Raw genomic sequence first — 105,741 nt, forward strand, 5'->3', positions numbered from 1 at the left:
GACTTCAAATGCCATTATTTTTATTTATGGCTCTTTGCGAAATTCTATACAGTCCATTCTCAAACAACGCAAGATGATCTGCATGTTCCCATGCTCTGATTTATAATTCTTCAAATGCTGACAGCGTAAACATTTAGTTGCCCTGAGTTCTTTCATTTTTCAGCCTCAGTGCTACAACCATCAACAATGATACCAGTTAAGGTTGTGCTGTGGATACTACATAGTAAGCTAAGGCAACAGCTCTCTTTGCTATTTGTTTGAAGACAGCTTAGTATAGTGGGGTCCTTAGATATTATCACGATAGAAATAATAATAATTGTTACACTAGGAACTGGACCGAGACATAGCAAATGTATTGCACATACCACAAGTCAACAAACATTACAATCGGAGCTGGCACTTAATTTTTCTAAAATCTGCCTTGAACAAGTTTGAAACTGGCCATCAATCAACCTATCTATCTACCCCATCACGGACCACTCCACACCCAATACTTTAGCACATTAAGAAACCAAAAATTATGCAACTCTTTGTTTTTATCGCTTGTCCCCTCATCATGCCATTTGCAAACTTTCCTCATGAAGGACAGATCTGACCTTTTTTTCTCCTCAGCTTTTATGGCTGTCATCTATCATTAATCCAAACAAAATATGTTGGCCAACAAAATCAGGGTCAGCGTACAAGAAAAATAACTATTATAATCCAATTATAAACAATAATCTTTTGTCTCATATTTGTTCTTTACAAGCATTTTGAGACTGGGATCTTGTCCTTTCAGTGTTTGTAAAGCACTGTGTATGTTTAAATGGATGTCTACAAAATAAGAAGGTAAATCATTCCATCTGTAGGAAAAACAGCATCGAGAATTCTGACTGAGTAGGATTTGGCCCAGTAATGTTAATTTTTTCCTCTTCTCATTGTGCAATTAATATTAAAATAAAGAACCAAAAGTAAAACCCCTGTCATAATAAAACATTATACTGCACATGGAATTCTCTTGCTGTAGAAAGGATGAGAGAGGAGAGAAGGAACTACATGTAACAGATGTTAGTCAACTGCCTCAATGTAGGATTGGAAGAAATTCAGTCCTTCAGAGATGAGTTTAAGAATTGATCATGGGCAGTGGGTAACATAGGGAAGGGAAGGCTTTGCCTTCCCAAAACTGCCCATGCTCTGGCCTGCCAGTACATTTGAGGTCAGAGAATAATGCGTAGCCCTCCAGTTGACCAGGAAGAATCAGGCCACAGCATGGCTGCCTAGCCCTCTGGAAAGATGGTTGACGTCATGGCTGCCTGGCTGACAGGTGAAGGGTAGGGCCACACCACCCGCTGGGAAGGAGGAAGGTAAGGGAACTGGCAGTGTTCAGAGGCTGGTGCAGTTACCTGGTGTGGGGCCAGCTGCAATTCCAAAGGGGGAAGGAAAGTTGCAGAGGGGGATGGCTTTGGGCAGAACAAGTGGGACTGGGGCTTGCCTTCCCCAGCTGAGTATCATCCACTGCCCATGGAAATGATATTGAATTACATCCAATAAAAAGATTGCTTGGTTTTTTTAAATCTTAACATTCAAAAACTAGGAAATGCCAGAATTAAGGCTATCTTAAAGATTAAGGATACTGTGTCTAGGGATTATGATAGTCTTGAATTACAAAATCACCCTGATATATTTTCCACAGAACCCCTGCCTCAATGAATCAGTAGTCATTCAATAATTATTTTTACCATCTACATTCAGTGTGTGGCCCCAGACCTTATGTAAAACCTGCTACCTTGAACTGAATATATAGTTTATTAATTTCCTCAAAGATGTATCTTTCCATCTGAGTGCTTCAAATACATTATCAAATGTATCTTCATATTACCCTGTGAGAGGAGATGACATTTTTGTCCCATTTTATAGCTTCTGAACTGAGGCACAAAGAGATTAAGGCAAAAAGTGTTCACTAATTTTGGGTGTTCAATTTGAGAAGCTTCTGGTCCGATTTTTTTCAGAGTACTTAGCATTTTGCAGAGTAATCAAAGCATAGTTCCAATTGACTTCAATTGTAGTTGTGAGCACTCAGCACTTGCGCAAATCTGGCCCTAGGTCCCTCACATTGAGCAGACACAAAACGAGGAACACCCAATTAGTGGCCAGCTGTGAAAATGTTGTTTAATCAACTTGATGAGCATCACATAGGAATCCTGTGGCAGAGGCAGAGATAGATTCCAAGGCTACGTCTACACTGGCGCGTTCTCACACAAAAACTCTTTTGCGGAAGAGTTCTTCTGCAAAAACTCTTCCAGAAGAGGGTGTCTACACTGGCATGTGCTTTTGCGTAAGAGCATCCATGCCAGTGTAGACGCTCTCTTGTGCAAGAAAGCTCTGATGGCCATTTTAATCATAGAGCTTTCTTGCTCAAGAAATTCATGTTGCCTGTCTACACTGGCCTCTTCTGGAAGAACTCTTGCGTAAAAGGGCTTATCCTGAGCGGGAGTGTCAGAGTTCTCATGCAAGAAGCCCTGATTTTATACATTAGAAATGTCAGTTTACTTGCGCAAGAACACGCGGCCAGTGTAGACAGGCAGCAAGTTTTTGTGCAAGAGTGACCGCTTTTGCACGAGATCGCGCCAGTATAGATACAGCCCAAGGATATAGTCTACTTTGCAGTAAAACACCTGTGGCAGAGCCATGATTGGCTGGAGTCAATTGTCTCATGCTCATGACAAAGGCATGCAACCCAAGTGTCAAGAGTCCAAGTCAGCTGATCGGGGTCCTGAGACTCATTACTGCAGGTTTTTTATTATACTGCCAAAAGACCTCAATTCTTCAAAGTGTTTTTCTATTTATTTAATCAGGAGACCATCCTTGCCTTTTTTTGTGATCTCTCATTCACAATGCACCTTTCAAGGGTGGGCTGGAGACAGATTAAGTACTTAGACAGACAGATCACATGCAACCTGTCTCCTATTCCAAGACTTCCTGTTCCCAACAAGGAGACCCGGAGCTGCCTAAGATTCACCTCCTCTCACTGCCATTGTCTGCTGCTCTGCTTTTCCAACATGTCCCAGCAGTATGTAAAGTCCTACCACTACGGTCATACAAAGCAGCATCCCTATTAAAATAGAAACAAAAAAACCAAAACTCCCACATCTTTTAGCTTCTGTACCGAATAAGGTAGGGGTGCTACAGACAACACTCATTAACTACAAAACAGTGATTCATTCTCAAACCACCATACCTTCTCTTGCATTGAATGAGAATGAGAAGGACTAGGGTCTGGTGTTTAAAATAGAATTTGATCATGTAATTAAAGACTGTTTTCATAATGTATATAAAGAGAAATGAAGTTTCCATGAACAAATCTTCATTCTGGCTTTTCTTAACTCATCAGTGCTTGATTTTGCAACTTTAATGTTCTTTCAATATAGTTTTTGGGCTGTAATTTACTACTTAAAAAGGAAAATATAAAAAATTCCAGCATGTGAACCATACTGACCCCAACATTTGGTTCACGACAGAGCTTCAGATCCACACAACCACTTGAGCTAAAGGAAATAACTCATAGCAGTAAGCAGACTGTTATCCTCCATGTGAACGTGTCTTTAGTGAGGGGGGATGAGCCATGCTCTTTGCAAGTAGGTTTCAAAGGTAGAGTTAAATTCCAGGTTTTGTAGGTATGCATCTGCCCTTGTGCTGACAGTTTGTTTCTATCCTCTCCCACCAATACTTGGAATCTGCCTTTCTCCCTTCCTGCTCCTCCACCGCCTCTGTCTTTTGCAACTTCTTCTCCCTCTAATCTTAACCACCAGCATTCTTCTGCATTTGGAACAGGAAGCATATTCCTCCTCTATGTGTGCTGCACAGAGGAGCATTGAAAGCAAGAGAGACAGTTTGTCTACTCTCAGTTCCTGTGCTTGGTGCCAGAGCAGCTTCAGCACCAGTGCTCTTAGAAGGAGCAGTCTCAGATCCTGCTGCTCATGCAGGGAGCATACTCAGTTGATGTATGAGAATGCCCAGATTGGTAGGTTGTAGGAGCTGTGAAAGATGGTGCATACACAATGCCTATGGCTCTTTGAACCTTTTAGCTGACAAACCCTAACAAGTCTCTCTCTGCTGAGTTGTGTAAACAGTGATTTAGGCTCAGTCATAACTTGCCCATATTTAGGCAATTTTTTACAGGGACAGCAAAAGACACATCATTAACACCAGGGAAACCCCCTGCCAAATTTCACCTCACCAATGCTAAAAGCCATGAAGACACTAAAGCTTCTCAGTCAAACTGTTATAGGAATTTTTAAAAACATATTTTTTCTCTAAACTCATTTTTTGAAATACCTGAACCATTTTAACTAAAACTTTCCCAAAAGATTCATCCTAAGGTAGACACCCAGAATAAGAAATTTTAAGTTTCATGTTAAAACTGAATCAAAACAGAACAAATAAAAAGGACCCCAAATGAAATCTTGTGATTTTTTTGAGAGGTTGATTTATGATTTTTAAATGCTTGCAGCTTGTAATGCTGAAATTATTACAAATGGCTGTTTACAGAAATTGCAAGGGGAAATCTCAGCTGGGAGTTGCTGAGAGAAACAAAATTGATGATTAAAAAAAAGATACTTTTATAGCCACAACAGCTTCCTCCAGAGAAATAGCCTGGTTCAGGGCCAAATCCTAAGGTATTTTGGATCATTATGTTATAAATTCTGAGGTCCTTAACATCATTTAAACTAATTTTTTTTACTATCTTGCCTCAGGGAACTTGCCCAAGCAGGAAGCGTCCATTCTGGCCCATAATATTGTCAGTTGTCCAAGACCAGAATTAAAAACAGTTAAGGAAAGATTAATCAGCATGTGTTAGCAGCTTTCTCGAAAAGCAGTCAAGCTCTTTATTTATATTTCTGGGGTCCAATAAGGCTTTCTCCAGTATAACAATACTGGCTGAGGATCTGGGCCCTGATATTCTCAGGTTTCCATATGTACTCAATCAAATGCTTTATCACCTTCTTAAATATCCTAATTCATCAAGTTTAATCTGCACAATAATTATTCAGCTTTATTGGACAATGTCTTATTTGAATAATTATTTACTCTATTAAACCATACAAGCTTAAATTCTCAAGTAACTTCTTGACAAACGGACCCAAAAATTTTGAGTTAGAACTCTAATGATACAACCTGTCCATATACTTAAAAGGGAATATCTTTACTAAGTAACATCTGACGTATGCCTCCAACTATCTCAGACAAAGTCCCACAGGACTTGATATCGAAATACCTCATTCAACTAATAAAAACAACCCAAAAATACACATTTTAAATGCTCCCAAAAAGAAATAAAATAAAACCGTAACTCTTATTTGTTTCTTTATGATGCATAAAAAAGGCCTGAAAAGCTCTTGAAATATCATAAATGTCAAAGTTTGCTTTTGTGCTTCCTTGAAAGACACAGAGAGGTATACTGAGAGCAAATTGAAGGCCTTTGAGTCTTTGGATTTTAAGAATCTAAACTCTTTAACAAAAGATCTTTTCTTCCAACTGTTTGGGTTAAATAGCTGTTAATAAAAACAAAGAATAGTAAAAGAAAATCACTTCCCTTTGTAATTAATCAGGTTCAATTTCCTTGGTATACAGGATGTACTAAACCTACTTGTTCTTTAGTAATCCATGGAATCTTCTAGAAAAACAGGGTGGGCAAGACCTGAATGTTCGATATTAAGGAAAAGCAGGGGTAGGGAAACCTTTCCATATATAAAAAAGATGCAAACAAAGGCATAAGGCCATTTTCCTCCTTTGCAAGTAATATTCAAGTTCTTGCTTTATTCCCTTTGCAAATTGCTATTGGGTTAAGCCATCAACAAGGAACGACTGAATTTTAAACACAAAGGTCAAGCAAAGAAACATAATTGTGGGACAGAATGTGATACCCTCATTCACACTGACTGATCATTGACTAGCTGCATCTTACTCTACAAAAAGTCCCACTAATTTCAGCAAGACCTCTTATGACGTAAGTACTATCCAGTGGGTATCGCATTCTGTCTCTGCATTTCTTTCAGACAAGATTATGAGATAGCAATGTGCTCACAGGAAAAAGTTGGTAGATAGGTGCAGAACTGATTTTGGAACAGCCCAGGAGGAAGTCACAATCTCTTTCCCAGTTTCTTGGCTGCTCCAGGGAGTAAGTAAACTGTACCAGGTCTATACGTGACACTAGATACACTGCCCAACATGGTGCACCTATGCTGGTCATTGTGGGGAACAGTCTACTCTTTTAAGCAAGAGGCTATAGCCTTGCATAAACAATTAAAGATAATAGAAGAAAGGAAACAGAGGTTAACAATGGATAAATTCTATTTGAATTTGCAAATAGAATTGCAAATAACATGCTGTTAAAAAACAAAGAAATAGTAAGAAGAATAAAGTATAATAAGCTTTTAGTTGCAGCTTTGTTTATTATTGGTTATAAAAAATATAAAACCAATTATTACATGTGATACAAGACAAAATGCAATATTCATGTGTTATTCTATGTATATAATCTGATTTATTATTCTGAGCTTTTGGAGCAATGGTAAACTCCTATACCCTCCCTTCTGCTTTTGATTTAATCACCTTAGTGTAATATTGCTGCTATATGCTACTAGGGATTTAACTGGTTAACTAGTTAACCAGTAAGCATTACTGGGTAATCAGTTAACCAGTGCCTCAGATCAGCTCCTATCTTTGACCTGATGTGGGCAGCGGGCTGCTCCAGCCCTGTGTGGGACCAGGAGCCAGCAGCCACATGCGGGGGCCAAGGGCAGGAGTTGGCAGCTACACGCAGGGCTGGGAGCAGGAACCAGCAACCCCATATGGGGCCTGGAGCCTTGCAAAGCTCGGAGTCAGTTGTCCCATGGGCTAGGAACTACTCCAGCTGGGCTGGAGCAGTCCTCTGCCCAGGATCCTTCTTAATCGATTAACAGGCTAAACCTAACATTTAACCAGTTGACTGATTAAATGGGATTTTACAGTGTCAAGTCTGGATTGGAGCTAATTTCTTGGGAACCAAGTGGAAAAGGTCTCAGAGAAAAACCCAAACAGGTGTGAACAGAGCAGCTCTGCAGGGTCTGTTTGCCTTAAACTGTGAGCAGCAGGAAGAAAAACTGGCACAAGGGAACAAGCCAGCACATAGGACTAGTGACAATGCAGTGCTTAGTTACAATTCAGAATAATTTAATTTAAAAACACATAACAAATATAATTTATTCTGGAGTAAATGTTGATTGCTGTGTTGAAAATAAAGTACATACTCTCTTCATTTGATTATACAATTTCCAGATTTTTTTAAAATTAAATTCCCGATTTTAATGTGCTCATTTTCTTGGCCATTTGCTACAGGAGATTATTTATATCAAGAAGTTGAAAATGTAGAACTGTGAAGGAGAAGATAGCTTACTAGAAGAATTTTTGTATACTAGAAAAAATTTTGGATTCAGTGTCTGGTGAGTATATTTAATGAAGGAATATCTTGATCAAATACCAAGAACGAGGCTGTGGTATTCTTAATTTTTAAGCTTTAAAAAGACCCAAAGCCACATAGTAATGAATGAGCCTGTAATGGTGTGGCTGAAGTGGTTAGGTCCTATGACGGTGGTGCTGGTATAGATATGTGGGCAGAGTTGGTACTGAGGTTTATTGCAGGGATTGGTTCCAGAGTTAAAGTTACTGTGGTATTGTGTGTAGTTGCTGGTGAGAATTTGGTTCACGTTGGTAGGTTGTCTGTGGGCAAGGACTGGTCTACCTCCCAAGGCCTGTGAAAGTGAGGGATCATTGTCCAGGATGGGTTGTAGATCCAGGAGTGGCCCGAGGCTGGCTGTGGCAGCTGGTGCCCTAGGTGGAAGGCGTGATCGGTGCCCCGCCTGCACGGCTGTCAATGGCCATGACGTAATCATCGGGCACCCGGGTGCCCCGTGACATCATCATCGGGTGCCCAGGCTGGTGGCGCCCTAGGCGACTGCAGAGTCTGCTTAGGCTCACGGGCCGCTCCTGTGTAGATCGCTGATGATGCGTTGGAGAGGTTTTAACTGGGGACTGTAGGTGATGGCAAGTGGTGTTCTGTTATTTTCTTTGTTGGGCCTGTGTTGTAGCAGGAGGCTTCTGGGTATATGTCTGGCTCTGTTGATCTGTTTCTTCACTTCCTCAGGTGGGTACTGTAGTTTCAAGAATGCTTGGTGTAGATCTTGTAGGTGTTTATCTCTGTCTGAAGGGTTGGAGCAAATGCGGTTATACCTAAGAAGCTGGAGGCATGTAGGTAGGCATAGCGGCCCGTAGGTTTTTGGTATAGGGTGGTGTTTAGGTGACCATCACTTATTTGCACTGTGGTGTCCAAGCAGGGGATCTTTTGTGTAGACTGTTCCAGGCTGAGGTTGATGGTGGGGTGGAAATTGTTGAAATCACGGTGATTTCCTGCGGCACCATCACAACACCTAACCACATCAGCCACACCAATACGAGCTGATTCACCTGCACATCTACCAATGTAATATATGCAAATCATGTGCCATCAATGCCCTTCTGCCATATACATCGGCCAAACTGGACAGTCCCTATGTAAAAGAACAAATGGACACAAATCAGATATAAGGAATGGTAATACACAAAAACCTGTAGGAGAACACTTCAATCTCCCTGGACACACAATAGCAGATTTAAAAGTAGCCATCCTGCAACAAAAAAAATTAAAAAACAGATTTCAAAGAGAAACTGCAGAGCTACAATTCATCTGCAAATGTGATACTATCAGTTTAGGATTAAACAAAGACTGTGAATAGCTAGCCAACTACAAAAGCAGTTTCTCCTCTCTTGGTATTCACACCTCCACATCAGCAGCTAGAAGCGGGCCTCATCCACTCTGACTGAACTGACCTCGTTATCTCAAACCTTACTCTCGATTGGAACTCTTTTCTTATGCTTATATATTTATACCTGCCTCTGGAATTTCCACTACATGCATCTGATGAAATGGGTCTTTGCACACGAAAGCTTATGCTCCAATAAATCTGTTAGTCTATAAGGTGCCACAGGACTTCTCGTTGTTCTTGCAGATTCAGACTAACCTGGTTTCCCCTCTGATAGTAATTATAGAATGGCCTTGGGGTGAAAGATTGACTACAAAGTACCTACTAAAATCCTGGGTAATAGTTTAAAATTATAGGAAAAGAGGTCAGGAGTAGGTTATTTAACAGAAGTAAGCATTAGATAATCTTAGCAAAGTATTGGCTTCAGTGTCATACTGGAGTCTAAAGATAATTGGAAACAACAGGCAATGATATCATTAGACATATCATTAGACATTAGGCCTTTGATAGCTGAATAATTGTGTCTAGACTGTGTCCTTAGGTACACTGTGTCAAAGTTCAGATGTCTGATTATATTTATTCACATCCTATTACAGATATACAGTTTCAGATCTCCTTTTTTACTTCACAAGTACATAAGTTAGTATTACTACTAGTTGCCACTCCTCTGAAACTTTTAGAAGTCGTTCACCATCAGATACAGAAAGCATGTCTGGTGCTAGAACGCGTAGCAGACTGCATTTTTCCCCTTTATTCTAACAATTCTGTTGTTACACAGACATACTAAAGAACAGTAAGTAATAATTCATCAATAAGCGAGTAATCCAAGGAACATTATTCCTGAAAATTTAAAAATCATGGAAGTTTGGATTGGGGAATCTATATATATAAACTAAACAATTCTTAATCAAAATTTTATTTTTACCAAGAATTAACAATTCAGATATTTTTGTATCTTGGAAATGTAAATGAATAACAAATAATGTATTTAGGGATTAAGGTAAACAAATTAATATGGCTGGGAAGTATTAGGATCTGATCATGCAAAATATTAAGGTACATTCTGACAGGTAGAAATCCAAATCTTGTGGGGTAAAGTAATTAGAACATAAGAACATAAGAATGGCCATATTGGGTCAGACCAAAGGTCCATCTAGCCCTGTATCCTGTCTGCCGACAGTGGCTAATCCCAGGTGTTCCAGAGGGACTGAATTTAACAGGTAATGATCAAGCGATCTTTCTCCTGCCATCCATATCTATCCTCTGACAAACAGAGGCTAGGGACACCATTCCTTACCAATACTGGCTAATAGCCATTTATGGACTTAACCTCCATGAATTTATCTACTTCTTTTTTAAACCCCATTATAGTCCTAGCCTTCACAACCTCCTCAGACAAGGAGTTCCACAGATTGACAATGCACTGTGTGAAGAACTTCCTTTTGTTTTAAACCTGCCACCCATTAGTTTCATTTGGTGGCCCCTAGTTGTTATATTATGGGAACAAGTAAATAACTTTTCCTTATTCACTTTCTCCACACCACTCATGATTTTATAGACCTCTATCATATCCCCCCTTAGTCTCCTCTTTTCCAAGCTGAAAAGTCCCAGTCTCTTTAATCTCTCCTCATATGGGACCTGTTCCAAACCCCTAATCATTTACGTTGCCCTTCTCTGAACCTTTTCTAATGCCAATATATTTCTTTTGAGATGAGGAGACCACATCTGTATGCAGTATTCAAGATGTGGGCATACCATGGATTTATATAAGGGCAATAAGATATTCTCTGTCTTATTCTCTATCCCTTTTTTAATTATTCCTAACAACCTGTTTTCTTTTTTAACTGCCCCTGAATACTGCGTGGACGTCTTCAGAGAACTATCCACAATGACTCCAAGATCTCTTTCCTGATTAGTTGTAGCTAAATTAGCCCCCATCATATTATATGTATAGTTGGGGTTATTTTTTCCAATGTGCATTACTTTAAATTTATCCACATTAAATTTCATTTGCTATTGGTTTCTTTTCAAAAGATGAATGCTGTCTCTCAGATGCTTCCTATGGTGGTTAGGGATGCATATTTTAGAAAGATGAAGGCATTTATTTTAATGTTTCTTTGGAAGGAAAGAAAGACAAAGTTTTTAAATTTAAATTTATGGAAGAAAGGTCCATCAATGCTTATTAGCCAAAATAGGCAGTGATGGCATCCTTAGCCTCTGTATGCCAGAAGCTGGGAATGGGTAACAGGGGATGGATCACTTGATGAATACTTGTTCTGTTTATTCCCTCTGGGGAACTTGGCATTGGCCCGTCTCAGAACATAGGATTCTGGGATAAGCAGATCTTTGGTCTGACTGAGTATGACTGTTCTTATGTTTAAGACTTCTAAATTATGTACCATATACTAGAACACATAGCTTTAAACTTTCAAGAAATCTCAATGAAATCATTCTGGATCCCATGTATGAATCCAGCTTCATGGGTAGAGAGAAAATAGCAGCTCAAGAACAAAAAGGGAATAGTGAATCTGACTATATTCGAAGTACTGTACTGACAAATGCCTAACATAAAAGGGAAAATTTGCCTCTAATCTGTTAATTATAAATTTTAGATTGCCAGTGGAATCCACATGCTTAAAGTCACGCACATACTTAATAATCTTGCTGAACTGAGACTACAGTAGGAAAAACATTTTAGTCAGAAGTAAAATGTTTGAATTGCTTATTTAAATGTGCCTATTTAAAGTTCTAAACCAGCAAATCCTGATGTGTTCAATAAATTTGTTGAATCCAAATAACAAAATCATAATAATCCCACGTGTCAAATTCAGATCTGTGGACCTTTTTACTGATCCTTCCAGTCAGCCCTAGACTATATGTTGTGGAAAAAAATTGTCAACTGATGTAGCAAAGCTGTCTGTTGTTCCATTTCAAGCTATACTACACACTTACAATGACTTTTTCAGTGGTTAGGAAACCACATGCTGAAACCTTTTAAGTTCTTGCCTTGACACCAACCAAACTGCAGGTGGTTCCAATTTTAGACTCATGGCAAAAACCCTACATGGCAGGCATCCAGGAAAACTGGCAGACTGCAGAAGCTAAACACAATGCTCCAATTTACTATCTTTGGAACAGCTAGTTTGATGTATTAATTAATCTCTGCTGTGTCACTCATACTTTTGCTAAACCATAATTTAAGGACTAGAGTACATTAGACAAATATGTCAAGTTTAGTTTGGGGTGTCTATCTCAACCTGCTCGATTGTATTAAAAGGCATTACAATGCACCCATGCTAGCAATGTCATAGTAAGGTCAAGGTTACTTGACACACCTGGACCTTGCTTTCACACATCTTTCTATGAAGACCAACTCTAAGAAAGGTGCTACTGAACTACTTTTTTTTTATAGGTTACAGACTAACTAGGCTACCCTTCTGTGACTTCTAAGAGAAATAGTTAATTTTTTTCTTAAGAAATTGATACATTTAATAGTAAGTCTACTGGGTCATTTTATTTTTTAGTAGGTCCTAAATCCAAAATCGACACTATGCCTAAATTAACAGTATAAACAACGAGAAGACCTGTGGTACCTTACAGACTAACAGATTTATTGGAGCATAATTTTCATGGGCAAAGACCCACTTCGTCAGATGCGTGAATTCAACAAAATAAGGCATCTGACGAAGTGGGTCTTTGCTCATGAAAGCTTATGCTCCAATAAATTTGTTAGTCTATAAGGTGCCACAGGACTTCTCGTTGTTTGTGCAGATTCAGACTAACACGGCTACCCCTCTGATATAAATTAACAGTGTTTGTGTGCTATTTGTTCTGTGCTGAATAATCAGGAGTCATCAGTTGTATGTTATAACCCCTACACAGATAATAGTTGAAAAAGATTCTCCCTCATTCTAAGCGACAGATGTTTGAGCTTTTGGAGCATGAAAATCTGAATCCTAACTCTACTATCATGGTGAATTTCTGAGCAGCCTACTGTGCAGCACAGAGGCAAACAGGAAATCTTAGATTTGATGCATTACCTAAAGTGGCATTGGCTTCCCTTTTGTTTCACGTATACCCATCATACAGTTTTAAACAACTTGCCAGTAATGAGGTGGTTTAATACAATTAAATCCTCTGTTTCTTTTTTGTCCAGATTTTTAGGCTGATCTTTAATTTGATATTTTAATTGTATACTTTGGTTTAAGAGAGAGGTCATAGTGAATCCTACTGTTTTCTATTCTAAGAAATATTGTAAATGCAATAGACAAATCAATTCTGCTGGTGTGATGTTGATTTTTAAGTAGTTACCACTTATTGTTATTTGTCATTTTTAATTCTGTTTTAATAATATCTGAATTCCATGTTGATCCATTTTTATTAACATTTTCATTTCTAAGTGTAGACTAGCAATGATAATAATTAACTTAAAGGAAGTATTTTTAATTTTTGATTCCTAAATATTTCACTCTTCATGCAGCTAGTTCCAGGAAATGTTCATGGAAAAAGCAAATGAAAATTGCTGGCCTTTCATGAAATGATTCTTTTCTACATCACATAACTTAGTGGGGGGAAGGACCATGACTGGCATTTCTTGGTGCTACTGCAGCACAAATAAACAAACAAATGCACATTACTACTATTGTTGACACCAATGGAAATACCCCAGCAGAAATTTGGAACTTTAAATTGCAGAGAAGTGATACACAGGTTATATGCAAACACTTCCTATCAATAAGTGGTTGATTAATCTGATGCATAGTGTGAGCTGGTAAAAATGACTGGTAATTCATTGTGCTTTTACAGAGGATGAACATACATGTTTAATAAACTCCAGGATAATAAATAACATGCTAGCAACAGGGTTAATACCTCTTGGCCCATTTGGGCAGACTATTATTCAACAACTTCACAGGAGTATTGTGAGAAAACTTAAGATAATGTTTTTAACATTCATTGATGATGTGAATAGCTATTTATTAATAGTGATTAACAAATATATAAATGAACTCTTTACTATTATACAAAATAATTATTATGTTAATAATGCGTTATTCTTCAGTATTAATACATGGAAAACAATGACCTGTTTAATATGTAATTAAGAAAAATGCATATGATTTGATTACTGTTACATCTATTATCAATTAAGCATACTGTCATTCATTTTGTAACTGTGTGCGCTTATTAAATTACTGATGATTTTTAAATGTATCTATTAATTATAAATGTGATTATGATTATTAAGGATTTAAAACATTTTATGTCTTTATGAGAATTTTAGCTACTGATTAAGTCTGCTGGAAATCAAAAGTCTATGGTGCCTATCTAGTAAGATTCTTAAGAAAGTGCCTAATTTTAATGTCTGAGCTGTCTCAATAAGTATTTTGGGATTAATACTCAAATATAGGCATGTGCTTAAGATTCCTGCTCAAAAGGGTTTGTATATCCACTTAGGCAGCATCTACAGATTTCCTATACACTTCCTCATCCACATGTCAATGTGCCTGAGTTCTGTCCTGCAACAATTCCCCATGGAGGATAGCAAAGGAGTTCAATTTCCATTGTCCATTTATTCCTTGGTCTCTGCTCAAACTGCCAGTGAGGAAAGAAATTAGTGCCAAATACTGATGGAGTTATGGTGTTTATGGGGAGTATACAAGACCATATTTTTAACTACACCTCCTATCACGGAGTCCCCAAAATAGCTATTGATAATGACTTTTTATCTTGATTGACTAAACGTGGTTCAGATTCTGGCCATGTCACGAATCACCAAAAGGGGTTACTTGCTACAAGTGTACCTTGAAGTTGCAGACACATTGCTAACCACAAAAAACTTGTACCCTCTGGAGGCTCCAGAGTCTAATCCCAACCACATCATTAGCCATCAAAGAACCTTTACCTGTTTTGGGTGATAGGTTTGAATCCTGTGGCTACACCAGTAATGTAGGTGGGAGGAGGATAAAAGTTGCCAGTGGCAGGTTTGAATCCCAACCATGTTACAAATAACAAATTATTATTATAACATTGTATCTTGCAGATGGGGCGTTCTAGTGCCAGCCACATTGCAAACCACCCAAAAGCCATTAACTACTGCAGGTGGTGGGCTTGGTTCCAGATTTACCCATTTTGCTTACCAACTCTGCAGGTGGTGGGTTTGAAACCTAACCGTATTATTAACTATGCCAAAGCCAGTATTCACTGCAGGTTATCTATTTGAAACCTAGCCATGTCACTAATAATGCCAAAGCTGATACCTATCATAGCAACTGGGTTTGAGACCTATCCATATAATGAACTATGTTGCAGATGGGTTTGGGACTTTGTCACACTGCTAATGATTCCAAAACCTATGCCCACTGAAACTGGAAACTGTGATACCTAGTCATACCGGTAACCATGCCAAAGTCAATACCTGTTGCAGATGGTGGGTTTGAGACTTAGCCATATATAATTAACCATGCCAAATCCAATAACGTGTACAGATGGTAGGTTGGAGACTCAGCCATATCATTAACTATGCCAAGTCAATAACTGGTGTAGGTGGTGGGTTCAAATTCAGCCCTATTATTAACCATGCTAAAGCCAATAACTAGTGCAGGGAATGGGTTTGAGACCTAGTCACGCTGCTAGCCATGCCGAGCCAATAACTGGTGCAGATGGTAGAGCTGAAACTCAGCCATATTATTAACCATGCCAAAGCCAGTAACTAGGGTTGCCAGGTGTCCGGTTTTGAATCGGACAGTTCAGTATTTGAGTTTTCCGTCTGGGAAACAAATTGAAAAAATATAAATGAGAAAATATAAATGTCCGGTATTTTCTAAATAAGATGTAATGTAGACTGTGATGTCATCTCAAGTGTGTCCGCTATTTTTGTTTAAACCATCTGGCAACCCTACCAGTAACTGGTGCAGGTGATGGGTTTGAGACCCAGCCATGTTGCTAGGCACGCCAAAGCCAATACTCACTGCAGATGACGGGTTCAAGTCCTGACTCCAAATGCCCTTTGTCACCTGTAGGAAAAGTTAGGATACACTGGAAACTGTCTTGGACTATTGACTATTTGGCCTCCATGAAGTAGTCCAAGCCTGGCAGACCTGCTCGCCATCAGGCCCTTCAAAGGCGGCGTTGGCTAGCCCTTGGGTCCCTCCCTCCCAATTCTCCCTATTCTCAGCTATTTCTGGACATGTGGGAGTGGGGTCAACCTAAGAAAAAAATCCCCTTCTGTAACCAGCCTCCCTCCCAGAGAATCCCCCCCAAAATTGTGCCTCAGACAAACTTCCCCATGACAAGGTAGGCTGCGCTTGGCTCCCAGTGATGTCACCCCAGTCAACCAATCAGAGGACAGCGTTGGAGCTGAGGAGGAAATGACGTCACCGTATCCCTCCGCCGGCCCGGTCTCCTTTTTGTGTGTGTGTGTGTGTGTCTGTTGGTTCTTTCTGTGTGTATCAACCTGCAGCTTTTTTTGGGGGGAAGGAGGGGCAAAAATACTGGGGGGGGAGCTCATGCAACCTACCCTCCCCTCCCGGCCATTTCTCCCTGTAAGAGGTTGTGTGGGGTGCGTATCACTTTAAGAGCGTGTGCGAGCGAGCCAAGCTCGTCTGAGGAGGCGGCGGCGGCGGGAGACGGAGAGAAAGGTGAGTTGGCGCGAGTCCGTTATGTGGAGGTGGGGGAGGCGGACGCTGCAGAATCAACCGGGGGGGGGGGCGATACGAAGGGGCGGGAGGAAGAGGTTCGTGGCGCGCGCGCACGACAAGAATGCGGGTGGCGGTGGCCGTTGGAACCGGTTCGAACCGCCCGGGTCTGGGAGCGGGTGGGGGTTGGTGGGGGGGGCAGCGCGCGCCGTACACAAAGCGGCCGCCAGACGCGCCGAGCGGGGAGGGAGGAGGGAGCGCGAGCTCCGGTGTGGGAGGGAGGGATCGGGGTTGCTGAGGGGAGGGGGGAGGAGCTGTTCCCGCTGGGCGGCGGAATATCTGCTCGCTCGCTCGCCCGCCTTCGCTGACTGGGGAGGCGGAGTGATCCGCATACCCCCTCCTCTCGCTGAGGGGGAGGAGTGAGGCGGCTTTGGCTGCTCCCTCCGCTTCACCTCCCTCCCTCGACTGGAGACGAACATAACGGGGTTAAACCCTGCACAGAGCAACCCCTGAGCTGTCGCAAAGTGCCTCCCACGCTACCCTCCTGCTGGGTGCCCGGCCCTGCGGGGAGCAGGATCGCATTTTTTCTGTCTCCTTGCTCCCACCCCTTTCCAAGGGCTGCTGCTGGGTGGGCGGCCATGTTGGGCACAGGGATTATTTTCTCTACCTTTCTTCCAAAGCAGCCACAGTAAATGGAAACTAGCCTGTTTTTACTCCTGTGGGAAAGGTGTTATCTCCATCCTCTTTCATGAAAATGAACGCGAGGGGGAGTCCACCTCATTGCCCATCTGAGAGTGAGGGGGGCTTTTGGCCTTCCTGCTGCTCCCCCCCCCGACCTCCACAGTGAGCCCCATTTTTTGCCTACACACCCCAATGATCCCTTTGGGCTGCCTGCTGCTCTCCTCAGAGAAAGGAGGAGTTGATCGGCATGGCTGTCACTCCCAGAGGGTACTACCTTAATGGGGGAGGGGGGAGTTGCCCTTGGCATACTTGCTGCTCCTAGGGCTGGATTAAGGGGGGGGGCCTAGCTGGGCAGTTGCCCGGGGCACCTGATGGCAGCTGTAAGGGGTGCTGTGTGCGTGGCGCCCCTTAGAGCTGCCATCAGACGCCACATGCCCGGGGCTGTGGGCCACACCGCCCCTTAGAGCTGCAATCAGGCGCTGCACACTCAATTGCAGCTGTACGGTGCGCCATGCGCCCGGGGGGCAGAGTCACACATGCATTGCATGCCCGCTGCCTGGGGCACAGAAATGGCTCAAGCTGGCCCTGGCTGCTCCCCAGAGTGGGTGGGAGTTTCCTTAGCGTGCCAGCAGCTTCTGTCTATGAGGTGAGTGTGACTTCCCTGTGCCTGACATCTCAGTGAACCTGGAGGTCCCCAGAACGTGCTTGCCATTCCTCCCAGTGCAAGGTGAAGCCATGGCTTCCCTGCTGCTTGGAGGGAGTGACTCCCCTTTTGCTTGCCTACTATTTTCCCCCTTTCAGAGTGGATGTCTGAGAAACATTGGACACCTGATATTAGGGCACTTTTTAACTTGCCCTCTGTTTACTCTGTTTTGCTGGGTTCTGGCATGAAGAATATGTGGGGATTAGGTACAGACATGAACATCCCATGTGCACCAACACCAAGCTCTCTGCTTTATGAACTTGGCAGCAGTTGCTATCACCAGTCTTCATCAAGTTAATTTTTCTCACAGGCCTGCTGCTCCTTTTGGGGGACATCCTGCAGGCATTTGAAACTAATGGCCCTTCTTCATTTCAAATCCTGCTATCCACTGTCTTTGTTTTTCCCCATATATACTTGCATGTGTGTATATATGGATGCATTGTTGGTATATATGAGCATCACAAATGCTCAGACTCTGGGTCCATATAACTAGACCCCTGAATCCACAAAGAGCCTTGTGGGGAAGGCAGGCTCCTCCTGCACAGTCATTTGCAAGATCAGTGCCAAAAGTGATGAGTATGTTACAAGAACTTGAAGCTCATGGGCAGGCCCAGTCTCCCAGGAAGATTCTCCCATACCCCGGATCTCTTCTATGAAAACCCAATATTATAATGCTAGTCTAGGTGCACATGTATAACAGAAAGCAAGTTAAACACGTTTTTTTCATTTGCAGTTCACAATGTAAGAGCAGATAATTTAACATGCAGTAATACATTTTAATTAATAGGTATTATGCACTGAAAAATCTTTAATAAAACATGTAGCATCCCAAAGTGATAACATTTGTAGACATTTTAATATACTCGCTAAAGCAGGGGTAGAGAACCTCAGGCGCAGGGGCAGGATGCAGTCCTGGCCCGTCTGGATCCAGCCCCTGGGGTTCAGGGCTCCCCCCAGCATTGGGGAGCCCATGCTGGTGCTTCAGTTCCCTTGCAATCCCCCCACAGGGCTGGAGCACATAAACTCTACTAGCTTGGGCCCCTCTAACCTCTGGGATGCAAGGGGAATGTGAGGAGCTTCCTCATCAGTCATGTTTTTTTTTTCTTTGCTTCTCACTTGTGTGTGGCCCCCGAATGATTTTTCTGTGGGTCAGCGGCCCCTGACCCAAAAAAGGTTCCCCACCCTTGCTTTAAAGTAATCCTGATAGCCAGTGAACTGAAATGAACCACCTCAGCCAATGAAAAATAAATTTGCCTTGCTCTAGACCAGAGGTGGGCAAGAGAGCCTCTGTGGGCCAGATCTGACCTGCGGATGGCCTGCCTCTCCTCCGCCCCCATGCCAATCGGCCTCCCCTGCCAGGGGTTGATGGCTCTTACAGTAAGCGCCTTGCAGGGCGAGCACAGAGAGTGAGAGATTTCGCCCCCCCCCCGATCAATCGGACTGGGAGCAGGGGAGTGCTCGGAGGGAGTGCACCTCCTGCCTTGCAAGGGGTGCGTGGTGCCACGAGTGAACTGCCAACTCACCGTAGGCACTGCACCACCCCGGGCAGGGCATGAGAGACTTCAGGCACTCCCCCAGCCCTGATTGATCTGAGGGCGGGGGGAGAGGGGAGTGTGTGAAGTCTCCTCCCACTAGTGGGTGGGTGCCTAGAGGGAACCTCCAGCTGTTGAGAACAGCTGGCAGTTTTCTCTAGGGGGGAAGTGGCAGCAAAGAACACACTCCCTCACCCCCGGCCAATCAGTCTGTAGGCGGGGGCGCATGAAAGTGTCCTGGCCCTGCCCCTTCCGGTGTGGTTTGGGGCCACTTCAAAAATTTGAAGTGGCTCTCCTAAAATTATTGCCCACCCCTACCCTAGGCTTGTTTGATTCTTATCTTAACAACTCTGTTCCCTGACTTATTTCATCTAAGGTGCTGTAAAATGATTAAAATACTCATATCAACAGTTAAAGCATCATAGAAAACTTCTTACTGATCCTTTGTTTTTCAACTAATACATAGTCTGATATAATTTTATATACAATATGCTGTCTTGGCATATTACGCCTTGAAGTCAGTGGGCATTTTGCCAGAGTAAAAATTGCAGGGTTTGTCTCAATAGCAGAGGAATGTGTCCTGTCCTAATCATGGGATTAATTTATTATGTTATTTAATTGTTGTCAACTATCATAGCTCTTGCAAAGATAAAATAAAATACGTTCCCTGTTGCTGAATGCTTACAATCAAAATAGGGGGATGACCCACAGAAGACAAGAAACAGGTTGACCGTTTAGATGATGGGAGTGTATGAGGGCAAGAAAGGAGGTTGGATAGAGAGAAGAGGGGTGCTTCGAGGAAAAAGGTCAACTGACTTTTGATACATTTATACATTCCATTTATATCTAGAATTTTCCTTGATAAAGAACCGTGTGAGGCATTAGGGTTTTCATTTTGTTTTTCAGGTGAGGGGGTTCCTTCTTAAAAACAATTATTTTGTTTTCAGGTCCACCTGATCTTGTTTTTTTAGTAAATGAATGAAAATGTAATTGGCCATTACATATTAATGCAGATTTTTTTTCATACTGAGAGAAAAACAGTAGAGTTGGGGGTGGGACTGAAATGTTAGCTGGGATATATTATAAGTGCTCTCATCTTAAGATTTTGGTAGCAAATCCAGACTGGTATAAAAAATCGTGCATCAGTTTCAGTGGCCCTGTGGGCATTTTTGTAGGCACAGAATCATCAGACCACAGGTGTGTGCTGGGCACCTGCTTCTGACATATTTCCTCTTCTGTCCCCGTCACAGAATGCTCCCTGGCTGAGAGCCTTAGCGAGGTTGCAAAAATCTCCTTTTGCCTGTTCTTTGTGTCCTTGCGCTAGTTCACCTTCGTTGGCATAAAGCTGTGATGTAGGGCCAATTGCCTTCAATGGATATTTTGTCTAAAACATGCAGATCTCAGTCCCTTATTATCACAGTAAAATTATCCTGCTATATTCCTTGGGGAGAAATAAATCTGGACTTGTAAATCAGGGTTCATAGGTGAGCCATGTTTTAGTATTATTTCCATAATGGACATTCACTCTGAAATTGCAAACAGTGGACTATGAGCATGATATCCCCATTGGAATCATTGCAGAGTTTTGTCTAAAAAATAAATTAAAAATACTATAGCCCAATATTTGCATAGATATCTGCCGTCATCATATGCCCTGTAAATTCACATGAAGTCAAGTGCTTCTGACCGTGTTCATTGTATTTGGGTATGTCTACATTGCATTCCTCTTTCGAGAGAGGAATGCAAATGCAGATGAACAAAATTGCAAATGAAGCGCGGATTTGAATTTCCCACGCTCCATCTGCATAATCGTGTCTGGCTGCTTTTTCGAAATACGCTATTTCGAAAAAAGAAACGCTGTCTAGACGTGGTTATTTCAAAAGAATACCCTCCCTTTGAAATTACCCTTTCTTTCGAAATAACCACGTCTAGACAGCATTTCTTTTTTCGAAATAGGGTATTTTGAAAAAGTGGCTGGACGCGATTATGCAGATGAAGCGTGAGAAATTCAAATTCGTGCTTCATTTGCAATTTTGTTCATCTGCATTTGCATTCCTCTCTCGAAAGAGGAATGCAGTGTAGACATACCCACAGTAAATAAAGTTTTTTTTTTTTAATTAAAATCCAAATTTGTGAGCATGTGTGGTGGTGAATGTTGTTTAAAATGGCATAATTTGCATTCTTAATTAATAATTTAATGGCGCTGAAAGGTCACAGACTGGAAATCTGTTTCCATTATGGTTTGATTCTATTTTTAATAATGAGGGTTTTATGTTTTGTGAGGCAGTATTAACTAGTTGTTGGAGTGGGCGGGGTCAGAAGGTCAAGCTCCTTGATTCTCCTTAATGCTTTTATATAATTGCTATATTTGATCCTGGGCAAGTCAATTCACATCTCCTTGCCTCAGTTTTCCCCATCTGTAAAATGATTATAAAAATATTTCCCTACTTCATTTGGATGTTGTGAGGATTATTCCAGAAATTACAATAATTAATTAAATGGCATTATTTATGTACAAAATTATGATTTAATTTTAAAATAAAATTGTTTTTTAACCATGTATATAGTAGGATGGAAATTCACTTGTGGTCTGATATTCTGCCCCAAGACTGCCTGTGTCAGAGATGATGTCATTATTTAGCAGAAAGTGGGCCATCAACTGTGGCCTAACTAGTGCTCATTTATGTAGATTTTTTTTAAATGATAAAGTTTTGTTAAAGCTTATGCACCAATAGCATGTCCTGTCATGCAGCTTTCAAGAACACTGTAGATGGAATCTTGAATTTGCAGTCAGTCCTTTAAAAAGTTTGAGGGAGATGGGAAAGAGGTATAACTTATTTTGTGTTCAGTAATATAGACTTGAGAGGGAAACAGTAAATACTGTAAATTAGATATTTCAGAGAACTACAGCTGTCTTATTCTACAGCTGTCATGTAGACTCCAGTACACACAGGTGCTTCTTCTGATAATGGAACACATTTAGGACCTGATTCTCTTAATTTACTTAGATCTGTATAAATCCCTACTAACTTCTTTGAAGTTAATAGAGTTATGCTAAGGTAAAACTTCTTAATTTATGGCCTTTTTTGGAGATAGGATTTGAATTAACTGAATTTTGTTTGGTGAGATACTTTTTGAAGGTTTAAAAATATCTCTTAATTTTTAAACCAAAATGAAAAACTTCTTCTTTCTAGATGTTTTGTCAAGCTTTCTGGAGAAAAATGGCAGTTCATAATTGTTACATTTTATATCTATCTAATTGTGCAGGATGGCAGTTCATTAATTAATAAATATAGTTGGCGCCTGGATCAGATGCAAAATTTAGGTTGAAATTAGAAGAGACAAGCAAGCTGCTTTTTGCTGCAACATGAGAAGAGTTAAAAAAAGACTTTTTTCAAATTTAGGGTGATCTATTTGGATGCAGATTCAATTTTTATTGCTGGCTCTGCATCAGTGAAGGTAGTTGTTTTAGCAGAATGTATAATCAAATGATAACCTTTTTAATTCAAGAGCATAATGACCATTGGCTTAATTATTTTTTTCCTTGTGGTAAAGATGAATATGAGCCATGTTTGTCCACATAAACCAAAGGGGCCATATTTTGTATTAGTGCCAATTCATTATGTATAATTAATAAACACTGGCTTTCAGCACCATAAAGGTCTCTTCCCACGTTTCAACTGACAGCAGAGAGAGATGTATCTAAAATGTTTTATTTCTTGTAGTATATTTAGCATTTTTTTTTTTTTGGCATCCATATTTGCAAGCAAGCAATCTGCCAGCTATGAGCTGAAAAGCTAAAAGTAGAGTATTTATCACTGGGATTAATCATTTTATTGAGCAAGGGCTTTTTACTTACAAAAAATATTCAAGATCAAAGCTATGAAAAACAAAGCTGCTACATTGTAGAAGAAAGAAGACATTTTCTTAGTTGAGTTGATATGAACAGATGAAATATCATGCACTTAATGCAAGTTAGTGTCAAAGGAAGCTTGTAGCTACAATCTCTTTAGTATTTTGTCTTGGTGTCTTTTGAATAATTATGAGGTGTTGAATTATGTATTCTTAATAATGTGTGGAAAGATTTCCTCAGTGTAATTTTAAACTGCATAGCTTTTACCTTACTGGATAGTAATGCCATGCATACTTTAGTTTACAGATCTGTCTGTCTTAAATATTTATAAAGTGCCCATCAATGTAATGTCTAGGCACTGTTGCTTATTTAATACAGAGTAATCTGACTCCAGACAAATGGTTACTGTTTTATGTGTCGCCATTCTTTTATCATCTCAGAGGAGCTTTATCCAAAAAAAATTGCATGAAATTCTTTTCTAGATGTTTCTAAGAGGATGGCTGTTTAAAATCATAAATATTCAGGGATTGGTTAATTAAGACAATGACCTACTAGAAACAAGCATAGACCTAGCTCATGTTTTTGGAATTCAAATGTAATATAAATTTGTACCAAATGAGAGAGAAAATGGCATTTAGGACAGATGGAATCTTATTTTCCCCACTATGCAGAGCTTAAAAGATGCTACAGAGACTTCTTTTGTTTTATTTGTCAGGATGTATTTCCTTATCCACAAATGGTTCTTGTTTTGAATGAGGGGCACTTTGGTCTTGTAGCTGATGCATTGGACGAGACTTTTAGAGACTTGGATTTTATTTCTGACTGTGCCAAAGACTTCTTGTGGAATATTTGGCAAGTCATTTTGAGCCTTAGCATTTTTAAACGGAGGAGAATATTTCCCTACTTCTGGGATTGTTGAGATAAATACACTAGTAATATTTCTGAAATACTCAGATACTATGGTGATGAGTGTTCTGTAGTGATACTTAAAGAATAGAAATCGAAGAGGTGATATAATTCAACAGAATAATTTACTTACGAAAAATAGTTTTTCCCTGGATTTGTTTCTAGTATTTATTTGACCATTATCAGACTTCATTTGTCGTATTTTCCCCTTGGTTACCAGGTTTTTTATTCACTGACTAAGCTTCTTTTAAGCATACATTTGTAAGAGTTCAGTGCACATATGTAATAACAGGATTACTGAACGGACATGTACTTAAACATATATGAAGGAATTTGGTTGTTCTAAATTGGAATAACTTGGCTGTAGGAGTATGTTATATTTATAAACTTTTTGTTCATTCTGGCAGGAGAAAAAAGAGTGAACAATTAGGGGGAACTGATCATTTTCCTTAATATGGAATCTCCTGGCAACAGCTACTAAATTCCCTTGCTTGTTATTTGCTAGATATGCAAGTAAAGCAGCAGTAGCCATTTTGTTGATGAATGTATACAATTTCGGATCCTCATTCTGTTCTTTTTCTTTTACATACCTCCTTGTGGAGTTATGACCTGTCTTTTGCATGTAATTTAACATACTTGTCTAGTGCTCCTGTATTCTATAAAGTAAACCATTATTTTCTTAAAAGAGAAAGAAATTAAGACCAAAAAAGCTCAAAATCATAAGTAGGTGTGATGAGTAAAGGCCCAGTCTGCAAAACCTTTAATTATTTGAATAATTCTTGTAAGACATGGCAGGCTATAGCAACCACCACAATTCCCCTGCTACCCAGGAGCCATAGGGCTCCTCACAACTGCTTCTCTCCTTGGGAAACCTTGTAAAGGAAATCTAGTCTCAATCCAGCACTTTTCTTGAACACTAAATTCATACAGTATTTTCAAAACTGTTGTATACTAACATGCAAATTATCTACTTAACTAATTTGAATAAAATGTCATGCACGGATCTGCACAAAACTTGGCATCTGTGTCCTTGATAATGAAAAATTATAATCCTGAAATGTTATCCTGTTCTTTAGATCTCCCCGTGCCCAATGGGATATGAACACTACATTTTATGCCAAGTGCCAGTTGGCATTTTGCACTTTTTTTTTCTTAAAAAAAAAAATGCTCACACAGATATATGCCATGTAAACTTCTCACAGTATGTAATGACAGTCTGTTTCGTATTAACAGATTTGTTTCAGGTTTAACGCCTATCAGTTTTGCAAAGAGTTGTTACTTCTGATTATATTTTTATATACAAGGGATGTTATATATCGGTTAATTGAATAGTTGAGTAACCTCATGAAATTTTAGTTAGTTGACTATTCTATTCTCCCCGGGGGCAGGGCTGGCAGCCTCTATACCAGAGATAGCACCGCGGGGTGCCAGTTGGGGGCTGGTCTGCGAGGGGAGCCAGTTTAAAAACCAGCTCCCCTTGTGGACCAGCTGCCTGTTGCTCTGTGCTGTTGCTTCTGAGAAAGAGGTAGCAGCATAGGGTGGCAGCAGTCCCTGTCTAGGGCAGGTCTGAGCTCCTGGACCCAATGAGAGCCAAAGCTGAGCTGGGCTGCCTGCCCAGCCGGCTCCTAATACACTTTAAATGCAGAGCTGCAGCAAGGGTAGGTACTGGACCAGTTGCAAGTCAGGACAGAGCCAGGCTGCTGACTAGCCTGCTAAAAAATTTACTGGCAGGGAGAGGGGGCAAGTGAAATGCATGTAGTCTATAGCATTAACCTATAAGCTTTTGCTTATTGGTTAATTGGATAATCCACTTTACTATTCCATCCCTATTATATATGTGTAAACATATGTTTTAAGAATGATAAAAGAAAGCTATTCAGAGGATGCACACACCCCTAGTCATTGTGCAACAGCTTGTCTCCTTCAGCACCCTGCCATCACACAGACAGAAAATGGGGAGAAACAGGGACACTGCTATTCTGAATAAAACTGTATATGACCTAGTTAAGCTTCTAATCAGGTCCATAAACTAATATTAAAAGATAAAATGGTTCAGTACTTTCCCCAAGTTGATTTTCATGCTTAACCATATACCACTATGTTGCCCTAACAACCTAACTCTCTTGAATTTCTCTGGTTTTTTTAATGTATCAATAGAAGATTTGTTGTATCCCATAGCTCAGTGTTTCCTTGTGTATAGTCTAGGCTTCAGTTCTGCAAACATTTGTGTATAACTTCACTCATCTGACTTTTATGGAGTTGGTTCAAATGCTTACTACTCAATCTTTAAAAAAAAAAAAAGTCCCAATCAAGTCAGTATTGTTACTCCTTTTTTACTCATGTAGCCAAATTTCAGGGTTCTGAGGGTTGTCTCTTTTAGGAGAAATTGATGTTGAAGTCAGGTATCTTTGATCTGATTTTAAATGCACTTTGTTACTTCAGAGAGTGTCTGCTTAGACACTTTGGCTGTGTCTACACTGGCATGAATTTCCGGAAATTCTTAAAACGGAATACTATTCTGTTTTCAGTTTTTCCGGAAAAGGAGCGTCTACATTGGCAGGCTGCTTTTCCGGAAAAGTCCTTTTTCTGGAAAAGCGTCTGTGGCCAATGTAGACGCGCTTTTCCGGAAAAGACTACTGGGCTGTCTACACTGGCCCTTTTCTGGAACAGTGTTCTGGAATAAGGACTTATGCCCGAGCGGGAGCAGAATAGTTTTTCCGGAATAGCGGCTGATTTTGTACAGTATAGCATTGTTGCTTTTCCGGAAATTCAAGGGCCAGTGTAGACAGCTCGCAGCTTATTCCGGAAAAGCGGCTGATTTTCCGGAATAAGTGGCCCAGTGTAGACACAGCCTTTCAGTACCTACTGCAATGCTCAATTCCTGCATTTATCAGCCCAAGAAGACCTCGGAGCCAGCATTTTCCAGTCACTGTCCAGGCTTGCCATGCTGCTCCAACTTACAAGTGATGGTTTCCATTGTTTCAGTCAATAGTAAACAAAGGATCGTTTAGCCCAGGCATGTCCAAAGTCCGGCCCGCGGGCCAATTGCGGCCCATGTTCCGGTTTAATACGGCCCCACAGGTAATTTGGCAATATCTATCTTTTAAGGCCCCCAACGAATCCATATGTATTGAGATGAATACATTGTAAATCTCAGTTAATGTCAGTTGGTCTAAATCAGTTATAAATTTATTTGGACACAACATGTATACTTGGTGTTATGTTCCTGTTCATATTTTTTGAACTTAAAAGTTGACAGACAACCTTTATTACCAATAATATGTAATGTACTTTACAATGTTCCTGACATATATTTCAGTTTACTGGATTTTTTTTTCATCTGGCCTTCAGATATGAAAGGCAGAGTGATTTAACACCTGTTTAGATTTGTCATCCATGTGACGAAATGAAAAGTATGCCGTTTGCAATAAACTTTGCATAAAATAGTTAATTTGCATTTAATTTTAATGGTTCAAAGAATGTCAGGCAAAATGGTCAGCCCTCACGCATGTTCACTTCATCAAATCTGGCCCTCTTTGGAAAAAAGTTTGGACTCCCCTGGTTTAGCCCAAATGGAGTGTTTAGTACACCCATTGACCCCAGCCAGGTCTGTGATCCATCAATACCACCCAGCAAACAGATACTCATAAGCAATCATGGCTGAGTATTTGGATGCATTAAAAGCCATTCTTGTTTAGACAATTATTTTAGACTGAGTTAAGGCCTGAGATACTTTTGTTTGGTTAGAACTTTATTTGTTTTTAATAGTAAAATGACTGTAGCTTGCTGATCTGACTTCCATTTACAGTTTAGTTCCACTATGATTGCTTAATAGATGTATATTGTATACAATTGAAATTGCCTTACAACAACAAGCTAATGAAAATCTAGATTTGTATTTAAGCATTCTGGTCAGCTCTGTTTCCGTGGCTATTGATAACACATATTGTCTGTAAATGAGCTAGATTATTTTTTTGCTTGTCTTTTATTGTCAACTGTTTACTTTGGCCAATCTGTCTCAAAATGTTTCTCATCAGATTTAATGGCTGTCAAATGGTAGTAGAGATGACAAAATGCAATCACAACAGTCTCCTCTTCCACCAAAACATAATCAAAAGGAGAAAAATTCTTTCTGAAAGTGTGAAGTCTCATTTAGCTATGCTACATAACTGCCACTTCTTTTGCTTTCAGCCCTTGATAGGTTACATCAATACAACAGTCTTGTAGATTAGGAAATAAATTTTCACGGTAACCTATAAAATCTCTAGTTTATTTTTTAACAAATGCAATACAGTTCTTGAAATAACTAGTCTGTGTCAAAGATTTATCTAACTTAGGCCATGTCTACACTACCACTTATGTCAACAAAACTAATGTCAGGGATTTGACACTCCCTCACTCAAGCAGTATGAATTTTGCCAGCATAAGTGTAGTGTGCATAGTGCTGTGGCAGTGGAAGAGCTTCTCCCACTGACTCCGCTTGTTGAAGTGGTTTAATTATGTTAATGGGGGAGCGCTCTTACTAGCAGCAGCTCCAGGAGCAATTTTATAGCTGTACAGCTACAGCTGTAGACTTGGCCTAAACATGCTATTCAATTAATTGATTTTTTGGGGGTGAGCCACATGTTAAGATGAAGCTCAGAAACTGCTAATTCCTCCTCTGTGAAACAGTGCAGAGTTAGTTCTACAAAAAAGATGCTTTCATTTTCTCTGGCCCAATTGCTTGAGTGGTATCAAAGTAGAAAGCCTTATTGGAGTCCTATATGTAGAACTGAATGGGGATGTTAAATTTAGATGAATTGGGTAATTGAATAGTCGATGCAATTTGCATCAACTATTCAGTTAGTTGATAAGGGCACCTCCAACTCTGAAGTGAAGCAGCAGCTACAGGGCTGTTGCTACACTTCAAAGGTGAAAGCGCTGCAGGGAGCACGGGACCAGAGGGGGACTCAAGCAGTCTCACTCTGGCCCCGTGCTCCCTGCAGCATTTCAAAACAGCATCGCATGGAGCCCAGGGTCAGCTGGGGACTTTGAGTCCCCAGCTGACCTGGGCGCTATGTGGCACTGATGCTTTGAAATGCTGCGTGCAACCCCCAGCTGGCCCTGGTCTGGTCCTGGGCTGCATGCGGCGCTGCTGCTTTGAAGCACCCCCTCCTTTTCCCCCTGTCACCCCCCTTGCTGCCTCTTTCTGATAGAGCGGGCCTGGGCAAAATATGGCCCGCCAAGCCATTAGATCCGGTCCGCAGACGCAGCAGGGAGCCTCAGGCAGGCTCCCCAGTTTGCCCCGCACGCCATGCAAAAATGCAGTTGGCAGGGCTCTGTTTCTGTTTTAAAACTGGAGGGCGGGGGGGGGGGGAGTTTTAGGAGCTACCCTGCCCCCAGCATATTCCCATAGTCCAGTTTCTGTCAGAAACCGGCCAATAGGAGCTGCTTGTTGGAATAACTGGCAGCTAAAAAGAATCCCGCCCCCTCTCCTGGGCTCAGTTATTCATGATCCACATGGCCCAGCAAGCAGGCAGGCAGCCTGGGAAACATTTTAAGCTCAGCAGGTGGACAGGCTAGATTGGCAGCTGGCAAGTAAGTCTCTGGGCTACAGCCTGCTTCTGGCACCCAAGCCCTTTCCTGCCTCAGTTCTCTGCTCCCTCCCCACTCAACATACCCAAACCCTCTTACACCCAGACCCCTCTCAGATCTGGCACCCCAATCTCCTGCCCCAGATCACAATCCCCTCCTACCCTAGGTCACATCCCAAACCCCTGCACTCCACTCCCCTACCCTAGGTCACAACTGCCTGATTCATCCCAACTCCCTCCCAGACTCCAGTCTCCCTCCTACACCCCAATCCCTTACCCCAAGCTCCCTTCTACACCCAACTCCATCCCAGACCCTGTATCTCCTCCATTAATATCATGGAAGTGTGTGGCCCTTGACCACTTTCCAAAATCTTGGCCTCCCGTCAAAAATTATTGCCCACCCCTGTGATAGAGGTAGCAAGGAGGGGGGAGCGACTAGTTGACCAGTGTGTCCACTAATAGTCAACTAGTCATTCACATCCCTAGAACTGAACAGTAATAATGAAACCCAGCTTTTTAGAGGCCTAATCCTGACACTTGTCTTGCCTTCTAAGCAGAGATATTTATTATAACTCTAGAGGTTAATATCAAAAACTGTAAAACCATTTCCATCTTGTTTTAATACTGGTTTGATAGTCTAAATGTTTAGTTAACAAGCTTAAAATGTACAATCTGTAGTATTAGCATTGTACTCCTATATGCCACTAAATTAAATATAACCACACAGGAGAAAGATGTGGATGTTGTTGTAGACATCTGAGTAAGAACTTCTCTCTGATGGCCAGTGCTGGTCAAAAAGCAAACAAACTATTTGGATGAACACTCCATGGTACATCTTCAGCTATACTCTGTAATCAATTCTGGTCACCCTATCTCAAAAAGATGTAGAAGAAATTGGAACTCAGAGAAGAGTGACAAAAATTATTAGCGTGAATGAGAACGCGCCACATGAGGAGAGATTGAAATGGTTGGGATTGTTTAATTCAGACAAAATATAGATAAGAGGAAACATGATAGAGGTATAGAAAATAATGAGTGGTGCAGAGAAGATGAATTAGGCATTTCTGTTTGAATCTCATAGTATAAAATCATTCAGTGAATTGGAAAGACAGTTATTACAAGACTGATAACAGGTAATCTACTTTTTCAAAACTACCTTATAATCAACATGTGGAACTCTTTGCTTACAAGAAAGCCTGCTGGGGACAGAGATGCTATAGGAGGAGCCTGTCAGGGAATTAGTGGTTGTGAAAGTCTGCTAGTGGGGAGCTGGAAAGGACTGTGGGCAGCAATGGGGGGAAATTGGGGATGAGAGGCCCACATTTTTGTGTTTGCATTTAAAATCGAAGTGTTCAGCCTGCAGTTGTTACACACATACTGTGTGATAAAGGAGTGCTCAAAAACAGTAGACCAAAATAATTATTTTGTAAATCTCCTGATTTAAAAAAAAAATTGATTTTGGGGATTCTGGGTCTCGATTTTTGAACTTTCAGGATTGGCTGCATAGGTGTTGACTCCACAAGTCTTCTGGGCCTGAGAGCACCCACCACAGAAAAAAATAGTGCTCAGCTATCTGCAGCCCTGTTGATCAACTCCTCCTCATCCCTGCCAACACCTCTGCCGGCTGTGATCAGCTATTCAGCGGCATGCAGGAGGCACTGTATAGGAAAAGGAAGGATTTAGGGCAGGAAGAGATTGAATGGGGTGGGAAGAGGCGGGGTGGGTGTTAAGGCTTGGGGAAAGGGTCGAAATAGGAACAGAGCATAAGGCACCCCCTGGGAACTGATGATGTCAGAACTTCTGGTTGACAATACTGAAACAGAAAAATAAAGATTTGATATTCTGATGTTTTAAGGTAAAATCAATTTTTCTTTTTGAAATGGGAACAAACATCCATTTTGAGTGGTATGTGAATTACTTTTTCTTTCTTGTTTTAAAATTTAATTTGTAGTTCCAAGTTTCACATTTTTTTTCCTCTACTCCAGTGAAAAAATAATGGACATTACTACTGGATCTGGAATTAGGATTCTTTGTCTTATGAGACTTTTGCTGTTTGCCGAAACCTAGTTTTCACAACACCCGATAAAGGTCTTTCCTCTCTCCCTTTTACAGGATGGCAGACACCGACCTTTTTATGGAATGTGAGGAGGAGGAGCTGGAGCCATGGCAGAAAATCAGTGATGTGATTGAAGATTCAGTTGTTGAAGATTATAATTCAGTTGATAAAACTGCCACAGGTAATAAGCTATTTTAGCATAGAGCTATGTAATATGCGGATGTTATGTAGCATATTATTTATTCTTAAAGGGAAACTACAATGATTAGTTATGTTCTGTTCAGTAAATACTTAGTTGTTAAAAAATAAATATATTAAAACATTAATTTTCTGCACAATTAGAAATTCCTGTTATGTAACGATGAACAGAGGTTTCGTATGGCTCTGCAGGAGCAGTACTGGTGATTAGAGATGTTCAATTGCAATTGATCAGCTAATCGAGTAGTTGATGGAATTTCCAGCTGGGCTGCCGTGAACAGGGGCTGCTGGATCCAGTGCGAGCTTATGCGGGTCCAGGACTGCTGTGCCTCTGCTTTTTAAACGTAGTAAGAGCTGCCGGGTTCTTACTACTTTGAAAAATGAAGAGGTGCAGCAGTCACGGAGCGAGCCTCCCCTTATTGACTAATTGTGTAGTTGATACAAAATACCCTTTCCTTAACATCCTTACTAAATGTTAATATTCCAATCTAGGTCTTGCATAAGAATGATGAATCATAAATATGAACAACATGTTATGAACATGTGTATGAAGTAATACATATTGAAATTGGGTAATCATCACTAGATGATAATTGATTTAAAATTCAAGAGTAGATGTAACATGAATAAAATAAAAAAAGTATTTATTCACTATTCTGGTTCATCCAGAATTTTTGAGTCTGGTGTGGGTTGTGGAGTTTTTAAGTCCTTTCCTAGTTGTGTGGGTTGGTGGATCAAACTAGCCTATTTAATAAATTAGTCTGTTGTTTGACCATTTGAATTGTTTTTTCTTGTCCTTTTGGCTAAGATGAAAAAATAGGGGTAGTTGGCTTCTTCCATCTTTAACTATTGTGAACCTAAGTTCTTATCCTGTTATATGGTGCTCTGGAGGTGTTCTTGGCAGCTAATTTTTTTACTTCTTTGGACTATTTGCTTGTTGTATCTTGTTGGCATTGGAAATTTGGGAAAGAATTCAAAACCGGTGGCTTTAACAAGAAACCTCAATTTAGTAGATGCTGGGTATATGTTGATAGGTGAGTAGGATAATAAGGTAGTGCCTCCCACAGGAAGGGTGCAGTTCTGCCACTTCTGGTGCTACCTGCTTCTTCATGCTCTTTTTGCGAAAGCAAAACTAGAGGGAGATTTTTGTGGCAGGCAGAGTGGCATTAGCAAGGAGAAAATTATTCACTAGGGGATGGAGAATAATCTATGTAAGCAAATAAGTAACAATGGCCTTGAATGGGTCAAATGACTTTTCTTGCTTATGTTGCTTGGCAGGAAATACTGGGATAAGAAAATAGGATACGTGAAACTACAAATTTTACTTCATGTAATGCAATAGCAGTATGCTCAAGTAGCATGCTGTTATGGCATCTCTGCAAACACTAGTGTCTGCGTATTATTTTTGTAAATGTGACTATGAAATTCCTTTCTGGCAGTTTCAGTGAGTCTGCAGCCTGTTTCTGCCCCTCTGCCGATTGTTGCCCATGCATCCATAGGAGGTAATCTTTCTACAGCTACATCGGTCAGTAGCAGTGGGGCTCAAAATAGTGACAGTGCTAAGAAGACACTAGTGACACTGTTTGCAAACAACAATGGTAAGCAGAAATGCTTTCAATATTATGGTTGTGGGTGATGGGGTACTGTTAGGCCACAATAGTAGCTATACACTCTTCTGCTTGTGATACTGTGAGAATTTACAAGATAATTTTAGAAATGGATCAAGTTAGTACTTGGATGGGAGACATCTTTTTAAAACTGAATATTCTGTAGGAAGTGGAGTAGATGCTTCTCTTTTCTCTAATTCAGTATTGAATCCAGTGCCACAGCATGTTAAAGAAAACTGCTGTTGCGAGTGATACAGTCTTTCAAACATGGTATAAAAAGTCTTGACCACTTGCCCTAGTTTAATGTGTCTACTCTTGCAAAAACCAACACTGGCTCTTTAGTGACCACATTAGCCAAATTTGAATAATACCGTTTCCTCGAACTTTTCAAGCTGTTTCAGTTGGATAATGGTATTCTTCACTTCCTAACCTGAAATTGTCTGAATATGCATGTAAGCAGCTGCTTTGTTTAATTTTAGAAGTGGCTAAAATGATTTCTCTGTATAGTTTGTATTTCAATGCATTACTTAATAAAAAGTGTTAGGATCCTTTTGGATTAAAGGGGCTGTATAAATGTGAGATTTTTCTTATTCAGTGCTCAACAAAATCTACTGAAAAATAATCTAATACCAAGCTTTTATAGAAAAATTGATCATATGTGCAGGGAACAGGCCAGGTGCTATAAGTTTGAAGTAGTAATTGAAAAAATACCATATATATTTAATAATTACTATATAGCATCTTCATGATAAATAATTAGTAGTTTTAATGATAAGGGGAGATTGATTTAAGGCATCTTCCAATCACAAAAAAACAAAACAAATCCCTGTGGTACTGTCATGCTTGTTACATGCTAAAAACTAAAGCTTAAGGGTTACTGATTGATATAGAAATCAATCAGTAACCTTTATGGTTTAGTTTCAGATATCTACTATATAGATACAGATATCTACTATATATATTATTATATACTATTATATCTACCATTGAATAATCACGTAACCGTTAAGATTTGGTGCATTTACATGATTATTGAATTAAGCAATATCTAATATCCCTATTAGCAGTATCACCTCCTACAATAACCTTGCGATTCTCAGTTCCCTCCCCATACTCCTTGTTGGGTCAAGACTCCTACAACAGGGGTGGGGAAGATGTTTTGGGACCTATAGTCAACACTGGATGCACTAAAGAGTGAATTTGAGGACTTACAAAATTTTTTGGCCAGCATTTGTCCTAAAAAGTAAGATGGTCACTACAGAATTCTGAAACAGTGTCTTTTAACTAAAGAACTGTGTGAGATGGAAATACTCTAAAGAATCATGGTGGGGAGCTTAACAGGTTCCCAAATGCATGGAATGTATAACAATCAGATGTTCTGATATGGAAATATATAAGGTCATTGTCATGGTTTTGTGCTGGAGTGTGAGTTTGATGAAGTTGGTTTATATATTGTTTTTGGTATCTTTTTGAGATGGAAGTAAAAGTCTTGTGGAGTGTTGGAGAGCATTATTGAGTGCTATAGGCAGGGCTCGACAAACCGCTGAATTTACTCGCCCATGGCGAGTAGATTTCAGCCGGTCGCTCCGTGCACCCCATTTACCGGTGCTTCGCGCATGTGCGGGGCTGGCGAGTAGCTCTCACCGGGGTTTGTCAAGCCCTGGCTATAGGCAATATGAAAGTGGAAAGGAATGCACAAATCTTAACTTATTTCCATTATTTTAAGATTTTGAATGGATGGAATGTGTCCTTTCACAACCTAAATTGCTACTAAACTTAGTTTTTTGGTTGTTCTGATGGTGTTTTTTTTGTTGTTGTTGATACTAATATCTGTTTAAATGCTTTACAATCCCTTGATATGAACGGAGCTATAGCAACTTGACTATATTCTATATCTCTCTAGAACCCATTAGTTTACATCCATTAGGCTACATTCTCCTTTTGGTTGCTGTGATACTTCTCTATTAATATAAGGTGGATTACACTGGTACAACAGTGCAAAACATGGCTGATCAGCTTTTCAGACCAATAAGAATAAAATTCTTTGGTTGTGAACGTGGACTTTTTTTTTTTTTGTTTTGTTTTTGTTTTGAGAGCAGTGGTGTTGTTTGAGCTGATGCCATCTCTTCCTATGTAACTTTGACTCACAGGGGAATCCCTTTAGGCTTGCTGCCAGCAGGGACTGAAGTGGCACAATGCCATAGGGACACCTGTCACCTCTACAATCCCTGCAGTACCTACTGGCCCAGTAATTGTGAGGGTCAAATCCTGTTTTAAACTTCAGACTATACTGAAGGCTTAAGAAACAAGCTATGTTTGGAACCATTCCAGCTTTCAGCATTTAGGTTTTTTACATTCATAGGTTGTTTTGTTGCATTTTAAAGACTCATTAAAAAGACTTTAAACTTAGAATTGCAAGAGTCCATTAAGGCTTTATCTACACTTACTTGGAAATCAATACTTCAGAAATCGATTGTCCAGTGTTTGACTTAGCAGGTCTAGTAAAAGACCTAAACTAATGTCAGTCACGCACCCCTAAGTGACATAGGTTTTGTTGGCATACGTGATAATGTGCACAGCACTGTGTCGGTGGGAGAGCTCCTTTCTGTCAGCATAGAGCAGCAACATGATCAATCTTACAATGACACAGCTATATCAGTACGGCTTTAGATGTAGACTACTTCTCTTTCAGAAGGAGAAGGACTTAATGGAGTGGACAGCAGTAATTTTGTGTGTCCATGAATCAAATAACAGAATTGCAGAAGCTAAAGCTGGCAATATTTGTTGATTCACCTAGTTCATTTCCCTGATGGAGCAGAATTTTTCCCTACTGTTCTGTTTTAAATATTTGAAGTAATTGCAGGCTTCTATCACTTTTCTTGGGGAGTTTTCATAAAAAACATCTTTTAAATTGGTATGCAGTCCACATGTTCACTGTCTTTATTTCCTTCAGTTATTCCTACTTATACCACTGTGCAAAACCCTAAATAATTCTTGGTGTTTACATAAATAGCTAGAAGGTCCAGTATTTGTCTGCCAGCTTTGAATGGTGTTTTCCTTTTTTTTTTTTTAATATAGCAATACTTTTTTGAAAATATGGTAGGTATCTATCTTCCACATTAGATTGACAGTTTTGACTCAGTAACTTCACTGTCAAATAAAAATACAATTTATATTCCTGTAGTACTTTTCACCTAAGACACAAGGTGCTTTACACATTGAAGATATTGAAATAGCATAAGGGAATATTTTGTCCATCTTTAATACATGTCAACAGATTGGCAAGATACAGCAACATGATATAACAGTGTGAGAGAGAATACTATATCCAGTTAAAACTACAAGGGGAATTTAGATAGACAGATTATAATTTCCTTTGAGTGATTGTCCACACACATTAGACTCTTGCTTGGCACCCCCACACTCACACATACTCAGTGAACACTCTTGCAAAGTCTTCATCTTCCCTAGATAAGGCAGTGAATTCGCCCATGTTGGCCTCAGTTGATTAAGTCTAAGGTATTCCAAGACCTGATAAAATATATGGCAGAAACCCAGATGTACCACTGAATTGATCTGAAAAGAAAGCATAAATTTGGATATTCTAGTTCTTGACGAATTCAACGGTGACTACACTCTTCAGGCATATATATTCCAACCCCAAAGAGTAAGCAGTTATCCTAGAGCCATATAGCACTCTTTCATATAGCACTATGCTATCCATATTACAGCTGGCCACAGAGGACCTTGGAGGTGCTAAGGAACAGACAGATAATATTATAAATGATTCTCTTTTGCCCCACAGTCTTGGGTTTCCACAAGGTAGCATTTTTTATGCACATTGCTGAGGATGAATAGTGTAGTCTGATGGGTTTTTTTTATGTTCAAGGACATTTATCAAGATTTTGATGGTGTATGAAAGGAGAAAGGCTGGACCTTAATTCCCTTACTTCAACAGGCAGGCTGCTAAATGGTCAGAGGAACACCACTGGATTCTGGTTAATAGGCGTATTAGATAGCGTGTAATTGAAAAGTCGTGTAACCGCATCAAAATGTAGTGGTTACATGACTATTTGATAGCCCTTGTGGGGCAGGGCTGGCAGCCACTGTGCTCCCAGTCCCATTCCTGGGGAGCCCGTTGACACCCCTTGCTGCTGCCTCTCTATCAGAGGCAGCAGTGCAGGGTGGCAGGCAGGAGCTGGTCCATGAGGGGAGCCTCTTTAAGAACTAGCTACCTGCGCAGACTGGCTCCCGCCTGCCACCCTGCAGCCTCTGGTACAGAGTCAGCAGCGTGGGGTGGCAGCAGCCCCTGTCTGCAGGGCTCTTGTGCTCTCCGTGAACAGAGGCTGCTCCACAGCAGAAGCTTCTGTCTGTAGGGGGAGCTGGAGCAGCCTCTGTCCACGGGGAGCTTGGACCCCCTGTGGACAGGGACTGCTGCCACAGAGCCTCCCCTGCCTCCACACTGTTGTCTCTGATAGAGGCAGCAGCGAGGGGTGCTGCACAGAGCGGATGCTGAGGGGAACTGGCTTTTAAGCTGTCTATCCTGCCCCTCCACCCACCCGTTGTTTCTGTAGGAAGCAGCAAGGGGGGGGGTGCAGGTGGGTCTGCGGAGCTGGAACACATGGAAAGGTGGCTTAAAAGCTGTCTCCTAGAGTGTATCGGCTTCCACCTGCCCCCCTCACCCTCTGCGCTGCTGCCTTTCGATCAGAAGCAGCAGTGTGGAGATAGGCGGGCCCTGGCTCCCTTTTCCCCCTCCCTTGTTGCCTCTAATACAGAGATGGGGGGTGGGGGGGGAGGAGGATGTGCGAAGTTGACAGTAGTAACCTAAAAGCCCAGGCTGCATGCAGTAGGGATGTAATAGTGTAGTTGATTAACTGATTAGCATTAACCTAAAAGCTTTTGCTTTAGACTACACACATTTCCCTCCTCCTCACAACCAGTAAATTTTTTTAGCAGGCTGGCCAGTAGCCCAGCTCAGTTCTGGCTCATACCAGGTCCTATCCCCACTGTGGGATCTACCTCCACTGTGGCTCTGCATTTAAAGTGTATTAGGAGCTGGGCAGGCAGGCAGCCTAGCTCAGTTCTGGTTCACGCGTGGTTTGGGAGCTCAGACCCCTTCCCCCCAGATAGGGGCTGCTGCCACCCTGCATTGCTGCCTCTTTATTAGAAGCAGCAGCACCGGGTGACAAGCATCTGGTCTGCAAGAGGAACTGGTTTTTAAACTTGCTCCCCTTGTGGACTAGCTCCCTTTTGGCACCTCATGCTGCTGCTGGCCCCGCCCCCAGGGACTATTGAATAGTCGACTAACCAATAAGAATTCATGAGGTTACTCTATTCAATTAACCAATATTTAAGATCCCTAGTGTGCAGTCATCTACATGTTGACATCCCCACTTGTACATGAGCCACCCTTGCTATAATGAACCCATCAGGGGATCCAAGCCATTTATTGATTATAGTCAGGGGTTCATTATAGTGAAAGAGTCCTGCTGCCGTAAAGGGGAATGGAGGACTGACTGCTCCTTCAGCTTTACAGCTGTGGCAGCGGCTGACCACTTTTCCAGCCTCATAGCTGCAGCAAAATTAAAGGAGCTGTCAGCCTCCACCGCAGCCATGGGGCAAGCTTGAAGTAGGGTTCAGGGACCAGTTTCTGTATAGCCAAATATTAATCATTGGGAAGAGTTTTATAGTAAAGATGAACTTTATTATATTAGTGGGGTTGTTGGTCTCCAGTTTGAGCCCTTAGCAATTGCACTACTTGTCAATGAGGATTGCATTTTTGGTTGCCATTACATCAACTCAAAGGGTAGAGGCAACTCAGGTATTTGTGACTGGTCTTCCTTGTATGTTATTTCATAATGCATTTTCTCTCTTAGACCTCACCCAAGTTTCTGTCCAAATTTATCTCAGTTCCATGAAAACCAATCCATTCACCTCCTAGTTTTCTTTTCCAAAGCTCACTAAGCCCAAGTGGCTGTTAAACTTTACATACTTGTAGTACGGGCACTGTCTTTTTACTTAGAACTCAGCTCATGCCCAAACTATTTGTGACTTTTGCTGATAGAAATGAAGGATAATTGTATCCTCTTAGAGGTTACTTAAGCATGTTTGCAGTTGCCAATGGATATATTAAGATTTAGCAAGGTGAGAGCTCATTCCATTAGTGCTCAAGCAACCTCTGCTCTGTATCTAAAATTTGTAGCAGCTAACATGGTATTCAGTGCACACACTTACATGACACTGTTCCCTAGTAAAACCTTCCAGATTAGATGCTGGTTTCGTAGGGCTGTTCTGCATTTATTTATTTAAGTAGGACTCCTAATATGCACCTTAAAGCAATGGGACATCTATACTGCCTTTTAATCACCAAGAATAAAATCTGTCTGGGCAATCACTTGAAGTGAGAATGGTTATTTCCTCTGTATAAACGGTTCTTCGAGATGTATTGTCCACACAGATTCCATGACGAACCCTCGCCCACTTATACGAAGACCTGTTTTTTTGGGATTCTCTATTGGTGAAAGAACTCAGGGATAATTGGGTTCACTTTACCTTTTGGGTACAGAAGCTGATTTAAAGGATAGGTTACAAACAATAGTTAATAGTTCCTGAAATGTGAAATTGCGGAACTATTTACTATGGTTTGTAACCTGTCCTTTAAATCAGCTTATGTATCCAATGACTGGAAGATAGCTAATGTGATGCCAATATTTAAAAAGGGCTCTAAAGGCAATCCCGGCAATTACAGACCAGTAAGTCTAACGTCAGTACCGGGCAAATTAGTTGAAACAATAGTAAAGAATAAAATTGTCAGGCACATAGAAGAACATAATTCATTGGGCAAAAGTCAACATGGTTTCTGTAAAGGGAAATCATGTCTTACTAATCTATTAGAGTTCTTTGAAGGAGTCAACAAACATGTGGACAAGCGGGATCCATCCAGTAGATACAGTGTACTTAGATTTCCAGAAAGCCTTTGACAAGGTCCCTCACCAAAGGCTCTTACGTACATTAAGTTGTCATGGGATAAGAGGGAAGATCCTTTCATGGATTAAGAACTGATTAAAAGATAGGAAACAAAGGGTAGGAATAAATGGTAAATATTCAGACTGGAGAGGGGTAACTAGTGGTGTTCCCCAAGGGTCAGTCCTAGGACCAATCCTGTTCAACGTATTCATTAATGATCTGGAGAAAGGGGTTAGCAGTGAGGTGGCAAAGTTTGCAGACCATACTGAACTGCTCAAGATAGTTAAAACCAAAGCAGACTGTGAAGAACTTCAAAAAGATCTCACCAAACTAAGTGATTGGTCAACAAAATGGCAAATGAAGTTTAATGTGGATAAAGGTAAAGTAATGCACATTGGAAAAAATAACCCCAACTATACATACAATATGATGGGGGGGCTAATTTAGCTACAACTAATCAGGAAAGAGATTTTGGAGTCATTGTTGATAGTTCTCTGAAGACGTCCACACAGTGTTAAGGGGCAGTCAAAAAAGCAAACAGGATGTTAGGAATCATTAAAAAAAGGGAGAGAGAATATCTTATTGCCTTTATATAAATCCATGGTATGCCCACATCTTGAATACTGGGTACAGCTGTGGTCTCCTTATCCCAAAAAACTTCAGAAAAGGGCAACTAAAATGATTAGGGGTTTGAAACGGGTCCCATATGAAGAGAGATTAAAGAGATTAGGACTTTTCATCTTAAAATAGAGGAGACTAAGGGGGGATATGATAGAGGCCTATAAAATCATGAGTGGTGTGGAGAAAGTGAATAAGGAAAAGTTACAGGGGGTAGCCGAGTTAGTTTGTTACAGAAAAAAACAACAAATGTTCTGGTAGCACTTTATAGACTAACAAAACATATAGTGTCTGTCTGCTATGTACATTGGACAAACATCTCAGACACTTCGCCAAAGGATTAATGCCCACAAAACAGATATCAGACAAGATCACAAAGAAAAAACAGTTTCTTGCCATTTTAACCAGAAAGGACACTCTCTCAATGACTTAACCACTTGCATTCTGCTACAAAGTCCTTTTACATCTGCACTTGAAAGGGAATCCTCTGAACTGTCATTCATGTTAAAATTCGACACTCTCCAAGAAGGAATGGACAAACACTCAAACTATCTTACCCATTACCAAGATAGCTTCCCCAATTATCACCTCTAATACCATTAGCTCACAAACATCCCACTCTCCCCACCTCTAATATCATCAATTCACAGACACTTACCTTCCTTCCTTCCCCCCCTTGCATTCCCCTCCTGTTCTGAAATGTGATTTGTCCTTTTCATATGTGTTCATTTTTTTTAATTGTATCCTTTGGTATATATGGTTGTGACTATTTTCTTCCACTATTTGATCTGAGGAAGTGGGTCTGGCCCATGAAAGCTCATCATCTAATAAACCATCTTGTTAGTCTTTAAAGTGCTACATTGTCCTGCATTTTGCTAAAACATATAGATGGTATCATGAGCTTTCATGGGCATAGCCCACTTCTTCAGATGACCAGAGTTACGAGTAGAGGATATGAAATAAATAGGAGAGGGGAAGAGAAAGGAAAGAGGGTGGGTGTGGGGGGGGAACAGGGCATCATTAAGAATCTGGATAATGGGTACTTAAACCTAAGCAGATAAAGATCAAAGTCAATAGATAGATTTCTGAGACAGGAAGGATACCGCTGAGAAAGCTGTTAGCACCTTCAGTGGTAGAGTCCCCACCAGCCTATATCTAGATTGAGTCCATTAGCATGTGAATTGAATTTGTGTATGTACTGTAATTCCAAGTTTTTCCTGTGGATTTGGCTTGAAGAGCTGTCTTGTGACAGGACCGCCACCTGCAGGTCTGTCAGAGTGTGGGTAGGCAAGCAGAAATGTTCTCCAATTGGTTTTTGTGTGTTCCTTTTTTGTTCCCATAATATAAGAACTAGGGGCCACTAAATGTAATTAATGGGCAGCAGGTTTAAAACAAATAAAAGGAAGTTCTTCTTCACACAACACACAGTCAACCTGTGGGACTCCTTGCCTGAGGAGATTGTGAAGGCTAGGACTATACAAGGGTTTAAAAAAAAGCTAGATAAATTAATGGAGGTTAGGTCCATTAATGGCTGTTAGCCACGATGGGTAAGAAATGGTGTCCCTGTTTCTCAGAGCTAGAGATGGATGGCAGGAGAGAGATCACTTAATCATTACCTGTTTGGTTTCCTCTCTCTGGGGCACCTGGCATTGGCCACTGTTGGCAGACAGGATACTGGGCTAGATGGACATTTGATCTGACCCAGTATGGCCGTTCTTATGTTTATGCCCTTGGGGGTGGGGTGTGTGTGTAAAAGCCCATGTGCCAGGAACAGGCACAGCTCCAACTAACACTACTGATAAAAATAATCCTGTCTTGTATGGTTTAGCTATGCACACATGAAAAGCAGAATCTTTGTGTACAAAACTTCTTGAAGAACCACAGTTATTGTAGGGTATGTAACATTTTATTCTAGTTGGATTTTGGTTAAGATACTACTTGCTATTAACTCTTCTTCTTGTGCAAATGTTGCCATGGAATCTTTAATGACCATGAGATTTCAGGACCTTGGTTTTATAACTCTTCTGAAAGATAACATATCCTCGAGCACAGATCTGCTAATGTTAGTTCAGTATTAATTTGAAGAATAACACTTCTTACTGAATTACCAGTGGTACTATATGAAATGCTCATTAAAAAGAGATTCCAGCAAACTTCTTTTGTTTCTGGGTTGTAGTCGTGGCCTCTTGTTGGAGATTTCTAACTTGTACAATCTTAATTTGGCAATTTTATGCAGTCTTTAATTACATGATCACATACTGTTTTCTCTGCAGGACCCCTGCCTCAATCAGTGCACAGGAACAACGCTGCTGACCGAATGGGTAGCTATGCAATACTTCTTTTTATCTTTATCATTTAATGTGTGACCTCCTATGCCTTTTTTATTGCACACAGATTTAAATCCTGAATACAGTATTGTAAATTTCCTCATGGGGTTTTCTTGGACATGTTTCACTGTGGTATCTGAGTGGTTCATAAACATTTAGTGAATGAATTTCATCTTTGTGATAGCCCTGTCAGGTAAGATGGTATTATTCCCCATTTAATAAGTGAGGATGTGAGACAGAGATTGCCAAAATTGTCAAATGCTCCACTCATTTTGGGGGTCCAACCTGAGATGATACAGGCTTGATTTTTATTCAGAGTACTTAGTATTTTTGTAACAGTTTATATGTTCAAAGCATAGCTCCATTGATTTCAGTTGCAGTTATGAGCTCTCAACCCTTCTTCAGATCAGGTTTCAAGTGTTCTGAAGTAGGCACCCAGAAAATGAGGAAGACCCAGTGTGTACCTGTGAAAAGTTTGTGGGTTAAGTGACGTACCCAGTATGGGATAGGAATTATGTGGGAGAGCCATGGATAGACCTAGTTTTCTAGGGTGACATTCAATTGCCATACGCACAATAATCCCTTGCTTTTATTTGTCTCTTGCTTCATTCTCTACACACCTTCCAAATTCTGCAACACATGAGGCTGACTTCTATAGATAACACATCCTCATTTGTTATACAACCTTGATTCATTCCCAGGGTATCTTTTAGTCTGTGCTCTGAATGAGGCAGAGATTCTGTGGAAAATATATTGTGTGATCATGTAATTAAAGTCTGTATCATAATGTATATGCACAAGGGGAGTGAATTAAAGTTGCTAGTGGAACCTTAATTGGACATTACCTAAATTTTACATGTTGAACTTTGCAATCATAATGTTCTTCTAACACAGCTTTTTTTTTTTTTTAAATAAAACTCCCCAAGCTTAAAACAAAACAAATAAACTGAAAGACATAAATTTCATTACAAAACTGGCACCTTTAGGTAGGGATGTTAGAAATCGTTTGATTTAATAATCGTGTAACTGCACCAATTATAAGCGGTTACACAATTATTCAATGACTCCCAGGAGTGGGGCTAGCTGCCAGTGTGCTCCCAGCCCCCTGCCACCCCACACTGCTGTCTCTGTACTGAGTGGCAGGCAGTAGCCAGTCTGATGCAGAGCCAGCTGCGCAGAGTGGCAGGTGGGAGACGGTTTTTTAAACCAGCTCTCCGCGGGCACCAACTCCAGCCTGCCGCTCTGCACTGCTACCTCTATCTGAGGCAGCAGCATGGACTGGCAGACAGCTCCCTTGTGTGCTCTTCATTTATGGCGGGCTGGGACTGACTCAGCCTGCCAGTCTGAGTTTTAAATGCACAGCACGCAGGGGAAGAAGGGGCATGTGGTTGTGGTTAACCAGGACCGATGAGTAATAGCTTTATCGGTTAAAACGGTTTTCTGGCTAGCTGCTAACATCCCTATCTTTAGTTCTATAGCATAGACTTGATTAACAGGACTTATGCCCACCTAGAGAATAATGAAATGCACATTTTGACAGGGAATTTCACTGCTGTTTAATAGCAACAGAGGGATGACAGGACTCAAGAATCCTGAGTTCTATTCTAGATTCTTTAGCAGAGTATGTTTCAGACCTTTTCGCTCCATCTTCCACTTGCACATCCTTTTCCCAGTCTGGTAGAGTTCTCCCTGGCTTCTAGCCCCCTATCCCATGTCCCTGAGCCCGTGCCTGTCTTCCCCTCACTTCCTTGTTCCTCCTCACCTCATTTATTTTGTGCAGTCAAGTAGTTTCCTCTTTTTTTTTCTTTTTTTTTTAACTGGGAGTAGCAAAAAGGCACAACTTCAGCACCAGGGCATCACTCTGGCAAATACAGAGGTAACCTGGAGGTAACCTAGTGCTAGAACTTCTTAACAACACACTGTAAGAGTTTTTCTAATAGAATGGAACAACATATCTCCCGTTAATCTCATTTTCTGAAATTGTGAACCATTTTATGTTGAAACTCTCTTAAGAAAATTCAGTCTGAGACAGATACCTGTCATTGAAAAGGTTAACCTGGACAGTCAAAATCTTGCAAAATTAACTGCAACTGAAAATGGTATTAGGCAACTCTTAACTATAGTAGAAAAACCAGCACTGCATATAATAGTAACAGGCAATAGCATTGTCTTATGGAGACCCATTAGGTAAAAAATAACTTTGAAATCAAAGGGATAGTGATGGAATATTTTATATACCATGTAATATCAGGATATTGAATTCAAAGGACACATGGTGTACTGTTCTTTCACAGCCTTAATTCCTGCCTGTAGACTAGATCAAAAACTTACCATCCTTTAATTGAAAAAAAGAAAGAGTTTATTTTAGGATATTCTCATGACTCTAGTGTGATCCAAATATGCTCATTTTTTTTTATATATTTAGGCTGAAAGTGAGATTGTGTAGTATGCCTTTTAGATGTGTAGAGCAGTATGTGTTAATTTTTTTAAGATCGAGGAACACCAAACTATTTTTTTTTTAATGAGGAACACCAAGGATTTTTTGTTGAGCAAAAAAAAAGGGTGGAGGGCTGGGAAAAGTTATTGACTTAAAAAAGGGGGGGCGGGGGAGAGTTATTGAGCAAAAAAAAAAAAAAAATTACCTGCTCCTTTAAGGGTGGCCATTTTGAACTCTACACAGTTTAAGAAACATTAGTATAGAGCATGCAGGCAAAGTCCAGGAACAAGAAGAGCAGCTGAGGTAGCATTAAGTTACCTTTGTGCCATCCCAAGGCCTGGGTTATTTACAGGGAAGTGAAGCCATCAGCATGATTGTGGCTGCCATCTTTGACTGTCTGTGGTTGTCCGTGCTACCCAGAATTTCTATGGTTCTTCTTCTTCGAGATGTCCCTGTGGGTGCTCCACATTAGGTTGATGTGCTGCCGCTGAGCCTTTGATCAGAGATTTTAGAGCAGTGTTCCTGGGGCTGCACATGCCCGCGTCTGCAGCCACGCTCTCCTAGGTGGCAGACATCGCACATGCACAAGGGAACCCCCCCCCCCCCCCCCAGTTCCGTCTCTACCACCTCTGGCTGGAGACAAAACTCAGCAGTGCTCCCTCCCCCTTTAGATACTAATTCCATTTTAGAACCAGGTTTTTTTTTCTCTCTAGTTTTACCCCCTTCCTGAAGTTAGATAGTTGTTCAGCGCTATGTCCAGCTCATCGGGTGTTAAGTGCTGTTCTACCTGCAAAGATCCTATCCCCATCTTGGATAGATACGCACAATGTATCTGTTGCAGCATGTTTCTCAAAAATGCTCACATTGTGCAAAACTGAAATCGTGGGTGTGATGGGACAGAGACCTGCATCTCAAGTTAGTTGTACTTGAAAACTCACTCAGACTCGCCTCAGACCCAGGACAATAGCCTGAGAAGCACAAACATTGCAGAGGCCAAAAAAACCACCAAAAAGTGAGCCTCATCCTTGCCTTGGGAGATGTCGGCCCCGAAGTGGCCATCTCCCTTACAGCTGGTTCTGAGAGTGGCGGTGGTACCACACCTAAGTGCTTACGATGCTCTGGGCATCTGCAAAGCAGATAACACAGCTAGCAAAGTGGGATGCTCAAACCCCCGTTCTGGGGTGTCAAGCTTTAAGTTGCCTGCCTCATCTAGGTTGTATCAACAGGTGTGTTGTAAGCAAAACTCGTGAAGTCATTCTACCGCTCTACTCTGCACTAGTTAGGCCTCAGCTGGAGTACTGTGTCCAGTTCTGGGCGCCACATTTCAAGAAAGATGTGGAGAAATTGGAAAGGGTACAGAGAAGAGCGACAAGAATGATTAAAGGTCTAGAGAACATGACCTATGAAGCCAGGCTTCATGAACTGGGCTTGTTTAGTTTGGAAAAAAGAAGATTAAGGGGGGACATGATAGCGGTTTTCAAATATCTAAAAGGGTGTCACAAGGAGGAAGGAGAAAATTTGTTCCTCTTGGTTTCTGAGGACAGGACAAGGAGTAATGGGCTTAAAGTGCAGCAAGGGAGGTTTAGATTGGACATTAGGAAAAAATTCCTAACTGTGAGGGTGGTCAAATATTGGAATAAATTGCCAAGGGAGGTGGTGGAATCTCCCTCTCTGGAGATATTTAAGAACAGGTTAGATAGACATCTGTCAGGGATGGTGTAGGTGGAGCTTGGTCCTACCTTGAGGGCGGGGGGCTGGACTCGATGACCTCTTGAGGTCCCTTCCAGTCCTATTATTCTATGATTCTATGATCAGCTGCGATAACATCTGGCACTGAAACCACCTTGCAGATGCAGCATAAGAGTGCGGCGTCTGCCATGCCACCTGGCACCTCCGCCATAGAGATGCCTAGTGCCTCTCTAGTCTGCTCAGCATAATCCAGAGCATAATCCAGAGCCTCAAATAGCACCAGTGCTTCCTACTATGGCACCGTCAACACCAGCTCAGCAATATATGCAACATAGACTTATTCTTCTCTTCCGTGTTCAATTCACCATTTCCCGGTCCTGATCATTCTTCTGCTATGTTAACATCACAAATGACATTATCTTAAGAAAGATTTTCATCCGAATCTGAAGATGACCTTCATGTGGGGTTTTCTTCAGAAATCTTTCCCCCACCCCCGAGATCAGTCTATTTACGCTTCCAGATTATATTCTAAATATGGGAAAATGCCTCCATGGTATGGCAGTCCCTGGGTACCTCCGCCCATGCCATACCCGCATTGGCAATATTTAAACAACTGGTAACCTTTCCAAAAACACCACTATGGCTAGAAATGACATCCCGTGGAATATTTCACTTTACCACAGTCCCCACCTACGAAGCAAGCACAGCAAATGGACCCATCCAGCAGAGGAAGTGGCTGTGCCTCCACCTTCAACTACCTCAGATGACCTTGCACATTCTCAAGACCTTTTTCAATGTGTGGCTGCTGAATTAAATGTTCCCCTCCAAGAGGTTGTCGAAAACCAACATGAATTAATGGACATATTGCACTCAGTAACACCCTCTTAAATAGCATTGCCAATTAACCCAGCAGTAATGGAGCCTGCAAAGATGGTGTGGCAAACCCCTGCATCAACCACTTTTATCTCTAAGAGAGCAGACAAGAAGTACCACATTCTACCCAAGGGCTCTGAGTTTCTTTTCACTAACTCAGTACCTAACTCTCTCATGATGGAAGCTGCACAGCAGAAACCCAAGCAACAACAATTCCAGTCCACCCCACTGGACCGTGATAGCAAGAGGCTTGATTTATTCAGACATAAAGTTTACATGTATTCCACCTTACAATTTCATATTTCCAATTATGCTACTTTATTATGTAAATATGACTGCAGAAATTACACCAAACTCAATGACTTTATTATGGACATTCCTGACAAAAAAAAGACAACAGTGCAAAGTGCTATCAGAGGGTCACACGATTGTCAGAACAGCCCTGCAGGCTGCATTAGATGCTGTTGATTCGGCTGCACAATCTACAGCAACAGCAGTAGTCATGAGAAGGGCTTCATGGTTTAACTCCACTCCCTTTCCAAGAGAAATCCAGTCTATGGTGGAAGATCTTCCACTTGATGGCCAGAAGCTGTTTTCAACCAATGCCAATGAAAGTCTTCATTTTATGACGGATTCCAGAGCAATGCTTCCTTCGTTCTTTAGGGATCCACAACCTGGCACCTAGAAGGAGACAATACAGGTATCAGTCCTACCCTAGACCTTGATACCCTCCGTATACTCAAAATTACAACAGACAGACCAACATCAACAGAACGCAGAGGCAAGAACCAATGACAACACCTTCCCTCTACCAACTCGCAACAGTCACATCAATGTAATAAGCAAATTTGAATAGTAAGTCGAGGGTCGTGAGAGTCTTTCACCTATTCCAACGCTACCTTCTCAAGCTAAACTTTCCCATCACTGTCTGCTACCATTCTTTAACAACTGGCAGGATATAACCTCTGACAGATGGGTCCTCCAGATAATTGAAAAAGGCTATCTTATTCCCTTCTTATCTCTACCCCATTTCGATCCCCCATCCCAGTCCCTCTTCAAGCACCACTCTCATGAGAATCTGCTTCAACAAGAGGTAGAACACCTTTTGCACATAGGGGCGATTGAACCAATCCCTGCGCAATTTAGGGGGAAAGGGTTTTACGTGCATTACTTCCTGACAGAAAAATGGTTGTGAGGTTGGAGACCCATCTTAGACCTGTAAGCACTCAACAAATTTGTTCAGAAACAGAAATTCAAGATGGTAATGTTGGAACAGGACGATTGGTCTTTGTCCCTTGACTTGCAAGATTTCCTATCTCGAGCCATCCAACTCATACACATTTTCTAATTTGTTGTAGGTTCAAAACACTACCAATACAAAGTACTTCCCTTTGGACTTTCTATGGCCCCGAGGGTCTTCTAAAAAGTTCTGGCGGTTGCCCCAGCATACCTGAGGAAGCAAAGTGTCATCATATTTCCTTATCTGGACCACCGCTTTCTCAAAGTGCACTCACACTATGACTCCTGCTGCTCACTGTCAATCACTAGATACTTATTCTAACACCTTGGCCTGCAGATAAACAAAGCCAAATCAACATTTTCTCCCACACAAAAGAACCAATTTATAGGAGCATGCCTCGATTCAACAAGGGCCACCGCATCCCTCCCTATGGATTATTTCAAAAAAAATTGTGGCCTTGGTAAACACCTTGCAATCCAGCCCCCGAACAACTACACATGAATTTCTTCAGCTTCTGGGGCACACGATGGCATGCAATTTTGTTCTCAGCAATGCTCACTTCCATATGAGATGTTTACAGGGATGGCTGGGACAGGTCTACAAACCTAATATACACCCAGTATCCAAATCCCTAGTCCTCCCAATACTGGTAAAGAAATCCCTGCAATGGTGGACAAATCCACACAACCTTTGTTCTGGAGTCCATTTCCATCCATCAGAACTGTCCATTTCCATGATGACAGATGCGTCTCTTAGGATGATGGGGCACTCACCTATAACATCACACAGCCCAGGGTCTGTGTTCCAGCAGCAACAAGAACCTACACATAAACATCCTAGAACTTCGTGCAGTCAGAAATGCTTGCATGAAGGTCCTCCCATTCATCATCAACAATCATGTCAGACTGTACATAGACAATGTCGCGGCAATGTTTTACATAAACCATCAGAGCAGGGCCCAATCTCAAGCACTTTGCACAGAAGCCGTAATGCTTTGGAACTGGTGCCTCAAATATTATGCCTCAAAAGCATAAATATTACCGTGGTACACCTTCCGGGCACCTTGATCATGATGGCAGATGCACTCAGCAGAGCCCTCCTGACTGAGTAGGAGTGGCAAATAAACCCATTCATATTGTCACATTTTTCTGACAGTGAGGTCACTCCACCATAGATCTGTTTGCCACATAATCCAACAAAAAAATGTCACCTATTCTGCTCCAGGGCAGGCATCAGCAAAGGCTCAATGGGAGACACCTTTTTCATCTGTTGGTCATCCCACCGCCTATTCGCGTTTCCTTCCGTATCCCTGTTGAACAAGGTGGTTCACAAGGCAAGGAGAGACCAAAAAAACCTAATTCTTATAGCTTCATCATGGCCATGTCAACCATGGTTTCCCTTTCTAATTGAGGATGTTCTGGGTGCCACTGATCCATTTACCACAGAGCCAGGATCATCATCTTCCCCCAGGACCCCTTGCCACCCAGTCAAACTTTGATTCATTATACCTGAAGGCGTGGCTCCTAGATGGTTCTTTGAGCTAGAACTGACTTGCTCACAGCAAGTGCAAACAGTCCTTCTACACAGTAGGGCGCAGGACACCCATAAGAGTTACCTTCAAAAATGGAAAAGATTCTCTGCATGGTGCGTACGCTACCAGGTAGCACCCTCAGCATCCTCCTTACCTGTCATTCTAGATTATCTGCTGCACGTTAAACAAGTGAGCCTTGCAATCAGTTCCATTAAAATCCATCTTGCTGCTGTTACCTTAAGATAGACGACTTGTTGATATTTGCACACCCACTCACTAAGAGGTTTCTAAAGGGTCTTCAAGACTTTATCCTGATATCACTCCGCCAACACAACCATGGGTTCTGCATCTCATACTGAACACTTTAACTTGGCCACCCTTTGAACCAATGGCCACCACCTCTCTCTTGCATTTATCCATGAAGACCATCTTTCTCTTAGCCATTACCTTGGTGAGATGGGTGGGAGAGATCGTGGCCGTAATGGTGGATCCCCCATACACCATGTTTTTTAAAGACAAGGTCATTCTACTCATCCACTCCAAATTCCTCTCTGAGGTGGAAGGATGAGTGTACCTTAATCAGACAATACACCTTCCTACCTTTTTTTCCCAAACCACATGCCAACTTCTTTAAGATGACAGTGTACACCCTTGACCTGCGCAGAGCGCTCTCTTTCTATCTGCAACGAACCAGATCTTTTCCAGCATCTCTGAGACTGTTCATGTTGATAGTGAACCACAGTAAGTGACAGGCCTTCTCATCACAGAGTCTCTCCCACTGGATTTTGGACTGTATTAAGCTCTGTTACTTCCAGTCACAAGTGGTCCCTCCTGACAATATAAAGGCACACTTCAACTGATCTATGTCTGCCTCAGTAGCGCTCAGATTACCCATGAGAGACATTTGTGCAGCTACTACTTGGTCCTTGGACCACACTTTTGCAAAGCACTACGCACTTACACAGGGACCTCTCTCCAACCTGAAATTTGCTACGGCAGTTCTTTCCATTGCTTTTCTGCCAGATCCAAAGTCCCACCTCCCTAGTTCAGAATAGCTTTGTAGTCACCTAATATGGAACAACCACAGGGACATCTATCAAAGAAGAGGGCGTTACTCACCTCGACAGTAATTGACATGCTTCGAGATGAGTGTCCCCTTGGGAGCTCCACAACCTTCCCTTTCCTCCCTTCTACGTCGGAATTCTGGCCTCCTCACTGACATCGTTCCAGGGTAGAGAAGGAACTGAGGGGAATGGGGCCTCGTGCATGCGCAATGCCTGCCACCTAGGAGTGCATGGCCTCGGGGACACTCCTCTAAAATCTCTAATGACTCGGTGGTGGTGCACTGACCTAATGTGGAGCACCCACAGGGACGCTCACCTCGAAGAATGTCAGTTGCTTTCGAAGTAAGTAACCTCCTCTTGTGTGCGTTGTGGTTCTCCTGGCAGACCTTTTTCACTGGGGCTTGTGAGAGGTATTGCATCAGTTTGCTTACTTACTGCATGCCAGAGGAATTATCTTCTTGTCAGCTAAGAGACTTTTCTGTTGTCATTATGCTGCCAGACCAGTATTCAACAACTATGCTTGGGGCGGGTGAAATCCATCTTTGAGATATTTCAAAACTACCTGTGGAACTGAATGCTCAATTCCCTGGACAGCTTAAGATGTGTAAACTAGTAAAATGATATGTAGGAGAGGTGGGTCTTTTTGTTACATTTTTCACATTTTTAAATAAATTAACTAATTTAAATTGTGGAGGCTAAAACTATTCTCTGTGGAATCTGTGAAAAATGTAAGGTGAAAAATAAGCAGATCAGATTTGACAACCACTTGTTTTTCTTCTTCCAGCTGGCAACCCTCTTGTTCAGCAGGGAGGACAGCCACTAATCCTTACCCAGAACCCCACTTCAGGGCTAGGAACAATGGTAACACAGCCAGTGTTACGACCTGTTCAGGTCATGCAGAATGCCAACCATGTTACTAATTCACCAGTGAGCAGCCAACCTATCTTCATAACAACACAGGTGAGTCTTCGTGGGGCACTTTAAATCCTCAATTCCAGTTACCATGGGACTTTTGGTTTTTGGGTTTTTTGGGGGGTGGAGGTATTAATTAATCCTGCTTTTCTACAGCCAGGGAGGGTGGTGGCCCTGCTCTTTTCATTTCTGATTGATCGTTGCAACAGGAGCAACCTATTGAAGTGGTGAGTCAGTATGGGGGCAGAGCAGGCAGACACTGATACCTCTCAGTATCCTGCATTGAGAAAACAAGCCCAGTAGCTACATACCTTGCAGGTAGAATAAGAATTGTCTACCAGGCAGTGGGCATGCTCTAATGCTGAAGGAACATTGGGAAATTGGGGCTTGAGCAATTGTTTTGACAACTTCCATCTAGTGCCACCTCTTCCAGTCATTGTATCGTTGATTATACTTCCTGTTTCATTTCCTATTATTGTAAAAATTATTGGTCTTATTTAATCTGGAAATATCTCTTCAGTCAGTAATAGAATATGAAAATAGAGGGTTGCCGATTTGTAGTGAGAACTTACTTCTCAGATGTTGTTGAAGATGATGGGAACTTTATTGAAGCGGTTTGTAGTCTGTGCAAACCAAAAAAGAAGACAATTCACAGACAGCATAAGGCGCCCTCAGATTTCACCAAACATGCAGGTAAATAATAATTATTAATTAAATATGGTTTATTCAATTTTTTTGTTCACTGTATTTTCCCCCTCAGCTGGACATATTTATTATTTCTTCAACTGCTGTTCTGATATGTTTCCTGAAATTGTGATTTATTAGGCCAGAAAAGGCCATTAATACCATATTTACTGTAATTCAGTTTGTTGTGAAACACAGACTACAAGCAGTATTTATGGTACATTTTTATACAAAACTTAGCATTTGTTTTTCCTTTTCTATTTGAGCAGAATAACAATTAAAAATTAATGTATACATAGCAGCTCTAAATAAAATAATTATTTTGTTTTTTAGAGAAGTCATGGAGAAAAGGATTTCAATGCAAGAAAACTGTTGACGTATTCACAACAGCTGGGGAAATCCCAAAATAAAAGCCCCTCCCCAATTTTGATACTTTTCTGCAGAAGTGACTCTGATGGACCAGTGTTCAAAAGAAACATAGACAAGTTATGACATAATGACTGCCAACAGTTGAAGGGTGTGGCTTTCACACTTTACTTACAGGATTTATTCCCAAGACTGCTGTCATGTGAACTGAAAAAATAAAGAATAAATTAGTGGGACAATATACCTTGGGTCTTGAAAGCATAAAAACCAATTTAGCACCTGTACCTTCTGTTTGTACAACTGGAGATGTGTGGACACATCAGATGAGAAGCTGCATGGTATTACTTATCACCGGATTGACTCTGCTAATCTGATGAGAGACTGCAGTTTTAGGCTTCCAACACTTTGTTGGAATACATTCGTACAATGTGATCATTTCTCAATTGACTCTGATGCATTCACAGTTTGACCTGGAGTCAATAAAAATAGCACTTGGCAAATATAGTGTTAGCGATTTTGTTAAAGCCTTCAAGCTCTTTCCATGACCTGGGGAGTGTTGGAGGATGATGCTAATAAGAAAGTGGAGGAAGATGCTAGTAATCAAGTGGACATCCTACGTTCTGATAGATGTAGCCATGTGAGTATTGATGAAGTTTTGACAAGCACTACTGCTGACTGTTCATATATATTTTACCACCACCTGTGACTTTTTTTCATACACTCCGAACTTGATAGCAACTACTGATGCTTCTAGGACTCTTGCCAAGAACTGTCAATACAAGTGTCTTTTCAGAAGTTGTAGAGGGTAAGGGCTCTGTCTTAAGCAACACTCACACTGGAGTTCAAAAAATGCTGTGATTGTGAATGACGCGTTTGGAAAAAGAATCCCCAAATCTACTTCTGCATAATGGAATTCCGAGTTCAGTAGCTTCACTGCATTTACAATATGCCTGATAGGGTTAATATGGTGATGGAGTTTATCCATCTGACACAAATCTCTAGCACAGAGCTGGAATTAGGTGAGTTGTTAGAGGTGATGTCCCAAGGTGTCACTTCACTTGACAGACTTAAGGGAAGGAGAATATAGTCTTTCTGTGGTGTGGTTCTGTCTACCTTGCTTGTGCTAAAATCTACACTTGACTCATTTTTTTTTTCAAAATACAGTTCTTAGTAGATAATGAAAAGGAAGGCCATAGAAAAGGTTTGGACACATCTACCAAAGCCTACAGATCAAGCAACAACATACAAAAATGCCTTTAATTTCCACTTCTTTGATCCGGGGCATCTGACTCCAACTTAAGAATTTTTTATATGCAACACCTCGATAATCCGTCTTGTGAATTTGATCAACTGAGAAAATATCCAATAGTTGTTAAACTTAGTATCAAATTTAATATTATCCTGCCCATCATGCTCCAGTCAAAAGATTATTTGCTAGCGCTGGACAAGAAGGAACTGTCTTCAGATTGATACCGTCAAGATTCTACTGTTGTTGAAGAAAAGGCCCATTTCATGGAATGAGCTGTTTCCATTCTGCTCTTTGTACATAACATTTAAATATAAATGATATATGGAAAGGAAATTTCTTTTTGTTTGAAGTGATTTTTTTCATTGTTCCGTTCTTATTTGTGTATATAAATAAAATGATTGCTCTTTTTTCTTTCTCTTCTACTGTGTGCTTTATTTAAGTAGTTCTCCATATATTGCACAGATCAGGGAATACTGGTGTTGAAAGTTATTTGAACTTGTATTTTGTACCTATAAATGACTAAATGTTTCCACAATATATTTCTAAATGCTTCAGTAATTATATATTCATAGCTTATATTCAAGTCCTTTTTATCAGTACTTGAAGCAACATAGGGGGATGGTGGTGGTCCACTAAGTGGCATAAAAATGTTGGGTGCTTGAATCAGTCAGTTCCACATTTGTTAGTTCTATTTTAATAATAAACAAACAAACCTTGTGGAAAACAGAATAAAAATGCTTGGAAGACTAATTTGCTACATACTTACATCAATTTGCTAACCAGTTTGTCACTCTGGTTACTTCATATGACTGACTTTGACTAGTAGTGTCAGTGTGAAAATTCTTCATGCACCTTTACCTTTTTGGGGTAAATAGGAGGAGAATTGGGGTGAGATCTTTTTGAGCAGATTTCTACTGGTAAAGTAATAGGATTTATGACTATGGAAAAAATAGAGCCCAATCTAATGACAACTGAAATCGATAAAAAGACTTCAAACTGACCAAATACTGATTTGCAGTGGTTGCTGAATTTGTCTCTTGCACTCCTAAACATACCTAGCAAAGACATAATTTAGAAAGATGATTCAAAAACAAGTGCTCCATTGTGATTGATAAACTGCATACTAATTATCTCTTGGTTTGGTTTGTTGGGATAAATATGTTAAAGATAATTTTGCCTCTTAAATGCAGGGATTTCCAGTAAGGAATGTCCGGCCTGTACAGAACACAATGAATCAGGTTGGAATTGTTCTGAACGTACAGCAAGGCCAAACGGTTAGACCTATTACCCTAGTCCCAGGTAAGCAATGTATCCATTGAAACAGACTAAATGGGCATGTTGTTTAGCATTTATCCAACTAAAGGAACATAAGCTAATAATACTGTATCTTGAAATCTGTTTCCAGTAGCCCTTGAAGAGGTGGGATTTTCCCTGGTCCTGCAAATAGTTTCCTACTGTGAATAGTCTCGCTTACAGCTGTTAAGATAAACACTTGTGTGTGAGTTTACAGGATGAGGGGCTGCATGAGTCCCATTGAAAACTGTGGTGCTTTGGGAAACCCCAACCAAAATTATTAAAAAGGGAATAATTTCAAACAAAATCATTTTCACTGTCTGTTTTCTTTTGCATTTTGCTCATCTTGGAAAGTGAAACTATTTCTAAATGTGCTACGTGTTCATAATCTCCACTCAAGCTAGCGGGAGTTGTGGGAGCTCAGTGCTGTTGGGAAACAAGCAGTTAGGTATCTGACACATCAGGTGGGAATATATGATCTAAACAGTTGTGTGTTTTGTTTTGTTTTGTTTTTTAAGCCCCAGGTACCCAGTTTGTTAAACCAACAGTTGGAGTTCCTCAGGTTTTCTCTCAAATGGCCCAGGTGAGACCAGGTACAACCATGCCGGTCCGACCCACTACCAACACTTTCACTACGGTCATTCCGGCCACGCTTACCATCAGGAGCACTGTACCACAGTCCCAGGCACAACAGCAAAGTAAGTCCACTCCCAGCACCTCCACAACTCCTACTTCAACGCAGCCAACAACACTTGGACAGTTAACTGTGCAGCAGCCAGGGCAATCCAGTCAAGCTACTAACCCCAAATTAGGTAAGACCTCCCATGGGAAAGCAGTGGGACTCAAGTGTTTACAATTTGATCTTCAAATACATGGCCTAGTGGTTAGAATATGGGAATGGGAGTCCTGGGTTCTGTTCCTGAATCTGTCACTGACACACTGCATGACTATGGGCAAGTCACTTCACTGCTCTGTGCCTATATATATATATATATATATACACACACACACACACACACCCCAGATGGGTATGAGAATTAACTAATTTCAGTTTATAAAATGTTTTGGGATTCTCAGATGAAAAACTGTAAGAAATGCAGGGTACTATTTATTTGTATGTTTTGAAAGTTTATATATGGAACTGTTTAAGGCACAATGGAAATTAATCATTCCTTTTTTTTTATGATGTCCAATAGTATGAGAGTGATGGATTGTTAAGATAATGACAAATAATTTAGAACAAATACTGCTTCATGCAGCAAAAGGTCCAGATAATGTAATTACATTTAGGAGGTCAGAGTCAAATACTAAATTCAGAAAGGGGGCATAGATAATATTAATGACAATAACATATATAGTTATTCACATGACAAATCTTGTGTTCTTTGAGTGCTGTTCCTGTGGGTATTTGTGTGTCCTTACTCCAGTGATTGGAGATTTTTCTTAGTGTCTGGTCAAGTTATGCTTGCGCAGTAGCTGCCTTGTGGTACTGTTTGTTTTTGTTGACTGTCGTGCAGAACAGCTCCCCCCCTCTAGTTCCTTCTCTATTATCCTCAGCAGCAGTTGGAGCTTGGAAGAGAAAGAGAAAAAAATATATATATAAGGAAGAAGAGTGGAAAGTAAATCTTTGCATCCTGAAGAAATCTCAACTGTTGCCTTGCCCAGTTCTCCCAGCTTTGAGAAATGCAACAACTGCAGAGATGCTATGCCAGTCTCTGATGGACACTCTCTTCTTGTGTTTGATGCCTTGAAGAGAGCCACATTTCTCAGAAATGCTCTCATTGCAGCAACATTAAAATCAAGGACCAGGAGAGATAGAGAGTTACGCCTGAAAATGATCCTCTTAGAAAAATGTTATCTCAGTTTCCATCCACCCCACAAGACAAGGACCACAAGCACATCAATCTTCTCGGCCAAAAGGTTTACTTGTCAGCCACTCTGCAGCTTTGAGTAGCTAATTACTTAGCTCTTCTGGCTAACTATGACCACGCCAATTATTCCAAACTGAACATCTGCTGGAACAAAAGTGGCCACAGTTCCAGGCCATTATATAGGAGGGTCAAACAAATCACACACTGCCCTCCAGGCAGCCATGGATATCACAAACATGACAACCCACACAACCGTGATAGCACCTCCTGGATTCAGTCCTCAGGTGAATCCCGAAAGACCTTCAGATGAAGGTGGAGTACCTCCCTTTTTACAAGTCTTACTGCTTTGCTGCTAAAATAGATGAAGTCCTTCACACCATGAAGGATTCATTCGCCTGCTTAGGACACTTGGTATGTACACTCCACCGAATTAGCACAAACAGTACATTCCATACCAGAGACTACGAGAATCTCATACCAGACTGCAGCATAGATCGTTTGACTTCCACTCAGATCAATGCCCTCAACGTCGCAGACCTCAACACTGTCAGGTGACAGCAAGTCAACCATCTACTGTTAAACAGCAGTTTTGAAAATTTAGTTGAGGATCTGAATTACCTATCCCCAGCACTAGATACGCACCATCTTTTCTCCACCCCTTTGGCCACCGCCTCCGCCCTTTTTTCCACTATTAGGAAAATATCACATCAGACCACTGGATCTTGGAGATCATCCACTCAGAGTGTTTGATCCACCAAACCATCCCTCCACTCTTTCCCTCTTCAGAAACCTTTCCCACAAGCACCTATTACATCTAGAGGTGCAACATCTTCAAATTGGAGCAGCAGGACAAGTACAGGAAACCCCTGAATTGTGACCACCTGAGTTGCAACCACCACCCTGCACTTACAACTATTTTTTTAAAGTGCAGAAAGAGCCGAAAACTCCCAACTTACATCCTCGGTCTGCATTTACGATGGCGCACGATGCCTATCATCAGTTAGGGTTCAAGTTACAATGCCCCCAACTTGCAACGCTTCCCCACGAACCAATTGGATCACAAGTCGGGGGTCACCTGTACTAACTCTACTGGAGAAGAGGTTTTATTTCCTCACCCAAAAGAAAACCAGGGGTTGGAGACCGATACTTGATCTCAGGAGGCTCAACAAATTTCATACGGAATCACAAGTTCAAGATGGTCACTCTCTCCATCATTATTCCTGCACTAGATAGGAAAGACTGGTTCACAGCCCTTGACCTAGAAGAAGTGAACTTCCATATTATGATCCACCCAGCATACAGGCGCTTCCTTTGCTTTACTGTGGGCTCTGAATACTACCAGTATCAGGTGCTGCCCTTTGGCCTATCTACAGACCCCCAAGTTTTTTTCCAGCAGTAATTGCAGTAATTGTAGTATGTCTTTGTTGTCAGGGGGTAATCATTTCCCCCAATCTCGATGATTGTTTAATCAAGGGCACTACATACCACAACACACTAAGCATGATACAAGCAGCAATATCCCTGTTTCAACTGTTAGGTCGACCGAGCAACTTTCAAAATTCAATTCTTGAACCAACTCAAATTCTAGAATTTATAGGAGCTCATCTAGACTTTGTAAGAACCAAGGCCATACCTCCCCAGTACAGATTTGACATTCTCACTTCCCTGATCTCTACAGTTCAGTTCAGTCCTTTCACCACCATACCTTCAAATCCTCAGGTATATAGTAGCCACCACGTATGTGGTGACACCAGACTCCATATGCATTGTTTCCAAGCCTGGCTCACCACTGTATATGCCCCTTCCCATGATGTACTCCACAAGAGGGTATCACTTCCACCGCATGTCCTCTTTTCCCTCAACTAGTAGATCAGAGCACGCAACATCATGTAAGGTGTCCCTTTCCACCAAGACCCCCATCTCACATTTTCACTACAGATGCTTCCTGGGCCCTAAGATGAGGGGTTCATTTCTACCAGAAAACGATCCAAGGCCAGTGGTCTCCACAGGAAGCTCAGTTTCACGTCACTCTGGAGGAACTGAGGGCAGTTCACAGTGCCTGCCAACACTTTCTACCTATAATACATGGCTAGACCATATGCATCTTCACAGACAACATGTTTATGTTCTTCATAATTTGTCACGGTATAGCATGATCGCATTTCAATTGCACAGAAGCAGTAACATTTTGGAATTGGTGCATTGGTCACAACATTACACCCCTAGCATCATACCTATCTGGAATTCAGAATTACCATGGCAGATGGCATCAGCTGTCTCATCTAAGAACAGCACGAATGGGAGATACACCCATCAGTCATTCAGACAGTATTCTAAAAATGGGGACCCCCGCCAGTCATTGACCTCTTTGCCACCCTTACCCTCTTTGCAAATGTCAGCAGTTCTGCTCCAAAGCAGGCTCTGACAGGCGATCCTTCGGTGATGCCTTTCTAATTCCATGTACAGCACCACTTTTTTATGCTTTTCTATCCCTGCCACTCATAAGTCAAGCAATTCACAAGATCTACTGAGATCAGGCATGCATTATCTTCATCATCCCAACCTGATCCCAGGCAGCCCTGATTCCCTTACCTCAATCGTCTCGCACTCTGCAGTCCTCACTGAGTCCCACGCCATCCAGACCTGCTATCCTAACACCATGGGCCAATGCTGCATTCCAGTCCAGCAGCTCTTCATCTCAAAGTCTGGCTACTCCATGGTAATAGCCGTTGTCCTACAACCAGAAAAACTTAACTCTACAAGTGGAGACATTTTTCTGTCTGATGCGAACAGACATCTATAATGTTGCCAACCAAAGCATCCCTTGTGGTGATAGTAGAATATCTCCTCAAACTCAGGGAATCAGGCCTGTTCTTTAGTTCCCTTAAAGTTCATTTGTCAGCCATCACCACATTCCATGAACAAATTGATGGATCCTCAATTTTTTCTCCCCCCCCCCCCCCCCCCCCCCCATCACCAAACTATTTTTAACTGGAATCCAATGGTTTGGGAACCTACACCTTCCTGGGACCTAAATCATGTACTATAGCCTTATCAGACCTCCGCTTGAGCCTTTAGCCACTGGCTCCCTCCTTCACATGTCAGTGAAGGTAGCTTTTCTTCTTGCCATAACATCAGCAAGATGAGTAGGAGAAATATCAGCCCTTATGGCGGACAAAGTTACATTATGCCCCCACCCAAAATTCTTACCGGAAGGGCCCTTTATTTTCCACATCAATAAAACAATATATTTACCTACCTTTTTCCCCCTAAACCTCAAAAAGATGTCAGGCGAACCCTCAATAGAACCTGACAGGGCCTGACCTTTTTTACCTTGACAGGACCCAACCCTTTTGCAAGTTCCCCGGACTCCGTATAACCATCACTGAGCGATCTCAGGGTGGCACTGAGTGACTTTCTAAGTGGATATCCAGATATCCTCATGCATACATATCTGTTACATTCTACACAACAAGCAATCTCCACATTGGATAACAGCTTCCTCCACCAGAGCCATAGTCACTTCTACAGTTTTCCTGAGGGATGTAACATTGCAGGCTATATATAGAGCTGCAACTTGGGCTGCTGAGCATATTTTTGCCAGACACTGTGCCATAACAACCAGCCCCAAATTGCAGCCACTGTGGGACAAGCTATTCTTTCATCTCTAGCTCAGGGATGACTCCAACAGGGCACTGCTCTACAGACATCTAAAGTGGAGCACTCACAAGGACAGCACTTGAAGAGGAAATTACTCAGCTTGTGTAGTAAAAATGGTTCTTCAAGATGTGTATCTCTGTGGATGCTCCACTATCTTCCCTGCTCTCCTGTACTTTGGAGTTGGCATCCTTGATTCTGAAAAGGAACAGAAGTTGGAGGGGATGCCATGTGTGCAGTCTAATGAGCACAAGCGGCACCATGGGGCAGCTACTGCTCAGGCACGGTGTGACCAGACACTATGAAGAAAAATCTCCAGTTGCCAGCACAAGTATGCACCTACATGTAAAGGGGAGTACCCATAGGGAAGCACATCTTGAAGAACCGTCATTACTACACAAGGTGAGTTACTTCTTTTATGGTGAAGGCTGATAGCTGGAGGGGGTCAGGATGTAGGACATGATCAATGAGGGGCCTTGTCTGCTATATCAGACCTACATTCCTAATTATTTTTTCTCTGCTGTCCTTTCTGTTGGCAGTGAGCATTGCAAGCTTTGTGACTGTGAAGAGACCTGGAGTAACTGGAGAGAATAGCAATGAGGTCGCTAAGCTGGTGAATACACTGAATACCACCCCTTCGTTAGGTCAGAGTCCTAGTCCACTTATTTCTAATAGCAGCCCTGCACTTGGTTCCCAGAGATCCAGTGTTTCAGAATCGTCATCATCATCATCACTGAAAGGTATGGTCAGCAGCAGCCTTCTAGGTTCTTTTGAAAGCACAGATATTTAAAGATGTTCCTAACACTCAATTTCTGAAACAGAAAACTAAGCAAATAATCTAGATTGCATATAAAAGGGGAAACAGACCTGTTAAACAGCTATACAGTTGAAGTTAACATCTTAATTGACCTGAAGTTTTCCCTAGTGAGTGTTCTATATTTATCATATCATGTGAGTTCTTGATCGCTCCTTGTATTTGTTACCGTGTAGTCAATTGATGTACATGCTACCATTAGAATTATTTACATATCACATGGGGCATACAAAGCTCTTTACAGACATGCAAGGGGGGCTTCTTCTGTGCTACTTCTCCTGAACAGAAGGTACTTCCCAATGAGTGGGAGGCAAAAGATGGCTTTAAAACCACCTTTTGTGCCATCCAGTTTTTGGGCTTTTGCTCATGTTTGGAGGTGGCGACAAGAAGTTAGAACTCAGTGTTGATGGGGGCAGGAAGTCGAAAGGGTATAAGTAGACTGGAGTGTGATTGGAAAAGATCATTTAGCTGAAAGATATTTAGCAGGAAGTTCGTAGGACACCAGTGATAGTTCTGGGGAATGGTGAGTATTCAGTGTATCTCATATGGGTTGTCACCTGTTTCCATAAATCTACATGTTTTTTGTACCTTTCAAGTCCTGTTAGCAGTTAAACGTACTCTTGAAATAAATAATCTTCAATAGGGCCAAAAGTTACGTTTAAGTGTTTATTGAATTGTAGGGGTATTATCAGATTCCAGTACCCAGTTCAGTATTGTTGTTATTATTACAGTCAGCTCTTCTCCTGTCCCCACTTTTGACTTACAAGATGGTGGCCGGAAAGTCTGCCCAAGATGCAATGCCCAATTTCGAGTGACTGAGGCTTTAAGAGGACATATGTGTGTAAGTAACCACTCTGAGGTGAAGAATTAATTAGTCATTACTGTGGATTATATAGGGCAATAATGAAGAACAGGTTTCTGCCTTCCCACAGAAGGGGCATGGGTAGGAGAATCTGATGTGGATGAGGGAATGGAAAATCTGCATCAGGATCTTTAATAACTCCAGCTAGACAGGACTTTGTTTTATCTTAGGGATATTAGATATCTTTTACTAGAATAATCATGTAACCGCGCCAAATCTTATTGGTTACACAATTATTCAGTAATCTCTGTGGGGTGGGGCTAGCAGCCAGTGCACACCCAGCCTCACTCCCAGGAAATTCCTCGCAGACGGGGGCTGCACTGAGGTGGGGGAGGCAGGCCGCTCCACAGGTGCTCGTGGGGAGCTGGTTAAAAAATTGGCAGCAAGGGGGAGGAGTGTGTGTAGTCGTTAGGATTAACCGCTAAGCCCAGGCTTGTCAGTTAATCGTTTACACGACTATATGCTTGCATCCCTATTTTATATCTTGTTAGAAAGAACTGTTCCTCCAGTAGCAGTGTGCCTGCTAGCCCATCTTACCCAGCTGTGCTGACTTGGGGGAAGAGCATCCACATCACTACTTCCTGAGGACTGCTTGGGGGGCTCTTGTCTCAGAAATCATGAGGCCTAACCTGCTTAGCTTGTATGATCCAATGAGGTCACAGTCCGCATTGTATGTGTAGTATATAGTTACTGCTATTTACCCTTTATTCATTAGCTTTTCTTTTTCCTGAAGTACTGCTGCCCTGAAATGGTTGAATTCCTCAAGAAAGGAAAATCCTTAGAACCCGAACCAAATATCCAGCCTACAAAGCCCCCATCTCCAGAAAAAACTGCAGCTGTTGCTTCACCACCTTCCTCCACACCTATCCCTGCACTGTCTCCACCTGCTAAAGCTCCAGAGCAAAGTGAAAATGCTGGTGATTCAGCCCAGAGCAAACTCATCATGTTGGTAGATGATTTCTACTATGGCAGGGATGGTGGCAAAGTGACTCAGCTTTTGAACTTCCCCAAGGTTCCAACATCCTTCCGGTGTCCACACTGCACCAAGAGGCTAAAGAACAATATACGGTAAGAGGAATGCCACATACCCTAATAGCAATACCTCTCAGTTCTTGAATTTGCACATCCCAAAGTGAGTTATTATGTCCATCAGTTAAGTCTCAAAGCCTCCTTTATAAGGTTGGTAAGTCAGAAACAGAAAGGTGAAGTGACTTGCCCATGGTCAGACAATGACTCAGTGGCAGAGAACTGGGACCCGAACCCAGGACTCTTGGTGAGAATGGGGTTCCCAATCTTTTTCTTGAGGCCTACCTTCAACTACAGTTGGTACTGTGGTCCACTATTAGCACTGGGAAGGGTGATGGAGGAGGGGCATGACTTGAACTGTCCAGGGGATGGCCAAACTTTAAATTGTTTTCTACCTGCTATCACCATACACATTTTGATAGTCCTCCCTCGCAGAAGATCAGCTTGAGCCATCATCCCCTTTCAGGGTGATCAAAAGGCAAATAAGTCAAGGGACTGTCACGGCCAGTCCCCACTGACACCCTCCACATCAGCCAGCTGAATCCCCAGTCGCCCCACTCCAACACCTTTGTGTGCCTCACAGGCACCCCTTATCCAGGAACAAGAGAAGAGTTTGGGGGCCACAGTTGTCCAGGCCTGGCCACTGCCTATGATGGTCATTGTCCAAAAGGAAGCAGAGCAACACCACTGAGCTCTGGTTACTAGGGGAGCTATGGAGCTGATACTCCAGGAGGGCCGACACTACAGATTGTGGGGTATGGTGGTTCAGAACAAGAATAGCTGCGAACCCTCCATCCACCCTGAGAGCTGCCACCACAATGATTCCACTTCGCCCTCTGCCACCTACTGGGGGTGCTGGATACCTTCAGCACTAAACAGGAGCCATCACCAGCCTCCACTCCATCACTGTTTCACAAACTCAGTGTAAAAACTCTAGTGTCCTCTCCAAACTCTGCCCCTCGCTCCTGCCAGTAGACCACTTGGGACTGTCGGATGAGCCGCGGCCCACAGTTTGGGAACCTCTGAGCTAGAATTACATCCTGAGTCTTACTCAGAAATTACAGATGTTAAAAGTTCTGTTAGCACATCACTAGTCCAGCCCCTAGAAACCACTATATAGAGTGTTCTCCGCTTCTTTATCCAGTTGAGTTTGAACATGAGGGCTGAAGAGAAGAGGTAATTTCCTGTTTGTGGAATAGATTGAATAGTGTACAAGAAGCCTTTCCAGTGTCTTATTGCAAAAGTAGTTAGTATTAAAATTTGACTTTGAGCTGATATGCTTTCTCATAGCAGATAGAGAAATGTAAAAGATAGTTATTTAAGTTAGCCATTTGAAAAACATTTCTTTTTGCTACTAATGAAAGCAGTGCCAAAATAATCAATATTAGAAGCATTGGGGGTTCATTTCCAGGCTTGGTGATATGAATATGTGTTTGTATTTATGTTTATAATACTCACTCTCTCCTTCAGGTTTATGAATCATATGAAGCACCATGTTGAACTCGATCAGCAGAATGGGGAGGTAGATGTCCATACTATCTGCCAGCACTGTTATAGGCAGTTCTCTACCCCCTTCCAGCTGCAATGTCACCTAGAGAATGTTCACAGTCCCTACGAATCAACCAGTAAGTGGTGGTGGGTTTTTTGTTTGTTTATTTCAGGGTTTCAGTGCAAGTTTCTGGAGAAAGAGCCTGTCCCTCCTGGGACAATGCTATCCATTTTAAAAAGCCAGAACAATCATCAGATAATGTTCAGGTTCTGATATGAAACTGCAATTCTGAGCTAAGGTAGCTCCACAGAGTTTCTTATTTGGGGCTTGTTATTTATTCTATTAAACAGTGAAACAAATCTAGTGCAGATGAAAGCAGACTGAAGTTCTCAGATTATACATGTAAGATGTACTTCCCCACACCATGTTTACCATGTTACCTCGTGGAATTACAGAGTTCAGATATTACGCTTCACTTAATCCTTAGCTTCCTTAGTTAATAAGAATTGAAATGTAACCCATATGTGGTGGTTTTTATATTCTGGACTGTTATTAAGAGAAAGTTACTTACCTTGTGCAGTAATGATGGTTCTTCTTCGAGGAGTGTCCCTGTGGCTGATCCCCCTTAGGTGTCTGAGGTGCTGCTGTGCCTCTAGTCAGAGAATTTAGGTAGCAGTGCCTTTGGTAGGCTGCACATGTGGAGAAGCTGGCATGCGCCAGTGCAGCTACTCCACATGCACAGTCAACTGTCCTTTGAGTTCTTTCTCTGCCGCTGGTGGCTTCAGTTGGAACCGATAGCTGCCCTCCTAGTATTTTCAAAATTTTATTCGATAGAGTTAGTGTTGTTAGTTATAGTTAGTTTAAAAAAAATCCCTTCTTGTTAGGGCCTTTTTCCATTGAGCCGTTTTTTCCCCCCCGGTTGCCTGGTTCTCCAGTTTTCAAATGTTGCCTATCTTGCAGGCTTTCCATACCGTCATCGGACAGCCATTCACAGTGTGTTCAGTGCCTGGGACGAGGTCATTCTGCTTCCCAGTGTGAGCACTGTAAACTGCTCACAGCATGCATGAGAGAGGCCAGGGAACTTCAGCTGAAGTTGCTCCTTTTGGAAAACACCATGTGGCCTGCATCAGATCCTGAGCACTGAACACCGCCAAGACACCTATCCCCAGTGGCAGTATCAGAGAAAGCTACCCTTTTAGACTCCAGCACCAAGGACTCTGCCTCAGACCAGCAGTCGAGGAACTGAGCCCATTCAGCTGCCAGAGGTGGTGACTCCTAAAAAAATTAGGCACCATCTCACAAACTATCCCTGGTACTGACTGCACCTAAGGTGCTGGAGAGAGAGGCACTGGGACCATCAGACACCGACACATCTCGAGCTAAGGGCTTGACTATGGCCAGCTCTAAGGTGCCAAGCAAGTCAGTCTAAATTGGCACCTTCCGACTCAATGTTGGCACTGAAAAAAGCGGTCCAGCTCGGCACCGAGCACATCCATGCCGCCTCCAGTGCTGAAGAAGCATAAGTATTCAGTGCTGACATCACGGCAGATCTTGACAGCACCGACTATGGCATTGCTACTCTTCACGACTAGTGAGGAACTGTGGGTCACCTTGGTACCAATGACTGCTATTCTGCATCAACGGTACCATGAGCTTAAACTGCAGCAAGAGAGGTTTAGGTTGGACATTAGGAAAAATTTCCTAACTGTCACGAGTGGTTAAACACTGGAATAAATTGCCTAAGGGGTTTGCTAAATCTTCATCACTAAGAGCAGATGAGACAGACATCTATTAAGGATGATATAGACCATGCTTGATCCTGCCATGAGGGCAAGGGACTGGGCTTGATGATCTCTCAAGGTCTCTTCCATTTCTAGTATTCTATAATTTTGATTCTACTTCAGCCTTGGCAAGATTCAGCCTCTCTACTCCTGCAGGGTTGGCATTGCCACTATGCAGCAACAAAGATGAGCCTGTAGTGGGTGCGCGCGCGCACACACACACACACGCACTCACTCTCTCTCTCTCTCTCCCCCCCCCAACCCCCCAAGCAATCCCAACTGGAATGAGGTTTATTCCTCCTGGAATGAGGTTTAACAGCTAATTCGAATTAAGGGCTTTACTTCGAACTCCCGTTACACTGCCGTGTATAGACGCGGGCAGTTATTCTGGGCTAGTCAATTTCCAAAATGGCGACCGCTCGGGAACATGCTAATGCAAAGTGGGATATTTAAATCCCGTGTTTCATTTGTAATTTTGGTCGCCCCAGTTCAAACTAGGGGGCTAGTGTAGACATACCCAGAGGCAATATGAGGCTGGACGAAGATGATGCCAGACCAGGTGTAGCTAGAGCACCAACCAACCCTCAACCTCTCATCCTTCAAATTCTAGACACATTTTGGAGGTCTGGTCATTGGTATGATAACCCAAATATCTCTAAGGCGTCCGGACAAACTACTTACATTCAACAGTCATCTGACACCCTTCTATCCAAATTGGAGTTCCAACACCACAGACAGATGGATACAGGACATTATCAGGAATGGTTATTGTCTCTTTCATTTATTCCTCCAACCCACCCTCTCTCCCCTCCCTCTTCAGGGGCCCATTTCACAAGAACATCCTCATCCAGGAGCTTAGTCACCTGCTCCAACTGGGAGTAATAGAACCCGTGTCCCAACGTCACAGGGGACAGGGATTCAACTCCCTTACAACAAAGAAAATAGGAGGGTGGAGGCTAATTCTCGATTTTAAGAAGGTTCACTCTTTACATATGCCCTCAACAGTTCAAGATGGTCACCCTATCTACAATAATCCCTGCCTTAGAAAAGGGAGATTGGTTGTCGACCCCTCGCCCTGCAAGATGTATACTTTTACGTGTTGATTCATTCTACACACAGAAACTTTGGCATACAACGAATATTTTCAATACAAGGTGCTCCCCTTCGGACTCTCTGCAGTACCATGGGTCTTTTCCAAAATATTGGCCGGGGTGGCAGCATACTTCCGCAGATGGGAAGTCACCATTTTTCTGTATTTCGATGGCTGACTGCCTGTTGAAGACACAGATGTATCAAGAGCCAGAAGAAGCAGTCAAATTCACCATGTCAACGTTTCAGAATCTAGATTTACAGATAAATCTACAGAAATGCAAACTCACACCGAGACAAAAATTAGAGTTCATGGTTGCTCACCTGGACTGCAAAGTGGTGATAGCCTCACTTCCACAACAAATGTGGTGCCAATTCTGGCCACCATATTTCAAGAAAGATGTAGAGAAGTTGGAGAAGGTCCAGAGAAGAGCAACAAAAATAATTAAAGGTTGCTCTAATTAAATAATTAGAGGTTGAGGATTGGTTGGTTGGTGCTCTATCTACACCTGGTCTGGCATCATCTTCGTCCAGCCTCATATTGCCTCTGGTATGTCTAGAAAACATGACCTATGAGAGAAGATTGAAATAATTGGGTTTATTTACCTTAGAAAAGAGAAGACTGAGAGGGGACACGAAAGCAGTTTTCAAGTATCTAAAAAGGTATTACAAGGAGAAGGGAGGAAAAATTGTTCTCCTTGGTCTCTGAGGATAGGACAAGAAGCAATGGGCTTAAACTGCAGCAAGAGAGGTGTAGGTTGGACATTGGGAAAAACTTCCTAACTGTCAGGGTGGTTAAACACTGGAATACATTTTCTAGGGAGTGTTTGGAATCTCCATCACTGGAGATATTTAAGAGCAGTTTAAATAGCCATCTGTCAGGGATGATCTAGACAGTGCTTGGTCCTGCTGTGAGAGCAGGGGACTGGACTCGATGATCTCTCAAGGTTCCTTCTAGGTTTTAGGATTCTATGATTCTATGAAAGGTTCCAGACAATCACAGAACTGGTAGAAATAGCAGAGAATTCCTTGGTCACTGCAAAATTACACCTTCAATTATTAGGTCACATGGCAGCAGCCACCTTCGTGGTGCAACACCAGATTACACGAGACCCATGCAGATATGACTAAGGACAGTCTACGAACCACATTTCCAATGCATCAAGAAAGCTATCTCAGTTCCCATCAAGGTGAAGCAGTCATTAGCGTGGTGGATAGATCTACTCAATGTGTGCAAAGGAGTACCTTTCCACTAACAACCACCATCCATCTGACAGCTATGTACTACATAAATCTCCAGGGAGAGCCAGATCTTACCAGATCTCTGTATGGAAGCGGTCCAGCTGTGGAGATGGTGTATCCCATACAATATACACCTTTGAGCCACCTATTTGCCAGGCAAGGAGAATACTATGGCAGACATCCTCAGCAGGAATTTCAGTTTGAATCACGAATGGAAGATTGGTATCCACCTCCTATCACAAGTATTCAATCAGTGGGGATTCCCTGTGGTGGACTTTTTTTGCGACCAGTGCCAACAAGAAGTGTCCATAGTACTGTTCTCATGCGGGCATTGGGACGCACTCTCTTGGGGATGCATTCACAGTAACATGGAGCACATTGCTATCATACATGTTCCCACCAACCCCACTTCTCCATCAGGTAATCAGCAAGGTAAAACAGGACAGGGCCACAGTAATACTAATCGCACCCTGTTGGCCCAGACAAACATGATACCCTTACCTAATATATATGTCCACAAAGAATTCATGATGTTTTCTAATACTTCCACATCTCCTAAGTCAGAACAATGGACACATACAACATCAGCGTGTCCAAACTTTCCCTCTGCAGGCATGGTTTCTGACTGGCTCACCTCAATAGAGGTGACCTGTCCTGAACCTGTACAGGAGATTCTCCTAAACAGTCACAGGCTGGCCACGAGAAAATCAACCTGTTTAAATGGTGCAGGTTCTCTGTATGGTGTCACCAGATTGAAAAGCTTCCATGACCACCTCTCTCCCTCTGGTTTTGGAGTATTTGTTATCCCTCAAAACCTCAGGACTCTCCTTTAGCTTCCTAAAGGTTCACCTGGCTACAATAACCACCTTTCACCTCCCAGTAGAAGATAAATCTGTTTTTATGCATCGTATTACTAAATGCTTTTTGAAGGGGCTTCAAAGAATCCATCCTCACCTTGGGACCTCAACCTAGTGCTTAGGGCGCTAACTGGCAAGCCCTTTGAGCCCTTAGCTACGTGTTCAATGCTACACCTGTTTATGAAGGTGGCCTTAATTGCCATCATCTCTGTGAGGAGAGATGGGGAACTGGGTGCTTTTGTGATGGCTCCAGCCTTCACGACATTCCATAAGAACAAAGTCATTCTCCGCCCGCACCTTAAATTCCTTCCAAAAATCCCAACTTCCTTTCATTGTAATGAACCCATTTACTTACCTGTCTTCCTCCCAAAAACCCATGCAGATAGCAGAGAGGCTGCGTGGCACACACTGGATGTCCACAGAGCGGATGCTTTTTATTCGGACAGAACTAGACAAATACACAAATCACCAAGGTTATTTGTATCAACTACTGAAAGATCCAGAGGTATGCCAATTTCCAAACAGAGGTTGTCCAGATGGATTGTGGGCCATAAGGCTGTATAAGACTGTAACCTCTGACAGGAACCGCCCCCTGCAGTTATGTGTTCATTCTACGAGAACAATGGCGACTTCTGCAACATACCTGACTGCAACATACCTGAATACCATACCTCTGACGGACATTTGTAGAGCTGCCACATGGTCCTCTGCTCATATGTTTACCAAACACCATGAACTCGAAACTTACCTGTCTCATGACACTCACTTTGGCCAGACAATGTTAGCTGCTGTACAGAGCAGAAAAGAGATCAGCTGAAGCTCCCTCCTCTGAATATGAGTATTGCTTCATAGTCATCTAAGGTGGAGAACCCACAGAGACACTACTTGAAGAAGAAGAGAGGATTACTCACTTTGTGCAGTAACTGAAGTTCTTCGAGATGGCTGTGTCCCTGTGAGTGCTCCACTACCTGCCCTTCCTCCCCTCTGCTTCAAAACCACCTGATTTCTGGGGCAGAGAAGGAATTGAAGGGAAGGTTGGCTGCGCATGTGGAGTAGTCATAATGGCGCATGATGGATGACCCACCTGTACACCCGCTGAGGACACTGCTACCTAAATTCACTGACTAGAGATGCAGCAGCAGCCCAGAGACTTAAGGTGGAGTACCCACCAGGTCAGCCATCTCAAAGAACCTCAGTTACTGCACAAGATGAGTAACCTTCTTTTCTTCAAGATGTGTCCCTCTATGGGTGCTCCACAACTTGCCTACCTCCCCTCTACTTCAGAGTTATATATAAGGCTATGCGGTAGAAAAGGAGGAGAGAGGCATTTGCCCAAACATTGTTAGATAGCCTTGAGGTACATCACGAGGGAGAAAAAGCACATGCCTGGGCTTAATGGGCACTGCTACCAAAAATCTCTGAGTAGAAGTGCTGGAGTGCACATAAACCTACAGTGGAGCACACAAGGGACACTACTCAGAGAATAATCAATAATTGGTTATTAATTTATCAATGTTTGTAACTAATTAACCAGTAATTGACAAACCTCAGATACAAAGCTGCAAGTCTCAGAAAAGCTGGCTTTAAATGGATTTATTAATGAAACATGCTAAATGTTATGCTTAGTAAATTTACACACTTTAGAGTTAGCTTTATTTTATTTGAAAAGCATGATGAGACTATGTTTCCACACAGGCCTTTTTTTCCCCCTGTTAAAATGTCAACAGGACACTAGTTCTTTAGAAGCTTGGTTGTGAAATGAATTTGGAAGGTCATATTGGGGTTACCAAATAGATTTCAGATAACATTTAAACTAATCTGATAAAAAATGTACGGTTGGAAACAGTGCCATATTGGCTTGAACCACCCAAAAGAAATGGAGCTTTTTCATGCTCTTTGATGACTGAGTTTTACTTCTTACTGAATTGGTATTGATGATGTCTTCCAGAAGATGCTGAGAATAGATATATTTAAATCACATGCTCCAGATCCAAGAGGAGTGAACCAGTAATATTTTGCTTCCTTAAAAGGGATTATATTATCTGATGTCAAAATCATCCATTGCAACCTTTATGTTGTGGGGGTTCTAACTGTGACTTTGCTTTTCCTTCCTGTTACAGCAAAGTGCAAGATTTGTGAATGGGCATTTGAGAGTGAGCCAATGTTCTTGCAGCACATGAAGGATACCCATAAGCCTGGAGAAATGCCCTATGTTTGTCAGGTATTACATTTTAAACTCTTTGCTCTAACTGTTTCTATGAAGTCCAGGAGGAGGTCTGGAACTTCCCAGCCAAATATTTAAGTAGGTGAGTAGTCCCTTTGGAGTCAGTACAGAGGGAGCAGACACTAGTACTTGTAGTAAGATGAGGGCCTGAAATATAAGCCCAGGTATCACAGGCTTGGTGTAAGGCCTAAGAGCAAATAGTCAAGGCTTGCTCAGCTCAAACATAGTGAAGTTGTGAGGAGGAAGTAAGCTTAGTTAATAAGATTAAGCATAAATCAGGTTGAGAGTATCAAACAGAGGATGTCAGGTATAAATTTAAGACCATTTCAGGGGGATGGTAACAGAATCCTTCATTGAGAGACATCTTGGTACCAACCTCCTCCCTAGCACACCGACCCAGGTTCATGACCAGGGCTAAATTGATTGCATGATAGAAGGTGATCAAACCCCTCTTGTACAAAGTATGGGGAGATAACTAAGCAATGGGAAGTAGAAACCTGATGTGTTAGGAGTGACGAGTAACTTGTTTGTACTCGTGTATAAAAGTGAACCCCAAAGAGTTGTCTTCATCCGACTGAGGGGGCAATAGTGAAATCCATACTGTTGATTGAGTCGATCCATTGTTGGGGGCGTACATATGCATCATGGCTCGGCAGCAAGTCTATCTGCTGACAACCATTACTGTACTTTGACAATAAATCTGACCTGATGCTTTTGATCCTTATCTGATTTTGTGGTCTTTGAGGGCTCTATTGTTATGATGAGGGCTTGGAGGTGAATGCCTTTTAAAGAAAAAAGCTGTCACCCTAGAGAAGATCAGACAGCAACAAGAGACTGTCTCAAGTGTGAGATCAGTGCTTACATCCACTCTCAAAATACCACCATCCATAAATGGGCCCACTGCTGCCTATCCAATGGGAGGAGAGGAAAAAGAAACTTCTAAAATGTAACATCCTTCAATGTGGCGTTGGGGCCTGAGTGAACTGTTCTGACATACTGTGACTTGCTTTTCAGAAACTTTCTGTTATTCCTGATTGCACATTTACTCCCTCTCTCCTTTTTAGATGAACAGTGTCACTTACTGCTAATTTTGTGACTATCTGAAAAAACAGAATTCTCAGGCGAGATCTGTTCTCAGAACTACTAATTTTAAGACTATGAAGTCTCTCTCAAAAATCTAAATGGATTATTTTTATTTTTGTATGGATATTCTCCAGTAAACCCTATAGTGATAGATGTGATATACAATTCTAGATTACTTCCATTTTAATTGTTTGCATTTGTCCTTCCTTAGGTCTGTCAATATCGTTCATCGCTTTACTCTGAAGTGGATAGCCATTTCCGAATGATCCATGAGGACACACGGCACCTACTCTGTCCTTATTGCTTGAAAGTCTTTAAGAATGGCAATGCCTTCCAGCAGCATTTCATGAGGCACCAGGTAACCCAAGTACTGAGTTAGGCTTATAGTTTTTGCAAAGTTTTGGTTAAAATGGTTAATTTTTTACAGAGACTTCAGTGAGAGTGAAGCACATGCTTAAAGCTGGATCAGGGCCTGAAACAAGGGATTTGTTCACTACTTAACAAACACATACAAGGCAACTGGACAGAAATTCGACTAAATGGGGATTGCTTCTTACCTTGGCTATACTTAGCACAAATAACTATTCAATGTGAAAAAGCACGTGTTTTTCTTGTTGGGGGTTTGTTTTCAAGTTATAATTAACAAAGATTGTTGTTGGGGGCTATCAGCCCCTTTATCCTCCTGGGTTAAATGTTCAGAATCCAAAAAATAAATTTCAACTCACAGACCGCTTTTTTTATAACTGTTAGGAAACTCTGTTTCCATATCTATTGCCTAAAGTGGTGACCTATTAAGTGTAAGTATATTTAAGCAGAAGTTAGCACTTTTGGTAGGGGGCAGATTGACAACCCTGCAACCCTTAGTTTGTCAGCAAAACAGGTATAGGGTAGACAATGGAGAGGCAAGCAGCTTCTATGTGCTGCTCTGCTAATGTGCCTCAGCTGTAACTTGGAGAAAATCCCCTCTAGGCGAAAGAGAAGAGTTCTTTTTTTTTTCACTCTGCAGTGGTTGGTGCCTGTGCTGATAAAGGGACTAGTTGCCCTGGGTGAAGGTGATTTTATGATGGGGTCATGTTTACCCACCCACTGGAAATTGAACACAGACCAACAGTAACTAGGAATGTTAGATATCATGTAATTGAGTCGTGTAACCACATGGCATTTTAGCTGTTTCATGACTATTCGATAGACACCAGGGGCGGGGCCAGCAGTCAGTGAGCTCCCAGCCCCACTCCTGGGGAGCCCCCTGCCACCCTGTACTACTGTCTCAGTATCAGAGGCAGCAGTGCAAGGTAGCAGGCAGGAACTGGTCCACCAGGGGAGCCAGTTTAAAAACCAGCTCCACATGCTGCCCTGCACTGCTTTTTCTGATACAGAGGCAGAAGTGTGGAGCATCAGCAGCTCCTGTTCACAGGGCTCTCAAGCTTCCCGCAGACACAGGCTGGTCTATGGCAGCAGCTCTGTTCACAGGGACCTCAGACCCTCCACTTCATGGACAGATGCTGCTGCCCTGGACCAGCCTCTGTCTGTGGCATACCCAGGCTTACCACTCTCTCCCTCTGTAAGAGGCAGCAAGGGGGGTGGAAGTAGGCCGGTCTGCAGCGCTAGCACATGTAGGAAGCATGCTTGAAACCTGGCTCCCTGCCCATATCAGTTCCAACCTGCCATCCCTCACACTTCGTGTTGCTGCCTCTTTATGAGAGGCAGCAGTGCAAGGGGCGGAGGAGCTGGTAGATCTGGTGCTCATGGGGAACCTGCTTAAAGCCAGCTTCTTGCAAGCACCAGCTTCCGCTCCCCTGTCTCCTTGCTGCCTCTGATACAGAAGCAGCAAGGAGGTGGGGGGGAAGGAGTGCGTGTAGTCAAGAAGATTAACCGATAAGCTTATCAGTTAATCATATAGTCAACTACACATTGACATCTCTAACAGTAACTCCTTTTAATGCAGTATTTTCAAATGCCATCTAAACTTGGTAGGACTTAAGAGCAAGGGAATAAAAGAAAGACAAACCACTGTTTTGGTTTTTTTTAATAAATGACCTAAGAACCTTCCCTTTTTGTCTTCGCACTCCAAAATTAAATATATTTAATTTTTATTTTGCTTTAGAAGAAGAGTGTTTATCACTGTAACAAGTGTCGGCTGCAATTTTTATTCGCCAAGGATAAAATTGAACACAAGCTACAGCACCACAAAACTTTCCGAAAGCCCAAACAGCTAGAAGGACTGAAACCTGGAACCAAGGTAAGGGATCTAAGATAGAAAGCAGCCTTGCTTTTCCTCCTACACTTTCTCAACATGTGCCTCCTAAAAATTCCTGGAGATGTCATCAAACTAGATCTCATAAAACAAGCATTTGCAGAATGTGTATCACTTCAAATCTACACCTGTTGGAATGGACTGATTCCTCCTGCTACTCCATGTGAAATTCAATAGAGTATTGCAAAGAAGCAGAGATTAGAAGTGGGGCAGTACATCTTAAATCTCAAAGCTGAGGTATAGCCTGTCTGTCATTTGCTGCAGGTTACAATCAGGGCGTCTAGAGGACAGCCACGGACAGTGCCAGTGTCTTCAAATGATGCATCCCAGGGCACCTTGCAGGAAGCCACGCCACTTACATCTTCTACGGACCCACAGCCCATCTTCCTGTACCCACCTGTTCAGAGGAACATCCAGAAGAGAGCAGTCAAGAAAATGTCAGAACTTCTTGATAAGTTTCAAACTAAAAGGTTGTTAAAGAAAATGTAGTCAGCTATGTTATGCCACCATTGATGGCAGTCCCACTTCTGGGAACTGGGAAGTTTCGGCTTGTCCACTGTCAGGAAAAGCTATCATGCCAGAAGACCAGCTTTCCACGAGACCAGGATTAAGTCAATTATTAAGATAGTTTTTTTTTTTTTAATTTTCTCATGGGGTTTTCCCTGTAGAGAGCTCAGAGGGTCCTCTTACTCTTCTCCCTCTTGTCCTTGCCACCTTAATTTTTCTGATCAGGGCAGTCCACTGCATTTGAGTACTTGGCATAAGAGAGTGATTCCTTAATGAGGTTTCACAAATGAAGAAACTAAAACCTGATACTAAAAACAATCTAAATAGGGCCGAAGATATAGGTCAGAGGAGATTATTTTAACTGCAATTTCTTTTGGAAGTTTTCCCCTGTTAATGATTGTCTCCACTGTTTGCTGATTAGCTTTGTCTTTTGTGGTTGGCAGTTTGAAAGGGTTGTAGAAACAGGAATTGTAACTCCATGGGTATCTGTACAGACACTGATGAGAATGTCCTCTTTCACCTGCAGGAGTGTCCTGGGGAGGCAGACTTGCTTGGAGTGCAGCTTTGAAATCCCAGATTTCCCAAACCATTTTCCTACCTATGTCCACTGTTCGCTGTGTCGTTATAGCACATGCTGCTCCAGAGCATATGCTAACCATATGATCAAGTAGGTATAAAAGGACTTGCTAGAAAAGCAACCTCTCTCATATACTGGAACCCCTTCCCTCCTTAGATTGTCATTCGACTTCACTGGGGTATCAGTAACTTCCAGTTCACTGGAAATGGGTAATAGGGCACAGTATATGTGATATGCATGAAAGCAGAAACTGGTAATGAGTTTCTTTATACACACGTCTAAATGAGATGAGAGAACAGTTGAGGGCAAATGATGGATGATTAATCTTCATGGATTCCACTTCGTAAAAGAGACACACATGCACACAACTCTTAATTTGTCAGCTACCTGGGAATATCCCCTCTAACTTTTGCAGCTTTAAGCATCAGTGACTGGCAAATGACAGTTCTCACATAGTAATGTGTTAACTGCTCTATGGTGCAAATCTGTGAGAGGTATGGGTTTCAGAACAGGGATATGTCTGCATTGCTTGGGGAGGCAGACTTGTTCCAGTATGTAGTTGTAAAGATGTAGAAAAGCTGTTAATTTATGGTAAAAAAATCAGTCATTCATACAAGCCTGCAAACCTTAGGAAAAAAATGGATGGATGCAACACATTTGCCCCCAGAGCCAAGGAAAGCAGTTTCAGCAGGGACAGGAATCCCATTCCCCTGAGACTACAGTTAAAAGATAAGGAAACTTACAACAGAATGGTTCTGAATTAGGGTCAGGTTTCTCTGAATGAGTGTGCTGGTTTCTTTTTCACTTTTTTGTTTGGCTTTAATATGCAGAATAATCCTGAGCCTACATTAAATGTACTTGTTTTTATCTTACAGCAACCACGTTCCTCGGAAGAGTCCAAAATACTTGGCTTTGTTTAAAAACTATACTGCCTGGTAATGCAAAACTTGATTACATCTTATTTTACTATCCTAACTACTCAGATGCTTTATTTTCTGATCTTCTAACTCTGCCATCTTCTATCAGACACTTTCTCAAGAGGATCCAGTATTTTTTTCTGAAATAGCAAAAAAGTGTTTAAACAGAGCAATAACCTGCCACTCTTAATGACTTCTTAATGTGAGCTGTCATGTGGCAATAGATGGGAAAGGCACCTGTGCAGTTGAAGGCAGAATTTGGTTATAAGAATGTAAGAATGGCCACACTAACACTAATGGTCTAGCCCAGCATCCTGTCTTCCAGTAGTAGTCGATTCCAGAAGCTCCAGGAGGAGTGAACCAGAACTGGGTATTTTATTGAGTTATCCACACTTGGTCATCCAATCCTAGGGGTTTTTTTTAGGATGCCTAGAACATGAGACTATAGACCTTGTCTCTCTTGGGGCATGTCTACACTACTAAATTATTTATAAATAACTAAATTTGAAATAATAACTGCCAAAATAACTATTTCAAAATAAGCTTATTCCCCAAGGAAAACAGGAGTACAGATTTCAAGATAACCAGCCTGTTATTTCAAAACAACAAACTTGATAGTTTGGATGCTCTGCTTATTATTTCAAAATAAGGGAAGTCATTTCAAAATAACTCCCTAGTGTATACCAGAGCTTAATTAATAGCCATTGATGGACCTATCCTCCAGGAACTTTTATCTAATTCTTTTTCAAATCTTCTTACATTTTTTACTTTCACCACTTCCCTTAGTTGACTGTGCATTGTTTAGAGAAGTGCTTCCTTACGTTTGTTTTAAACCTAATACCTGTTACTTTTATGTGAAGTGGTGAATAACATCCTTATTTGCTTTCTCCAAATAATTTCTAAACTTCTGTCATATCTTCCCTCAGTTGTCTCTTTTCCAAAATAAACAGTCCCATCTTTTTAATCTCTCCTTGTGTGGAAGCTGTTCCATCTCCCTAGTAATTTTTTATGCCATTCTGTGTACTTTCTCCAACTATAATCTAATTTTTTTAGATTGAATGACTAGAACTACATGCATTATTCAAAGAGTGGGTGCACCATGTATTTATATAGTGGCATTATGATATTTTCTGTCTTATTATCTATTCCTTTCCTAATGGTTCCCAACATTGTTAATTTTTTTGATTAGTGTACATTGAACACATGTTTTCAAAGAACTAGCCACATGAAATACAAGATTGCTTTCTTGTGTGGTGGCAGCAAATTTAGACACCATCATTTTGTGTGTATACTTGGAATTATGTAGTCTAAAGTGCATTTCTTTGCACTTATAAACATTGAATATCATCTGTAATTTTGTTGCCCCATCACCCAATTCTTCTTGATGTGCTTGTTCACCTAGATTCCAGTTTAGGTGTGTGCATGTCGCATGAGTGGACGTTGGAAACTCTTTTTCCTAACAGCATCCACGTCAGCCAGGGGGCCCCCTGCAGTGACACTGGTACATGGTGCTATATATGACCCCGGTTACCCACCCTTCCCTAGTTTCCTTCTTACCAAACATGGTGGTTTTGGAACATTGCTCATTGATCTGCAAGAGTGTCTTATCTTAGCATTAGCATATTCTTCTTCTTCTTAAACCCCGGTACTCAAGAGTGGAGCATAGGTCATCTACATGTCTCCTCCACGTCACTTTTCTCGAGACACAACTTCTAGCTGACTCCAGGAGTGCCCCAGTTGTTGTCCTTCAATCTCAGTAGATCTTCTCCACGTTGTCCGAGGTCTTCCTCTTTTGAGTTTTCCTTGTAGGTTCCATGTGAGAGTTTGACAGTCTATGCTGGATGATGGTTTTCTGAGAATGTGGCCTAGCCATCCCTACTTTCTTCCCTTGATTTGAACGTCAATTGGTTCTTGTCCTGCTCTGTTCCAAAGCTCCTCATTTGTGACAAAGTCTTGCCATTTGATGTGAAGGATATACCTCAGACATCTGTTAATGAATGTCTGTAGCTTGTGATTTGAAGACTTTAGCACACCAGGTCTTACATCCATACAAGAGCACATTCTTCTCATTTGTGTTGAAGAGCCGCAATTTTGTCTTCACAGATATTATTTGTGAGCTCCATATGGGATGAAGAGTCTTAAATGCAGCTGCTGATTTCCCTATCCTAGCATTGATATCATTGTCTGTTCTTCCGTCTCTGCCCATAATACTCCCCAAGTAGGTGAACTGCTCCACATCTTCCAGGTCATCCCCTCCTGGTGTGATGGCGTTGTTGTTCGACTGGTTGATCCTCATTGTCTTGGTCTTTCCCTTGTTAATGCTCAGTCCAATCATTAAGGCAGTTTTGTCTAGTGTTGCAACCTTTTCTTCCATGCTTTCATGTTGATGTGAAAGGAGGGCGCCATCATCAGCAAAATCAATGTCCTCTAGCTGTTTGAAAGGTGTCCACTGAATGCCCTGTTGATGGCCATCTGTTGTCCTGCTCATAATCCAGTCCATTGTGATCAAGAACAGGAAAGGTGACAATAGGCACCCTTGTCGCACTCCTGAGAGTAAGCTGAAGGATTCTGCCAAGACACCATTGTGAACAACTTGGCATGTTGAGGGTTCATACATTGAACGGTTCAGGTTAATAATTTTGGATGGGATACCACGGTGTTGTAGCAGTTTCAACAAAGTATCTGTCAGCACTGTCAAAGGCTTTTTCGAAGTCTATGAAGGTTATGTACAGGGGGGAGTTCCATTCAAGCGACTGTTCTATGATCACTCTGAGAGTTGCTATTTGGTCAGTACAAGATCTCTTGCTTTGGAAGCTGGCCTGTTCTTCCCTGGGCTGTCTGTCAATTTCTGTCTTCATTCTCTCCAAGAGAATCCTATTGAACATATTAGTTCATTTTTATTGTTCTTCTTGTGGGTATAAGTGTTAGTAGTTAATAGTTAATTGGCTTTAGTTATGTGGTAGGTAGTTTACTATCTCCTGCCTCTGGCAGCATGCTATGCTACAGGCCCGTGGCTTTAAGGCTTGTGGTTCCTGTAAGTCTATGCCCCCGCAACTCGTCTCTACTGTCTGGGGGAAGCCCATCAGGCTGATTGCTGTAAAATTTGCAAGTCATTCAAGCTGCGTACAAAGAAAGGGACTTTTTTTTGAGGCATTTGTTAATCTGAAGCTATATACTTACACAAGGTAACAGCTGCTATGCTCACTGGCTGTGCTTAGAGTGCCTGCCTTTTACATGAATGCATGGAACCCTTCAGAAAGTCATCACAACATTTTGTGGTTGTCATAGACTCATGAAGTGCCTCCCTGTTTCCTCTCAGCGCATCTCTGTTGATCACACATTGTATCTGCAGGTGCAATGAACTCTCATTGTTTACTAAAACCAGTGATTACTACCCATTCCATGAGGGCTTTAGCATCCTCTACAGCTTTTAGCCCAGGTCCCTATTCAGAATATGCAAGGCAGCTACCTTAGTTCATATCTTTGTGGCCCATTATGTCATTGATTAGCAGGCTTGTAATGACCCTGCTGTAGGTAGGGCTGTTCTGAAATATTTAGCACACTAACTCTGATTCAACCTCCTTAGTAGTAGCGTAGGAGTCATTTAAATTGGAATTGACGTGAACAAGCACTCAAAGAAAAACAGTTACTAACCTCTCATAACGGTTGTTCTTGGATATGCATTGTTCAAGACTATTCCAATACCCACCTTCCTTCCTCTCTGTTGGAGTAGCCGGCAAGAAGGAACTCAGGGAGGGGTGGGTCAGCAAGGTCATATATAGCGTTGTATACTGGAACCACTCAAGGACTGACCAGAAGGATGCCATTAAGGGTGTGTCTAGACTACAGGGTTGTTGTTGTTTTTAAAAAGGGGCCTTTTTTCAAAAAAACTTCCCCTGCGTCTAGACTGCTGCCATGTTCTTTCAAAAGTAAATTGAAAGAATGCGGCAGGTTTTTTTTGACAGCGGAAAACCTCATTTTACAAGGAATAACGCCTTTTTTTGAAAGTGCTCTTTCAAAAAAAGGCACTATGTAATACAAACTGCTTTTTCGAAAGAGAGCATCTAGACTGCCTGAGTACTGTCTTTTGAAAAAGCAGCTCGCTTTGAAAGTACTAGCTGTAGTCTAGACCCTCTCTTTCAAAAGAGGCTTGTAGTCTAGACGTACCCTAAAAGAACAAGTTTCCAACTTCCATGCACACAACACGCACATACCTAAATTGGAATGGATTTGAACAACACATTTCAAAGAGCAACAATTACAAGAGATTAGTAACCGTTTTGTGTGTGAGTGAGAGAGTGAGAGAGAGATCCCTTTGTAATTTCACAGACTGTTTTGGGCCAGACTATCTTGAGTAATTCTGTATCATCTGTAAACTTTACCATCTCACTGTTCTGTCTTACTTCATAATCATTTTTGACTATGTTAAACAGCACTGGTCCTAGTACATATCTTTGTGGGACCCTGCTGTTTACCTTCCTCCACTGCAAAAACTGATAATTTATTCCTAATCTCTGTCTTTTAACTAGTTACTGATCCAGAAGAGAACTCCCCTCTTTTCCCATGACTGTTTACGTTGTTAAACATGATTTCCCTTTATAACAGCTGTGTTTTCTCTTCCCCAACATACCGTGTTCATCTATGTTTCTGATAATTCTGTTCTTTACTATAGTTTCAGCCATTCTCTTGGTGCTGAAGTTCTTCATAGCCTATAATTCCTAGAATTACTTCTGGAGACTTTTTAAAAAATCAGCATAAATGAGCTGTCCACCACTCATCTGGCAAAGAGGCTGATTTTAAACAATAGGTTAATATCAGAGTTAGTAGTTTTGCAGTTTCATATTTGAGTTCCTTCATGACTGTTGGGTAAATACCATCTGGTCCTGATGACTTATTTTTGTTTAAATTGTCAGCTACAAAAAAAATGGGGTGGGTCTCTTTCTCACTTTCTCTGATGTGAAGACTGATTCAGAAAGTTAATCTAGCTTCACCTCAATGATCTCGTCTTCCCTTAGTGACTCAGTTGTCCAGTGTACTGCTGATTGTCTAAGTCTGACTTCCAGCTTCTGATGTACTTAATTTTTTTTTTGCTGTTAGTTTTTGTGTCTTTTGCTTGTTGCTCTTCACATTCTTTTTTGACTTGCCTAATTACACTTGACTTGACAGGATGTATGTTCCTTTCTATTTTCTTCACTAGGCTTTGACTTCCAGTTTTAAAATGTATCTTTTTGCCTGTAACTGCCACTTCTACTCTGTTGTTTACCCATGGTAGCTTTTTTTCTGGTCCTCTTATGTCTTTTGGGCGTGGAAGGTATATTTAGTTGAAGCCACTATTATAGTGTTTTTAAAAAATTCCCATGCTGTTTGCACACATTTCACTCTTGTGACTGTTGCTTTTAGTTTCTGTTTAACTAAGCTCCTCATTGAAGTTAAATGCTACTGTAGGGTGTTCCTTAGATATTTTTCCCCTATGAGGAATACAAATTGCCTCTCGCCTTGTGAGAACTATCTGCTTCAAGAAGATGACAGTGATAGGATTATCCCCAGATGCCATGTACCGACAGAATTGAAATCCCCAATTAATATTAGATATACTATTTTTATAGCCTGTTTAGTCTCCCGTAACACTTTCCTTATCTCTTTATTAATGGTGCTTTATATGAAATGCTTATATGTGATGCTGGTGTTATTACACACTCCTTTTCTCTTCCCCTTCGCTAGCCTGGTAAAGTTGGCCTGTTCATCCTGTATTTTTGTAACATCGGAAGGTGACGCAATGGCCAAACATCTGGTCTTCAACCCATCACATGAGTTCAGTAACGTCATTTTCCGAGGTAAGAATTTGAGATGAAACAGAAAAGTCACATTGCACAGTAGTGTAATATTAATGTTCAACATGATGCTATGTTTTATATAGCCCATTGGGCAACTAGATTTCTGATGCATCTATTTGGGATTAATTTGACCTCCTATTCCTCTGGCTTTCCATTTTTTATATGTAAAACACAAAGATTATAGATTCATAGATTATAAGGTCAAAAGGAATCTCTGTGATGATCCAGTGAGACCTCCTGTGTAACCCAGGCCAAAGTAGGGCTGTAATTGTATAGTCGATTAACCAATAAGCAAAAGCTTATAGGTTAATGCTACAGACTACACGTATTCTCCCCCCGACTAGTAAATTTTTTAGCAGGCTAGCCAGCAGCCTGGCTTAGTCCCAGTGTGGGCCATGTCCAGGACTCAAGATTATGCAGTTCTGGCTCATGCTGCATCCAGGAACTCAGACGCCTCCCACTCCCTGGACAGGGGCTGCTGCTACCTCGTGCTGCTGCCTCTGTATCAGAGGCAGCAGCATAGGGTGGCAGGCAGCTGGTCCGTGAGGGGAGCTGGTTTTTAAACGGGCTTCCCTTGCAGACCAGTTCGTGCCTGGAACCCCATGCTGCTGCCTCTTATAGAGAGGCAGCGAGCAGGGTGGCAGGGAACTCCCTGGGAGTGGGGCTGGAGTGCACTGGCTGCCAGCCCCACCCCCAGGGACTATAGAATACTCGACTAACTGATAAGAATTCATGAAGTTAATCAACTATTCAATTGACCGATATTTAACATCCCTAGGCCATAGGACTTGTAGATAGATGTGTTGTGGATGCTTCATAACTGACTGAATGGTTTGTGTGGTTGGTTTATCATCTCTTTCCTTTTAAAATTTTTTTTTATTTGTGCATATAGAATCATAGAACACTAGAACTGGAAGGGACCTCAAGAGGTCATCTAGTCCACTCCCCTGCCCTCACAGCAGGTCCCAGTACCGTCTAGGCCATCCCTGATAGATGTCTATCTAATCTGCTCTTAAATATCTCCAGAGATGGAGATTCCACAACCTCCTTAGGCAACTTATTCCAGTGTCTAACCACCTTGACAGAAAGTTTTTCCTAATGTCCAACCTAAACCTCTCTTGCTGCTGTTTAAGCCCATTGCTTCTTGGTTCTATCCTCAGAGGCCAAGGAGAATAATTTTTCTCCTTCCTCCTTCTGACACCCTTTTAGATACCTGAAAACTGCTTTCATGTCCTTTCTCAGTCTTTTCCTTTTCAAACTTAACAAGCCCGATTCTTTCAGTCTTCCTTCATAGGTCATGTTCTCTAGACCTTTAATCATTCTTGTTGCTCTTCTCCAATTTTTCCACATCGTTCTTGAAATGTGGTGCCCAGACCTGGACACAATTTATAAACATGTGTTTTTTATCCCTTATAACCCAACCCAGAGACTCTCAACACACCTGGTTCTTACGTCCATCTCCGCCTCAGTCCAAGTGTATACATTTTGAATATATAAGGCAACACTTCCCTTTTTTTTTTTTAAATAGTTACGGCTATATTGTTATAGGCTGGTGGGAGTTATCCAGATGCTGTGTAAATGGTGTTAATTACTTTTCCTCTGAGACACTATTGAACCCTGTGTGTCTAGGACACACTATACTGCTGCTGATGTTACAATTTTGTAACTTAAAAATTGAATCCTAGACAATTGTCATTATATATCCTTTTTACATTTTACTAAAGGAGGATGTTACCACCAATGAGAGAGGCCCATTATAGCTGAAATTTGCCTAACTATATTTTTCCTGTGACTTCAAATGAACATAGTATTTCTCTGCTGGTTTTAATGGTCATTGTCTAGTATTACTGTGCATTGTTAGCTACTGTGCATCCATCCAAAAAGGGGCAGCATTTCAGCATAGTATAGTAACTACTCTGATAGGTGTGAAATTACATATACGAAGCGTTTGCAAATTATTTTGAGATCTTTCAGTATGACTGGCGCTGTAGAGGTACAAGATCATCCTCTTAAAAAATTATCCTTTTGTTGTTGTATATCTTGATGTTTTACTTTCTGTTTGCAAACTGACCTCCAAATATTTCCTATTTCAGGGCCTACTTTGATTTCACGTTCAAGGTAAACTGTTTGCTCTCTTTCATCTGTCAAAAAAAATTTAATTTATTTTGTTGCCTGTTTGCGTTTTTCTTGTTTTAAGCTGCTGCTTTGTGTTTTCCTCTCCCTTCAAGGTACAGCCAGGCCCATGATGGAAGCATGAAGAATATATACTCCACCTATTCCCCAAGTAAAGCTGTTACTGTGAAAACCAAGTCTCCATTACCTGAGACGGATGAGATGGCGCCTGAAGGAGAACCAGAGGCCCTTAAGAAACCTGCAGTTAGTCAGGAGAAAGAGTGCTTAAATGTTGATGAACAAGAGGAAGAACAGCCAGCAAAAGAGCCTGAACCTGTAAGCAGAAAGGAACAACTATCTGTGAAAAAACTTCGTGTCGTACTGTTTGCTTTGTGCTGCAACACTGAACAGGCAGCAGAGCACTTCAGGAACCCTCAGAGGCGTATCAGGCGCTGGCTGCGGAGATTTCAAGCTTTTCAAGAAGAGAACTTAGCGTCTTTGTCAGAGGGCAAGTACCTCAGCTTAGAGGCTGAAGAGAAGCTAGCAGAGTGGGTCCTTACACAAAGAGAGCAGCAGCTACCTGTGAACGAGGAGACTCTCTTCCAGAAGGCAACTAAGATAGGCCGGTCCCTGGAGGGAGGCTTCAAGATCTCCTATGAATGGGCAGTGAGGTTCATGCTCAGGCACAACCTCAGCATGCATACCCGCAGAGCGGTGGCTCACCCTCTCCCCAAAGATGTAGACGAAAACGCCAGCTGTTTCATTGAGTTTGTACAGCGACAGATCCACACCCAGGACCTGCCACTCTCCATGATTGCGGCCATTGATGAGATCTCTCTTTTCCTTGATATGGAGGTACTGAGCAGTGATGATAGGAAAGAGAACGCATTGCAGACTGTGGGGACTGGGGAGCCCTGGTGTGACGTTGTCCTCACTATCTTAGCTGATGGCAGCATTCTGCCAACGCTAGTTTTCTACAGAGGTCATGTAGAGCAGCCTGCCAATGTGCCAGAGTCTATTATATTGGAAGCAAAGGAGAATGGGTATAGTGATGATGAAATCATGGAGCTGTGGTCTTCTAGAGTGTGGCAGAAGCACACAGAGTGCCAGAACAGCAAGGGCATGCTGGTGCTGGATTGCCACCGAACACATCTGTCCGAAGAAGTACTTTCCTTACTGAATGTGTCCAGCACTCTGCCAGCCGTAGTCCCTTCTGGCTGCAGCTCCAAAATCCAGCCCCTGGATGTGTGTATAAAAAGGACTGTGAAAAACTTCTTGCATAAAAAGTGGAAAGAGCAAGCCAAGGAGATGGCGGACTCCACATGTGACTCGGACATTCTCCTTCAACTGGTTTTATGCTGGCTAGCGGAGGTACTGGAAGTCATTGGCGACTGTCCTGAACTGGTGCAGCAGTCCTTCCTGGTGGCTAGCGTGCTGCCTGGCCCCGATGGCACAGCCAACTCTCCCACACGCAATGCTGACATGCAGGAGGAGCTGATCGCTTCTTTGGAGGAGCAGCTGAAGCTAAGTGATGAGCTGCAGGCCGAAGAGGTTGGATACCAGGATAGGACACATGCCGAAGAATCTACAGACCCAGAAATCCTCCACCAGCTCTTTGAAGGGGAAAGTGAGACTGAATCCTTCTATGGCTTTGAAGATGCTGATTTGGATCTGATGGAAATCTGAGCACTAATCTGAGAATCATGATCCAGATTTTTTTTAAATAAATGTTGGATGAGACCATTACACTTCCCTGTGGATTTGTGGGATTAGGAAATTTGTAGGTGATCACTCAGATTAATAGCCATTTATGCTGTTCATTTATAAGTTTTGTGCTTTTTTTTAAAAAAAGAAATCACTGTGTTTGGTATTTTCTGAAGATATATTGTGGGTGAATATTTTTGCATTTTCTTTACCTCACTGTATCATAGTTTTCTGTTTTATTGTGCAAAAATGTTTTGAATTATACTACATCGTCAATGTGACCATTTCTAAAGAAAGAAAAAAATATGTAGCTAATGAACCAGTATATAAATCTTTTGGTTGTCTTAACACAGATTTTTTTTTTTAACACTTGACCCAGAGATTTAGGTTTCTGTGGTCACTTTAGATATGAATTATTGCTTTAATGTGTGAAACCTTCTATTACTGGCCATTAAGATTTGGATTTTTGTTTCTTTTATAAAAAAAAGAAAAAGAGTAATTACTTTGCTTGTGAATCTTGACACAGGGTAAAACACAAGCACTAGAATTTTGCCTGTTCAATGCCAGCAAGGGTTCTGAGTAGCCATTAGTATTTGAACTGGGGTTGAAATAAGATCCACAGTTAGGGAGTGAGGTGCAGTGTTAAAGCCAGCCTCTCGTTTTTGAGTAGACTTCATGACAACTGGAGGACACTGTGTGTGACGGTTTCATTCCTTCACCCAGGAAACCATCTGACACCCACCCACCTTGCTCCAAAGAATTACTGACAGAGGGTACATGATGGAAGAGACAAGTCAAGCCTGTCTTGATCTTCCTGTACAATAGATGGGAGCTAAAACTGTATGGACCATTAAATGTTGACCTTTTTAAACTACTAGTAGTTGATAAACCTGCTTTAACCAGTGACATCAGACACTACGTTCCTTAGAATTAGAAAATCTGATTTAATGAAACAAACTGTGATGTGCACAAAAGGAAGACGTTTGTTTTTATTTTTCACTGCCAGCTTAAATTTTTCTACAATTTGCATGTTTGAGGGTTTTTTAATTGTATGTATTATGGTATAAACTGAAAGCATTTTGACATACAAAAATCAGAAGCACCTGCACCTTTCTGTTTCCGTAGAGGTTTTTGAGAACCTTCCCTATTACCCAAGGAAAGCAGGAGGCAGCATGTGCAGACCTGTAAATGGTTCATCTTTAAAATGTACATAAGTGGAACATTTAATAAAACCAGGGAAATGGATTTATAAACATGTGTTTTTATTATGGAGAAGTATTTAACTCTTGTGAATTTAATAGAAAAGTACAGATTATCCTAAATTAATTTTTTGCTCCTCTGAACACGGCAAAAAAAGTGAAGCTGACAGTTTTTTGTTTAACGCGACTAATTCCTGATTTGATTCAATTTGTACACAAATTCCCTGCTTGGGAAGGACTCAGTAGCTCAGTGTATCTGGAAAAAAGCCAGATGGGATAGTAAATGAAATGGGCTTACGTGTAGTTAACACTTAGAGCCTGATTCTGCCCTCACTTGAACCTGTGCAACCCTCCAAAAAATCAATGCGATTTTAGCAGTTTGACCCCTAACTGCCATATTAACAGTGGGTTAAGTGGGATAAAACCCCCCACAAAATCAGGACAAGGTTAAGTCTGAAAAACATTGTATGTATTTATATTTTACTGTATAAATATATTCACTGTTTCATCTTTATATGGCAATTGCTGCATTCTTAAACTAGAGCTTAAAGTTTTTAATTTATTTCATAATGTTGGTAAATGCATCCTATTTAAATGACATTTAAGCAGCAGTCATGAAGGATAATTACAAGGCTAAATCAACTGCAAAGAGATGGTCTGGTTTAACCAGATAATTCAGTATTTTAACTACATGTAGCTGTGTTTACTGTCTAGCTGGCAAGGAACACAAGCTGGGATTCCAAAAAAGTGGAGGTCTTTCATCTCTTAATTGCTTGTATGATGTATCTTAAGGCCCCGTGCACTGCGGATGGTAGGGGCTTTTTTTGTTTGAGGATCATACCTACTGTCTCTCCAACCACTATAAGCCATTGAATACAGAACTCTTTAAAATTCACCATCCTAATTGCAAATGGTTTTAGTTCCTTCATTGTAATCACTGTTGATGTGATGTTCTCTTCCAAAGCCTTCATCCAAATCCTTTTAAAAATCTGCTGTTAGCAGGACCTCTTGGTAGATAAGTGACTGGTAAGACCTGGAAGACTAGCCATATACAGAATTATTTGTGAAAGTGTAAATGTCAGCCCTCTTATTTAATGAATGAACTGATGTTTAACTCTTTGGAAGTAGTATCTTTGTTTCTTAAAAGACAGTAATAAGCTAAAGAGCAAAGGTTGATTGGTTTTTTACTATTTACAAGTAGTCAGTAAAACATTAGGCCTGTGACCTGAGCTCAGGATTGGGAGCTAGCAAATCAAAATCCTGGCTCTGCATTCATATTGTGTAGCCCTAGCTAAATCATGGTCCTACAGTTAGGCATCTAAATAAATCCCTGTTCAGTTCTAGGCACCTAAATTTGAATTCAACCTCTTTGTGTCGAGTTTTTCCAGTCTCCATGGTACAGAAGATACTGAAGTACTTGCCTCAAAGGTCACTGAATTACTTATGCTTGAAGTGCAAGCCTGCTCAGAAAAAGCTAACTTGTGAGTAGTCATTGCAAGTCTAATTTTCCTGGATAGTGCTTATATATGAAAGCAATAAGCACAATAGTGAAAACTTAAATGGATAGTCTTTGTCAGGGTTCAAATTTCTTGGTCAAAAGTATAGTTAAGATCCAGCCTCCATAGAAAATAATAAACCCCTTACAATAGTAAGTACATACAAAGATTGTGGAGGCCATTCAGAAATGTCTGGCAGCCTGGATTTGGCCCACAGTTCACCTATTAACTACCCCTGACTTGAACTCGAGTCCCATTTACTTCTTTTCTCTTCCCTCTGAAATTGCTTGAGAGGAAAGATTGGATTCCTGTGTTACCCAGCTTAGCACTTGCTCCCTATTGTACTATTAAATTGTTTTCATTGCAGCTGGTATTAAAAGGTAAATTTTTTCCTACCTTGATACAAATTCATGGCCTTGTTTCTCCTGCAGTTGTTGATACTCTAGGCTCTGTGGGCTGCCTATGTGTGAGTAGTAGTGACAACTCTTAAATCTCTATTAAATGCCTAAACATTGAAGTTTTTCTGAAATGCATTTCAGTTCAGCTTCAAGGTAAATTGAAACTCTTCATGTTTTTCTAGTAGTCATGCTAAGTCATCCTGAACTGCTTGATGCCCACAAAGCACAATAAAGCCTTGCTGTGCTTACTGAGTACTGCACAAGACTGAGCACATGGGATTGCATCTCAAAACAGTTTTATCTTGGGAAGTATCTGTTTTATTAATATTTCCACTATTACCATGCAACAGGTTGTGTAATTACAATGCTGGCCTAGTATCAGGATCTCCTTACAGCTGCTAAACTCTTGTGCGGAATGGTGGCAGGAAGGGGAGAACACTCCACTTTTGAGTTAGAATGATCAGGTTTAGGGACAAACCATGTAAGAGGTTTTGCTGTGTAGCACTCGTTGCCTCATGGTGGTACATCTGTGCTGCGAGATACTGGAATTGGGTATCAAACCCAGTTCCATAGCAAATAAGCAGGAAACCCTGGAGATTAGCAGCTACACAGCAAAAGAGATGGTAACACTATCTGAAATGCTGGAAAGGGATTGTTCCTATTGCAAAGGCAGAGGAATTTGTTAGGAAAGTAATATTTCAATGTGCATTAAAATAATCTGAAGCCTTTACCTTTAGCATGTCTATATCTAAACACAGATCTATGATTCAAGTGTCCTCCTCAACCAGCATAGGAACCTATAAAGCAAACTTTGGTCACCCAGCGTGAACCACACACGGTCACTGAAATGACAGCAGCTGGTCCGCCTACCTTGATTCAAGTAACTTCAGTCTTCCACTGCTCTGGATAGTCCAACCACAGTGATAGCTTGGAAAGACTTCTCTAGTTCGAGTAGTGCAATGCCCTCTACAAGGAATTTAAATGGATGCAAAATATTCTCTCTGAAGGGAATACAGCAAATATGTCCCATAATTTCTATGGACTCAGTTTATTATTGGGCATAATTTAAGATGTTTTAGGTACACTCCCTGAACAATCTCCTGAGAGCTGGGTATATTTCATGACACTTTCAGTTAATCTGTAGGTATAGTTAAAGCACTAGTTAAAAGCACTTTCTAAGGATGTAGTGTGTGACATGTACGGACAGAAGTGGGATCAAGGTGAGAAAATGTCAAACTTCAGGATTGAGTTTGGGGGTGAGAAGAGAGTAGGAGATCCCATTATAGTCCATCTTACCGTGTTTCTACATTAGTCAGTATGGCACCCATGCTTCTGCTAGGACAAGAAGAGTGGGCTACCTATGAGAAGAAACAAGTACAGCCTTCCATCCAGAAAGGGTGAAATCATCATCTGGCCTCTGACAATTGTGAAAGGTAAGTTGACCAGCATAAACTACATGGTCCATTAAATCCTGGCCTCTTTCAGAAAAGGCTTTCATACGTCTGCTCTTATCACCAACCACTAAAAGTAGAAAATTTTTCAACCCAGGAACATTTGACTTTGTGAGCCTAAAATATTTTGATCCTTTACCTGTTCAGCAAAGCTAAAAATGAAACTTCTGGTATACAACCAGCATCAGCTGTCCCACGCAGAGTACATTTACAAGCTTAAACACACAAACCTGTTTCAGCATGTTTATTTCATTTACAAAACTTGGCTAATTAACAAATACTCAGAGCTTTAAGCTTGGGTAGAAATAAATGATTTACAGTGTGCATGTGAAGGGAGATAATGGATGCACCACCAGGCTCAAACAATTCTTCAGATTTCATTCAAAGCCACTGTAAAGAGATAGTTAAAGGTCAGGTTGTTTGCAGCCAGTAGTTACACATGCAGAACACACAAACCACAAAACCAGTATCAAGCCTGAAAAATGGACTCAGATATTTTAGTTGTAATATACAATACTTGATAAAAGGCAGCTGCCCAAGACAAGTGGAAAAGTGGTTAATAGGGAAGTCAGCAGCAGATCCTTTCCCTTGTCCCTAGGGAAATTTTTCTAAAGTCTTAATCCTGGTCATAGAATCAGAGCAACCAGTTCCAAGATTTAGTTAGTCTTAAATACCTTGGACGCTATCCCTTGGTGTAGGAAAGACTTATCTAGAATAAATGCTTTTCCTTATTCTGGCTAGAACTACACAATTGTGCTACCAGGTTCTTTCAAACAACTGCATGAAGCAGGAATATTGTTCCACAACTAAATGCCTTAAAAAAAACCACCTTAAAAATAACAAATAGTCTAGTAGCACCTTAAAGACTAACACAACATGTAGATAATATCACAAGCTTTTGTGGGCACAATCCACTTTGACTATTCATTGTTTAAGTTTTTCCTGTTACAGACTAACTCAGCTACTCCTCTGAAGCTTTTTTTTTTTTTTTAAATCTACAAAAACCCCACCTAATGACCAGATTTAAGCCTCCCACAGCAGCTAGAAGCCTGAGGGCAGAACATGGCCTTAAATTACCAGGCGTGTCAGCGTGAGCATTCAGTGAAGTATACAATATTTGATAAGTTACCGGATAAGATGTGCTATATCCCAGTTGGTTTCCAGGGACAGAGGTCCCTCCACTTCAACTCCTTTTTCAGTTACTATGGCAACTTCATACTAGGGAGAAGATCAACAATTAGAATTATCATTAAAACCTGATGAATGCGAATGAAATTAAGACTGCTAGTGTTCTGACATTGAGGAAATGATAGTTTGAGATATAATTAACATCCGAAATTCATCTTTCACTGAAGAAAGTTGATTTAACACAGCTACTCAAGTTAGCTCACATCCAGTTACCTCTATCAAGTGCTTTACCTTTAGCCCAATCAAAGCAGAGGCCATATACTGCAAACTGAAGGACTAGAAATCTGAGCCTTGACACCCCTTATCTGAAGTCCAGTAGCAGAAGCTACTCACTCTAATAAAAAAGTCAAGGTCAATGCCCAGAGATCTCAAGTGTTCACAGAAATACAAGCTAATCTGATGAATTTGCCTACTTAAAATATCCTTACAGAACCTTGAGACTAAGATGGTTTCCTTGCCAGGTGTCTGGTACTGAGTAAACCATGTTTTGCTGTTACTAGGGATGGTGCAGCCCGATTAGGTCTTAAAGAACTGGGTTTCCAAGATTAGAGCAAGGAACAAGGACTGAGTTTTATTCCCAGTTTCACCAATAACCCATGACATCCCAGGCAAGTCATACCTCAAACAATATTCCCTAGTTCACTCTCGTGAGGCTCAGTAGCTATAAACCACTCTGAAGCCAGAGGAAGGAAATTACTGTAAGATAGCGGAGTATCATGACTGAAATCAATGAAATTTAGAAGCTAGATACTACGTGTCAGTTAATGATGCACATCAGGCACCACAGGACATACCAAAACAGGATACTTACTCTGTTAAACGATCGAGCATCTCTGTAATACAGGATTTTCATGCAGCGTTCAATCAGTTCCCGGGCCTCATCCTTGGTAAGGATGGGTTTCTTCTCTAAGACTTCTCTCATTAATGGCTGCATTAAAAAAAACAACGCTTCAACAATAACTCATATCTCAAGACTGACGTTGCCATTAAAACAGCAGCATGCATTAGTCACAGCATGTCATTAGCAGAGAATTCAGGCCACCGATTTCCAGTTCTTTGCTCTTGCCATTAACCTTTGCTGCTTCTCTCCACAGATCTCAGTCATTGTTCTTTAAGCGCTTACCTGAGCTAGATAAGCTCCATAGCCAGTAGCAAGTGTAGCGTCTTCATAGGCAACACCCAGCATGTCAACGTAACCTAGAAAACTGAATACAGAACAATGGAGATGGTCATTCCTGGTAGCACAGGCTGAACAGCAGAAGTTGGGGGCAATTCCTGGTATAAACTCCAACCCAACTGACAAAGCAAACAACCCTCAGGCTAGCCAAGAAAAAAAGAGTCCAGCTGATACTCCCAGCACACAGGCAAGAAAAGAAAAGAAAGGTAATTGGCCCATGTTTTAATCAGATAATGTTTGTCCTCAAAAGAATTAAAACAGACTTCCAGTCTGCTACTCCTCATTGCTTGGGGTCAGGGTATTTTCTGGCCTTCAAGTCCACTGCTAATGCCTCTCCATAGTAGTGCTTTTTAAAATATCCTCGAGTGGTATTCTGTTAGAGCTATTCTATAAAGTGGTTTAGGGAAAAAGCCATCAGTAAGCAGAAGTGTGGAATGGGAGCTCTCTCTTCTAGCCAGGCTGTCCCTGAGAAGCAAGGAGAAGGCTGTAAAAGGAGTTCCAAAGAGGAAGTGACGGGGAGTGCAGTTGATCTATGGGACACCAAGGACCAAAATGGCAGGAGCATGCACATGCAAATATGCAGGGCTCAACAAATCACTGAATCTACTCCCCGGAGCGAGGAGATTTCAGCCGGTCGCCCCATTCACAAGCGGCGTGCACACCTGCAATGTGGGGCTGGCGAGTAGGTTTTGCCACCATTTGTCTAGCCCTGCAAATGTGTATATAAAAGCCAGGTCCCACCTGCTCACAAATGGAAGCAGTTACACATTCAGTTACAACAATTGCATATGCAAGTCATATAAGCAGTTGCATGTCCCAGTCCTGAAAATCTGGCTCATGCAATGGAAGGAAAAAAGATCTATGGTGCATGATTAGAGTCTGACCTGAACGAGGCAGAAAATTGATGACTTAAGACCTCACATTCGCTAATAACAAAAGTTTGATCAGATTCAACCATATTGAAAGTCCCTTTCCTAATGCTTTACAAAAAATTTAGATCTTTCAAAATTTACTGTCCATCCTTCCTTAATCAAGCTCTTGAGTTTTAGTCTATCAGGGACAACAAACACCACCTATTTGTATCACACGGAGAGTTAATCAGGTACCAGAGACATTACACTGCACCTCGCACATGGCTTAAGCAGGACTTACCTCTCCCCACTGTAAAAGCCTCCAATAACAACAGTATTCCAGAGTGGATTCATCTTGGATCTCCGGCTGTACATGGCTCGGGTCAGCCAGGAGTGAATGGCCTTTGGACTGTAACTGTGACCATCACCCAACAGTTCCTCATCAATGCTAGTTTAGAAAAGAGTTTTACATAATTTAGTAAAACCTACCAACCATTTGGTATTATTTACATTTCACCACAGCACCCACCTCTGCCAGCCAGGGTAGCAATAAGACAATAGGTCCAATACACTAAATTCTCTCAGGTTCTTAAAGACAGACATATCTGCTCTGCATTCTTACAGCTCATCAGCCAAAGATCTAAAGTCAATGAATAGTAACTGGAGAGATCTGTTGATAGGCCAAGTGTATCTCCAGCACAAGACCAATGAGGAGAGATTTATAGTGAAGAAATTGTGAATATCTTCTTGGGCACAATAAGACTGTAGATAAAGAATCAATAGCCCTGTATTACACTCCAGCTAGTCTGCAACAATATTTTTGTTAGAGTTAATGAGATACCACACTGTCAAGCCCTAAAAGCAAAAGTATGTCCAGACTGGGTCAGATCAATGCTCCACTGAGCCCAATATCCTTGCAACAGTGGCCAGTTCCAGATATTTCATAGGGAATGAACAGGGCAGTTATCGAGTGATCCATTCCCCCTCAACCATTCTGGCAGTCAGAATTGTAGGTACACCAGAGATGGAGTTGCATCCCTGACCACCTTGGTTAATAGCCACTGACACACCTATCCTCCAGGAACTCATCTAATTTTGTTTTGAATGCAGTTATACTAAGGCCATGTCTCCACTTGCCATGCCGGAGATCAATCTTCTGGCCTTTGATCTGATGGTCTAATAAGGACTCGCTAAATCAAACACCGAGGGTGTCCCGGTCAGCGCTGCTATGCCAACTCCTTGCAAGGAATAAGGGAAGTCGACGGGAGCATTTCCTCCCATCAACCTACCACTGTGGAGATGGCGCCAAGCTCAGCTTATGGTATGTTGACTCCAGCTATGTTAATTACGTAGCTGAAGTTACATACCTTAAGCTAGTGGTCCCCAACCTTTTGGGGCTGCCGGGGGCAGGGCCGGCCCAGATCATTCAGCGGGCGCACAAATGCCCCAGCGGGCGCCATGGTGCCCATGGGCACCACGTTAGGGACCACTGCCTTAAGCCAACCTTATGGCCAGGTCTATGTCTTTACAATAATGCCTAACAATGTAACTAGAGCTTCAGGGGGTAGCCGAGTTAGTCTATAAAGTGCTACCGGACCATTTGCTTGCTGTTTTTTTTCTGTAACAGACTAATGAAACATGTAGATGGTATCATGAGCTTTCGTGGGCACAGCCCACTTCTTCAGAAAAGGTACTTTCTTTTGTTTTTAAGCCCTACTACCTATTAATTTCATCAGAAGACCCCTGGTTCCTGTTTTACGTGAAGACAACATTTCCCTATTCATTTTTTCCACACCATTTATGATTTTATAGACTTGTCCCATATTCCTTCTAGTCATCTCTTTCCCAAGGAGAACAGTCCTAGTCCTTCTAATCACTCTTCTGGACACCTAATCATTTTTGTTGCCCTTCTCTGAGCTTTCTCCAATTCTCATATCTGGGCTGTGTCGCTTGGGGAAGTAGGCTGGAGAGAATGGGGGCAAGACAGAGGTGTGGCAGAGGTAAGGCTTCTGAGAAGGGATGGAGTGAGGCTTGTGACCCCGTCACCTCCTAGGGAGGGCCCTGGCTGCTGCACGTTGGGCAGATGTTTTCAGAGAACTATCCACAATGACAGCAAGAGCTCTTTCTTGAGTGGTAACAGCTAGTTTATACCCATCATTTTGTATGTCTACTTGAAATTATGTTTTACAATATGCATTACACTTTGCATTTATCAACAATGGATTGAATTTGTCTTTTTGCTACCCAGTCATCTAGTTTAATGAGATCCCTTTGTACCTCTTCACAGTCAACTTTGGATCTAATTATTTTGAGTAATTTTGTATTATCTGCAAATTTTGCCAACTCACTGTTCTGGTCCCAGTACAGATTCTTGGGGTACCACATGATTTACTTTTCACCACTGTGAAAGTTGACCATTTTATTCCTACCCATCGATTCCTATATTTGATGTAGGAGAGGACAGTTTCTCTTTTCTCACAACTGTTTTCTTTGCCTATGAGCCTTTAGTGAGGAAACATGTCAAAAGCTTTCTGAAAGTCAAAGTACTCTGTATCCCCGTGCGTCACCCTTCTCCACGTTTGTTGACCTCCTCAAAGACTGCTAATGCACTATTTCCCTTTACAAAATCCGTGTTGATTATTTCCCAATAAGTTGTGTTCGTATTATGTGTCTGAGAATTCTATCCTTTGCTACAATAAAGTCAAGCAGAGCAGAGTCTAGATATCCATAACATAGGCATAAGAAAGGCTTAACAAATACACTCGCCTGCTCACCCGCGACGAGTAGATTTTACCAGCTGGCGAGTGCAGGGTCGGACTGGCCCGGTGGGCCGTTGTGACGGGCTGGCCACAATCCGATCCACCAGCTGGCGGAGGAGCAGAGCGCTACCGGGGAGGGGGAAATGCGGTGATTCTTGCCACCAGGGTGCCTGTGTTAGCTCCGGCGCAAAGCGCGAGCCAGAGGGCAGGATGCCGGCAGGACATGGCCCCGCCGATTTTAAAGGGCCGCAGCAGTTCAACTCTGGCCACATGTCCCTGGGAGCTGGCTGCGGTGTAGCCAGGCCCTGCCCCGCCGGCTCCAGTTCTGCTACAGCCCCAGCCCCTTCACTGGCGAGAGACCACTCCCTGTCGACTGCCCGCCCCGCTGCGCCCGCCCCGCACCCCTTTGTCTCCGCGCTGCCCGTTCCCCACGCCGCCTCTGCTCCCTGGACCCCCTGTTCTCCCTCTTCTCAGCGACTCTCTGGCTCTGCACTGCCCTTGCACCCCGCATCCTGCTACCCCCATCCCTGCTCCACCAGCTCTGTGCTGCCCATTCCTTGCACTGCCCCTCCACCCCGATCCCTCTGCCCCTCCTGTTCCCCGTGTCCCCACCACATCCTGCTCCCCCCATCCCTGCCCCCCCAGCTCTGTGCTGCCTGTTCCTTGCAGTGCCCCTACACCCCGATCCCTCTGCCCCTCCCGTTCCCCGCATCCCATTCCCCATGCCTCCACCGCACCCCGATCCCTGCGTCCCTCTGTGCCTCCCGTACCCCATGCCATCTCTGTACACCCCCACTGTTCCCTGCACCCCTCTGGCTCTGTGCTCCCCCTGCATCCTGCTCCCCCTGTGGGTCAGGAGTGACAGGTGCTTGTCCATTGGGAGGGGCTGAACAGGGCAGGGAAAAGGCTGCTGTGACCCAGCAGCAGAGGTTCACTTGAAGCGCCTTTGCTTTTATGGAAAAAAAAACGAATGAATATGCTATTTGCTATTTATAGGGCTAAAATGCTGGGACAAAAATGAAAACAAAAAAAACCCCATTGCAAAATGCAAACGTGTAAAAGATAACAAAAAGGGGGGGGGGGTGCAGCCAAAAAATGTTTTGCTTGGGGCAGCAAAAAACCTAGAGCTGGCCCTGGCCCTGGGGGAGGGGAAGGAGCTGGCCCTGGGGAGAAGAGGGGAGGGGAAAAATATGGGGAAGGGGCTGGGCTGGGGGGAGGGGAGGAGGTCAGGAGGAGAACACAACGACAAAAGGGGAAGGCACCAAGGGACAGGGGTGCAGGAGACACAAATGCCAGGGGGCCAAGTGCAGACAATGAGGAAAAGGGCAGAAGGGGAGGTGTCAGTGGGAGGGGGGACAGGGTGATGCTGGGAGAGGAGAGGGTAAGGGCACTGGGGGCTAGACGGGGGAGAGGGAGATGCTGGGAGAAGGCTTGAAAGAAGGGGTGGGCATGAGGAAGGTGGGGATGGAGCAAGGCATGTGTAAGGGCACAGGGGCATGAGGGCAGAGGGTGATGAGGGGGTGGGTATCAGGGAAAAAGAAGGCCAAGGGGACAGGGGCAGTGAGGGAAGGGGGAGGCACCAGGAGGGTTTGGTGCCAGGGGATTCTGGGGGTGAAGCAGAAGGGCAGACACCTGCAGGGGAGGGACCAGCACCACAGGAGAGAGGCAGGGCAGGTGTGTAGAGGGAGGTTGTTAGGAGCGGGGATGAGGAGGGGTAGCTCACATGAGTAGAGTGGGGCTACTGGAGAAGTGGGCACAGGGGGGGAGAGAAGGGCTGGTGGAGGGGGGTAGGTCTCAGGAAGACTGAGGGCAGTGAGAAGGGCAGGAGTCAGGACAGCAGAGGAGGGTGAGGGGTTGCGGAGCAGCAGGCACCAGGGGAGCTGATGGAGCAAGGGGAGGAGACAGGGCAGCAGAGGGAAAAGGTAGAGGTTTATAAGATATTTATTAATAACTTATTAGTAATTACTGTTCTTATTCTTATTAGGAATTCATGCCATTAAAAAAACCACTTGGGGGGGGAGGGTGGCGAGTCCCTTTTTTGTCTGGCAAGTAGGGTTTTCCATAATTTGTCAAGCCCTGGGCATAAGAGTGCAAGCTTGCAATGCCTGGGAAATGGGGCTCCTTCTAATGGAGAAATGCTGCTTCTATGGGTCAGCAGAGGATAAATACTTACACCATCTGGTCAATGACCTGCTTGAGGTACTGGAAATCGGCATAGTCTCCAGATGCCCCAAGCATAGTGTTATCGTTCACTTTCATGATCCTGGAAATGTTACGAAACCGGGCCAGAGAGCCGTAGGAGCCCAGCATGTCTGCAGCAATGATCACACCGCCATCAAACTTCACGCCCAGCACAGAGGTGCCCGTCACCATGGGATTCCTGGGGAGACAAGCAAAACCATCAGTGCTCCCTGGAGTGGCAGCTTTAATCTTCTCCAGTGTTATTCCACTGACAACGGCTCTTAATCATCTGAGTTTGACTCTCAGATACAGTCTAGGATTCTGCTCTAAATGAAACCAGTGGCAGCATCTTCCTTTCCCAAAAATTGTTTGGGGCAGGCCTGGAAGATTACCAGGAGATCAATGCCAGGGGATCACAGGAATCCACAATAGCAGATGCATCACCTCCAGGAAGCCAGCCCTTCAACAAGACACCCCCAAATGGTCCCCTCCTTAGCAGAAAAAAAGCAATTCACCAGGATGCTCCAGGCTTTCATCCATCCCCCAAAACTCTCCCTTCACCCACACGTGTGGATTCACCCAACCACTAGCCTCCTCCCCACTGTGAGATCTCCAATTCTGCCTCCCCCACCCCAGTCCCGAGTCTCCACACAGGCCCTTGTCCTCTCCTCCCCCACAGCCCAGGCCATAGCCTGGCCATCCCCAACCTAGCTTCCCCTCCCCTGTTCCCTCCACACCTCACCCTCTGCCACCTCCAGGCCCCTCTGTTCTTCTCTCCATCCCTTGCAGTGCCCTCTTCCTCTGCCCCCTGAAACTCCACCCACACCCACTTTCCACCCTCCACAGTCCCCCTCCTCCGCCCCACACAATCCTTTCCCCTCCAAAACACTCCATCCCCTCACAACCCCCTCCCCACAACCCCTTCCCCTCCCCCCCCGCTCCTCCCTCCCCTCCCCCCACGCCCCCCTCCCCCGCCCGCTCCTTCCTCCCCCCCACACCCCCGCTCCTCTCCCCCCTCCCCACCCCCCTCCCCCGCTCCCCTCCCCCCTCTACCCCCTCCCCCCCCCCCTCCCCCCCCACCCCCTCCCCGCCCCCCCCCCCCCCTCACCCCCCGCTCCACCTCCCCCCACCCCACCCCTCCCCCCCCCTCCCCTCCCCCCTCCCCTCCCCCCTCGCTCCTCCCCCCCCCCCACACACCCCGCTCCTCCCCCTCCCGTACAACGCCCCCTCCCCCCATAACCCCCTTCCCGCCCCGCCCCCACGAGGCCGCGGCCCGAACCGAAAGCGGCCGCCGGTCACTCACAGCGTCCGCGTGAGGGGGCCCCCGCCGCCGGGCTGGAACTGCGGGCCCGGCCCGGCCGCTCCGGGACAGGGCGGGCTGTACAGCTCCCCCGGGGCCGGGCCCCCGGCCCAGAACGGCAGCGGCACCCGCATCCCCCCGGCTTCCATCTTAGTCACTCGGGCGCGGACTGACGGCGTCTGCGCAAGGCGCAGGCGCAACAGACACTGTCCCCTTCCGGGCGCCGTACGCCGGGCGCCGCCATCTTGAGCGTGGTCCACTGGCGTGTCCCATAGGACGCCATCTTGGGTGTGGCGTGGGTGGGGACAAGCTCCCAGCTCTTCCAAAGACTGCAGCCACCTTCAGCGAGGCCCGGATAACAATACACCCGCCCTGAGACAGTGTCGCTCGGAACTGTGACGTGTCCTTATTCGGTGCTATGGCCTGTTAACTCTGGACCCTACTGATGGCACTGTGAAGGGGAAATGCTAATAGTTGTTCCATTGCTATTCCTTTCAGCAAGGACATTTCACTACCCCACCCCCCCAGACTGTAGGGTAGTTGGGATACCAGAACTCCCCTGCCCAAAACTATCCCCTCTCTCTGAATATGATCCATATGTAATATCTGGATAACTGGCATTTGTACATTAAGTGTTGCACTTTTTTAACATTGCGGAACAAAATATTTCCAGCGCAGTCCCAATATGGCGCATCACAGGCATGCCTTAAAAAGACAAAGGATTAATGGACACAAATCAGATATTCAAAATGGTAACACACAGAAACCTGTTGGGGAACATTTTAACTTGCCGGGGCACTCATTAATGGATTTAAAGGTGGCTATTTGCTTCCAAAACTATTTCAGGAATAAACGAGAGAGACCATCTGTGGAACTAGACTTCATATGCAAATTTGATACTATCTTGCACGGCCTGAACAAAGACATGAACTGGATGGGCCATTATATTCAAAAGCCAAATGACATCAAAAGCTAAGTATCAGGCACTTACAGCCCACTCTATTAGCTTCATTTATCATGGACACTTTAATTGACAGGGTTCCCCCCCCCTTTCTTTTTCCTTCCCTTCTCCCCTCTTTTTCTGCTTCATAATTCAACCTCTGTGTCTCTTGCTTCATATTTGTCATCTGAAGAAGTGGGTTGTGCCCATGAAAGCTCATGATACTATTTATATATTTTGGTTAGTCTCTAAGGGTATGTCTACACTTGCACTCTAGTTCGAACTAGGGATGCAAATGTAGGCATTCGAAATAGTCAAATGAAGTGGAGATTTTAATATCCCGCGCTTCATTAGCATGAACTCGCCGGCGTGTTACTCCGAATGCCAGCTGTTTCAAAAGTGAAAGTGCGCGCTGGGATGTGTTAGTTCTAACCAAAATGAGGAGTAACGTTAGTTCTAACCATGGGGTTTGGTTTGAACTAACATGTCCCAGCACACACTTTCACTTTCGAAACAGCTGGCATTCGGAGTAACCTGCCTGCGAGATCATGCTAATGAAGCGCGGGATATTTAAAGCCCCGCTTCATTGACTATTTCGAATGCCTACATTTGCATCCCTAGTTCAAACTAGAGTCCAAGTGTAGTCATACCCTAAGGTGCTACAGGATCATTATTGTTTTTTAAGTTTCTTTACCAGTCAGAATATCATGAGCTTTCCAGTGCATGCTGGTGTGACAACTTGGAGTGAAAACCTAATGCCATCTATCATGTCACAGCATTTCAGTGCAATACCCTGGCCAATTGAATTCTATTAAAAAACTTAGACCAGACCAATGAACTGAGAGTTAAATCCAAATCTTGGTGAGACTGCAATTCCCCAAGATTTAGCCCTTGTCTATGCTAGGGTCTGCTCCACTTACAGCCGCTCTTATATTGTATTGGTCTGAATATAATGTAGACAGGCATAGCTGCTATCTGCACTGGTGCAATTTACCTGGGTTTCTTGCACAAATGAGCTCCATTGATACCAGTGGCCCCTGGATTGGAATTTGCACTGGGAAAGTTACACTGTTGAATGGCCATGATGACTGAAATCCCAGATGAGTTCAAAGCCTTAGCCCAGGTGTGGGCAAGAGGCAGCTAGCAGGACAGATCTGGCCAACGGCCATCTTGCCGGCGCCCTTACCACACAGCAGCGCACACCACTTTAAACACCTACTGCTAATTGCTCTGCAAGCTGGGGAGGGACAGGAAGGCTTCACCACTGTCCTCGCCCCCTAGCAAAATTGCTCAGCTCCCATCGACCGGTTTCCCACCAATAGGAGCTGAGAAATTTCACTGGAGCAGAGGCAGCGAGCGAAGCCTGTCTCAGGTTCTTGCTGAGCTGCTGGCTGGTAGCCACCTAGATAAGTGCATCCCAGCCAGATCCTGCCTCTGGTATCCCACCTCCTCTCTCCCTGCAACTTCCTACCCCTCTCCCCACCTCCTCCAGGTCACAACTTCCTCGCCTACCTTGCACTCCCTCATACACCCCTCCCCCAGACCAGTATCCTGTCCTGCACTCATACCCCCTCCCAACCTTGGAACCCATTCCTCTGCCCTGGGTCACTACCCAAACCCTCTGCGTCACCTTTTCTCCCTTCTCCCAAGTTACAACTCCCTCCCAGACCCTGCACTTCCTCCTACATGCCTTCCTCAGGCCAGAATCCTCTCCTGCACCCATACCCCCACCCCCCGGACCCTGCAACCGAATCCCCTACTCCAGACCATAACCCACTCCTTCACCCAAACTCCCTCTCAGACCCCACACTCCCTCTTGCAACCCCACTCCTCTATCCCAAGCTTCCTTCTACACCCCACCCATCATTCCATATCCCTCAACCCCTCCATAGAAGTGTGGCCCTTGACCACTTACCAAAATTTAATGGAGTGCCCCCCCCATTAAAAATTATTAAAAACTATTGCCCACCCCTGCCTTAACCTCAGTTCATCTGAGCTGCAGCACGCTGCACCATGCCCTTCTCTTGACTTTTGACAATGCAAGTCCAGCCCTACTGTCTTTCTGCCTCCCCTTTTAGGATCTCTTGTTT

General features: G+C 42.5%; 2 protein-coding genes across 6 annotated transcripts; one reads left to right on the forward strand and one right to left on the reverse strand.

Moving 5' to 3' along the window:
- Positions 1-16,195: 16,195 nt before the first annotated feature.
- POGZ (pogo transposable element derived with ZNF domain) lies at positions 16,196-89,964 on the forward strand. Of its 4 annotated transcripts, none has more exons than XM_075907458.2 (20): positions 16,196-16,456; positions 31,814-31,938; positions 33,395-33,553; positions 43,420-43,467; positions 53,092-53,267; positions 56,709-56,817; positions 57,330-57,623; positions 62,879-63,079; positions 63,885-63,994; positions 64,749-65,083; positions 66,512-66,666; positions 73,620-73,720; positions 75,018-75,164; positions 76,911-77,045; positions 77,325-77,530; positions 78,094-78,234; positions 79,020-79,079; positions 84,783-84,895; positions 86,989-87,013; positions 87,124-89,964. In XM_075907458.2, exons 2-20 carry the CDS (start codon positions 31,815-31,817, stop codon positions 88,691-88,693), a joined length of 4,209 nt encoding a protein of 1,402 aa, XP_075763573.1. In that variant the 5' UTR covers positions 16,196-16,456; position 31,814; the 3' UTR covers positions 88,694-89,964. The 4 variants fall into 4 exon arrangements, with proteins under 4 accessions (XP_075763573.1, XP_075763574.1, XP_006114009.2 ...); XM_075907459.2 differs by having other exon boundaries at positions 77,325-77,497; XM_006113947.5 differs by having other exon boundaries at positions 57,330-57,509.
- A 3,520-nt stretch (positions 89,965-93,484) lies between these two features.
- On the reverse strand, positions 93,485-102,899 carry PSMB4 (proteasome 20S subunit beta 4). 2 transcript variants are annotated; one of them, XM_075907460.2, is made up of 7 exons: positions 102,715-102,899; positions 101,404-101,610; positions 96,773-96,919; positions 95,567-95,648; positions 95,255-95,371; positions 94,385-94,473; positions 93,485-93,645 (listed from the first exon to the last, which is right to left on the reverse strand). In XM_075907460.2, the coding sequence occupies exons 1-7, from the start codon at positions 102,858-102,860 to the stop codon at positions 93,633-93,635; spliced, it is 801 nt and encodes a 266-aa protein (XP_075763575.2). In that variant the 5' UTR covers positions 102,861-102,899; the 3' UTR covers positions 93,485-93,632. The 2 variants fall into 2 exon arrangements, with proteins under 2 accessions (XP_075763575.2, XP_089628680.1); XM_089772554.1 differs by lacking the exon at positions 93,485-93,645 and having other exon boundaries at positions 94,381-94,473.
- Positions 102,900-105,741: the final 2,842 nt, after the last annotated feature.

Source organism: Pelodiscus sinensis, chromosome 22 (assembly GCF_052426305.1).
Source record: "Pelodiscus sinensis isolate ZL-2025 chromosome 22, ASM5242630v1, whole genome shotgun sequence".
NCBI lineage: Eukaryota > Metazoa > Chordata > Testudines > Trionychidae > Pelodiscus > Pelodiscus sinensis.

Bases quoted from the DNA above. Each gene is read 5' to 3' on its own strand.
- PSMB4 (XM_075907460.2), bottom strand. From the start codon at position 102,860: ATGGAAGCCGGGGGGATGCGGGTGCCGCTGCCGTTCTGGGCCGGGGGC. The intron at 95,372-95,566 runs GTAAGCGCTTAA...TTTTTAATGCAG, and splicing joins ATGGAGCTTATCTAGCTCAG to CCATTAATGAGAGAAGTCTT. The intron at 94,474-95,254 runs GTAAGTATCCTG...TCTTCTCCCTAG, and splicing joins ATGCTCGATCGTTTAACAGA to TATGAAGTTGCCATAGTAAC.
- POGZ (XM_075907458.2), top strand. From the start codon at position 31,815: ATGGCAGACACCGACCTTTTTATGGAATGTGAGGAGGAGGAGCTGGAG. The intron at 65,084-66,511 runs GTAAGAGGAATG...TCTCTCCTTCAG, and splicing joins AGGCTAAAGAACAATATACG to GTTTATGAATCATATGAAGC. The intron at 77,531-78,093 runs GTTGTTAAAGAA...TTTCACCTGCAG, and splicing joins GATAAGTTTCAAACTAAAAG to GAGTGTCCTGGGGAGGCAGA.